At 35.8% G+C, this 125,623-nt stretch overlaps 3 protein-coding genes across 3 annotated transcripts in view; all 3 read right to left on the minus strand.

Moving 5' to 3' along the window:
• The window catches only part of LOC148830462 (ras-related protein Rab-38-like), a 10,361-nt gene extending 8,332 nt beyond the window's left edge, over positions 1-2,029 (minus strand). The window contains exon 1 of the mRNA XM_088921760.1: positions 1,831-2,029. Within this exon, the coding sequence (XP_088777886.1) occupies positions 1,831-2,029 (199 nt within the window). The remainder of the gene's footprint in view (positions 1-1,830) is intronic.
• Positions 2,030-4,481: 2,452 nt separating this feature from the next.
• On the minus strand, positions 4,482-16,433 carry ctsc (cathepsin C). The gene is made up of 7 exons (XM_088921131.1): positions 16,108-16,433; positions 15,601-15,746; positions 14,329-14,492; positions 13,813-13,968; positions 13,265-13,383; positions 7,510-7,641; positions 4,482-5,715 (listed from the first exon to the last, which is right to left on the minus strand). The coding sequence occupies exons 1-7, from the start codon at positions 16,265-16,267 to the stop codon at positions 5,213-5,215; spliced, it is 1,380 nt and encodes a 459-aa protein (XP_088777257.1). The 5' UTR covers positions 16,268-16,433; the 3' UTR covers positions 4,482-5,212.
• A 12,979-nt stretch (positions 16,434-29,412) lies between these two features.
• On the minus strand, positions 29,413-117,748 carry grm5b (glutamate receptor, metabotropic 5b). Its single transcript, XM_088922227.1, has 8 exons — positions 117,070-117,748; positions 94,450-94,699; positions 49,683-49,918; positions 47,177-47,423; positions 46,643-46,811; positions 46,188-46,314; positions 36,744-37,683; positions 29,413-30,258 (listed from the first exon to the last, which is right to left on the minus strand). The coding sequence occupies exons 1-8, from the start codon at positions 117,746-117,748 to the stop codon at positions 29,439-29,441; spliced, it is 3,468 nt and encodes a 1,155-aa protein (XP_088778353.1). The 3' UTR covers positions 29,413-29,438.
• Positions 117,749-125,623: the final 7,875 nt, after the last annotated feature.

A 125,623-nucleotide genomic window follows, 5' to 3' on the forward strand; every position in this document is an offset into this window, starting at 1 on the left:
TAAATTCCTGTACAGGGTCGTGCCCCCTGGGGATGAGTACCATATTTTGAATTGAATTGAAATTCTATTTAATGGTTCTGATGACATCCAGCACTTGCATATAAGAATCTTTTTAACATGCATCGTGGTAGAATCAATGTACTGTACCTCTTGCATAGTAGCAGTTACAATGACTTTCTGTTACCAACTTGAAATCTCTCTCACATGATACAGAAACACATGACTTACACATATCACAGACCCCTGAGTAAGGCCTCGAGGCGAGAGAATACATCTCTGCAATGTGGAACAGTGAATTTCTCAAGCTTTTAACAGTCACGCGAGTGTGATCACTTGAGAGAATGCTTAGAGTGGGTGATACACTGTTGATTGGTATAATCTTTCCTTAGTCATAACCTTTGAAGAAAAGACTTTAAACAAACTTTGGTTAGAAATATGTGCACTTTTTTTTTTAAATCCAAGCTGATTAACATTCTTTCAACAAGAGGACTTTAAAGTAAAGGTCAGTGTTTCATTTGAGTCTTATTAATGGTAATTATAACACTGGACTAAGTTTTCAGTTCTTTAAAAAGGACATGAAATTTACTATTGAGTTTTAGGTGTACGCATGAATTCCTTAGTGAAACTCAAAAAAACATCTCATATGCATAATATAAGCTCAAGTGTAATGTAAAATATACATCACAAAATAAAAACATAACAGCTACAACCCATCTCCATCCTGGTTAAAAACATATTAGGCTTTTAACTGGGAATTGAATTAATTAACTCAATTAATTGTATGCTTTTCTACCAGGCTTATGTTATAGTAAAGTTACACTGTTAGATTGAATTGATTGCATGTACTATTAGTTAAAAGGCCAAGCCTTTTGTTTCAGTATTACTGGGTTTAAAACCTTGCTCTTTATCCAACATACATGTACAGTTATTAAGCAATATTCTAATTATTATTATTGATCTATTGTTATATATTTTGTAGTGGTATAAACTTTATGATTTGCCTTATAACAGTATTTTAAATTGGAAATAAATTATTCTATTGAATAATAGAAGATTTTTTAAAACAATTTTATTATAATAATTGGAGTGTGAACTATTTATATATTATTTTCACAAATCTATAAATTAAATATACATATTCTCAGTACAGACAACAAGGACTGTTTTTTATAACGGTTAAATGTGTCATAATACAGTATACAACTTAATATCCAAAAGGGCCACTGTTCAGGAGATTTTGTAAGTACCATTTAATAACCAATTGATAATGACCTGGGAGGCGTAAAATTAGTTTAATTGCAAAATCACTTAGTGGAATAAGATAATTAATTTCAGATGGAATGAAAACCACCAAGAAGGAATGTGAGGAATGAACAAAATAATAATCGTCTTGCGTGATATCCATCTCCTTTTTACACGTGTACTGTATAACAAGGTTGCGTAAAATTATTTTTATCCAAACATCATTTACATGGACAAAGGCAACAGCTAACTGTAATTTAATTTGAATTAAGCGCCCGGCAAAACAACCCCCGCCCACCCAAAAAACCCCATGCACTTCAAAAACTGGAAATGTATCCTATTATCAGAGATATGGCTGTATTCTAGATAAAAATACGGCAAGTTCGGTGTATGAACTTTACTAACGAACTACTATTAAAGCTAAAACTGGAAAGTCGTGCGTACAAAATGTATTTTTTCCCTGACTAGTAAAACGTTCAAAATGAATAATTGGATCCACTTTCCTATCAAACCTTGCAAATTATAAAAGATTGTAGGTTTCAGAACACCTTACTGATCAACGCTAAGAAAAACCATGCACAGTCCTACCTGCTATGTCCCATAACTGCAGTCTAATAGTTTCTGTATCCCAGTTCAAAACTTTCAGGGCGAAGTCTACACCGATGGTAGCTCTGTAATTCGGGGAGTAATTTTGGTGTACATAGCGCTTGATAATGCTAGTCTTCCCCACTCCTAAATCCCCGATTACTAAAATCTTGTAAAGATGTTCTTTTTGGTTGTTCTGCATGGCGAGTGCTGATGGCTACTGAGGCAGATCATGCCCCGTATAATCCTTACTCATTGAGAATTACAAATAAGGAGTGGAGTCGTATAAATGGAGAAGTAACGCCCAGAGGACTTTTTGCTAGAGGAGTGACAAGACGCTGCTAAACTTGTGATTGCCAACCTCCCGCTCAGAGGCAGAAAGAGAAAGGCCATCTGTAACTAGCCCTAAGCACTGGTCTCGTTTCTATTCAACAGGAAATTTTCTGATACTCCTAACGCCACATAAACAAATCTGAGGTCATATTTAAACTGAACGTTTTCTAACCTGAGTTATGATCTATCCAAGAAAAGAAAGTTCAAATTTGTCGTTCTAATCTGTTTTATACTTTTAACAATTCAGTTTCTAATATGCATCTGTGTGAATTCGGAATGTGAAATGTATAATGCTTAGCTTAATAAAAAAAAGTACCCTTTCAAGGGCTCCAAAGAAGATGCTTATGGCAATTATTGCAAGTTTTCCTGCCAATTCTCCTCATAGTGAAGGAAAGGTGGAGATGTGTCATTTTATCAATCACGGTGGATCTTATAAAACTGACACTTCAAAACCTAGCTAAGGAAAAATCAAATCCTAAATAAGCCATAGGCTTATAAACCACTCTGATGTAAAGTAGATTGTATAACAGTGGTCTAAAGGATGTGAGCAGAGAAAGATGGTACTTTGTGATCCTCCGTGTCACCTTTAAGAAATGTTAAGATTGAAAGGAGGCCTTTCAGCCCACAGCCCATCTGGCTACCTGTAGCTAATTTATCCAAGGATTTCATTATTTAAGAAGATGGTCGGGTAGTTGGTAGCTGGTTCAAAACTCCCTGAACCCTTAGTGTAATTGCCTCCTAATCTCAGTCCCGGGTCCTGTGGGATTTGTTTAACCCATGTATCAGAAATAAGCATCCTAACCTCTCTAACAGAAGGCACCTCAGTGTTGTCCACCTGCCCTTCTTTGCAAATTCCAACCATCCATTTTGTAACTGCTTCATCCAGTTTAGGTTTGCGAGGTAGTCAGAGCCTAATCTCAGCAAGGGGGTAAACCCTGAATGAGACGGCAGTCTATCACAGGGAAAACGGATACAGACATGCACACATTCACACAAAGTCTAATTTCCCCAGAAGCCAATTAACCTACCAGTATGTCTTTGGACTGCAAGATGAAATCGGAGCTCCCAGAGGAAACCCACACAAACACAGGAAGAACATGGAAATTTCACAGATAGCACCGCAGGGCCAGGAATTGAACCCAGTGCCAGGCAGCAATGCTAACTACTGCACCACTGTGCCACCACACCACACCCTCTGCAAAGTCTCAGTTAATAAATTACATTATGCCGCCAAATCATTCAGGGAGTTATTTAAAAATATACTTCAGAAAAAAGACTACTACTGTACTCCTCTTTATAATTCAATGTTTTACAGGGCACATCAAAATAAGTAAATGCCAGGTAAGTGAAAAATGTATTACTTTTTTTCTTTCTTTAGCTGATGAACAACAATTCAAATGTTAATTGATCACATAAATCAATCTAGAGATTACGAAATCAGACCCACACTAAGTTAAAAATAGGGCAGAATCTCATAGTCAAGTGAAGTCTGCTGTTAGCACAAATTTGGGCAAATTGAAATAGTGAATTTTATTGAAATAATGTACTTTTTTTGAGCAGCTATTCATACACATTAAAACCCACATTCAAAAGTTGGCTTTATCTTAAATCTTGAAAACGCTCAAACTGTAACCTTTTCACAGGTAGCAACACAATCTAGGATTCATATTAAATGTTAGACTGACAAACCTGGGATCAGTTCAATCAGGAAGTCAAGGGAAGAAGAGAGGAGGTAGTTTTCTTATGAACAGTCAAATGCATCATGAGGACCTCAAGTGTGGATTACAGCCTTAAAGGACTCTGCTTTTTCCTAAATCCTTACTGAATATGGATCATTTCCTCCACATCTGTGTCATAAATGTTTCCACATGATCAATGTGGTTAAGAAGAGTGGAAAGAAGAACAACTGCACTACAGCCCTAAATCTAGATGGCCCTCAGAAATGTACAGGAAAAATGATTGAGTGACTAAAATGATACAGTATATGAAAGAAATAAAGTAAATAACATACTCAGATCAAGAAAATCAAGTGTTTTCAAACATTTAAAAAATGAGGAACAAAGCTGAGATGACAACAGTGGCTAAAAGGCACTAGATGTGTAGGAGACCCAGATTTCTGCACATAACCCTTGTCAAGGTCCCTAATTTCATAATGGTGGATCCCTTTGTCCTTGCACACACCTACAGTACTGTATGTGAATGTACATGTGTTAACAGTACTGAGAAATTCATGCTTTTTATCATCAAAACCAAAATGTCAACGTCAATAATGATCAAGTTCTGTAATATTTAAAGAGTTGTCCAAAACACACACACACGCATTTATTTCACAAAGCATGTTTACTTAGTAAAACATAAAACACTTGATTGACAATTACAAATCACAGAAAATTCATTTGATTAAGGAACACTGCAAATTCCTTTAACCACATTGATTTTGTATCATAAACTTCCAATTCACAGCTTAGGTTTAAAAAAAGGACTTTCCCCTGAAATTTAAAAATTCAAGGGAAGCTAGAGCTACTGTTTACAATAATAAAATGAAGACACAATCATGCTATCTTCCCTTTAAAAATGAATCAGATAAAATGCCATTTTGTTTCCAGTGCAATTTGTAAATAAGTAAACAACCAATTGAAGGTGCTTTCCAATCCTGCAAAAACAACTGCTCTATGATAAAAGATACAGTATAATAAAAGAAACCACATGCAAAAACAGATGCTTTTACAAGCAGGTATTCCAGGATTTCACCGTTTAGTAAATCATGAACAATTTATGTGAATGATAAAAAAATAAAACCAAAATAGGTAAAAAAATACTTGCACAAATACTTGCAAAATTCTCCTTTTAGCAATAGGCTACGGTGTCATTGTTATGTCTCCTTGTTTGCAGTTAGATTACTGCCAATATGGCTGGTCAATAATTGCTGATTAAAAGACAAACCTCAAAACTGTAATTTTGTACCTCAATGCAGTCCTGTATACTGTAGATCCTAACAGGAATGTTGACAGCATCAGCCACAAACAAAGGAGCTTCACTTGACCAATGAAATCTATAACTTTGCAATGGGAGTGGCGGCCACAGCTATACTTTCTATAGCACACTCATCCGTTCCTCGGCGGATCCTGAAGTAGCCGTCCTCCCCCCATCCTGTTCCCCAGCTGTTTTTCACAATCCAATACTTCTCGCCTGTTTTGGGGTCACTTCCGTAGCCTACCAGCAGTACAGCGTGGTTTGTGAGCTCAAATGGGTTAAATTCATCCATCAGACCAGTGTGGTGATAAATGCCTCCTTTGTAATTCATGAAATCTGGGTACACTTCAAAGGCGACTCCCATTGGGCCGTTCCTGACCAGTTCAAGTCTCATCTCGGCCTCATTGCATGCCCCATAGAAGCCACCTACATAATGGTATTCGGAGGCGTAGTACCGGAAGCAGCTGTCCTTCAAAGTGCATGGTGAATCTCTGCCAATGTAAGGAAAGCAGCTCTCCTCCACCACTCCAAAGTCTTGAATATACTTTCCAGCAATAAGATAAGGGAATCCTCCGTCACATCCTGCAAAGATGAAATTACAGTAGTTACTGGCAATAAAAACAGCAAGAACAACAGAAAGCCAAATAATCCAAAAAGCCGATTACAGATTTGCAGTCCTCCATCAGTAAATGAAAGATAAAAGGTGAATGTTAAAAAAAATATATTTAAAAGGAAAAAGAACAAAAATGGAGCACTAAAACAGGAAAAAAATGACAATTCAAGATAGCTATGGACAAGTAAGCTTTTCTTTTCAGGTTTCAATATTAAAAACAATGCTTGACTCACTGGTCACATTCCATGTGAAAACGTCATTCTTCCACTCCAGAATGTATTAATAAATGGAACACAAATTTCAACAATATTTACTTCTAAGAACTGCCCATTCATATTAATATAATAGTAGTTAATGATATTATGATATTCCTTTAATTTCAAACATTAACTAATTGTTGGAAAGTCAAGCAAGTCAGCAGAAAGTCCATACATATTGTATATTGGACACGGGTCACAACTAGGTTAGAGTGCGTGTATATATATATATTATAACCTTGTTATTATGCAAGCAAAAATTACTTGCTTTTACTTTATCTGCTTTTAACTGGTTAACAGTAACAAAACTGCTAGAACATTGATCTCTTCTACTGCACTGACACCACAGCCTGGCACAAGATGTTTTAGTGATTAGACAATCCCTGTAGCACTTCTGATCAGGTCAGAGAAGATAAACAGGAGAACAAATTGCTCAGACTGCTGACACCAGTTTGTCGAGTAATCATTCTGATCACAAAAATATAAAACACATAGAATTGGGACTCATCCAGATATTAAGATGCTCATAACATTTTCCTGGCATTTAAACAGTTTTAGATGCAAGTGACGGATCAGGAAAGAAATAACTGAAAACATCCGAGAGGCTTAATATAGTCTAAACGAGACTCAATGCTTACTCAATATACAGTATACTGTGTATAAATATATACTATACATTTAAACCTCCAGTTTTGAAAACATTTCAAATTGGATCAATAAAGAAATTAAACGTAATGATCAAGACAATATTATTAAGCCAAATTAGTTGTTGTTTAACCATCTTAAATAAGAGCTAAATTCTAACCCTCCTTTGCCCCATCCTGTTTCCTCTGCTGAGGTACAGTACGTGGGAAATGGTGTGAGACTGAAAGTCAGATAGACAGCCCTTATTTTTACTGAAGTGCAATACACATGGTACTGTAGACTTTTAAAACAAATATTGCATGCTAAGACCATGTGTGCTCTGAGGCATGTGCACTAAACAGCATTACTCTTATTTAGTTTGAAAAAGGAATGTGGAGAATTCTGTTCATTTATTGGGAAATGTGCTACTTGAATCTATGGACAGCTGTACAAGGTGAACTAAAAACCCGGGAAAAGAAAAGCAAACTACAGAGTGAAGTAGTGTTTAAACTCCACATAAGCTACTACACTGCGAGGTAGAGAATGGAATAAAATACATTTCTAGGTAAGACAGCAGTGACCATTGTTACTTTATAGATCTAATAACTTGCATTTGTAAATTTATGAGTGAGAGTTGGCAGGGAAAATGTTCTCACTCCACGATCTAGAAATGATTTATATTGAAAGATCAGTTCATGATTTTCAATACTGTTTTACAATAGCAAAGGTTTAGAGAATGCACTGCAACCAAAGAATAAAATATACAATTATGAAAAAGGGGGAAACAGAGGGCCATTTAAAACCAAGTATTTTCATTCAATGCATTAAAGGGCTTGCCGAAAACTTTATTCGCAGGAATTTTGCACTATTTCGAAATCCTACCTTGAGAATATTCGCTGCAGGAAACCACTTGCTGTGGGCTGAGGACAGGCTGCTGCGTGTTGTTGGTCAAGATGCGAATGCGGGCTTCCAGCATCCCCATCGAAGAGAAGGAGTAACAACTTCCACACGAAGCTGAACAAAATATACAAGGCACACAAAAAAATCCAACTCACTTGCAGCTCAGATTGGTGGTGAAGACCTTTTCTTTTAGAATGAACCCGTCAGGTTGGTTATCTAGGGTTATTTTAATTTACTTTAGCAAGGATTTGTGACCACAGCCATTTAGGGACATAAAGTCTTTGAGTTTTTAAAACCTCAGGATTAACAGGTCTTGGTTAGTATGCTGTCCCTGTAGCCCATCTTATCCTTAATCTGTTTTTTCTCCATGGGAGACCAGTGATTGTGCATGATGGTGTGCTTTCAATCCACCTCACTCCAGTCCTGAAAACAATCACTTGTGATAACATCAAATGCTCAGCAGGGGGCATAAATAATTTTCCTTTATGTATTCAAGACTTCATCCTAAACTGAAATCCTGGAAGAACAAAGCACAATGATCAGCAATTAACCTATGCAGGCAGAAACAGTCAGACTATACTGTATATAGTATAATGTTGTACAGTCAACTATACAGTAGTTATTTCAAATCTGCATTCGTTCCAAGAAAACACATGACAGAAGTTAGGGCATTTAGAAACTCTGGCTGGAGTTGGAAATGCAGCTGAATAGAATTGATTATATTCTAAATGACAAAAATATGTAACAGAAAATGTATTTTAAGTAGAAAAATAATAACAGTAGACAATAAGACAGGTGAACATCATCCTTATTATTGCAGGCAAATAAAACGGGTCTCTTTAAACACATGCTGAGCAATGCCATGTAGTTTGTGTTCAAATAAAAATGTACATTGTTTTTTTCTTCATATCAAGTTAGCACTGCTCAGTTAGACTGATTTACAACACGACAGACTGTATTTACACTCTGACAAGACAAGTATATTACCTGCTGTGAGAACTGTAAGCCTACTGTATCTTGAGCAACTGGGTTACACATGCAGAAAACATCTTGTTAAAAGAAAGCACATAATTACTTAACTATAGCTGCCAAGTGGACAGTACACATGCCAATACTTTTTTCTTTAATCCCACATTGATTTTGAAAATACAATGCAAACTGTTACAGATTGGCTCACAGAATATGGATAATGAGTATTCCAGATGACAATTCAAAATATTTAAGAGTTTTTTTCAGCTTCCAAGTTGTATGAAGTCAATAGATCTGTTCCCTATTGGGAATGAGAAGTATCACTTTTCTAAAGGTACTACAAAAAAATTTAAATCTGTTTAATCACTAATAGTGTTTAAATATTTCTCATGCTACCCTAAGCAGTGAAGCCACATCATCGGGAGATTTAGAAGTTTTAACCTTCGTTTTTAATTTTGTCCATAGTGTAGTCCTTTTCATGTTTTTTCTGCAGTACTAATTCCTCAAGTTCTCTATTACCAACTAAGATCCTCAAGAGACAGACTGCTCCTTCCAATTCTGACAGGTCAAAAGGATAAAGCCCTTGCACAGCCCTAACTGTCCGTACTAAACATATATGAAAGATCAGGACTTTGAAATCTTCATAGGGTTCACATTACAGGAGTAAAGACACACTTCCTGTGAATGGACTCAAAATTGTTTTTCTGAATGGTTTGGACAAAAGCTAAACGAAAGACACAAACATGACAGAAAATCTGGAAAAGCTCAATTCAGGTGAAATAACGTCTTCAGGTCATCCAACCACGTGCCAAATTATTATCTCACTGCTAAACATTTGAGAATAACATAATAAAATTCCATGACCAAATGATTACTAGTTTATCATTGTACAGGCCATACAATTGTGAAAAAACAACTCTGACTTGGTGGAAAAATGCAATGTAATTATATAATGTAGCCTTTTCCTACTTTTAAATGCATCAACCTCTCTCTCTTATCAAACTGCATCAGTAAAAAACTAACATCTCTACTACTGCATCAGGTGGTTAAAAGCTGGAATGATCTTGTATTGCTGAATAGGCACTTGATTTCACTGGAACCAGAGATCCCAAAAATGTACAGGTCTACTACCCACACGATTGGTTGTTATTTACGAAAATAGTGGGTTCTTTTCAGGAAGAAGGGAAGAGATATGCAATTATCAGAGATCCTTCCCTGCCAACAGTACAGCTGGCTGCTGAAACTGACAACTCGAACTGCCAGTAGACAGAGTTCCATCTACTCTGTGCAAAGGGAACCACATTGCCCTCTGTTGACATGTTAGGTTACTGGAAGAAACAGCAAGAGCTGAATGAAGATTGGAGTAAATATTTTTTAACCGATCACTTTCTAAAGCATGGAAAAATTGAGTATTCTTCAATAAGTTTGCAAGAATAACTCTTTGCTGAGTTTGCTAAATAGGTTTAATATCTTGCATTATCCTACGTTTTAGAAACCCTCAAGGTTCATTCACAGATGTTCTCCCAGAAGCTGACGAATCAAATGTTTGATGATGACTTTCATATAAAAAAACAGGAGGTACTGTATTGCAAAAATCTGTATACAAAATGAAAGTGAAAATATAGCACATTCTAAGCTCTAGACCAGTAAGCTGGCACTTGCAATATATCATGCAGATGCTTTCAAGCAAGTGTCAATAAGCAATTGGAAGAATTTATGCCTCATGCATCAATAACCAGGCCTAATGATGGCTTTCTAGGAAGCTCATGCAAAAAAGAAAACTTAACCATGGACATGCACTTGCATTGCAAGACTTTACTCATATTAGCTTAATGTTATGTAAGTTAAAAGCTGTAACAAGACTGGGCCATAGCACGTAAGCAAATAAAACACTGGACTTAAGTCTTACAATGGAAAAACATCTAAGATCAAGATCAATTGCTCTTGTCTTAGAGTTTAAATACTGTTTAACTCACACTGTAAATTACTCCCTTTTAAAAGCATATACAGTACATACAATATACTGTACATATTGGCTTACTTTTGACGTAAAATAGCTTCAGATTTATCTTTATATACGTGTAAATGGCATAAATCGAACAGGATGAAGTGTGCATTTAGAAAGAGGTGTTATGATATACATTTCTGATAATCACACTCTATATGAAATGCAGTACTATTTTTAATACTACTGCATTTAATGAGGTATAGAATTCCCAATTTTGAGATTATATACAAATCCAAAGTTTTTTTATGAAAAAACAAAACAAAAATCAGAACCAAAGTTAGTTGTTCATTATAGTGTAGGTCTAAAAAATACAAATCCTTATAAATTTTTATAAACATCAAATAACAGAACAGTGTCTTCACTAGAATTCCGTATATTTGATGATATTAGAGACAGTATCTCATTTCCAACACAATTTCTAATAGAGTGTAAAATTGCTTGTAATATTATATTTGTTACAATCATGTTATGTTTTCTTTTCTTGTCAACTGTTTGTTGGTCAGTTTTTACAGAAAATAAGATGTACACCTCGTTTTTCTATGTTATTCACCTTATAAGCTGTAGTTTCATAATGTGGTCATCATGATTAAACTTTAGGAGACAACACTGCATGTATCAAACAAAATTCCATTACTTCCACTACATCACTTTTCACCTGTATTTTTCATAAACAAGGCTGTAGAAAGGAAGACAGAATGCTGTAATTGTGTTTAGTTTTCTCATTTCGCTTCATCTTTCCAACTTGCTGTTGTATCCAAACTGCATAGCAGACATTCAAACTTGACCCACTGGTCAGGTAAAGCAAGCCACAGAAAAATGAATTTAAGTACTCTCACGTAGGTGTAAAGGGAGGCTTCATTGTAAATTGACAAATAAGGAAAGAACTGACTGAAAATAGGCAGCACAGTGCTGAAACATCATAAGCAGCTCTTACAGTCATTAAAGGTGCCTGAATTACACAGCTAGACTATGGCATAAGAGTTATCAAGCAAGACTAGGTGGCAAACAACAGCAGTTATATTAAAAAAGTATGTAAGCAATAAGAAACAGATCTCAACAACAGAGGCCATCAGCGTTTTGATATCCCTATGATAATGTACAATATTTTTTTCAGTAATATTGTTTTAAGATTGCATCATTGCAAACTTGTTTTAATACCTTTTCTAAAATACGAAAGATGTCTTATTCAGCTTAATTCAGATTAAAATCATTGGCTTCTGTTTTTCCCTGAAGAGCTAGATATGTCTAAACATAAAACAAATGTTTTTACTGTCTTCCAGATTCTACACAGAAGTGAGATTACCAAACACTTATCTTCAAGCTTGTTCGGATTAGCTGTGCAACGATAGTGAATGATTTAAAAAAATGAATGTCTTTGTAACAGCTGATGTGATTCAGTCATTTAAATTTCCACACAGAATAAAATCAACTTGTATCTTTGCTGAACAGGGACAGATTTGTTTTCTATAAGCATTTATCTTTAAATTCCAACTGTTTCTTATGGCCTAGGAAAGATGATTCATTTTCTTCTCTGTAATTTATGGTTTATGTAAAAAAATATATTTTGTCCTATTTAAACATGTCAATACTTAGAGAACATATCCCAGAGAGGAACATTTAAATCCAAATTAATCACAAATGCCATGTTCAGAAGAATTTGTCTCAATAATGATAAGAACAATAACGTAATATATACTATACATGTGAAACACCTGTATCTATCAATAGGCTATAGGATACTTTAAGAATGTAAAAAAAGAACAAACATGCTTCAGTTTATTGCTTGCCCATTTTCACAATACAATAAATGTATTATTGACATGGCTGCTTAGGGTGAAGCTGGTATTAATTTTCCAACTGGAGGATGTGTTAGTGATGAGTAACAGTTCATAACTTAAGGTACTACCACCCCCCCCCCCCCAAAAAAAAAGATTTGTGGTTGTCACTGATAATGTCTTAGCCTTTTCACAGAAGACATTTTATTGCACTCTACTGTGGTGTGGTGAACAGGAACTAGGTGGATATACAGTACATAGGGAAATATTATGAGATCTTGAAATGCCAAATGATCAACCAAGCAACAACTCCATCTAGACTAAAAGAATAATGCACAGACCCATCTGGACAACGTTCCGTAACTAAGATAATCACCCAACCATGGATCTTCAATTTCTCAAACAGAAATTGTCAAATGTCAAAATCTTAGCAGCTGCGAATGCATGCAGCAATTCCAATTGTTCAGGGCTCCTTGCCATTGAATCAAGACTCCATTCTGTCAAGTACCATGGGACATTTGGTCTGCAATGGCTTCACCACTATAAATGTAATCATGCAGAAGTGTACTACATGTAAACAATGTATTGCGGGACTTTGTACAATTTTTGTACAAAGACTGACTGACTATTCCCACCCTATACTCTCCAAGGAATCCATCAGTTGGTGACATGAACCAGGCTAAAACCTGCAACTCCTGGATCATTAAGCTCAGACTATGGCTTTACATGAGCAATACAGGAAGTCCAAGTAAATGGTTTTTAAAGGATCTATATATCATTTATTGTAAAGGTTATAGAACTTCTAGGTCACTAAATCACTAATTTCTGAATGAATTAAAACTACAAGATTGGTTATATTTTTTAGTATAAGATAAAGATATTTCTTCCAAGGCTCACATTATTTTATCAAATAAAATACCATACATATTATGACTTAACTGTAATTGTGCTGCAGTCATGATGATCACAGGAATGACATCCTTACCTTGATTGCGGACAGGGCTGACATAATTGACCCCATTAACGTTTCTCCAATCCCATGATTCAGGCAATCCGGCTGCAAGCTTGGCTACTTCTTCTTTAACTGGAGCTGGTTTTAGGCGTCTACAGAAAAGGAAAAATAGTTGGAGTATTTCTGAGATAAAGATGAATATGTGAGTTTTCCTTTGATAATGTCTAACACCCCCAGACTAAATAGTCTATAGAAAAGAGTAGGTTCTGCATGTGGTGCATAAAAGAAAGTAATCTCATTGAAGGAAACCAAATTGAAAAATGTGAACATACTCTAAGTGAACCACAGATTTCTCGATTACCAAGTTAAAATATAAAAAAAGAAAAGTCTGATTATTAATCTTAAAACCAAGATGGTCCTAATGACTTGAGAAAAACACTGTAAAAAAAGACATCTTGTGGCCCATAGCACTTTTAAAGCCATAACAAAAGTAAAGAAATATTTTTACATTGCATGTTCAAATGTAAGATCATTGCACAAATTTACTGATATATTGAATTAATTTAGTTAATAGATTGTACCTTGGTACACGAGAGCCATGACCCCCAGATCTTCTGAGCAGCTCTTGAATAGTAAAAGTTTCGTGCTCACTATAGATGGTTGCAGTCCATGATGTCTGAATGGCATTGACGGTTCTCACATAGTCTGGATTTTGTTTGTAGGGCTGTTGTAATAGTCTTTTTTTTTTAAAGAGAAACAAAATGAGAGGATTTGTTTAACAAAAAGCTAAATGGGACTTTTTTCGTGTACTCTTAGGATTTTTACTTTTTATTTGTTCTTATGAATTTAGGTTTTTGTAAACCGTCATATCATATTAAATATAACATAAATGTGTTTAAGCATGGAACTAATACACAGAATATTAAAATGAGGACTTTAAAATCTGAACTAGTGTAATAATAAAAAATACAAAATACCAAATTACTTTTGTTTGTAGATAATATCAGGGATGCTTCCGTTTTCTCAAGATGCAATTTGCTAAAAACTATATATATATACACACAGTATAACATGTACAAGAAATGTACGATACTTACAGCATTTGCTTGGGAGAAAGTGTATTGCTAATGGAGGATTTTGGTGGAATGGACTTCACCTTTTTTCCTACAAAACAGGCCCAGTTGTGTCCCAGGACATCATGTACCCATCCTGGGAGAGTCTGATCACAATAGCTTTTTACTTCTGCTCCCTCCTTCTTGTACTGTGTTCGGTAGAGAACAATTAATCACAACAGAATGCTAATCCTACAGTACAAAGCCAAATCTTTTGTTGCGTTTAACCCCCCCCCCCCAGAAACCAACTAGTCAGCCTTAGCATAATTTATTTTGACAGGTACTGTATTACTTATGTAGTTAAAGTAAAACTTAATTTATCCTAACTTTAGCTGGGAAACCGCATTTCAGCTTGTCACACTAAAGATGACACACCAACACTTGTGTAAGTCACAAGTTGCAGTACACATCGTCTTTACAACCAGGAGTCACATGTAATTTCAAAAAGTACACTGCTGGCAAGGGCTTAGAAGGCTGTATTGTAAAACAATTTGTTTACACTGCCTGAATATACTAAATAGCCTATTATAAAAGTTTTTGCAGCATTTAGATTCAATATTGGTGATTATAGGAGATTGAAGTGCTTAGCAATGCCAGAGTAATAGCCCAGCAGTTCTTTATAGTGTCCGTTATGTACTACACTGCACTTCTGCTTTTCTTGTCTTTTGATTGCACAGGCCTGCAAGACAGACTGTTCCCAGCATCCAACGCGGAATAAACGTTATTATTAAATTATCCACATCAAGCAAGATACACTTCCTTGTTCCAGCTAGAAGAGGAAGCAAAGATCAACTTAAACCTTCTACCATTTCTGGTTGTACTGTAGGTCTCCAATGTAAAATGAAACGTTGCAGGATGCATGTTATTCTGACAGGAAGTTACTGGTCTGGGCCTCATGCAGATGAAGGATCTAATCTTTGCATAATACCTAAGCTGCGTTTCCTTGCACATTACCATGCAATTAGAAGAAATAAAGGAGGATGTGAGCTTGAAAGCATAGGAGCTCTTACAGATGCAGTGTCTGAAAAGAATAGACAAAATGGGCTCAAGCTGACCAAAATGCTTCAATAGTATTTAACCTTAATAAGGGCGGGGGGTGGGGGGAGAGCAACTGTCACTACACATGGGAACCAGAATTGCTTAAACGGTGTGGATACATTTTTAAGGATTCTCTAAATTTTATCCTAGTTCCATCCAGCTATAAACAGCTTAAGACCATGTGTGGACGGCAAAAACGAAGAATCATATGAAACCAACCTTGAAAAAGGCAAACCATTTATAGTCCGACAGAACCACCTCAAACCCCTGGTTGTAAATCAAAGTGAAGAAACCTGTGTTTCCTAAATCATCTGACGCAACATCCAGCTTCTCGAGGTGGACAGTAACGCTTTTTACAGCAGGCCCTAAAGCAAAGATACAGAATTATATACAGTATAAGCACTTGTGATGAGAATCAACCCTATTCCTCTCTCAAAATTCAAACCACTTTACCTCGATCGCTGCTACTTACAATATTATTCATTATAAGTGGTAAATCTTTATTTGTCTTCCAAAAACATACACAAAACAATCACTTACTGTACTAATACAAAATAATTTTGTTTTATAACAGTGGAATGACATGAGCAGTTGTTTATAAACAATTATTAGCTACAAATAAAGTCATTTGAAAAGACTCCACATACAGTATACTGTACATACGGTAGACACTGGCTTGGAAGCCCTTTTCGTTGTCAAGCTTATTTAAGAACTTTTACCACTTACCCATGTTGGTACAGTTTATTGCTTTATCTTGACCACCTGTCGAAACCTGAAAGATCCAGGTTCCTACTAAATCTTCATACGAGCAGTTGGCCGGGGTATCGCAAAGCGAACTTCTCACCCCGAACGCAAAAATACAAAACAATGCAAGTTTTAACTTCATTTCTTTAAAAAAATGTATTTATGCCAAGTCGTCTAGGTCAGGCAAATTAACCCACCGTTCCACAATTAAAAGCAGTATTCTGTACCATCTACCTACTACTACAAAAAGTAGCGTTCGCCCTTCCAAAAAAGTCAAATCGAAACTGAACTTTAAAAACTGCTCAAGCAGCAGGGAACTTTCCGTCCTGTCATATGACTCGCATGTTTCACGTGATTGTATATATTCACCAGGTTGAGAAGTGGATGTTTGTCGTTTATGTGAAGTATTTATTGGGGACATAATGTACAGTAATATAAACGACATTCGGGGTGAAATAATAATGGTGATGAATGTGATGACTGGAACTTATTGTTTGCAAAAAAATAATCAATTACAAGGTAATACAATCTCTTAAGCACAGACTGGTCAAAAACAGAAAAGCGAGACATGCGGTGTGCAACTGTTACTGCTATTGCTCAAGCATACATTATACGTTATTTGATGCTTTAAGATGTTGAGTTGAAAGATTTTATATGCACTGTAAATGTACTGTATAATAGTTAATGTTGGTTAAATCACTTAATATTTGTGTTCCACTGTATATTAAGAAGTTGTAGTCTTATATTAGGAATTGTGTTTTCAATTCTAGCCCATTGACGAAAAATATTACAATCCATATTGTTACTGACGTATTGGTGGCCACTTAAACTGATTATTTAAACATATTTTACTTTACACTTTTCTGTGATTGCACCTTCAGTATACATTTCCAGAAGTATTATTCTTTAATTACAATGTTTTTAGGGAAAACAGGATTTCTTTTTCTTGTTTTACATGCCTAGTCTAAAAAAGATTGTATGAGTGCTTCTAAATTTGTCAAGCCGAGAAGTTGACACACTTCTAGGGTAATGTGGAGTCAGAGGGAGGCAGATCTGTTAACGTGGTGAATCATCGTCATTTCCCTCCCACCTCACACGCAAATTTCCCTTACATAAGTATGATTATAAAACAAACACGCTAGCACACAACCACTCTTCAAAAGCATCCTGGCATACTGACATTAAAAAAGTGACAGTAAATCAAGTGTTTTCATTTTCAGAAGTAATAAATAAACATATTTGCTTTTGTTGTGTGCAATACCCTCACTACATTGTTGAATAAAGCAATGGCAATTCAGCTCTCTTCACTACACGTATTACTTTCTCTTAATCTTTCGGCAGGCTCGGTGTAGTGGCTACAGGTATTACCAGCCTAAAAAATAGCAGCACAACATGCTTGTACAGTACCGCTTTGGAAATGTTTCACCGTGAATCGAAAGACTGTCTTTTTGACTTGGTTTCAATTGTTGTCCTTGATGGAAAAAAAAAATTCACTACTGAAATTGAAAACTCTTTCACAGACTTCACTCGTCTCTGTAGACGGAATGATTTGAACACCTTCAATACAAAGGCTGATTGAAAAAAAAAAGCAGGAAGTAGTTTTCAACTAAATATGCCTAATATTGATCTATTGAGAAAAGACCTGGTTAAAATTGCAGTATAAACCCCTTTAACCTTTGGAACCACCATTCTGTACATATATTGTTTTATATTGTTATTTGTATATTATTTTTCATTTTCCATTAGTCCTTCACTAACAACTGCAGCAAAATATAAAGGTATTCTATAATATCAAAGGTATATCTTTGATTATACTCTATTTAGAATGGAAGGGCTGAGGCTAAGATGTTTGTAAAGCTTATAATGAAAAAATCAATCAATAAAACTTAGAAGTATTGCAGCTGTACAATATGATCTATTTAATGAACAAAGAAAGGGTTTCTGAACAAAACAGTGTAATGAGCATACACATCTTAAAGTCTTTAATGCCCATGGTTTTTTGCTGATTCATTCTAAATGATTTTATGACTGTTACTGCACAACAAAGACATCAGGAGATTTGCATGTAATAAATATTCCTTTGTTTAAGAACTTCCAGTTTTTAAGGTACCAATTAGAACATGTACACATAGTAAAGAAGAGTCCTGCTTTTTCCTCCTTCATCCTTTTTAGGTATGAAGGCTAGAGAAGAAAAATGTCTGTGGTGATGCAAAAGAAAATAACAAAAATTAGCCATCTTTGCAGAGGGTCCTTGAACATCTACTATTGAAAGAAGCTCATAGAAAAAGAGAGACATTGCCTTTCGAGAAAGGACACTGGGAACAATTAAACATAACTGTCTGTCTGTCAAAAAGATGCTGCCCTCACTTGTTTGAGATAAAAGTCACATTAGAAAAGACCTTAAAAATGTGACATTGAACGCTATGTGACATTCAGAGCTATGATGAGGAAATAATGATGATTACCTGATGACAGGTAACAATAATATTGTATATTAGTGCATTCGGGGCAGCTTTTCCCTCATCATGCAATATTTGCCTGTGTTTTTTGCTGGACATTCTTCCTACACAATCAAAATTAGATAATAGGGTCATAAAGGTGTGGACATGGGCTAATTGGTATTTTGTTAAAGTCTGCAATGTTACAGCCCATTGTTACTGTATACTGTATGTGATTTGTTATTTGTGCTAACTTTTAAAGTCAACCCCTACTGGCATAACCACTTTCCTTCATTATGATGAGCAACATACAGTAGATAAATAATCAACCAACTCTAGAAATCACTTGGACTATCAATGAGGTGAAAAAGGTATAATTAGTACAGTTTTCTAATGCACTGTGACTTTTCATCTGTGTGTGTAATGGCATCCAAGTGGCAGCATAAAACTTCCTTGAAATGCAATGTGAGAACTAAGTCTGGACTAATACGTGATAGCGATTTATTTTTAATAAATGCTGATACTAGTTCTCTGTGTTGCAGTAAAGAGTGTCACTCTACTATGCTGATTTGTCCTTCATGTTTCAAAGCAGGATATATTTCACTGTTTGAGTTTCATTGTGGGCAGAGTGCCAGTGACACGGTGTTTTTTAAGGCTATTCTCTTACAGCTGTTTTCTTCTTTAATCACATTCCTCCTGGTTACATGGATACATTTACTTTCCAGGTTTGATCTGTATTATTAGAAAATGCTGCCCTGAAACTTTTTTTAAAGTCCAATATGCTTTTCAGGTTGAGAATAACATTATCATTTTCATTTTCGCTTTAATAAATCATATGATAAATAGATTTAAATTACTATGAGCTTTTCAGAACATTAGAAAGAACAATCTCATTAGACTTTCAATGAGTCAGAGTGTCTGAGAAAGCAAAGAAAAAAAATGTATCATATAGCTTTGTATCTTTTGTAACATTTTGGGGTGGTGTATGGCGAAAACACAGTGGGCAATGCTTGCAATGGGCAAGCCTTTGGGTTTATCACTGTCAGATTTGGGGTTCAAGTCCCCAGTGCAGACACTGTTACTGTTCCTCCAGTCCATCCAGATCTACAGTACAGTATGTGTTGGGACCATCGTTGGTTTCCCATCCATGGGGACAGAAAGGTGCTCTTTAGTCCACTTAATGCCATGGAAACTAGAATGAGCTTAGACCAAAAGAGCTGAAGTAAACTTAGTCATAAAAAGGGGTTTTTGGCAAGAAATAAAATTTCAAGCATTTTCCTCTTATTGTTGATTAAAGTAACTAAGCTTTAATACTATTTGTTTGTTCCATGCTGAAAAGAGAAGAAAGGAAACACTCAAGCCTCAAACACTGTGGCTCACACCCAAAGAAGGCTGCACAACCTTTCCTTTCTTCTCTTTTTAGCATGGAATAACTTTAATACTATTCTATACCTAAATACATCAAATCCTATAATTATATACAGTAGCTGTATGAACGTTTTCAAACATGATGTTGCCTTGCATCGACATTGTTATTTTGTTTATCTCTCTTTCTGAATGAGATTGTGAAGCAAACACAATCTAGTGATGCTGTATATCTGAATAATTCGAGCACAAGCCGCGATATTAGTTAACAAAAGTTGCTAAAATGGCAAGGATATTTTTGCATGGGCTTTGGTACAAGGAAAATGGGAAATTCTCCCTTTGACTTACAACTTTGAAATCTAAATGAAGGCTGCCTCTTAAAATGTGTAATTTTTGGGTTAGGTTTGTATTGGTTTTATCTGATTGTATTGCAAATCAATGAAATGTTAAGATCATTCTTTTAATGATGGCAACTGAGCTAGAACTTAAAACATACAGTTTTACAAAAGGTAAAAAGTTACTTAGAAAGAGTCATAAATGTATTAAGTCTAAGTTTTGGATGTATTTGATCATATAGGAATTATCACAACAGTTTAATAAAATAATGAAAAGGGCAATATACTGTTTGAAATGATAAAACCCAAATATGATGATAGCAAATTAATATTGCATTATACAAAAAAGGAACACTGTGCCACCCAGGTCTGCATTGTTTCATAGGCAGGTTCTTTATAATGAGCCCAGCTCTCTACATGCAAAATGCTGTTTGAAATATGCAATGTGACAAGCAGCTGTTATTGCTTATTATAACAAGCGCTTGTACTTATGGATCAGGTGAACCTTTCAGATTGCAGCATACTCAGTCATTTATTCTCCACTGTAAATACAAAGGCTGCAGCTGATACTCTGCTCTTCATCAGATGCACTTATTCAATGCAATAAAATTAGACAAAGCTGGTCTGCTCTCTGGACACTTTAAATCTTCCTCTAATCAGCACTTCAACACTCAGAAATAATTACAGACAAAAATAATTATGGAGAACATGCACACTGTGAATTGTAATTAACAATGTATGGGGAATCTCTTTAATTTGTCTTTTATTTTAAACCTCCATATAGTGCACTTATTTCATTTACTCTCAGGTGAGCATGTCACATCAGAATTGAACAAAACAACTTGTCAAACTAAACTAAATAGAGGAGAACAGTTCTCAGACCACTGCATCATGTTCATATTGGTAAGCAGTGTACAAAGGCTACAGCTGATACTGTGTACGGCAAGCTCAAATTAAACTGCTAAATCTCTCATAGAAATAACACAACCTCCTGTAAACTAATGCAAATCAGTCAGAGGTCTGGTTATATTCCACTGCTGAGAGAGCACAGTGCAATAAGCATCAAAGGCTGATTATAGCAACATAGAAATGGAACTATAACATTTACATATGGGTGTTTTACTCCACACTCTCTACTGCCCTATTTCTTTTGTTAATTTCTCTATAGGACCAGACCATTGGAAGCTTTTGCATAATTAGATCTGTGTAGCAGTCTTTGTTAATGTTATATACTGTAACATGATACATCTTTTTAGAGTGAGAATTCTGTTTGGACATTTACAGCACAAAAACACAACAATAATATTTTTTTCCTAAAGATTATTCTATTCACATCTTGCTCAAGGTAGAGAATTAATTTAAGAACTTTGCTTTGCAAGAGGTGATAGACCTTGGTTCACAGGTCATAGAATAACACAGGTGAAATGTGTCATGTCAATATTTGTTTATGCAATGTTTTGGTCAATAAATTACCCTGACTGTGTAGTAGTCAGCACTGCATATAAAACTCCTCATATAAACAAAAAAGGTTAAATGGTGCTAACAATACAGTTCAAAGAACACAAAGTCACCCCCTGTGTTCTATTGATTTTGGAAGATCAATATTTGCTTGTATATAACTAAAAGGTTTTCAACATTTAATTTTGTGTTTTATTTTGCATTACAAAATTAAATTATCACAGTCAAAAACACTGGGCTACAGAATGTTTATTTTTTGTCCTTGAAAATACACTTGCATAATGGAACAATTCTTATATGATGTGATTTCATATACTGTACTACATGCAATTGTGTGTGTATATATAAAAACAGTCACTTAGCCCTATCCTGATATCCTGATATGCTGTTTAATTTTAAATGATTTGTTCCTGACAAGTCATTAACTGAAAGCCTTGTGAGATTTTCTTTCAATGATAAAAAGGATTAAAAATCTAATTAACTACCTAAAAGGTGGAGTGATGTCTGAACAATGGACAATTCTGAAATTTTTTGGAGCATTAATTATGAACTATACAAAAAACGTTTGGGATTTACACTTGCCCACTGTGAGCCTGACATAATTTGTTTCTGCACTATACTGTGTTATTTGTTTAATACTGCTTAACAGATATTATATGAAAGGTACAATATATTATTGGAGCACTTGAAAAAAACTGTTCTATATGAATTAGACCAATAAACAATGTTTGCTTACATGTCTCCTTTTTACAGAATATACTGTATGCTGGAGGAATGATATACACATAACATACTGTAGACTGAAGAAGGCAATGGTGATTTAAACCTTTTAGAAATCCATTTATTCTGTTTGGTCCATAAAGATCCTTTGATCTGTAGATCAAGGTGGTCTGTGTACCATCCAGTTTTGATTTGTTGAGGACTGTAACAGATCAAAGATATATATTGTGTGGCATGTTATAACATGAGTGACAAGAGGAGCTAACATCCAGCCTGTCTTTTTCCCCTGTTCTTCACTGTGAGCTATATTTATGCATATGAAAAGTCAGTTGCTGTGATTAATATGTTGAAGGGTTATGAGCAATGGCATGGGAATGGTGATGCTGCATTTAATAATACAAGCAACTCTCATACTGTATATTGTCTACCACTGCAAAGATATCATTAACAATGTTGTTTTCAGCTAAACCTGTTGTGTTGACCTGTGCAAAATTGTTGATAATAAGTTTAAAACAAACTTGAGTGTTGCTTGTTCTTGTACTGTAGTTTCTTAAAAGTCTTCTAACTGAAACTCTTTAGGTCACTTGAGATACAGTAGAATGTGAACCACAGCACTTGAGGATTTTAGTGTCTGTTCACAGTTTTGTTCTGCTTCTGTTTCTTTAAATAGTCTTTGAAGGTGTCAAATCTCACTGACCATAATTCAGATTATTTATAATAAAAATAGAGCAGTAAGTTGTTTCAGTTGGAAGTTAATTAAACAAAAAATAATGTGGCAACATCTAAGCAAAATGGTAGTTCTGATGGGACACTACTATCTAATATTATCCCCAAAAAACTGGAAGATGAAAGTGTCTGTCCAGCTTTCACCAATCACATTCTCTTATATTTCCATTTTTAGTAAAATAAAGGATCTAATCATCATAAAAAGTTTCATGAAGAGTGATACTGATATTCCACTGTGTACACATCCACATTATGTTACAGTGTAACTAAAGTAAACCAGTAGAGGCTCATTATATATTAAACAATTTGCAAAAAAACATTATTGTTAGAATGAATTGTTAGGACTTTAAAACATTAAAATATTGTTTTTAAGGCATGTAGATAACAAAATGCATAACATTATATTTAGGAAATAAATTACTCATACATTAGCAATAATAGTAGAATACATAGATTTATAATAAAGTCTCAACCTTAATTCCCCTAAATTCCCTTTACTGCTTTAATTGTGTACACTTTTTAAAGAGGTTATACTGTATGTACATCAATAACTGTCAGATCAGTAAGTAACAAAAGCAAAGTGCTTTGTTTGCATCAGCAAGCGTATTAAAATGTTTAGAATGCAATTGTTCTAGTGCTCCCTTATTAAAGAATGAAAATGGAATTAACCCCCTTCAGCAAGGAGGGATTCCCATCCAGACAACCTCTCCAAGATTGTAACAAGCAGAGCTCTCTTCAATTTGAATACCAATTCTTTCAGATTGGAGTTTGTGGTTACAAAATGGCAGTTTGCTGCTCTATAGTGAGGTTAGCGCCAAAATCGTGCAAAGCATTGTTACCAAAATCAGGTGCATGGAGCATTTCCCCTCTCCTGAGCTGCCACAGTGAAGTTTGCTTATCCTGATTTTAGGCAAATTGTTTTGTCTCAAATTGTTTTAGATCAGCTGTTGTGAAGGAAAGCAATATTAAAGTCAACTGCCAGCTGGAAATACGAAGGATTTTAATGTAGGTGGAAGTGTAGCCAAGAGAAGAGGGGAAGATTAATCGCTGAAAAAAGAAGTGGCATTTTAAAACCAGAACCATTAAAAATAAGAAAATAAGGTTTTTTTAAAAAAGGTAAATTGCTGTCACACCATGCATAATTACCTAAGGGCTTCTTTCCAGTATTTTTGAATCCGATATAGAAGAAAATTTAATTAATGTACCTTTAAAGGGGAGTTCAGTTTAGTTGCTCTTCAGCAATAACAAATAGGTCAAGAGTGTTTTCTATGTGGACAATGCTGTCCAGTTCATGACCTGATTGCTTGATTTCACACTGAAAGACCTTTGTTTATTTGGCTTTTTTAAAAGAATGCAAGCAATGAGCACCCATAGGTCACTGCTGAAACATTCTAGGTGTCTCCACGGTCAATATAGCTGAAACGGGCTATATTTATCTAATGTATGTAAATGTTTATTTGATATAATTCATTCTGTATACAGTATAGCCGATTCGTATTCAGTTTATACTGTATTGCATTTGTGAGCTGTTAACTCCTTGTTTCTAATTTAGAATTCCAAATTATTAATATCTAAAATCATTAATATCTAAAGTAATTAATATCTAATATCTAAAACCAGTTATATAATGTATGGAAAGAAGCCAATAAATTAGGAAAAACATACATTTTTATTACAGGTTTTTAATGTTCAAAAAGTACTCTGCAGTACATTAACACAATGGTTCTTTAACATGGTTAGAAAACTCAAAAACAGTGAAATATGTTTCTAAAGAGCTGAAATCTTTTCAATTTCTTACATTTACAAAGCTGAATGAAACTATTAAAAATGTCAACAAATAGTAAGAAAAATCATTTCCAGTTTCACGTCAATAGTATCATATTACATTCTATATTTCTGAAGTCAGAAAAGCAGCAGAAAACTGAATAAGAACACATTTCACAAAAACATTTAAAACAGTTATCAAAGGTAAGTAACAAAAATATAAGCACTTAGATAGCCCATACAGATTTATTATAATTGGCACTGATTCATATGGGATTTATTAATATACATGAAAAGGTTTTCCTTCAAAAACCCCCCACAAATGTCCTGTTTGGAATCAGGTCAGAGCCTTCCCTTGTTACAATTAACTGTGGTATACAGTATAGCATTTACCATAAGATGTTTTCACTTGTACTATTTCCATGGTACTTTGTAGTAAAACATAGTGAAGTCTTACAATGCCACAGTAATACTATGGACAAAATGCAGCACAGTACAATTGTGGAATTCCTCTGGTAACTTTACCACTGCAAACTGTCTTAAGAGTATATTAGATTCCCCTTACCACTTTTAAATTACATTCAGGACCCTATTTCTGATGATGACCTAGATGCTTGTGAGCCAACAATAAACAGATATATATTAATATGCACACTATTTTTAATATTATATAGCATCCTAGTCATGTAGTATACAGTATAAACCATGTCCTTCTGAACACTAATGTTCAAAAGCGGTCTCTAGTGATTGTGTAAGGGTGAAGGCTCACTGTATGAGAGATTTAGCTCCACCATTGTTAGAAAACAATTAAATCTGTGGATTTGCAATTTTTTGTGGGTACTAATAAAAGTACAGTACAGATCTTTGTCAACTGGCCTACTTCTCAAACATTCTGAGAAACAGTAACAGAAAATACACTAAAGTGTCAGACTAATGAGTTAACATTCCCCTTCACACAAACATTCTGTTTTGAAATTGAGATCTTAAGCAACTATGCAGATGTAGGTCTTGGGCAATATGCATGACAATTCAGCCTTACACAAAATGTGTTGAATGAATTCATGTTCCTAAAAGGCTGCCTAAAAAGAAAATTTAAAACCCTAATTAGTTAGTCATAAAAAACATCAAAAACTTTAAAATATGGTTGTACACTGTAATTCCAGCCTTCCAGCAAAATTGAAAAAATCTACATTTCTCTACCCCTCTAAAAATGAATCTGGCAAATGGCTTGGTTAAATTAACAAAGCAAAGGTGATTGTATTTTCAGATACCTGTACAAAAAATACAAGCAAAACACTATATCAAATAATTTTTAAATAAACATTTCTGATATGCCTGATAGTTTAACACTTGCTAGTCAATTCACTCCAACTAGTAAATGAATAAATGTCTGTGAAACTCTCACTTCAGTCATATCTAAATATAATGGTACAATAAAAAGGGAATTTGGACCAATAAGATTACCTTTAAGTTTAATCCACTGTAGCTATCGGATAACAAGTGGTCATGCACCTTACATTGGGTCATGAACAAAAATAGGGCCCAAAACTTATCACTCTTTACTTTTTAACTAATCAAACTAAACATTTTTCTTCTCATTACTTTTTATATATACTGTACTGTACTGTACCTTTTTTTTCTAATGCTAGGAAAGGTGCCAAGCAATTTGCACATTAATTAAACAAAACAATGATCATTTGTACCTTATATCTGTTTCAATGCTATTGAAGTATCAAATATTACAGTATAAAAAAATACAGTATGTGTAAAATGCCAGAAAAAGTGGAATTTGATAAAAGAAATGTTCGTAGTAGTTAAGAAGCTATGCCCATAATGTACAAATTATTTTCCATTTTCCTACCCTTGACCGTTGAATACAATAATATAATGCAAGTTGGCAATACTTACTGTATTTGAGACAATTCTGAAATTGAAAGCCAATTCCTTCTATCCCAGATCCCTTCCTCATTTATGATGATTTAACTACTACACTTGATACTACTGGATGTTTGGCATCTGCCATTTTCACAGTTGTAAAATATGTTCTCTGTGACAAGTTTAATGTAAGCACAATGTCCTTTTAGAGTTCTAGATAGTAAAATCAGCATATGAACGAAGGATCTGTTTGGAGAGTGCTGTGTAAAGAGGCCATTACAGGAATCTCAGACAAACCTATTCTATCAATAGGAAGTAGGTGTTCATCTCACTGATTGTTACCCATTTGAAGGAGTCATGAATCATACCTGCTGTATAATAGTACTGTTAATATTTTCAAAGAATTAAAAAAACAGCAGGGTGTGTACAAAACATATCGATTACTTTTTCTAGTAGTGATATAAAGCAACATTGTAAATGTCAATAGAACTACACAGTCAGTGTGCAGATCCTTGTAATGCATCATGACTATACAATCTTTTATTTCTGGCTTCAGGAACATGCCTCTAACATACCGTAGCTGAATTCAAATTATGTTTATACCATCAGAAACAGCTTTTGTTTTCTTATACAGTACAGTATATCTGGAAAAAGGTGGATATTTTTTAATTGGTCAGATTTTCTTACTCCCTTTATTAAAGCATTTAATGAAAATTTAAACAGCACAATTCCACTGTGCTAAATAGATGTGCTATATATTACTTTCTGAATGGTTCATATTGCTTTGATATGTTCAAAATCTTTATTCACATATAAAAAAGCATATCTTAAACAGAACATATTCAACTATTGACCTTATGAAAATACCGAAGCCTAGCTTTTGGCACAAATTGTTGTCTTTGATATGTGAATTTTGCAGAGTGTAATGACCATGGCTGGACAAACAAATTGCAATTTTTATTGTTTCACATTCATATAAATGCTTCTACACACACATAATATATTATTTATTCTTGCTTCATAAAGACAGTATCATTTTCTGTAAAATCTTTTTTTTTAATTAGCAAAGTAAAGTGGGTCTACTTTAATCCAAGTGGCAAATTAAAGATTTTACTTTTAGCATGCCCTTTGTATTTACAATAATATGAAATGATAAATAGAAAAAATCTTATATTCTGTTTACTGGCATTTTGGTGAACAAAACACATTTTGTATTAAACTACTCACATTCTTTGACCCTTTTCATAAATTGACATTTCTTCTTTGCAATATTCTGTTTTTTTACATTTTGAACAGTTAGCACTTTTAACTAGACCAGCTTTTAATTCAGTTTAATTATTGAAGTAGATTTTGTGTATTAATATGTTTACTTGTTTTTGCTTAAGCTTTGCTTTATAGTAAAATTCCTCAAGATGCTGTGCCATTCAAGGTGCAATATAAAATATTCTTTAAATTAAATTTTAGGAACAGCTCTCTCAAACTGTATGCTTCCCATATTCAGAGAAGGTACAGTACAAAGGGAAATGTTGCTATTGTATTAAAAGGTGTCCTCCAAGTTCAGAGAGGTTCCTTCTTAAAATAAATAAAATCATGGTAAAAAAACAACTTATTACAAATTACATGTCTTATTGGTTGTCTTTTGCAAAAAAAACATTGATTTTTTATTTATTCCTTGTTTGTTTATAAATAAATTATAACCTGATTGTAATGTTGATTTGTAACTCTATACACCAAGTATAGGCTGTGTCTCTCAGTTTTCATATTATGTTGATATAGCTCTACATGAACATAATCTGCCTGATGAATATTTTCCAAACACTCACATAAGAAGAGTACAGACAGTTTTGGTCCCAAATGGTTTGAGAATTATTTAGAAAATATACATTCAAACTTTCAATAAGATACGAAGGCTCACTTATGGAAAAAAAAAGAAAAAAAAAGAAAAAAACTTCATTTGACAAAGGTGATTGATTATGTACATGAAGTTTTTTTTTATGGTTGTAAAGCAAAGCACTTTGTATTAGCATGTTTAATAACCTGCCAACAAGTCCCATGAAACTTTGTTTTATTTACATTATTTTCCAAGCTGGCTAAATCTGGTTCCAAAAGGAACATTCCAGAGATGAGATATTTTTCAATCAGGCTATAAATATTCTGTTGCAATTTCAACAGTTTCCAGGACACACAGGACAGCACCCACAACTGCTGACATTTAACACAGCCTGCAACTTTTTCTATGCACACCAGGCAGTAGCAAAACTATATACATATTGACCAGGTTTGAAAGGCGAGCGAGTCCAGAAATATACCACTGGTGCCCAAATCTGAACAGCTCTAATTAGTTGAAAGCCCAAGTTTGTGTAAGGCCACTACCAAATGAACACCACCTAAACCTAAATACTTTGAAGTCATACACTGAGCATGTTTCAAATTATATAAAGTAATAGTTGTAAGTAGCTTCATCAGGTGTATTTAATACATTTCCCCCCTTTCTTTATTTTAACTCGGCTGTTGAATCCATGTAAACATAGGAAACACAGTAGGCTTGTTTTTGTATTGATGGTGCCATACAGTATGTCGGAGATTCAAGGAATCTGGTACAGTGTGTTGTTTTCTGTCACCTTCCTACATTTCACAAGGAGGAAGAACTCTGGCTGTAGTCCCTCAGCACCAGTTTGTCATACTTGGGGGAGGAGGGGATGCAAAGGGCCGATTCAGACACAGGGGAGGTTGGCGACGCACTCCCTGAGTCGATGGAGTCCCGGAATGGAGAGGGAGGGGTGAGTGCCACCAGCTCCTCGAGGTCTGTTTTCATTGCCGAGGACTCTGAGGTGCCATCCTTGATGCTGGTGGAGGACGTCTTGCTGGCTGCCTGCGAGCGGCCATTCACCTCGATGGCAGGAAGGGGCTGCACCTCCGCAAAGGTGGTCATGGTGGTCGGGAGCTGAATCTCCCGCGGAATCAAGTAGGGAGGGCAGATAGTCGATGAGCTGGCAGCAGTGCCAGGAGGAGAGGTGGACAGCATCATGTTGTTGAGCTCGCTGATGTTGGCTGTGAAGCGGTTGACCACACTGCTGATCTGGTCCATCAGCGAGCCCTGGGAGGAGCTGCTCCGCTGGGGCTGCTCGGACAAATAGGAGGGAACCTCTTCCTCTTTCCGGCCCAACGATGAAGCCCTCTGGCTCACGGTGCTGATGGGCGAAGGGGTCTGAGGCCGGTACTGGACTGGGTAGTGCTCCTCAGCCTCGGAGACTTCGTAGAGCATTTTGGCACCAGTCTCTTGCATGATGTCACTACTGTAGCGGCTCTCCGAGGCCTTAGAAAAGGGCTTAATGACCGCAGTCTGGTTGGCATTCTCCCTCTTCTTGATGTGGATAGAAAGACGTTTCCAGAGATGTTGTCCTTTTGTGCTTTTTTCATTCTGGGCCCAGGTCACTGATTTGCCATTCGAGCTGCATTTAAATAATAGAAAGATAAAGACTAATAAATCATGCAATAAAAAAACTTAACTGAAGAGGCATGAGATTTGTTACACAATGATAGATTAACAACTTGTATTAGGCAGGAACACATAATTATTATTAATATTTTCTTATCAAATTTTTCTAGCATGGATGAAATACAATAACAGAAGGTTACTGACAAGCCAAGATGGTGTATGCTGACAGTATATAGTACACAGTTGCTCAGCCCTCTACAGGTTTTACTGTGTGATTAATTTGGCAAGCATGATTGGGGTTAAATCCTAATGAATGTACAGTAGTAGAGAGACTAAATATCTGTAAAGTATTTGATATGACTTGCCTAACTGAGGAAATGGCTGCCCAACCGCCCCCCCCCACCCCCCACGCACTATAACAAGGATTGAGCTGGGGAGTCTCCTGCAAGGGTCTAGTTGGCAAGGTGGGGGTGGTGCGAGAATGATACGCTATGGAAAGACCTGGGTAAGAGACTTATAGATGGAGTCTTGCAAATGTGTGAGATTAGGATCTAATCTTCCTCCCAAACTTCCGTTATAAACTCTGTTACTAGAAACAGATGAAAAAAATATGAGTTTTACGACAAGAAAACTTTTGAGGCATTCAGTGTTGAATTCAAGGCATTCTCGAAGTAGAGGGGCAGAATATTTTGGAGAGAAAATGCAGAAGAAAATAATGCATATTAAATAGAAGTGTTTAACTACTTCTCAGAAAATATATTTAAGTTGAAATTACTCTAACTGATTAAGTATGTCAGAAGCGGTTTAAAATAAGACAACAACAAAGCATGTTTAAGCTGCTTAAAATTCAAAACTGGGCCTTTTTATCTGCAAAGCTGATCATCAGGTTGACTAAGGCTTGTTAATCAGGCATTCACATTTGAAATCAAAATTCCAAATAGAAAACAAAATTAGCCATAGCCTTGTATTTGTTCTAGGAATTGATTCACATATTTGCAGGCTGATTAGTTAAAGGTCTATTGAGACTTTTCAAACTAAGAGTCAATAATTGTATTTATTAAGTTACAGTATAAGCAGACGTGTGTTGTCAGTTCCAAGGTAGTCTGGGCAGGAATTTGTTCTGTATCGTTAAAAGTAAATATTTCTGTGTAAAAATCAGTGATGGGTAGTAAGATAAATTATATTATCTTGAATTCTGTGTTGACATAAACTTTGAACTTTGCATCACGAGAAGCTGAATATTATGTCAATACCAGCTGTATGTCTATACTTAGAGTTAGATAGCTTGGGAAATATTGAGCTGAAGTAGCTTACAACTCTAAGGGTGAACTTTTGTTCTTTAATTAGAGGTACATACACTGTGTGAAAACAAATGATGAGCTCTTTTACTATTATGTAACTATCCTAGAAATTGAGAAATTGAGAAGAATGAAATATTACAAGAAACAGTGGTAGGTGTCATGGATGTCGGAAGGGACAAACCGTGGAGAGGCAGGACAAACCGAAAGAGAGACACTGGAAGGAGAGCAAAGCACAGGAAACTAGGGACAGGACAGAGAAGGAGTGCCCTCTGGCTGCAGAGGGCGTGACAGTACCTGTAGGTTCCTCGATTTTTATGCTGAAAGGCTTTTTAATTTGAGTAAAATTCCTACATTCTCAGTAGATGCCCCCAAGCAACTGAGACCAAATTCAACTTGCCACAAAAGTAAAAGCTAAGAGTTATAATATTTACCAAAACTGATTCATTAGAACAGTGTCTTTGCAAATTAACGTCCAAATAGTTTACCAAGTCACAGAAACTTTTCTCAGGGGTCTATGACACATTCAATAATCAAATCTTGCTCTCAGACATTGGAAGGCTCATCTGCAAAAGTTTACTTCATGATTTCTCTGGAATCAGATTCAAAACCCATCAAACAATTGTGGTACCTCATTTATCATTAGGTTTGAGCTATACAAAGACATCTCCAAACTGAGCTTGAGTGAGAGCTAAACAGAGAATGGAAGGATTTCTGCTAAGTTTAGAAATGCAATTAGGTCATTGCAATGCAGTTTTGAGACTTAACTTCTTTGTTTGATCTTGTCTACACTAGAGGGGTACACAAAGATATGGTTACTTTTAATCTAAAATGAAATTTGAATGAAATTCCTTGTGAATGGATCTCTGTTATAGTTTTATGGCTTGCAATTGAAAAATAAAATGTTACAATACATGTCATACATCTGGTTTCTTCTGCTGGGAGTATAGAAATTATTTTTGTCTGTCATAAAACTGCGACTCAGGATATTGTATGCAGAATCACTTTATTTGTTCCTGCTATGAAAAATGCAAAACTCAGAAAAGGACATTTTATACAAAGGGATTTGGCATAGAGGATGAAATATTCCATTTTGAAGGTGTACTGTGCATTGGTAAGAAACGAACTGATGAGATGAGAAGAATTTGTGAGGGCTTGCTAAAATGTAATACTGGTGCTTGTCTGCCCGAGCGGACAGAAAAGGCAGACCTACCTCTCACCTCCATGTTTAATTATTGAGTGAAAATTTGCACAATTATAACTGGATCACAGATTACTTCCAAAAGATACAGTAGATTTCAGCAATATCCTGTTAGAATCAATGAGAAATATTCAAAGTAAAAGAACCATTTGAACTTGAGGCAGACAGAGAAAATGTACGGATTCAGTTAGCCTTAGCATTAGCAACGTCTCAGTAAACAGTTATCAGATCATAGCTGGTACAGTAGATTTGGTTATGATGTGCATAATTCCAATCTGTCCCTGCCTTAAAATGTGCAAGTTGTCAGATGTGAAGAGTATTACGAATGTTCCTTGACTGGCATCTGTTAAATGTGTAAAAATACTTTTTGTATTACTTTTGTATTTGTATTGACTTTTTGTATAGAACTTTAATTTAAGTTCATTGACCTAAATTAAATGAGTTACTATAGAAAAGGCTTTTACACCTTTCTCTCAAGAAGCAATTAAGCTTTGGGGAAATATTCATGATTTAGCTGTTACTGTATCTAGTAAAGTATAACAAAAAATGAACACCATTCTCTGATATTTATTCATGTTCATGAAACACTTAAGTAGTGAGTTTATTTTACAATCTCACCAAAAATCCCTTTTTTCTCACTGTCATCTCTGGGCTTTTTCAAAGGTAACATATCTGATTCTGTGACAGGCTTAGTTTTGTTTAGCTCAGTGCATGTAATTGAAAATGACCGGTATCTTTTGAAAGGTCTAATAAAAAAAGCCAACACTTCAGGGTACAACTCCAGCTCAGGCTCACAGCTTGGAAGATATTAAGCGTGACAGCTGCTCAAAGGTTCTCAAAGTCAGTTTAAAACTTTATCCCCTCCATATACAGACAAGACAGCAGTGCACATTAGAATACTTTAGATTTTTTAAAAAAGAATGTCATAAGTTCCTTATTTTCAAATTCAGTCATTCTGAAATATTGAAAATTAGTTTAGGAATGATATGCTGACTGATAGTAGATTTAGAGATATTTTTGATGAGTTTACCATAACATCTGATTAAATATCTCCAGCCACATTAGACGTTTAGGCTGCTGACTTAAGTATTCCTTAGGGTGTTTTTTTTTCAGAAAAAGTAGATGGAGTAGTTGTTCTGCATTGTGTCACACTACATTAACTCATCTATGCAGTATTTGTTTTTTCCTTTAGGGAATTAAGCTCCCCAGGAAGTTAATTCATTCCCCTTGCTAGCTTTTCATCTGTGGTGAACCTGGGTCACGTCCGTCAGAAATAAAACAGCTTGTTTGGTTTAAATTACCCCTCTGCTGAACATAAGTCATAATAATCACTTGTATACTGTGTATTTGGCAATATGTTAAGTATCGTAACTGCTGATGGAAACTGTAATGGTCCATAAACTATACAGTAATTGCTTACTAATACAGTTGGCATTATACGGATGATCATTACAACTGCAAACATGTTACAAGAAATCAATTCAGTGTATTCAGAAATCAAACCAATGCAGTTGGTATGAGTTTTATTCTACATAAGAATTTTTAACACATTTAAATTCCAAGAGAAAATACTCTTATCTTCCAGTTTATGTCGATTTTTTAGCCTTGTATAGATTTATTTCTTTGTCCACAAGATAGTTGTCTACTAAAAATGTTTCTGCTTGCCATCTTCATAAAGTGATAAAGCTCTAAAAAGCAATAGCACTAAAAAAGTCACTTTCTGATTCACTGTTGCTTTACTATAAGGCTTGAGTCCACAAGAAATTCCCCCCAAATATTCCATTTAAACAACTACACAGTGCACTGTATACACATCTTAAATTACCTGCCTTCTCTATTTCTTGGAGGTAAAAAAATGTATTTAACAACTAATTAAACATGTTACTTTATAATATAATGTAGTGCCCATGGTACCTAGGAGTAAGTATATTTAGCAAATCTGTTTTTGCATTTTTATTTGGAAGTATGAACATAAAAAATATAAGTCATAAAATATACAAGGATAACACTTTAAAAAATTCCAATCACACAGCAGTTTCTCTTTAAAGATTTCAAGAGTATTTTTAAAGAAGGTCAATGTTGCTTATCTTCACTGTTAAGGCTAATAATGGCTTGGCAGGAATGAACTAGTACACTTAATATGCCCCCATATTTCCATATTCATTCAGATTAAATACTCATCTAAGGTCGGTTTACCGCACAGCTCACATATGTTTAATCTTGCAATTATAATTTAAAAAAGTAACAGACTTTGCCAATGTATTTTATTTCACGGTCATTTTTGACGTGAATAGAATATGTGTTAGAATGTGATACAGAAGCATACTGCACATTATGAAAGTATTTGCCTACAAGCTGCATATTTCTGCTGCAGCACATAAAGTCAAGTAAATATGATAGCCAGTGGCAAAGATACTGTATGATCACTGATCATGTGTCTCTCAGATGGGTTTTTGGAAGAATATTTTAGCTAGGGAGAAAGTCAAGTAAACTTTGCTTGCCACACCAATATTTGTGCTGTCTACAACTGACAATTGCGAAATTATTCATGTTTCCTTCTGTACTACATTCTTTTCAGAGTCTCGCTCGGGTATGGTACTGTGAGAGTGCAGTAGGTTCAGACAATTTCCATGAGAGACGCGTCTGAACCACATTCTCTAGAGTGTTTGCCTGAATTTGGTTGGTGTAAGACAATTGGTCGGGTAACAATTTAAAAAGCAGGAAGTGGGGGCTTTATGGCTTGATCTATCTGACATCTGGGGGCAGGGGGAAGATCCTTTGTTGTGCTAACTCACCCAGAGTAGAACCGATAAGAAAGCATCTGACCCTTAGTTGAGTTTGTAATTTTTATGACCTTTTCACGAAGTTTGGAAGAAATTTGTTATACTTTCGCAGATACTTTGTTTGGAGCTGGTAGGAAGCTTAGCTGTCTGGCTACTGTTGAAAAGAGGCCTGGAAAATCTGGTTAAAAAAAAGAACTTTTAACTGTGCATTGTAAATAAAACACTTTCTCTTTACATTTTTGCTGCTTTATGTGTTTGTAGACCTACCGACCTACCGATCGATGTTCCCTGTTTAAACACCCTGTGCCAGTCTTTACAAAAGACCATTTGACTAGACACATTTCATTTGTACAATAAACAGAAAAGGTTCGCCATTAATATTGACCTGCAATCATGAAACAGTTATGTTCAAGCACCAACTTCAGACAACTTTAGGTTGCCTCAGATAAGTGTTATACTACATACTAAATATGTGCAATTTAAATACATTTAAATAAATGTGCAAATGATCTCAGATCTTTGTTACCGAGTGGCTTTTCACAAATTAAACACTACTGCCAAGTTTTAACATCTTTTCTGATGGCTGGAATCATAATGGTCTGAAAGGATAACTTTAAAAGTATACAATATATTTTATTGCTTATATTCAAGACTTTCAATCCTAATGTTCTGCATTTTTATACATGGCTAACTATTATAAAGTCTACATTTTAAAACCATGTTGTTTATGTCAACAATGAGTTATTTTTGTTTCTGCGAAGATCAGTTGGATTACCTTCCCATTAAACAGTGAAAAGAATTAAAAATAATTAAACAAACAAATAAATATGGAACATGGAGAAGTTAATATTAAAAAAATGGGAAAAAAAAGAGTATAACACACCATGTTTCAGCTTTGGTGCTTTCTTCGAGTATATGGAATAATGTGTATTTTACTCTTTCTTTCTACCTTTCAGCATGGAATTAACCTTTGCTGATGATGATGCAGCTCCCCACAGAAACAAATACTATGAACCTGCAAAAATGCATTATCTTACCTTTGGTTTAAACTAAGGTCTCTTAAGAAGAGTGAATGGAAAGATAAATGAATAGTAAATCACAGATCAAGCAAAAGCTCAAACATTCCTTCAACATATATGAAGCCTGGATTGCACTGATAATTTCTTTTCAGAGTCTAACAGAGAATGATAGAACGTACAAGAGGGACCGTTCTTACCTTAAGGTCTCCCCAGAGGAGCCCCTCCTCTTCCACAGGTTGACCAGGCTGCTGGAACGGCTGGCTGCAGAGGAGGACTTGCCATCGCCCACATGCATACGCACCACGGTGGAGGTGGTGAAAGCACTGCGCACGTTCCTCTCCGGTTTGGCCAGGATGATGTACACCTTCGGTACGAACATGCAGCCCAGCGCCACGGTGGCACTCAGGCTGACGGAGAAGCACATGGTGATGATTTTGTAATTGCTGCCAAAATAAATGGGCACAAAGGCCAGCCAGATGATGCAGGTGGTGTACATGGTGAAAGCGATGTACTTTGCCTCGTTGAAATTGGCGGGCACGTTCCGAGTTTTGAAGGCGTAGAAGGTGCAGCTCAGGATCAGCAGCCCATTGTAGCCCAGGGGAGCTACCACCCCAAGATTGGTGGTATTGCAGATCAAGTTGACCTCTCTGATACTGGGGTAGTCGTGGATGACTTTTGGAGGCTCCATGATAAAAAGAGCAACAATAATGCTCAGCTGAATGCAGATTAAGATGAATGCGATAACTAGCTGAGCACAAGCACTCATGAACCTTGGCTTCTTGGTGCAGATTTTCTTCTTGCTACCGGCTAGAATTCTGGCAATGCGGTTGGTTTTAGTTACCAGTGCAGAGTAACTCATAGCAGGTGAAAGTCCAATTCCAACTCTTTGAAGGTAGCAGTATATGACGTGGGGTTTGGCAATGAGGCAGAAAGTACATAGGTATCCCAAACAGATTCCTGCTAAAATAATGTAACACAGTTCTCTGCTGGAGGACTTCACCACTGGTGTGTCACGGTACATGATGAAGATAAAGGTCACAAAAAAAGTAGCTAGGAGACCCAGGCAGGAAAAAACAACAGCAGCGATTGGCTCAGGATCGCCCCATCTGAGATACTCTACTGGAATGGGATCACACCCTGCAGGCCAGGAGAAAATAAGCACGTCTTTGATTAGTTTTTCAGCTCTTTGTAAATTAGTTTTTAATGCAGCCTTCCAGGCTTTAGATAAGAGCAATTAATTTAAAGGACATCTCTAATTATACTGTCAGTGAAAGTGCATGATAATAAACTACTAGGAACTAGTTAAAATGATAAAATGAAGACTTATCATTAAAAAATAAAAATCAATACAAATGTTTCACTAAACTGCTGATCATTTCAAAACCAACATTCTTTAAAAGTCTTCTTTCTTCATAGTGCTACTGACCACACAGATATATTATGTGAGCTTCCCTCCAACATAAATCTAGACTGACTTGAGAAAAGAGTTATTATTTTTTATGTTTAAAGAAAGATATAAACGATCACAAATCTGTATCTGTATTCTGTATCACAATCTGCAGTACATTATTCCTACAGAAAATATTCCACAGGAAAAAAAACACCCCTTGTGTCAGTCCCTCATTTTGTGCGGCTTTTGCACTCTGAAGTGTTATTGACAGTAGGTCATTAATATTATCATATCATCAAATGTGACCACAACAAAATCTGGAAATTATGACAGTTTTACATTGAAAACACAGTTTTTTCCCATTTCAAAACCACTCATTATCTCATTAGAATGCTGCAGTCTAAAAAAAAACCCTGAAATATTACAATTTCCTTAACAGTGTAGCCGTAAATGAAGCAGCAATGTCACAATTGTGAGAATCTCCTGTCTGATTGTCACATGTAAATTATCTTCCAACAATGTTTCTTGTCTGTAATCCTGTACAATGACATGTTTGTAATGAAAGCACTAAATCAAAGGTCCTGTGGTGTTTTTCATTTGCTTGCTGCTAACATTTATCCTACATTTAATTACAAACTCATTTACATGCACCTTGTAGTTGAAGAACTAATAACAGGTTAATGCTCTACTGCTTTTAATTCTTCCTTCTGTGTATGTTAATTGAAATAGTCTTGTATTTACTATTAGATAAAACCATGAACACAGAAAAAGCAGTTTGCAGAAATCAGAATTGCAATCACCTTGTTTACATGTTCTTAAAAGGCATAGAATTAGTCCTTATGAGGAGAAATGTTTTATACTATAAACTCAGTGGAATGTCATAGAGAAATTGGACTTCCATTAAAGCATGCTAAGTGCACCCATAACATTGTAAAGGTATTTTTTTTTGTAAACTAAAATCTGCTTTAACTACTAAAAAAGTCTCACAAAGGTCTGAAACACACAATACCAATTAGTGAAAATGCAATATTATTCAGCCATGGATTATACTGCAAAATAATTCAAGAAAAACAGTACATTCATAAATTAACTATACAGTTGCAATTGTTTTTAAAGATTAAATAAATTGGGTGGGAAAGCACATGTTTTTCAGTGTACTAAATTTTAAATGAAAAATTATAGCTCTAAAACGAAAGTTAAGTTGGTCAGATCAAAGGTTGTAACCGAACATTATAGAATCTAATACTTTTGCAAGAGTCTTTATCAATGCCTTTGATTATTTCACACTCATGTTTTTTGATATGTCAAATTTCGATGCCCGGAGGGCTTGAGATATTGATTACGGATCAGTTGGCTCCCCAGCTAGGGTTAGGGTTAACACTCACACTGTACTTTGACAAGTTTTACGGTCAGATCTGGATTATGGAGCCGAAGTCAGCATTAGGACAGGTGATTTTTTGCTCCTATCTGAAATTTGTATCGATCAGGAACTCTTTGGTACTTGGATGGCGCGGTGCACCGCTCCGTAATTGTATGCCAAAACTGAGTCGGATGCATCAAAGATTCAACCAAACATTGTAGTATCTAATAAATTTGCAAGAGCTTTTATCAATGCCTTTGATTGTTTCACACTCATGCCTTTTGGTTGGGGGAACATGTCAAAATCAGATGCCTGGAGGGTATCAGATATTGATTGCGGAACTGCTCAGTTGGCACCCCAGCTAGGGTTGGGGTTAGCATTCACACACTTATTAGGCAATTTTTATGCTCAGCACTGGATTTTGGGGCTAAAGTCAGCTTTAAGACAGGTGATTTTTTGCTCCTATCTGAAAATGTTTTTGTCGGAAACTTTTCAGTGTCTGGATGGCACCTTTTACTGCGCGGTAACTTAATTTCAAAACTGAGAAGGTTGTATCAAAAGTTGTAACCAAACATTATAGAATGCAAGACCTTTTCATCAATGCCTTTGATTATTTCACAGTCATGCCTTTTGGTTGGGGGAATATGTCAAAATCCAATGCCTGGAGAGCATTGGATATACAGTATTTATTACGGAACTGCTCAGTTGACATCCCAGCTAGGGTTAGGGTTAACACTCGCACTCTACTTAGACAATTTTTAAGCTCAGCATTGAATTTTGGGGCTGAAGTCAGCTTTAGGATGAGTGATTTTTTGCTCCTATCTGAAAATGTTTTGGTCGGAAACTTTTCGGTCACTGGACGGCACGGTGCACCACTCCGTAATTGTATCCCAAAAATGAGTTGGTTGGATCAAAAGTTGCAACCAGACATTATAGAATCTAATACTTTTGCAAGAGCTTTTATTAATGCCTTAGATTATTTCACACTCATGCCTTTTGGCTGGGGGAATATGTCAAAATAGATTGCACATCTAGAAGACAATGCTGTCTTCTTAAAGCATCTTCTAAACTACATTTCAACAGAAAATAATATGCAGTCTTGCTAAACATTTATGTCACATTGCTGCAAATCCCTAAACATTAAAATGTAATCAGTTGCTCAATGTATAACAATCATATGATAGATGAAAGTAACACTGCAGTCTATTGCTTTGCCAACTGAATTGGGCTGTTATAAAATGATGATGAAAGACATAATGAGTTGACACAGATTGTATGAGATGTTTAAGAAGCAATATTGTCCTCGGTTGTTTTCTGTTTATTTTGCTAGTTGTGGCTTGCCAGGCCATCTTGTTCCGAAAATTAAAAAAAAAATGAATATTTGTATTACTTTGAACACAAAACAAAACAACAAAATGCGACAGACATAAAAGGGGGAGTTCAGACAAAATGCAGAGAAAAGAAGTGAGTTTTGAATAAAAAAAACATTCAATCAGTCTGTTTGCACTAACAAAATGTACAGTAATCTCACAATATTAAATGAGCAAATTAAGGAAGATGAGAATTCTGTTCATCAAATCCTGCTGTTCATCAAATTATATGACATTGTTAACATTTTCCAGATTTGATCTGGTTGTTACGCATTTGCTTTATAATTATGTGTAGTCAATGAACCGAATGACCCTTGGTACAAACATTTACAATAGTATTGATCTGAGAAATTGTTTAACCAGAACTGGTGCAGGGGAAGAAGGCCAAAGCCTCTCTTTTGGTGATCAGTAATGAGATGAGGAGCCCAGCCTCCCTGTTTAAGGGCTAACCCTCAGATGAAGTCAATTTAGATTTACCAGTGAAACCTCTAAATGTGACCTTCCCAGGTGGGAGGAAACTCATGCATACATGTGACGTTCCACAGCACTGAACCCAGGATGCCGAAGCACTTGCTAACTTGTAACCACTGCATACAATACCTTTCCACACTGACCCCTGGGAAATACAAAAGCAAACTGTGAGAGTGGAGATGAAGAAAAGAAATCCATTTTATCCACTCATCTCTATACAATAATCAGTATTCTCCAAATTGATTAACCGATACATTTTTTAAAAGCAGTGCAATTTAAAGGACTTTGCCATCAAATCCTCATGCAAAATCCCATAGAGGTGAATATTTAAAATCCTGTTTCTTTAAATCCCGTTTAAAACCCTTCCTTGAAAAAGATAGATTTTGTATGGACTGCCAGTTCTGAAAAAAACCCTATTCAAATGACGAAAAATTAAAATCCATTGTCAGTTGTCACGGTTATTAATTTCACTGTCTACAATGAGAATTGATTGCTTTATCAGAATGTGAGTGTACTATAAGTGTTAAATGTCCTGCCCATGATATTCGCACACTGTTTAAGATCCTCATTTTCTTCTTGAAATTTCTCAAATGGGATAAAAAGAAGTTTATTCTTATTGGAACACCAACCCAGATAATGATGTCTCCGTAAGTGACATTAGCATTTCCCCTCTCATTAGACCATCTAGTGAACAGTTACTAATGTTTCTAAAAGTGCTGGAACTTGTATTATTTTTTATTGGATCTTATGCAAGGTTACACTAGAACATCAAATGTCTCTTTTTCACAAGCATCAGTGCACACACAGCATTAGAACTGCAATAGTATGAACAACACTGTATTCTTTTTCTGTATTTTGAACAGAAATAATATGTGCAAACTGCATTCGCACCCCGTTGCTTTCAATCAAGCTAATGCCATGCCCCTGGTGAAAGTTACATCCCTTCATGCTATATATGCAAATGAAAAGTAGTAACACATTCTCAAAACAGCACTTTAGAAGAACCTTATGTAAAACTGACATAAAATAAAACAAATATATGGTAAACATTTAGCAGTAGAAAATCTTTTGAATGAGATTCCAGGGTTCCTTATAGCTTGGCACAGCAGTGTGGATGGGTACATAAGGGCTCTTTTTGTTTTCTGGTTACAAAATAAATGTCTTTCATCTCACTGTCCGTCTGCCATGATATTACTGTACTTGACACACTTAACCCAGGTTTTTCTAGGGTACATTACAATACATGTTTAATAAAGGTACCCCGAGCAACACAGTATTTCAATTTTTTGGTAAAAAGGTGAAAGTTCTCAAGCTGCTGGTATATAGAATGGCCTAAAGGATGAAAAGTCTTTATACAGCACATCCGCTGTCCCACTGGACCTCCATGTATCCTACAGTACAAGAAATCAAGCTGAAAAGGTCTGAAGAATCCCATATACACCTCTTTCAGGAGGATAACCTTTAAACCATGAAAAGAGTCCAGCTCTTATCTAGCCTGTTTTGTGCACTTCTGACTGATATGAACATTGTGCGGCATGGGCAATGACAATGTAGTGTGCCTCACATCATTTTTCCAATTGTAATGTTAGCGTCTTTAATACAAGACATTTCATATTAGGAGATTTCTTTTACTAAGAAATCTGAAAACAAACTAACACACTTGTGGTGGCAATCTCAGAGGATTGAAATGAGGTTAGGAATTACAGTGTTTGCTTTGCCACAGACATGCTGTTTCCATCTTAATTGGATCAAATAGTATTCACTCCTGGGCTTTAAATTTAGATAATCAATTCATGTTTCATTAAATAAAACTCCCTGCTTGCAATTAGCACGCAAATGACAATCCACCTATTGGGGAATATCCACACTGCACTTACTATACATCTCTTTTATGAAGATTACTGCTTCATGCAAGGTAAGGAGATATATATATATAGAAAAAAAACAATAAAGAAATGAAGAAAAAATCTCACAATACAGAAAGGATCAAGAAAAGTGAAATAACAAAGTGCAAGCACAGGAGAGAAGGTCCAGAAAATTACAATGTAGGCTAAAATAAATCATGAAATTTATGAATTATTTTTTTTTTCAGTATTATCACAGCAAAGGAACAGCAAAGGATGAAATGCCAGCATATGATGAAAAGGAAAATCAATGTGTTAACATTTCACACAGATATTTACAGTACCAAGATAAAAAAGTAAGATATTTCAATTTAAGAACAAAACAAACTTCCATATTAAATAATATTAGCATACTGTAGAAGAGGCAGAAGTGTTCCAGTTAAGAAAATCTCCAGGACAGATGGTATTATATCAATTATACTAAAGGGAAGCAGTGATGTTATTCACTGGCCATTATCCAAACACTTCCTGCAGTCAATCAGGATGTGAGTAATATCCATTGACAAGATTGCTAATGTAGCACTCATCTATTTATAGGGTTGTCAAACCAACTAATTACAGTATATACTAATAAATCTGACTATTTTGTATCTATTTAAAGTCATGGAAATAATAATCAGAACTAAACTAAAGGTAAGATAACTCTAAGGGATAGTCATCTTAAATGTGGGAAATGTACATCTTGCTCAATTAATTTGTCAAAGTAATTTTAACAAGCAACAAAATTAATGAATACAAACAATATGACATGATATATTCAGATTTTCAGAGGGCTTTTGAAAAAGCACAACACAAAACATGAAAATTCTGAAACTGCAAATAGTAGGCATACAAGGAAACTACGAATCAGAAACTTTTAATGACTGTAAACAGAGTAGAGAAAAGGAGTAAATGCTCACATTGTGGTGGTTAACTAAGTACCACATAGAACTATATGAGGACCACTGCTCTTTCTAATTTACATCAGTGACCTAAATTCTCATGTAGTTAGTAAACTAGTCATGTTTGTAGATGATTCCAAAATTGGAGAATTATCAAATACTGCAGAAACAACTGAAGAAATTCCAAACATTTAGCATTGAAGAGTGGGCAAACTTCTGGCAGATGATATTCAATGTAAACAAGAGCAGGATGTTATATGGAAGAATAAAAAACATAAACTTTGAATGTAAAATGCAAAACTGAGCTTGAAGAAGATGGCTATGAAAAAGACAAATATCAATGTTGACATAATTTTCTTCTTTGACACAATGGGGATGCAATAAAAAGGTAAATAAGACGCAAAGCTCAAAATGTAGAATTTAAACAAAGGGATGTTGTGTTAAAATTGTACAATGTATAAGTAAGACCTCATGTAGTACCATATTGTCACAATGTTACGAAAAACAAATTGCTTCAGCAGTTTCAGTATGGATTTCCCTTACTTACCTTCCTGAACCTAAAGGAATGTCCTTTACTGACAAGCTAAAAGAACTGAATGTATTTAGTCTTGAACAGCAAAAACTAGAAAGCAACCTGATTCAAGTACTGTATGTACAGCATATTTGACCAGGCATTGACAAAGTAAAACTGCTGGAGTTCTTCAGAGTCAACAGTGTGACATGAACTAGAGGATGCAAATGGAAACTCAGGGAAGTACATTTAAAAGTGAGAACAGGATGCTCTTTTTTTACACAAAGGATTGCAGGAGTCCGAAAGAAGCTATCTAGCCTTGTTAGAGAAGCCAACATAATACCCTGACATCTTTCAAGAGATGTCTGAATTAGATTCACAACCAAACTATTAGTGTACAGCACATGAAAAAGTAATGTTATCTTCTTTTGTGCAGCTTTCTTTTCCAAGCCATCAGCACTTAAGGGTCAATTTAATTTAAGGGTCACCCAACTCACAAAAAGTCATATCCATATGTCTAAAAATAGTTGGTTGTTGCTAGTTGTTTGATATACCTAAAAATTAACAAAGCAATCCACAAACAAATCTCTGAGTACCACTCACTTTCAAATCTGTGTAAATCTAATCTTAATCAGTCTTCATTTGAACCTTCAGCCAACCACCAGCTTTGCTCCTTTACAGATTGAGAGTTCTCTGATCCCACCATTTTATTTCTCTGAACAAAGCTCCGGGCTACTTAAATGCATCAGTTTATGTTCAAGTTCTCCAGAATGTCGGTCTTGTTTGGTAAAAGCTTAGTGGGGGTCTCTCTGGAATGGCAGATGAGCAAACAAATGTTAATTGAGCTTCTTTCCACATAGCAGCTGTGATTTTAACCTGTGAACTACAGATTATTTGATCCTTACTAGTCATATGCCACTTAACTAGGAGTTTGAACAGAAACCTACTACTGTATATTTATGTTTCAGTACAATAAAGGAATCAAGGTGATCACATTACCTGAAATATTTTCGATGTTCTGTTTTAAAAGAATCATCAGCTTTAGGTATATGCCGCTAGGAAACAATATCGGCTTTTAAAAGCTTACTTTTAATAATAATTCCTGGCACGTATAGAATGTTTTTCATTACAAAGTGTTCCACACACACGAGGGGATTCACTTCCTCTACCAACGAGGTGCGACACCTGGCCGGGTGATACTCAGCAGCCATATGCCCAGCTGCACAATGGATAAGGCAGAGAAGTGAGAAATTGCTTTATCAATGCAAATAAGGGAGAAACTTACAACAAATAGGCAAGGTTTACCCAGGACACTAAGGCTAACACCACTAGTCTTTTGAAATGTGCCATGGGATCCTTAATGACACAGTATTTAGATCCCCGGTTTAAACATTTCATCTGAAGGACAGTCACCATACTTTGACACAGGCTTAGAAATTGTGGTCCAGAAGAAAGACTGCCACCCATTGTTCCACCAGCACCACTTAGTGCAACAACTTGGATTTCTCTGGAGGTCTCCCATCCCAGTACTGACCAGGCCCATCCTTGCATGGCATTTGAGATCAGGTTATAAGTTGGTAGCAATGCTGTTACCAACACCAAAAGTACACAGTCTCAGTTATACAGAAAAATGAATTCCAATTAAACGCACACGTTTTACCTATATCTGAGAAGACTTCAATCACAAGTTTCCTACATTCTTGCTAAGTGGTCGTATTGTGTATAATAAAGCCCTTGACTGCTCAATGCATTACCTGTGAGATCGTAAGTGGGCCAGGAGCCTAGCTCGCATGCCCTACAGGTGTATTCATCAAAGACAAATTCATTGTCTTTACAGGGTGTACAGGTCCAGCAGCAGCTCACTTCACCCTTGCGGATCACCTAGGGGGGAAATCAAAGGCAGCTTGAGACAGTAGTGTAGCACCATGCCTTTGCCTCATTATCAGCTCACTGACTTTGCTGTGTACAGTACGTAAGAAAGAGGCCAAAGCAGAAGAGCTACAGAACATACCAGTTTCTGCACCACTGGGGCAGTACTGTAGAAATAAGTATTACAAGAGTCTAATAACAATAAAAGCTAGTGTTTTAACATCATTTATATTAAACAACCTTTAAATAAAGTGTAGCATGCAAAAAACTGAAAGGAAAGGTATTGTGGCAATTACTCAACTTTTACAAGTCACACATTAATAAATATGCATCACCTTACCTTTATTTGACCCTTATCACAAGGCTCGCTGCAGACAGACTTCATAATTGTATTTTTATTTGCCCAGATTTCAGCATCATCTATTTTCAGTCCACTATTGTCCCAGCTCCCTACATTGATGTAGTCATAGTAGTCTTTTCCCATTTTCTTAAAATTCATTATCTCATACCTATGATACGAAAGCGTGACATTAGTTTTCCTTGAAGATAATGCGGACACAAAAGATGCTATGCAAAAGATGTAGGATATTAAATTATCTTTTAACGTGCTGGTATGCTGATACACCATCTGAATTCTTAAGACAAGAATCTGACTGATTACTCTTTACAGTATATAAAAATCATAAAGATTATTCATATAGAAATGATAAATGTCCTTTATTTTATTAGCACATTGATTTAGATATTTAAATATTGGCAATATATTTCCTTATAATTCATTTTGAAAATCCTTTTTGTATATTTAAAAAACAATATGCTAATGAAACCAAAACAAGACAAGCACTGTTTGCTAGCTCAGCAAAGTGACATTCACCTTCCTGGTGAATCTCCATTCTCATCAAACAAGATGCCTTCCCCAGAGACCCCTGTGAAATTGGTTTTCATCAGGAAGTCCAACAGTTTTCTGCCATCTATGGGTTTCATGGCATCACAGAGACCAGCATAACCAGGACACAGGGCCTGCTGCATATTGTGCAGACCATAAGCCATAGAGTAGATAGCATTGATGACAAAACCCATTTTGGTGTCTTGGACATAGTGTTGTCTTAAAGACTCTTTCTCTGTGGAGAGAAGAACAAAAACACAGCATTAGAAAGATTCCAAATGTCAGAAGACATGATGTAAAATAGATGTCTTTAGCAACATTTATGAATTAACTTGCTTGTTTTACTTTCAATAGCATGAAAAAAAACTGATGAGAACACCACCAGACATTTGTTTAATTATGAATAAATTCATGTTTAAAACAATGGAGGGATAAATAAATTAGAAAGGATCCATGCTCCTCTATGGTGAATAAATATTAGCTGAAATATTAAAAAGATTAACCATGAAAAGATTTTTTCCAAACATAAATGAAGATGAAAAATAGATATAACAGTAATACATTTAACACAATTATAAAACAGCTTCTTCTATCAAACAGTCATAAAGTATAACAGACAAGGAAGGAAATCTAATCTTACACAGGCTTTTGTACCAGTAGTACAGTGCATTCAATTTTCTCAATGACAGTCCAGGGAATTACTGTGTAAGAATACTACACTATGTATTACTGATGAAAAAGAAAAACACAACACCTGCAAAGTTACTGATAATTTGTTCAGTATAAATTAGCCTGGAGGAACCTTTCACAATTCTGAAGGATCAAAATAGGTGCTGCATAATTTTCTATGATGAACTGTGGATTTTTTAAAACAATCTCTCTCCATATATAAATATTACACATTTTTAATTTACATCTATGTTCTTCTTTAGGAGTAGTTCAGAAGTTGTTGAAGTATCTTTTTTTTAAAAAAAAATGGGGGCTCTCCTGGCTATAATAGCAAATTGCAGCATTTCATCCCTGAAGATTCAGAGATGGTATTGCAGTCGCTAATTTTACATTATTCACAGAAAAATACACAAATAACACTTGCAAGCAAACTTTCATGATTGTATTTTCTTCAACAATCCATACTTTGAGGTACTGTATTTATTGAACTTAGAATTATAGTTTGACTGACAGAAATTATTTTCTTATTGCACAAAGGTTTGTGGGGGTCTGGAAAAAGCCAGCTTAGATTTTCTGTTCTTGAAAGAAATAGATGAATAAGATTCTTCGATTAATTAGCTACTAATGACCACAAAAAGCTTGATGGGCCAAAATATGTTCTTAAATGTCTGATGGTAGATAATCTAAAAATTAATTTTTCTTGTGACTTAAAAATACAGTACCTGTATATAGGATAGTTGGTAGAAAAAGAATAATGTGTAGAATAAAATGTATGTCCCTGCTACAAGTTTATGTAAACCATTTCTCTAACACAACATATGTGAAAATAATGTGAACAGACACTTAAAAAGTAGATATTTTCGTTTATTAAATTTTTTTAATCTTTCAAAGACACTTGTTTTAATCTGCTGTACTGTAAGTGGAAATGTATCAGTAAAGTGTTTCCAAAGCACGGTTTCTGCAAAGGGTAAAACGAGTTCTTGTTCTTGGGCATGTGCCTGAATAATGTAACCACTAGCAAACATCATGACACGAAAAACATTTATTGTGCAATTATTTAGGCAAAAAAGTAGTTCCATTTGAATCTACTGTACTGTATGTGAGCTACCATATGTGATTGCTCCAGATGATCACAGTATAAATGTATTTGCATTATAGGCTCTATTACAACAACCTGTTACCCAGATCCATTAAAAAATTCAATATTCATATTTTTAACTTAAAAGTTTCAATTACTATAATGCAGTTTGTGTAGTGTTTTTAAATTAAATAAAACAAAAACATGTTCAATCCATTATTCAATTTCGGAAATTACATTTCTTTTCAAAGAGTGTCATCTGTGCAATAGCCTTTGAATCAGTGTTCATAGGAAACTTTGTAAATGAATGGTTTAAGAGACACTGCATTCAGAAATAAAAGGTTTTATGTTACAATGAATGGTGGAAAAATTTCGGAATAAATTAATTTGCACAATGAGCCACCTCTATAAATGGGACCTGGGGATGCTTGTAGCTCGATAACACAGTAACCTAAATGAGATGCGTCTCATTTCAGACAATGATAAAATACAGAAGCCTCAGAAGGCTTACCTTCCATAATTAACATGAAAATAGAAAAGCAGGAGGGTTTATTGAACAGGTTTCTTGTTGGTGTTTTTAATGAAATTTTAAAATGCAAAAGCATAACAGCCCACAGGACTGAATGACCAGATGTCCTGCCTCACTAACATTTCAAACACATTCTGTCTTTAGAGATGCTGGATGCTTCCCTGAGGTTGATACGCTGTACAGAAAGTGATGTAAGACACCAGAGTCTGCCAGCTTACTGGTACAGGTGCGGTTGTATTTGGTATTCTCCTGTGGGTGACCCTTGAGGCGACACTGAAACCGATGCTGCCAGAATTCGGGAAACCAGGGGTTCCGAAGGTTCATGTCTGGCTTCAGCTTCAGGTAGTAGTCATCGAACCACTTGACATCCGCAGACTGCAGCTTGATGGTTATGCCCCCAGCAGCCTCCCTGCTGTATCCATCGGTGACGTCATAGCGGTCAGCCCAGCCATCGCTGCAGGGGAAACAAGGAGGAAATCATACTCTGGAACAGTCCATTTCATAAGAAAAACACTGGACATGGCCATGTCAAGAGGCTTAATAACATTATAAGGCAATACTGAAATAGATAAGTTTGGAAATCAGAGTAAGTGTAACTCAGGCTACATTAAAGAAGCATTTTCTCTCTTTCCAAAATCACTATTTTTTTTATTTTTTATGGTGATTGAGTTACAATAATAAAGGCTGTGTCCTACCTTAAAGCAGTGATGGAAAACAGTATGAGAGAGCATTTAATTTAAAATTCGGATGTGTATATTTTGATTTATATAACACAAATAATTGCTTTTAGAATTTCATAATCTTTGATTATTACGGCAGAATCATCTCGTAATTCAAGAACAAAACAACAACCACAGGAAAATAATTTATGCTACTTCAGAAATTTCATTTGCTAAACATTCTCACAGCAGACTGTAAGTCTCCATTAAAATTATAATCGTTTTCTGTCTTAATTATAAATGACTTCATAAGGTTGGAAAAAACTAATCTATATAATGTTAAATGTCTTATAAATATAAATAGCATGTTTTAACTTATTTAACCTAGCAATGACATTGCAAGAGAAGATTTTAAACAGCCCTTTAAAAGGTTACAGCTACAGTATGTTTGCTCAAAAAAGGGATGACATGTCAAATGTTTTGTACCAGTCACATCAATGGAAGACAAGGATAAAATCTCTTTGAAACAGTTACAGTATCAAACATATCCTTTTTAGTTCTTTGTTGTACTATAAACTGCTCGACCTGCAGATCATTTTGTCACTAAACTAAGTTTTCTTCTGGGTGTTATTTCATTACTCTTTTTAAGTCTCAGTCATTTTAAATTTATGAAGTATTGAGATAAAAAAAAAAACAAGGAAAGTAAAAAAGGTAGTTCAGAAAACCCCCTAAAGATCCTCAAGTGCAGTTATAAAATCACTTTTAAAGGACGGAAACAAAAAATGCGGCAAAGCTGATGAGCACTCTGAGTCATGATGATGCATGCTACTTCAAAATGTCTTCTGTGTGTTGCCTTCTTTCATACCCCAGGGAAACAGGAAATCTTTGGTGGCATCTAGAAAGTTCCGGTGCTTCCATAAGAATTTTTGTTATATAATTTCTAAGTATAACTAAATTTCATGCTCTTCAAATATATGAGCACTTCACTTAAGAAAGGTATATTTATGAATGTACATGTAGATATAAAGCTGTCTATACATATAAGATATAAGATGTAATAATTTCATTGATAAGTTGAGAAAAGATTCATATTTTATAGGCAATCCATTAGATTTCTGAAAATTCTGTGTATTTTAAATCTTTGTGGCCACTAATAATGTAGTACTCTTTCCAGGTATAATATTTCCTGGTGTCATGTTGCTCTGGTGTAACACCTATAATTATTAAGAGAAAAGGAAAGATTTCAAGAAGGCAGATTAAAAAACACCAAACGAATTGTTTTTGCTGTTCTCTGCATTTAAAATTAAAACTGGAAATGAACTGACAAATGATGAAGCTACAAAAATTCACATAGGCTGAAATAAGAATAATACTTAATGATCACAAAGACAGAAAACAAAGTAAGAAAGTAAGCAGCAAGAGAACCGCTGAAATTCTAACTTTCTTCAAAATGTTGGAAATAAATTAATTTTCATTCCAAGGAATCTCATATTTTTATCATAAACCTCATGTGTCCATGACTATGATATCTAAGAAGACTTCGCCAGCCAAGGGCAAAGCATGCAAAACCTGATCTATATTGTTGGGAAATGATAGGACTTTTATTGGAACAATCCACTTTCTTAAAACAGCATTTGATTTGCTAATAAGAGTACAGATCCTAAATAAACTGTGAACACAAAATATATTTCTGTAATCCCAAAAGGGCCTGAATATGGCAGCAGAAGAACTTTAACAGAGAAAGCAGATGAAACACAACATTAAATATTACCCCTTTAAAAACTGTTCTATTTCATTTTGAGGTGTAAATTATATGAATAAATTTCACTATTATTGTTTTATTATTGCATTTTAAATTAAACAAACACTCCTGCCTAAAGGTAAGCAAGACCTCTAGAGATCAATGCAAGATGCATGATTACTGTACCTTCTGTAGTAAAACAGATGCTGTTTTCTCAATATGCTTGATTCCAGAGTCCTCCTAAATGTAATATTGTTGGCACACTATTACTCATGTACAGGATGTGGCTTTGTGCTGAGCACCATCTCTAAAAAATTCAAAGTTTCATATCTATGAACAGAAACTCCTAATACATTTTGATCATAAAGCTACCATACAGCATATACACAAAAAATGGCACTGTAAATATACCTGAATGGCATTATATCAGGAATATTCGTTATATTAGTCAGGAATGGTGTAGTTGTAAAGGGTATAGTTGGATAAAAGGAAGCAATGGAATGTGATTTCCAACATTTACAGTAGGCTGATAGCTGTCTTCACACAAAAGCAGGCTTATCCTTTCAAGTTTCTTCATAATTCCCCTGTGCATTAAATAGGATAGCAAGTGAACATTGTATCACCACCTCACTTTGATTCTTATAGGAAAGCCTCTACTCTCCTTTGGGACTTTCAAGGCCTATGTCTGTTTGATAACCTAATCTTTATCTGTTCCCTTGTCATAACACTGTGGATACCAACTGAAGACGTAACTGAAGTGATTTAATCTGCTGCATAAATACAGTGTATTATATAACCATAATACAGGTTGTGTTTCCAACTTTTACTTCATTCATTAATTTAAATGAAAATTAAAACCTTTAATGTTTGATACTGAAGTTTGTTCTGTTACATTTTATTTCCAAAACAGTGAATTTGTGCTTTTAAAGAAACTTTGTCTTGAGAGAGATTATTATGATTATTTTATTATTACATTTCAAAAGTCCACTTCAGAATTTACTTATGCATAAACGTAAACTCAATGACTTGTAGTGATCGCTTTTGAAGTAAGTTGTGCAGTTTTATATAAGTACATATACTCTAGATTGCACACACTATTCATATACGCATACAGCATGATTCATACCCCAATAGAAATATGAAGGAAAAATATTGCATAACAGAAAGACATACAGATGTGTCCTGCTGAAAAAAAAAATCATACTGTGATCTTAATGGCATTACACAGAGCAAAGTCATGTTTGTCATAAATAATTAATGTTAGGTCTGGAAAACATGATATAAACACGAAACTACAGTAAGTACCCCTGTAGCATGCTTTAAGGTTCAGGCAGTTTTGAGGGGGGAATTTCAATCATTCCTTCAGGCAGAATTGCTCGAGGTCCTTCAGAACATTTGGTTTCTGTTTGTGAACTGCCTTCTTCAGCTCAAACCACAGTTGTTCCTTTGGATTGATGTCTAAAGATGTACTGTAGCTTTGCAAAATCACATTGCCCCTTTTTTTGTGGTTTACTCTCAAAAAAGTGGCTTTTTCTTCTTTGCAACCTGTTCATGAATGACACATTGATGCAGGCGACTTAGAATGGTAGTTTTTGACACTTTGTATCTCGAAGTTGCCAGTTTGTGTTGGAAATCTCCAACTGTTGCCTGAGAATCAACTGTTGCCTCCAGAACCATTTGTTTTGCAGTCCATGTTGGCAAGACTTGCATCCTTTTGCTGGCAGGTCTACCACTTTAAAAGTAGTTTCTTAATCATGGACACTACAGTGGAAAGTGATAAATTCAGCCTTTTGTGCATTCTTTTATACTTATCTTTCACTTTGTGGAGGAAAATGACCAGTTGCATGCAGTCTTCACAGAGCTGTCTGACCTTAACCGTGATGACACATGCTACTTCAAAATGTCATCTGTGTCTTTCCCCCCAAGGAAACAGAAAACATTTGGTGGCCAACATATAGTTCTAGATGAACTATAGTTCTTTGATTCATTTCCAAACAGCAGTATTTTATTGCAGATTTATTTTTGTTTGATTTTATTCAAAGGAATACTTATATGTTTGAATAAATGCACCTCTACCTGTATGCTGAAATTTGATTCATTATTAATCAATGCTATTGTGATTTCAGTACAGTACATTTTAGAATAGTTTTACGCAAATTAAATTAATAAATAAATTAACTAAAATTCTATTAAAACAAATTATCCAGTCTGTATCAAAGTATTTCATTGAGGTGTAAATACATACTGTATGGAAGGCATGGTACTCTGAAACATTACAATTCAGTACAATTTTAAAGCTATGAATTCTCTCATAACAGAAGATCAGTCTACTGACATACTGGAATTCTGTGCACACCAGATATACTGTATACTGTACATACTGATACAGAAAATGTTTGGCAATGCATTGACCCATTTATGATATTAATCTTGTTTTTTGAATGAAACAAGATGAAGACTATCAAGAGTAGCTTCATGTGTCCCCCAGTGTAAAAAATTCTAGAATCTGATCATGACAACTGCAGTAGTATATCCTCAGTATGGAATTCTTGTCTTAAAATATGGAATTTGAGTGATCCTTGAGTAAATAATGTATACTGCTTTTAAAAAATTAAATTATAGTCCTTGGAATGGCAGGTTAATAAGAAACATTTTAAGACATGGTTGAGGATAGTTTGATGACATGGTTAGAAAATGGGTGGATGGATGGTTCGGGATAGTAAGTTGAGTTTCTATGCATTATGTGTCACAAACCGCACGCAAAAAAAGTTAACTCATAAGGGATAAAATATGTTAATCTTTTAATCCATGTAGAGACTAATGAAGATATGAGTGCAATAGAACTGGAGAAGAAACTTGTCAAAACTATTTTGTTGCATTATGTGCCTGCGTGCGGTTTGTGACACATAATGCATAGAAGTCGCACCCACTAATTAACTTCACACACTTTGACTATATAACCTTCCACTCTGCAACTTGTCCTCACTCACTATTGAAGTTTCCTCAGCCTGAGCTGTGAATCTAGTTAGCGATTTATCATTTGTTCTTGTGACCCCCTGGATTTCTGACCTACCTGCTTCTGATCCCTGACCTCGCTTTAGCCTAACGATTTGATTAATGTTCGCCTAGGAAAACTGTTTTCTCTCTCATTCTCCACACAGGGTCTTTTCCTACTTTTTCCCTCGGAGCATGTTACATTATGATTTTGATACTTCATTGATAGTGTTTGAATTTAGAGCACAGTTTGTAAAGCTAGCAATTTGCATAACTTAGCAGTTTTCTTTCTCATGCCTATAGAATATTGCCACCCTCCAAAGACCTATAATAGACATATGCACTATAGTCCACTCCTGCTCTGACAGAGATTGTTTAGTCACATCTTCATACAATGCATACAGCAGAAAGAACATCTTACCTTGATCTGATAATAGCAATGACTGAAATTGTGAAACCAGTTGACGATACAAATAAAATATTAAATCACTGCAGTATAGCTTGAGTTAAAATGGCTTGTAATTTATAATACATTTATAATACCTAGCAATCCATCCTTTAAATGTATACTTCTAAAGCCTGTAACTAAAAGAGACTATATGAATTTTAAAAGGGTAAAATCAACAGTGATTGTCTTCCCACAGAATACTGAAATATCCAAAGTCTTTGAGATATCTGGCCAATTAATTAAATGTTCATAGGCCATATGGCCACTTGGTAATAGTGCAAAATTAAATATTTCACTTTGTTGGAGAGGGAAAAAATGAACCCCACCATTGCTTTTTATTTCTTTGCTGAAGTGTTCTAGAAAAAAATATCTCAAAGCAAGACTGACAGTATTTCTTCAAACAAATAAAGAATTAAATAGATGTGGAACTCTTCATTCCATAGCATTTTGTGGATTCCTGTCTATACGGTAGTATTCTAAATTTCTTTCTGCCAGTGTTTTGAGAAACAGAGATTCAATGTCTTTTATTAAATAAATTAAAAGTGTCACCTCTTCAAAGCTGTTTTGTTGACACTGACTTCCTTGGAGATATTACATAACCTGAAACTGAAATTTTTTTTCAAAATTGAGCTAAAAATATGTTTAAAAAACACCTTTCCCGGGAAGGAAGTGTTGTCAATCCACTGAGTGTAATATTCGCTTGGTTGAAAAAATGATTTATTGGATTTATAAGCCTGGTATTTGGCAATGGGACAAAAAAAGTTAACTCATAAGGGATAAAATATGTTAATCTTTTAATCCATGTAGAGACTAATGAAGATATGAGTGCAATAGAACTGGAGAAGAAACTTGTCAAAACTATTTTGATCTACCTTGTTAAGACATGATGCTGATAAGCCATAGAACAACTGATTCTGCTACCAATGTCTGCTTCTCTTTGGAAGGATGGTCCTGACATGTTTGCCCTAATGCATTTCTGCAGGTGGTGCTAGTGTATACTTTTAGAAGAGTTTGGGAACAAATGATAACAAAAGAGCATAATTTATCCTAATATTAGTTTAATAGTTTGATTTATGTTATTAGTTTTCCTAATCGTAAAGCCAATAATTGTATTAATAATGAACTTGAACTACACAGCAGCAGTAATAGGTCTCAAGTAATCATAGATATAGATTTTTGTTACTTGCTTATTCAGCCCAGACTTTTTTTCCTAATGCCTTACCATGTCTTCCTCATTTTTGATTTTATACAACTCTCTGCAGGGGTGCAAGGACTTAAATAATAAACAGACCTTTTATAATTCATCTACACACACGACTGGGCACTGGCATTAATCTGGGTCACTGCCCACATTATTACTTGGAGGCCTGCAGCTTCCCAAACACATGCAGTCCAGTTAGTGCCAGAAATATCACACTGATAGCACTTTCTCTGCATCTCTTGCTGTAGAGGTAAAACCATACGTGGGTTGTCTAACATGTAGTGGATCACAGATGGCGTTTGAGCATGCTTGAGCAGGTTCACCAGCACAGAGAGGCCTTGTTCTGTTTTCAATAGTTTAACAGGTTATAACCTTAGAAACGACAGATGTCTGCATCAAAGCTGATGAGTGATGACAGGTTTTTCGTTCTATAGTGACAACAAGGCATCACAAAGCATATTTAGATCACATTCCTCAGGACTCTAACATTAAGACTTATAGTAATGAAACAAATACCAAATTCAAATAATGTCAAGAACATGGATACAGTACAGTATTCATGTTTACTACTGAGCTCATATATTTTGTATATGCTGCATATTGTACTGGTTTATGTAATCATAGATTCTGTAAAAACATTCATTTCTTTTTGTTTCTAATTTTTATTTTTTTTAAATACATTCTTTTATGCACCAGCATTAAATAATGTCCCATAACAGCACACAATATTTTAAAATCCTGACTGACATATCAGATGACTATAACTCAACTTAACTTATAGGATATAATCAGTCCCATGGTTTGTGGAAAAAAAAATCAAACTCAGTCATTAGAGGCAAAGATTCCAGATCCAGGACACTGCACATTATTGTTCCTGAACATCAGACTTTACATAGCTCTATCACATAACTGGAAAATTAAAAAAATATATACAGTCAGATTGTCTATTAAAGTGATCCAAAAGCAACTACAAACTGAAACTTAAGGATTTCTATATTTGTAATAAAATGTATTTTTTTATCAGAAATTGCTCAATATCTTGTATATGTACAGTATATATAAATAACTTTTTTTTTCTTAGAATGAAACATGGTTGCAATTTTGCAGCAGTACAACAGATAAAGGTACTGATTCTAAACCACAAATTTTGGAAGCACAGCACTATATTGTTCCCCTACTGGTGCATCAAAAGGTTTTTTAAGGAGGTACCTGCTAGTGCTCTTTGGCAATGCCCAGCAGGGCTTAACATCTGATAGATGTAGGATTAAAATTGGTTTTATTTGAAATAGATCTTTAAAACATGGGATCTGAATACGCAATAGTAATCTCAAGGGAACAAGAAATATATGAATTACAAAAAAGAGAGATCCTTTACCTTACTAGACAGAAGACTGAATCTGTATAAAAATACAACCAATAATTATTACATATTTCAAACTACTGTAATTCCTGAAATTAAAATTTCATGATATTATTTCTTATTTATCGGATATTATCGGCTGAGTTTCCATCAGCAGTGATAATATGTCATATAATATAGGTCAACAAATTTGGTGCTAGATTTCTAGACAGGCGTGAAGGAGATTATTCTGAAAAGAAATAAGAATATATTTGAATAAATGGTAATATTTTAATGTCAAAGACTGGAACTCAAAGGTTTATCAGGGTACAGCTACTGTATATACAGTACCTTTCTCATGATAATTAGAGTTCTGTTAGAAATGTGTGCTCTGCACAGTGTTTTAGGCAGCCATTTGCAGAAACCTTGAGGATAAAGTGACATACTGCTTGGCAAAGCATGGTTTCCTTGTTGAATTTGGCCAATATCTTTGTCTTGGCATCAGTTTAGATCCAGATGATGCTTTCAGTTTCTGTTTACTTCTACAGAAAATAACTGCCTTCTGCCACTGAAGATCAGCATTGATTTAAGTTTGACCTTTTTTTTTTGCTCAACATGCAGTATGACAGACATCAGTGTGATGGACTGAGAGAAAGCTGTTCATAATTTTATGGCACACACACACAACATCATCATTTTTAAAATCATTGCTTTCCAAAATACACAAAAATAAGAATTTTACATGTTTATTGACCAAAAATTCAGTATTCAACTAAGATCTTACTTTGCCTTTCATTGATGATTACAGTGAAAGACTTTCCTTATTTACAGTATATTAGAAAGCTTTTTGACATATGGAATGCAAATATAAATATAAGACCAAAGAATTGGATAGTTTTATTCCTTGGCATTAAACAATATATTTGGTCATTGGTGCTGCTCATCACTGATTTTATAGGACAGAGGCCTACACAGCACATTAGCATATAATGATCATTCTCATAGTGAGTTAAAAATCTTTGATTCCTGTCATGAACAATAGTGTGGAATAAGCATTTAGAAGGCCATTGGCTGCCATTCTTTTTAAATCAAATGTGTCTATTGCACTATTAAACTAGAAAAAAGCTACAGTAATCTATGAGCTACACTTTCAAAACAACTTCAGTGCCAGTTATTGATTAACAATTCACATACTGCAATCAAACAACAATGGTGCTAATGGAGTTTGATTTGTAGGAGTTCCCAGATTCAAAATTAATAAATACACCAAGATCATACATCATTGTAAATAAAAAAATGTCTTGAAGGATACAAAACTGAACATTTTTCTTTTATCAAGTACTTTCGCTCTCTGATCCATCACTGCACAGTGGTCCTTTCTTTGTTTAAGTGCATACTGGGTTTAATAAAACGAGATTGATTCTCTATATAACTGATAATGCACCTGATTAAGGGGACATGGCATCATCCACATTTAAAGGGTTTCAAACTGTTAGTTCTCAGTACATCGTGCTTTGGAGGGAGGCCATAAGTTTCTGAGGCTATTTGCTGAACAGAGACAAAACTGCAGGCCCTCTCCATCAGCCCTGTCTTTATTAATTCTAATCCCGTATTCTTCATGGGCTCTCCTTGGTTCTACTCATGCTCCTCAGATCTGTTCTAATCTTTCAATATTTGAGTCCTCTTGACCTCTGTAGTGGTGCTAATGAGTATCAACAGTAAGAGTCTTCTATGAGATATGCACCTCTCGCCACAGAAACTAATTTCCTACTAGTTAAGATCTGGAATCAGATAAAAATGACAGACGGCCACTCATAGGTTAAGAAACAATGTTTCACGCTTGATCCAGTGTTCCAGTTCGTTGTTTATGCTTTTGAGGGTGGGGATCTAGCCCCATATCATGAAATGATATGTTAAACTGTTTCAAATGGTAAACATTTGAACCTTTTTTCAGTTTTCAAATAAACTACATAAGTGTTTTGAATGTGAAACATTGTCTTACCAGAATCAGATACGGACATATAACATGCAGACAGTAGACGTGGGAGTGTATACAGTATGTGATAAGTGTCTTAAATTATGTGACACAAGTAATGGTAGAACAGTTACTGCTTCAGGATGGACATCCATATGGTATTACGAATAACTGATTTTGACCACTTTATTTCATCCACATTATTACATCCGTGTCATATGTGGCTAGACATGTACAGTATTACACACTGGGAAGTTTTATAATGCCAGCACTGAGTTCCCTCTTAAATGAGGTTAGTACAGAATTAACCATGTCATTGAAATCAAAACAATTTGTTAAGAAAGAAACAAAAGCATTTAAATGTATAAATTGGTGCTAATCCTAATTATTTTTAAGATGACTGTGTTGTATGTATCTACTGTAGTAAATTCATTTTTCCTCAGGACAAATGAGTCTTTCAAGGGACTGAATTCATAAGAGGGAACTAAATGGAGTCAAATGTCCTGATCTGATCTCTAAATAAAAACTACTGTTTATAACCTTGTTTGAGGTTTTTTTATGTTTTAAAACAGTGCTGATGAGCAGAAAATGTTTTAATATCTGAATTTCAGAGTTTTCTGTGTATATTTTTGTCACATGACATCCCTTCAAATCCACCATTAGAATTATAATAAAAATAATCCTTACACGTATACAGGTCTTTTCTGGACATTAAATCTCTTTATAGGTAACAGGGACTCCTCTTACTACCAATGAGGGGACCATGTTGAGGATGTCACTATCTTCATACCAGTGTGTAGTGCCCACCTGGATAATGCGACGGTAGACAAAATGTGCCTGTACACTCACCGCACATCAGCTATCAGTGGGAAGGAGAACAGAGTGATGAAGCCAATTCATAGATGGGATTAATAGGCGATAATTGGTAAAGGCCAGGGGGGGAATTTGGCCAGGGCACTGGGGTTAACACCCCTACAAGAGTTTGTTTATTAGTTCAGAACACTAAAAATCTGCTTATGAAATTTTGAAACAAAGTGACCTGCTTTTCACTTAACATCTTAGCCACTGAGGGGTTTTCTTCATTCCCTCAAACACAATTTACAACTCATGCTGTTCACTAATCCCACAACCAATTTAACTCACATTTCAGTTCTGTAGATTCCCAACTGATACTGTATGTGTGAGTATGATTGATCATTTATTTTCACCAGCTGTTGAATGATACATACCAACTACAGTATTTTTTCAACTGAAGATGCACGTAGTTTATAATAATTACAACTACAATATTTAAAACAATAATGGTTTATAATGATAAAATGAATCCTATATTCCAGAGGTTAGTAAATAACTTATGCTAAATTATGATCTATTGACTGCTATTTGCCTTTTAAAAGAGTATGTCACTACATAAAAACAGGAAACACAGACCACTGTTCTTTCTTGTACTTGCTAAAGTGTGACTTCAGTATAGAAAGCAATTCAGACATTTTTTAGCATTAAAAAGGTGAATATATGATATTTTTGCTGTAGTTTTGCTTTACTCCACACTAGTCTTGCCTTGACTCTTTCATGAAAAGCATTAATTAAACAGCTTTTATGACAAACCAGACATATCATTAGCTGTTACTACAGTGTCTTGAAAATCATCAAACTTTAAGATTTGGTTATAATCTTTTCATCATCACCAATTGGAACTGCCTTTTCAAGTATTAGAAAATAGGGTAATTATGTACAGTGCCTTGCGAAAGTATTCGGCCCCCTTGAACTTTTCAACCTTTTGCCACATTTCAGGCTTCAAACATAAAGATATAAATTTTTTATTTTATGTGAAGAATCACCAACAAGTGGGACACAATTGTGAAGTGGAACGAAATCTATTGGATTTTTGAAACTTTTTTAACTAATAAAAAAATGAAAAGTGGGGCGTGCAAAATTATTCGGCCCCTTTACTTTCAGTGCAGCAAACTCACTCCAGAAGTTCAGCGAGGATCTCTGAATGATCCAATGTTGTCCTAAATGACTGATGGTGATAAATAGAATCCACCTGTGTGTAATCAAGTCTCTGTATAAATGCACCTGCTCTGTGATAGTCTCAAGGTTCTGTTGAAAGCGCAGAGAGCATCATGAAGACCAAGGAACACACCAGGCAGGTCCGTAATACTGTTGTGGAGAAGTTTAAAGCTGGATTTGGATACAAAAAGATTTCCCAAGCTTCAAACATCCCAAGGAGCACTGTGCAAGCGATCATCTTGAAATGGAAGGAGTATCAGACCACTGCAAATCTACCAAGACCTGGCCGTCCCTCTAAACTTTCAGCTCAGACAAGGAGAAGACTGATCAGAGATGCAGCCAAGAGGCCCATGATCACTCTGGATGAACTGCAGAGAACTACAGCTGAGGTGGGAGAGTCTGTCCATAGGACAACAATCAGTCTTACACTGCACAAATCTGGCCTTTATGGAAGAGTGGCAAGAAGAAAGCCATTTCTCAAAGATATCCATAAAAAGTCTCGTCTAAAGTTTGCCACAAGCCACCTGGGAGACACCCCAAACATGTGGAAGAAGGTGCTCTGGTCAGATGAAACCAAAATCGAACTTTTTGGCCACAATGCAAAACGATATGTTTGGCGTAAAAGCAACACAGCTCATCACCCTCAACACACCATCCCCACTGTCAAACATGGTGGTGGCAGCATCATGGTTTGGGCCTGCTTTTCTTCAGCAGGGACAGGGAAGATGGTTAAAATTGAGGGGAAGATGGATGCAGCCAAATACAGGACCATTCTGGATGAAAACCTGTTGGAGTCTGCAAAAGACCTGAAACTGGGACGGAGATTTATCTTCCAACAAGACAATGATCCCAAACATACAGCAAAATCTACAAAGGAATGGTTCACAAATAAACGTATCCAGGTGTTTGAATGGCCAAGTCAAAGTCCAGACCTGAATCCAATCGAGAATCTGTGGAAACAGCTGAAAACTGCTGTTCACAAACGCTCTCCATCCAACCTCACTGAGCTCGAGCTGTTTTGCAAGGAAGAATGGGCAAGAATTTCAGTCTCTCGATGTGCAAAACTGATAGAGACATACCCCAAGCGACTTGCAGCTGTAATCGCAGCAAAAGGTGGCTCTACAAAGTATTAACGCAAGGGGGCCGAATAATTTTGCACGCCCCACTTTTCATTTTTTTATTAGTTAAAAAAGTTTCAAAAATCCAATAGATTTCGTTCCACTTCACAATTGTGTCCCACTTGTTGGTGATTCTTCACATAAAATAAAAAATTTATATCTTTATGTTTGAAGCCTGAAATGTGGCAAAAGGTTGAAAAGTTCAAGGGGGCCGAATACTTTCGCAAGGCACTGTACAAGGGAATGGAGGCATTGGATACTGTCAAATCTTATTATAACAGCAACACTCAGCAGGGCTGGAAAAACAACAAGTAAATAATGATGTTTCAGATTCCTTCTTCCAATATTTTACACTGTGCTCCTGTTACTGTTTGAAGCAGGTCACAATTAGTTATCTATCACATATTTTGCAAAATGGTTGACATTATGAGATTAACATGCCAATATTCTTTGACTGTGCCAAGAGCAAACAGTTTATTAACAATCTCTTGCAATGAACAATAATGAAAAATGTCTTTAAGCAGTTTACCAAAAGGTCTGAATGTTCATCTCACATGCGGTACTCTCAGCAAGTTCTCAAAGTAAAGAGAACCAATAAAGAGTTTAAAACAACTGGAGTGATTCATTTCTTATTTATTTTCCAGCAATCAATAGGTATAGAATATGAGCTACTCGTGTTACTAGAAGATACAAAAGTATGTTAAGATGTTATGGTGTAACATATTTAGACATATTTTATCTTTACCTAGTCCTCACCAAGTCTACTAATAGTAGATTTAACCAACATTTGAGATAAAGCATACAAAAATTCTACTTTGTCAATAAAATCAGCCAGCATTCAGTGTCTTTTTGTGAAAAGTAGTTCTACCATCTCTATTAAGAGTTGATATAGAAACAGCACCTGAATGAAAAGCAAGATAAGTCAAAATTGTCCATAATGCAAAACATCATGTTTGACAAAAGCCATACTGCCTTTGACCACAGGAACTTCATACCAACCATCAGGCAGATAAGGTTATGATGGTTTGGCCTGTTTTGCTGCCTCGGGACCTAGGTGCCTTGCTATAATTGAGTCTACCATAAATTCTACGTATACCAGATTGTTCTTAAGGAACACGTGAGACCATCTGTTTTAGAGCTAAAGCTGAACTGAAAGTGAATCATGCAACAAGACAAATATCCAAAACACACAAGAAAATCTACAAAAGAATGGTGGAAAAAAGAAGAAATTCAGGATTTTGGAATGACCAGGTCAAACTCCAGACATAAACCCCATAGAAATGCAAGACCTAAAGAGAACTGTGACAACAAAAATACCTTCAAACATCACAGAATTGAAGCAGTTCTTTAATAAGAGTGGGCCAGAATTCCTCCCAGGAGATATGAGAGACTGATGAAATCTTACAAAAGTTTGATTCAAGTTATAGCTGCTAAAAAGGGTGCCAGACATTACTGAATCAAGGGGTTAACTTACTTTTTCAAATAGATATTGAATGCTGGGTTAGTTATTTCTAAATGAATAATGATAAGGTAGACTTTTTGTGTGTTATTGTCAAATGTGATTAGCTTCATCTACTATTAGTACTTGATGAGGACTATGAGAGTCAAATTTGTCTAAACCATAAAATCATAAGGGGTGTAGTTATTTTTTTAATGCCACGTACTGTATGTAATAATTATATTTCCTTACACTTATATTTCAACACCCACTCAAAGCAATTTACTGGTAATGGGGAATCTCCTCCACCATCAATGTGTAGCACCCACCTGGATGATGCGATGACAGCCAAAGTTCACCAGTGGGAAGCAGAACTGAGTAATGAAGCCAATTCACAGATGAGAATTATTAGGAGGCCATAAATAGTAAAGGCCAGGGGTAAATCACAGAAAGTTGGGACCTCAGTTTTACCTCTCATCCGAAGAAAAGTGCCTTTTTTACAGCACAGTGTCCCTATCTCTATTCTGTTTCATTAGAACCCACAGAGACTGCAGGGTGAGCTCATTTGATCACTTAAATTGATTATTTAATCAAATAAAATTGCAGTAGATAGCTCCTTCAGATGTGAATTTCATACACTGAATTTTCATACACAGAACACATTATAGGTAACCTTACTTACCTATAATGTGTTCTGAAATAGGAAAACTGTTAATGTTGTACTCATCCACGAAAGGGAAATACTTTTAATGCATATACAGTGCCTTCTAAAATGCATATCCCCAATTCGAATTATAATTCTATTTCCAATTCCAGTTTCAATGTTCATTTTTGTGGAATTACAAGTAATGTATAATTCATTCAAATTAAGTAGTTATTTTTAAAAACTTGACTTCTCAAATTGTCCACTTTAATGAGAAAATTAAGATATAAAGATAAATGCCAGCAATAACTTCATAGAATAATAAAAAATTGAAATATATTGATTGGACAAGTATTCATCCTTTGCAGTGGCAAACCATAATTAGTGTGGGTGCAATTACTTTGACAAAATTATTTTCACAAGTCACGCAATAAGTTGAATGGCTCTGTCCGTGTCCAGTAATAGTGTTTCACATAATTACAGAAAATAAAACCTATCACTGTAAGACCCTTCAGTCAGGTAGGGAATTTCAAGAAAAGATAAAAACCATAAAGACCAAAGAGCATTCAAATAAACTCAGGGATAAAGTTGTAGAAAGGCACTGATCAGGAGAGGGGCATAAAAATGTCAAAGATCATTAATATCTTGGTGAAGTTGATTATTAAGAGGTGGAAGGCACCCAGACACTGCCTAGATCAGGCTATCCCTCTAAACTGAAATTAGTCCTTAGTAAATATCACTTAGTACCAGCTATGTAGAATGTATTAATTTTATCTTCAAGTATTGCAGGTTATAAGGGGTTTACATATAAATATATTGCAATCTATGCTGGAGTGTTTCATATCTCTAAACTAAACTGTAATATTAGGATTTTTTATCACATTCAGATGAGTGCTGTTATAACCTTTCTAGGATTCTACTGCTAAAGGGGACATTTTCTGAAAATTATATCTTTGAGAAATGTCTATATTTTAGTCTTCTTCCTCAAAGGCTTAAGAAACATTATTGGCAGTGACAGATCGCAATAGGGTGCTTAGAAAAGTCCTATCTATTTTGTGTCATAAAATCCATTTTTAGAAAGACCTTTTCTAAATGAACTTTGTTTTTGACTCCTACATCAAGGCATGCAAAGAGTACATTCAAATGATATCGAAAAACCTACTACCTTGTGTATTTCTCAAGATGTTTTTTACTTCTGTTAATCATAAAATATTATTAGCATACAGTAATCATTTATGTTCTATACTAATTCATGAAATTCAGCGTATCTTAAACCAAAATAGTCAGTGATCAGTACTTTAGAATCCCAATAAGGAAAACACACTTAAAAATGCACAAAAGAAAAAACACCTCAAACAATTCAGTTCTACAACTCAAGATATAAGAAGATGCAATTCAGCATTAAACAATTTTAGCCCTGAAACACAGAAGGGCATGTCTGTTATTTTAAACAAGTATTTAAAGAGCAAAATACATGAATATGTGGAGGTACAAACTAGAACACAGACGATTAATTTGACATGGAACACTCTGCGCAGGCGTTTGACGACAGATTGACCCTTCATAAATTGAAGCACAAAACTGTTTTGTCTCTCTCACAAGACAGACTTCATGGCAATAATAACTTTTATGTTTGGAAAGATCAAAAACACAGCTAAAATCTTTCCACTTTGTAGACCACTGTTGCTTTGCACGTCTCTCTGTGAGCATTTTTACTGACTTAAACAGTTTGTCTGTGATTGTTCTGTTTTTTCTCCTGGATCTTTCAGCAAAGTATCCAGGATTTCTGTAGCCTTTCTTTGGTATTTAACTGTCAAGAGATTAGTGAAATCGAAAATGCCGCTGCTCTGTCTCAGTCTGAAACATCCTACAGGGAGATTTAACTTTATACAAGCATCTCACTAAGGTAATGGTAAAACTATTAGATACAATGCAATCACAGCTTTTTTTGTTCAATAGGTTTTGATTACATTTTGTAGAGGCCAATTGCATATGAATATTTTCAGACTTTAATGCATTAATACTCCACAGTAGCATGTCGGTAAAGTTCATTTTGTATTCTGCAGAGTAAAAGAGCACGTTTATCAATATTAAATGTTCAAGAAGGTAGGCAAATAGTTCTGAGTTACCATAGAAATAATTCAATTGTACCACCACTGTGAATAACGATGCTTTTTTGAGTACTCTTAAAAACCTGAGTTTTGTCATAATGCTACGTTCTATCACATACTTCATTATTCTTCAAATCTGAAGCATGACCTGTGTTAAAACACTTGCCCACCTCATAGAAAACTGTTATATAACACACAGAGTAGGCGTTTAATGCTACTGTTGGAACAAAAATGGTTGATTATTCAGTATGAGAAGAAATGTAGTTCACATATGGTCAGTGCCTGTCTTTTAGTGACAGGGTACAAGACGTTTCTATGATAAGGATTGGAAAAACATGTTACAGTACATTAACATTACTGAAAAACTTTACATGAGTTAACTATCTCTCTTTTGTGAGTGATTCCAGTCTTTTGATAATGAATCTCCACTATGCCCATAAAACACTTGGTAGTTTTATGTAAGTTTTTCATATCAAATTGCTGAGATTATTGTTAATTCTAAAAATTGTTATTTTGATACAGTACAATGATCTTCAATCGTTTTGGCATCTTCCTTCACAACATTTAGTTAATCCCATGTGAGGACTGGAATCAAATTCTACAATATGTCCTAATATTACAATAAGTAAACCGAGAAGAAGTATTAAATTAGTCGAAGAACAGAGAATATAACAATTCCTTTGTCAGACTGATATATGATTTTCCTTTCTACTAGAGTAATTTTGTATTTTTCTACATGGAAAACTCCACCAAACAACATAAGACCGGTCATTGCAAATTCTCTTCTGTCTCACTGCACTGCAGAAGTGCATACATCTTTCCCTTTCAAGAATGGAACTGCCAATTATAGGTTATTAACAAGTTGTCAGACTGTATCAAAATAAAAAATTTTAAAGAATTATCCCCTACAGTGAATGAGCTCATTGAATACACTGTACAAAAATCACAGGCATCAACACCAAATTAGTTAAACCATTAAGATTCTGAATGCAAAGTTTGTAAGTGTACTATAGTCAAATCACTTACTATATGTTATATACAGTATAGAGATTATTTTTATTCACCAATGCCTAAAATACATTTGTACATCATTATTGGTATATTATTCTAAAAGGAACTATAAGAGGAACAATACTCTCCAATACTTTTTGCAAAGTTCTGAAGTGAATTAGATATATCCTAAAAGGAATAATAAAAATTGATAGTAAAAATGCTTTTATTTATAACAAAGCAGAACACAGAGACTGTACATTATACTGCGTAGAATTTGATGTATAAATACTTTTAAATACTATAACTTTTGGTGTGTTGTCACAATAAAAAATAATAAATAATATTGCTTTTCTGATTGATTTTGTAAACACTTTTTCAGAGAAACATATTAAATAAGAATGTTGAAAAGAAAAAAAAAATCAATCCTAGGTTCCACAGTGTCAGATACAGTACATCCATTTTTCTTTGATTCTCATTTTTTATTATTAAATGCTCAATCAATTGAATAATTTTAAAGATCTGGATATCAGGTCTTATCTGCATTTTAAATATATTATTGACAGAAACAATGAAATTAACTATAATATACAGTAAACTGTACATAAACATATACAGTACCGTTTTCTTTTCTTCTAGGTTTGTACCAATTACAAGCCAATTTTTATGTTGACAAAACAATAAATTAGTAAGCTGTTTCATTGTTTAAATAAAACTGTAACTTTTCAAGCAGGATAAGTGTTCATGCACTTCTATACTGTGAAACAAAGATTGTGGGTGATTGTTCCTAGTAACTAATCCCATTTTGTGACTGGTTTTCAATTTTAACTGAAAATATATGCAATATAACTTCATATTTTATACATTATTTTAGGCTACCAAAGGAAAGATTAAAATCTGTTTCATTTTTTTATGGTTCATGGATTTTTTCAAAAGTTAAATTGTTATTCCTTATTTTCTTTTTTTAAAAACAAGTTAGTTATCTGCATTGAAAAAGTTCTGTCAGTAAACCAATGAAGTTTTGTAAATATTTACTGTATACAGTATATTAAAACTAATGGAATGGTTTATAGACTTTCACCAAATATATACTGTACAGTAGCTGAACCAGCAATTGCTACTGTAACTAACTGAACTCAGACATAGCCTCAGAAGAAGGATCGGGTCATCTGGGACACAGGGGAACATCTGCCTTCCTCCTTTATAAGCCTTCCTAGACAACTTTCTTTACAGTCTGTCAAGAGCAGTTGACAGACATTTATTTCCTGGTGGCAGGCATTTTTCTGTTAAATTGCCACGTTTGATGTCCTCTAATTATAGCTTTCTTTGAGCAGCTGGTCAAAGAATAAATGCTTTCAACGCTGCTCTTTCAAAAACCTTTTCTGTGATTCTTTATAAGATAGTCCTTTGTTTCTACTTACTGTACCTCGCAACCTAAGAATGTATCAGTATGATGGCAGGGCTTGAGAAATTTACCTGATACCACACAAAACCTTCCTTTGTCCATCCTTAGGGGTGAGAAGGGGGTGGTAGGTGGGGCACTATTATAGATGGGCACAAGAAAAGTGACTTAGCGGTATTATCAACTATTACTGTCTTAACTACCACTAATAATGATCAGTAATACTGTATGTTTTCAACTATGTGACCATATTGAGATAGCAGCTGTTTGCCTTACAGGTGTTAGTATTCTGAAATATTCTCCTGCGTGCCAGGTGCCAGGTTCAGATCCTAAGAAGCTACTTTCCCTAAAGGCAACAAGACTGACTGCAATGTTCTGCAGGCTGAGAATGTCAAAGCGAAATAACCTATCCTGACAGAATTCTGGGACTTAGGCCTTCAGGAAAAACAACAACAACAACAACAACTTAACAGAGATAAACTGCAGAGGTTCTGGCTAAATATTGAAGTATTTGTTTATTTTTAATTCTGAAGGTGCTCTCTTTCTTTTTTAAAATCTTTGATAATGGGTCTATCACAGTGTGAATGACTGTCCTGCAGGAAAAAAAAGTTCTGTTTACATTCCTGTTTTGAATGCCATTTTGAATTTTTGGATGCAGATGCTGAAGGCTTGTTGGTGTAACTATGCTACTGTGTGTCAAATTTCAGTATTTCAGTGATGATACCAAATACATGCAAACCACTTTTCATAGTAGTCTTCTCATACATGTTTCAAAATTGAATTAAGTTTAAAATTTAATCTGTCACATTTGATTCAATCTGCACAAAGTAGTGTTAAAATGAGTAACAAAAATATATTCCAAATAAGCAGAAGTACTGTGGAAAAGAAAAAAAAACTACATTCAAAAAGTCTTTAGAATCCGCTATATTTCTTCCTACAGTACGTGTTTCAGTGATGTGAGAGAGGAAGGGGACATGACCTTGACAATATGGCCAAGACAAAACTCATTTAGAAGATGTCGTAACTGCCAACAAGACACACACAGAGAGTAATACTTCTAAGCTGATTACACAGCAGGACTGACTGACAGGGTCAAGAACTGTGAATGTATGTACTCTACATGTCAATTCTTTCCATCAAATAAAAAAAAAACACACACATTCAGGATTTAGGCATGCAGAACTGCAAATATACCGTTTTCCTGACACTTAAAACCAATAAATTGTGTCAATCTTAATCTCATTCACCTGTTGCATTATCCTAATGCACTATGTGAATAACATTTTGCTTCACAGAAAATTGTACGCTCCTGTTCAGATAACAGCTCTGCACATAATCAAGATAATACAGTAGCTGCTGTCACTTTCACAGCAATAAATTTGTATTGGAAAACCAGATGCTGGTATCCGTTTACTTTACCAGTTACTTTTTACCTCACCTGTGGGTGACCTCTCAGCAACCATGCTGAAAATTTAGATTTCATTGCAGTACTGCAATAAAGTGCTGCAACATTCTCACAAAAGACAACACAAAGTGTAGCTAATATAGCCCCTTTAAAGAATTTAAGTAAAACTAAATCTAAGGCTTTTATTTTCATATTTACTGGTACATAATAACACTAAAAAGGTCAGTGTTGTATAACTGAAATATTATAAACGAGATTTATCTCTACTTAATTTTCCGTTTATACAAAAAGATCACTATACTTCCCATAATGAAGTTTTACTTAATTTTCATCAAATAAAGGCAGCATATCAACTTGTATTCACCTAAGGGAAAGGGTTGATGTAAAGGTGAAAATTGGCAAAAAAGCTAAAATTAAAGTGTACAGATGGAAGTCAAACTGAAATCATTACAGGGCTCTGTCAGTCTTAAACTGACTTTTGTACTTTTGTCTTGACATTTACTTGTGAGGGTGAAACACCAACAAAGTTTTATCGATTAAATTAACAGATAACCTGCAAAAAATAAGAAAGTGTTTGAAAATCAATGTCACATTGATCTGTGAAGGACACTGAACTATTTCAATAGGAACAAATGTGAACATTAATGCATCACTGAAAAAATCAAAGACACTTTACAGTCTGAGATTTAAGTAGATGGCCTAATTGCTGCAGAACATGCAACAGCTCGAGCTCAAATGACAAAATCAGCTTCACAGATCACATACTGTAGGATCAGTACATGAAAAGAGGACAAAAATCACAGCTCTTTACTGATCTTGCATTTTTTCTTAACATGGGTACATATGCCATTTTAATAGCTAAGGTAATTACATAAACCACTTCATTTTGGATATCCAGGAAAGCACCTAAAATGTAAATGTTTTTAAATAAATGGAGAAGTTTGGGTAAAATTTAAACTCTAATGTCGCACTACCGCTTCCCCAAGCATAAAAGCTGCCTGAGTAAACTCCATGCCAGCACGCTCAGCCCTTCTTCCACCCCAGCAAAACTGTTGCAGTAGATCTCTGGCTTAAACCTACTAAGGCGGGGATGGGGGGTGGTGTGATGGCGCTGATCCTTGTACAAGGCTGTCATGTCCTCAACCAGGCAAAGCCAAAGTACTGATACAGTAACTGTCACGAACACGGACTGAAATCCGTGTCAGATCTTGTAGAAGACCCTATGCGATGCGGTAAGAGCTGGAGAAAACAGGAGGCATGGTAAAAGGGAACACACAGGGGTTTAATAGTGCACAAAATAATAGTGACAATCCGTGAGACAGTGAACGGGGAAGACAAAACGGCATCCAAATCCAAACAGGTCCAAGGGCAGGTCAAAGCACAGTCCAAGAGTCCATCAACAAGGAATCCATCCTGGGACGCGACAAAGTTAAAATCCCCGGGAGGGGGGAGCACACAGACAAACAAAACATGGAGGTCCAAGGGTGACGGGGCGAGATCCTCCAGACCCCGGGCTCAGGAAACGGGAGGTGTCAGGAGAGGCCTATGCCCTCAGGAGATGGACGTAGGGTTTCCTGGTGCTGGGCGGGCCTCGCGACATCTTACCCTAATGATGAGCCCTGAGGACTGGAGGAGCTGGTCTTTAATTAATAACGCTAAAAGGGTACACCTGGGGAGCTTAATCACAAGGACAATAATGGGAGCAGTGGAGCGCCCTCTAGGAAGGGATGTCGGGCGTGACAATAACTCTATCCTTTATTCATCACCATTAGAATTAGACCCAAGGACTGATCAATGGATTGCACCCATTCTCATTAGATAATGTTCAGAATGAAATAAAAGAATCAAAAGCAAAGATGCATTTCTAAAAGTATCCTGGTACATTTTAAGGAATTTTAAGTAGGGTTTTAAGCATTTTGTTCATGACAAAGGTTAAAATATGAGAGGTTACAAACAAGAGGAATTTAGTTTCTATCTTGTGCCAAACAATGTATTTTGAGCTTCATATTTTACAATATAAGGTGAAATATAATGTGCAAATATATATTTCTCTATATGTACCTCATTAAAATATCAGATTGTGTACTGTTTGTTCCACACAAGTACTCTGTGTATTGATTTTAAGTGTCATTTATCTGAGGGATAAGAGAAATGAAAAGAGTAGATTGGATAGACAAGCATTTATAAACATCACAATCCTTTCAAGCACAAAGAAACCACAGAGTTTTCATTCACTTCTGATTGCATTGACTGAATACATGAATAAAGTCAACACTTCTCATTTTAAAGACACATTTCAAAAACTTTATCCTTTGTGTAGAAGCCGGGGGTTGTCATCCATCTAGCTGCCAGTATTCAGCCAGACGCAGATGTATCCATTCGGAGCAAGTATTTCTATGTCATGTTTGTTTCATGAGGAGCTGCACAGTAATTTGCTTTAAATTGCAGTCATTTTGCAATTCTAGGCCCATGCCTCTTAGGGAAGGGGAAACTCTGAAATGCCATGGACTCCAGATTATTAAAACCAATTTAGAGAGGCTGCAAGATGAAATTAGATTTGATTTTTTTTTATTTTCTTTGTTTGTGTAATAGGAAAACAGAAATACTGTACCACCGGACTGATCGAAGGATATGGGTCTTAAAACCATCTGACAAGTGGCATCTTGGAAAGGATTTATTATGTGTTTTCATAAAAATTGTATTGATTTTTTTCTTTAAAGCCAAATTAGCAGTTCACGCTTTTTTTTCCCTCACTGGTTCAAAGATGATTGTCATAATCTGTTGATAGGCAGGAAAATAAAAGGAACACTTGGTTTAGATCCTTAGATGATGCAAGCACACTTTCCCTGAATTTTTAAAATATATAGATTTGTTGAAGCAGTGCATTATATTGCATGCGTCCACAAGACAGTTTGGATTCTGGTCCAGCCAAAGAATCATTGGGATGAAAAAACTACAGGCAACCAAATGGACAAGAAGGGGCTTTCTTATGGCCCTTTACTCTAACTGCCCTTTTATACTTTTAGTATAGCACTGTCATAGTCCACTTATACCTAAGCATGCCAAGAATAACAAATAAAAAATTTGCATGATGCAGGAATTAAAACAATTGTTTTGCCTTACTGGCATTAAAGCCCCATGTGAGAAAAAAGACTGGAAATTAGATGAAATACCGGCTGCAATTTGCTGATAGGCCAATAACAGTTCATAATTACTGGTGCTATTCAAATCACTGTCTCCATCTGCCTCCGTCTCTCTGAGGTCTTGGTAAGTCTGTTCTATTTCAGGTAATGTCTTGCACCCACACACAAGGGCAGATATTGCACAACGACAGTAAGGTCAGTTGCAGCAGCAGCTGTAGATTTAATTTTCAAGTATGGCTCTCATTTTCTCCACGACACACTTCATTACCTTGCAATTCTTCTTTTTTCGGAGAAAAAAAGGAGCCACAAGTTCTGCTTCAGTTGCTTTTGACGTCTTGGTGTTACTTATACCAGACAAAGTGGAAAACAATGGATGTCACTACTTGACTGTCAAATTACAGCTCAGGGAATAATTAGCAGTGCAACAGGAGACAGAATCAGATGGATGCTTTATTCTGCTGTAATGATACATGTTCAAGGTTAAAAACCGATGGGATGGAACATATAGATAGTGCACATTCTTTAGAATCCTGTCACCATAGCCTGCACTGCTAAGAATATACAATACTTTCAATGCAGTGTGCATTTCAGTGAAGTAATTATCCTTGTTTTATGTTGACAGTCACTTACTGGGAAGACAATGAAGGTTAAAATACATTTTTTATTCAAATGTAAATGTAAAATTAACCAATCTTTCTGAGCGCATTCTATGAAGAACGTGACATAGAGAAAGAAACATTGGTCAGTTTTGCATGCTTAGGCTTAAAATTTCAAATGGAAATTGTAGGAAGGAGGGCAAGGAATCTTGATTTGTGGATTTGTTCAGAAAATCAGCTTATTTGTGAAAACAGAAGTGAACTAACAGCCTACTACTAGAAATAAAAGCCTAGTAGATAGATAGATACTTTATTGATCCCGTGAGGGAAATTGCAGTGCAACAGCAGCTTAACACACACAACACAGCCACAGTGTAACGAATTATATAATAATAGTACAATACATACAATACAATACAAGAGTTACTCACAGTCCGGACACACAAGAACAAACTAGAACAGAACAGTACACAGAAAATCGTATCACACATATGAATATAAATATAGATGTAACTATAGATATAAATATAAATGTATTGCACAGGTCCCTGGCATATATTGCACAAAAAGTGGTTGTAAACGGGGAAAAAGAAAAAGAAAAAGAAAGAGAACAGATGTAGCAGTAGATGTGTAGATGCGTTTAGTCCAGAAATAGGTCACTGTCGATGTTGCCTCTGCCAAGACTCAAGGTGGATGCGTTGTACAGTCTTATGGCAGACGGCAAGAATGACCTCCTGTAGCGCTCCCTGTCGCACCGTGGATGAATCAGTCTATTGCTGAACGTGCTCTTCATTCCTGCAAGCCTGTCATAGAGGGGATGGGAGAAGTTGTCCATGATGGCCTCTAGTTTGGACATCATTCTCCTCTCAGCCACTACCTCCAAGGAGTCCAGGTCAGACCCAATGACAGAGCTTGCTCTCCTGATGAGCTTGTTCAGCCTTTTGGAATCTACTGCTCTAATCCCAGAGCCCCAGCACACCACTGCGTAGAAAATGGCACTCGCTACCACCGACTGATAGAACATGTGTAGCATCTTACTACACACATTGAAGGACCTGAGCCTCCTCAAGAAGTAGTTATTTTATTACTACTACTATTACTAGTAGTAGTAATAAAAGAAAATCATGCCAAAAATTCTTTCTCAACATATTACAGTCTTATGTAATATACATAAGTCGACAGACTTCTTGCCATATGAAAGGAAAAGCAACAGTATAAGAAGTCATATAGAATTCTACATATGGAAAGAGAGTTCTCAGAAATATCTAATATGTTGTCACTGAACATAATATTTAAAGATGATGCATCTGAAGATCAGTTTTTTAATTCTGAAAATATGGGGGATCTTTGTTGAAACACGATGACTCATGCATTTGCACATAAATCAAAAATGCTGATATTGTTGGGTTGGAAAAATAAAACAGAGCAATAAAACCTGGCCAGTAGGCCCACCAGAAGGTGCATAATTCTTGTAATGCCATCAGTTTGATAGAAGAATCTGTAGCTAATATTTGTTTTAACTATCTTGCACACTCCACACCCACAATACAGTACATCTTCTCTTCAAACATTCTGAAGATTGTCTCTGATGCTTGTTGATTCTTGTCATATGAAAAAGCACGAATTCATTGCAATTTTTAGGAACATGCACAATACAAGGGTTAAATATCACTCAATATCTTGTTTTAAATATTTGAGTAATTTTTTAATATTACTTCATTCTTGGACATCTCAATCAATTGCCTTTGATATCCATTCCGATAATGTGTTTACTGTAGGTACACATTAGCTCAGAACAACTCTGCTGTATAGTGTTTCAAACCTTTTGTAAAAGTGCAGACTTCTTTATGCCATTAAAAGTGCTTGTAATAACCAGGAATTGGAAAGATTTTGGCCACATAAGACCTGTATCTTATTATAGTAAGAAACTGACTAGGACAAAATATTGCTGTAAAAAAGGTAAAGCTGAAAGACAATATACTGCATGTGCAATGAAGCAGATTCTGTAAACTGTTTTGAGATCTGGGATTTTAAAATACAGCATCCTGTTCTTGCAGTCAGATTAATAACAATTATGGCTTTTTAACTGTCACAATAAATTACAGTGAAACAGTATAAACTTCTATCAAGGATGTAAGTAATCACATGCACACTAGAAAGAATGGTGAAAACTCTAACAGCTACAGTACAACACTGTGACCTGGGGCAATCAGCAAGCATGCTGAAGTGAGGGAGATAACATATATTAATCCTGGTAGCAGCTGTAGCTTCATTCAGATTTAATGAACCGTAAATGAATAACTACAAATTGACATCAAGCAGCATTGAAACCGCCAGCCAGCAGGTTTTTACTGGCACATCTAGGGTTTTTGTGTGATGTCATCAAATACAAAATAAATAAGCACATGCAGAACAGTCCCCAGAACATAAGAAATATTGCAAACAAGAGGAGGCTATTCAGTCTATCTGGCACGTTTGCTAGTTACCAGCTTATTGATCTAAGGGTCTCATCTAGCCATTTCTTGAAGGAGGCTAAAGTATCTGCTTCAACCCCATTGCTGTCACGATCGCAAACCCCTCCTCTTAAGGGCGCTCCAGCCCTTCCTCATTTGCATCACTCCCGCCACCTGTTCCTTGTTTCTCTCCGGTTCTTTTCGCCTTTATAAGCCAGGCGCGCACCTTACTCGTGGCTCTGCATCTGATCCCCGCATCGTGCGAGCCCGGGACCTGGTCGCGCCTGGCTCCGTCATGTTTTTAACTTCCTGCTCCTGTCCTTGTTCCCCCCGCCGGTCCCGACCCGGCACCTGATTTTAATCTCCTGTTTGGACGGATTTCCCAGCCTTGGACGTTTTGCTTTCGTTTTTGGATTCCCCCTTTTGGATTTATTCTGGACTGTTCGCCTCGGCCACACCTTCCCGGATCACCAGCACCATATGGACACGCCCCCCTGTTCATCCCTGTTCCTGCATAATTTTTCCCTAGTGTATTCCTTCCTCACTATTCTGGATTGTGTCGTCCGCATAGGGTCCGGATAGAACTGTTCGTTACAATGGCTGGTAGTTCGTTCCACACGCCAACATTAAACTACAATCTACTGTAGATTAATGTGTTCAAATATTATTTTTATTATCTAAAATACAATTTCTTTTTAATGTTCATACCCCCTCAAGAAACAACATACAGTAACTGAATGTTAGGCCATTCTTTGCATTTGTAAAGAAACACAAATTCTATCTTTATCCAATATGATTGTTGAAGGAAAAATTGGATCAGCAATCCGCACATACTGTAGCAGGCTCAAGAGATTAATTGAACAAAAGAACCATTACATAGCAGGAAATGGAGACAGGTTTGGCTAATTTAAGGCTGCAAACAAATTGAAAAAAAATGGAGACCTGGGCTGATACTTGAGGTCCAATACGTTTATGATTCTCACAGACTTAAAATGGATCAAATACTGTATATCAAATGAATAAACATAATGATTCTCACCCATTATGCAGACGGGCCTTAGTATCTGTACAGGAGTAACAACTACATAAAATATATTGTTTTCAAGAAATAACAAAGTTTAGAGTAATATAAACTATGAGCCTTTGTCAGAAAATAAATATACTGTATCAGCAGTTTACACACAACACAAATCCCATAATTCCACAAGTGCGCATAAGTATGAAATGTTTGCAGATTCTAGAGTTGCCATATAATTATGTAACCTTTCTCCCCCTCTGTGCTAAAAATACTTATCATTTGGATTTTGAAAGACAAATGTGAAGATTTATAGTATTATAAAATTGCAGCTAAAAATTACAATTAATAATTACAATATTAGTGTAGCATTATACAGTATATACAGCAATATACAGTATAATTCATTTTAAACTGTGAACGAGCAAATGTTTGAACTTGGTATGCCATGCACAGGTGACACTGTAGTCTCTAATTCCATTTTTCCAAATTTAAGAGGGAACCTCAGACCGTTTAGGGGATTCTGCCTGTTTATTGTACGTTGCATTTTAGCTTCCTGATGATTATGCATTCTATTCTCTCTGTGGGTCCTTATTGTGGTTACATGTTGTGTTGTTTTGGTTTTAATTTCTCATTTTAATGTATTCAAAATCTATCATGTAAGCACATTTAGTCAATGTCTCATTTATTTATGTCACTTGTAAGAGAAATTTAAATCTTAAATGTGCCTCTCTGACAATAACTTACAGATGAATATGCAGAAACAAAGAAGCTATAGTTTTAAAATGCAATTAGAGAGTTTATAATATGCAGACTCATTATATTAACACTTGTGGCTGTTTTGTGTGAAAGCTTTGTTGTGCTGTCTAGGTTGAATAATTCATTAATTTTAGGCAATAACAGCTACAAAATACCATAGAAACTGAAAGTGTTGTACTTACATTGTTTTTGTCAAAAAAGGAAGGACGTAACTATCCCAATCAGAGAGGAAATGTCATATCTAATCTACAACCATTCCCAAGCGTAAACATCGGTCACTCTAATATTTGTAGTGCTTTGTCCATAAACGATCTAGTGGTTTTCCTATTAAAAAGTGGGGTTAAAATAGAAAAATTCAAGAGAGCCATATTGCAGAAGCACAGTATGGAGTTGAGCTGTACAGACTATTAAATAAAGCCTGAGGTAAAAAACCTTGTCTCTTTCTTCAAACCAATCTCAGACTCATTGATACTGTCATACCATTGGTGAAAGAAAGTGAGCATTTTATCAAAATGTTTTGAACACCTTTGGCATGGTACAAATGTATTGTACTTGTTCTTTTCTATTAAAGCTTGAGAGTCCCTATGTGTCTTAGGTGTTGGGATCAGAAATGGTTTGTGCTCTTGTTGAAGAAGAAAACGCAAATTTTGTGGCTAGATGCCTCGTCTTTAGGATTTAAGCAATGGTGGCTGATTGAAATCACATTAGAATCACTTTTTTTTTACGTTTGGCTATATCTGACTCCCTTGATTTTCTGCCTACAAAAAAGGCTCTGCTAGCCCATGAAGTGGAGTACATTATGATGGTGTTTGCTCAGTTGTGGGTGTATACAGTCACAGTCCCTAAAGGGTAAAGTCCATATAATAAAATTAAAAAGTGAAGCCTGCCAGCAGCTTCCAGTGAAGTTGACATGGATAAGCAATGGCAGAGCAGGGGCTGTCTCAGACGTGGAGATTGATGGTCTATCTTTCCTTTTTTCCCTTTGCTGCAGGGAGCCTGCTCTGGAGACACAGTTCAATCAATTAAGTGACAGCTATGCCATATGAAGGGAAGAATGGTTTATTAGGGACATAAGGAAAAAAATGAAAGAGAAGTTCTGAGAAGAATAGCATTAATATTCTAAAGTTGATTAATGGATTAACATAATTTTTACACTGGGCATGCTTCGTGATACATTTACACTATTCTTATATACAGTACATATTTTAAGATTGTTTAGAACATACTGTATGATTGTTTTGAGTACATTAACTTGAATTATATACCAAGACTCTCGGTATCACATATCAAATTTATAGTATGATTATTACTAAAAGTCACCATTTGTCTCCTGCTAAACCTGAGATACTCTAGCAAAAGGTAGAGCTCTAAACATTTTTTTAGATTTTACTAGCACAACATAGGAGGTTCCTTTCTTAAGGACCTGGTAGAAAACCATGAAATCAGAAATTAACATCACTGCCCTTGATTGACATTTTATTGTATCCTGCTTAGAATCTATTTGTATGGGCAAATTAACCATGACAGGTATCTCCTATGATACATTTTGCACATTATACTCCTTAACTGTTTGTTTTGTTTTAATCGAACTGTTGGTTTGTTTTAATATGATCCACATTTTCAATTTTTTGTGATTGTGGTAGGTGCTGAAGTGCTAAAAGTGTAAATCCAATATAGAAACAAAATAAAATGTAAAACCCTATCATTTAAAGTAATGCTACTTTTACTTTGAAAAATGAATGCTGATCTCTGTGCCAACATATGAACCATAATCTTTGTATTACATCCAAACTGCTTTGCGATAATTTAATTTAGAACTGCTATTCAGAAAATTTGGGGTGAAAAGTTTCATTTTGTTTCTATGGGTTCCTATTTGAGAAGTACTTGACTAATTGATGTGCCAAAACAATGAAAGTATTTTCATATCACTGTCATACACTGGAATCTGTCTGAAACAGCCCAGGGCAGTTTCACACTATATAACATTTGGCATCTTGACAAATCTGCTAGATTCCCTACGAGCAGAAACCTATCCCTTTAGATCAGATTTTCTAGACCATGACACAATTTCTCTAAAAATACAGTTTAACATTAATCAAACAAAAAAAATATTCTCCAGAATAATTAAGCTGCTTATATTAGATAAAGTCTGCAGTATTCAGGAAAAAAATGAATATCTATTGACTAATCAGCAATGTCATTATTACAGCTACTTTAATTTCAGACAAGGAACAGACATATTCTGTTTCATTAAGTGACTGGGCTTGATTTTGACCATACTTGCACAAACTTATATTCAGAAGATAAATGGATTGCTCGGCACCAGAATGACCAAAGGGCAGAGTCACTATATGTAAACATTCTGGTTACATTGTAATGGCTTTCATTATGCTGCACATTGAATAAATGCTTCTTGGAGAACAATTCAAAGAGACTGCTCTGCACAGATTTATGATTATTTGTCCTAGGACACTGGTCGATTAATGCTCATTTAGCTGAAAAAAACTCAACAAAGAGCGACAATATGAATTACAGTCTTGAGTGATAGCCTCGTTCTCTCTGGTAGTATATTAAAAGGTGATTATAGTGAAAAGGATATGTGGTAGGGCAGAGTCCTCTGCAATATTATCCTATTGCTAGGAGTGTAATGCAAGTTAGTAACAGCACAGTATGATGAAACTAGAAACAAATCAATGATAAGACAAGGATAGGCAAGAGCCTTCATTATATCTACAATATACACATACTGTACATACTGTCTTTATTTTTAGTATCAATATCGTGCTTCTTGCTATCTCACTAGCATATTTCATTTTTGTATTCCACCCTCCTCCCTATCTTCACTCGCACGGCTCTTCATTCCTCATTTAAGTGGGGGGTTTCCAAAGCCATTCCCTTCCGACAGCCGAGTTACCCCAAAAGCTCGCTATTGAAATGGAGCCTCTCCTCCGCCTTGATTAGGGTTTGACCAAACTACTGAATCTGTATTTGTTCCAATACAAGTTATGATGTGCAATAATTTAACATTACCCATATTTGCAAATGTTGCAGACTTAACGCATTTCTCTTTTGTAGTTGCTCATAGTTGCTTCCTTGAAAGAATTTAATTGACAACAGACTGATCTGACAAAATCCTCTATAATACATTGAGCAATGGTATTTGTTCTGTCATTAAAATTCAAGGACAAGGGCCATCATACAGTATGCTCATGTGCTCTGGTGTGCCATATTCACCATTCTGAGGAGACAAAAACTTCTTTTGTTGATAAGATTTGATTATAATAGTAAAAGGTTTAATGGTTTATTAATGGAATGTCAAATTGAACATGTCCTACTTGGAAGGAGTAGTATATATTTTTAGAATTAGAGATCTAGAAAATTGAAATCAAATGTTTAGGCACATGATGGCTTTTATTTACATATCTCTACATTTTTCTGCAATGCCACAAGCATTTCATATTCAATGCACGCTTATACACTGGCTTACTTTAGTGAATTTTAAACTGTGCAAAATGAATAGAACCCATTGACATATATGTTGCCATAGCAACACATAGCATGATCGCTCGTATGCAGTAGTTGGAAGGTTGTTGTTGAAATTATGCGCCACGTTCTAAAAGTATACTTTCTGCAGCTTTCTACTTCTGTGCTTCGATGAGGCTTAGTAGCATGCTTACAATTATGGAGCTTATGACAGATCAAGGTCCATGTTTGAATTTTAAATCTGTAGCAGGAAAATCTGGGTCACAATTAGAACAAAACAACCTGACCACTGAAAATGCTGACAGGAATTAAAGGCTTCATGAGCAGAATCTACTTCTAGACAGCCTAATACTGGCTGAATAGTTACAGTATTGCAATGTTTTTTTAGAAACAAATACATTTAGTATTATATATATATATTACCTATATCCTTGGTCACCAGTGTTGGAACCTAATATCTACAAGCATTAGGAATAAACAATCTCAAACCACACCACCACTTGTATCTCTCTTAAAAATGCTTGACCCCTCCATCCATTCTCTAGTCGCTTTATACAAGGTGATATACACACAGGACGAGATGTCAGTCCTTTGTAGGGCACACACAGACACACACACTCACATCATGGCCAATTTTACATATTTTACAAGTATGCCTTTGGACTGTGGGAGGAAACTAGAGCACCCAGAGGAAACCCACACAAACAGGGAGAGAACATACAGTACAAGCTTCACTCAGGAAATGCTTGATATACCATTGTTATTTCTGTCCACTGTATTCCAATGCTATTTTATTACTGTTGCCTATACCTTTAGAATCTACATTTTTTACTGTTTTTAGACATTACCTTTTAATAAAAAGGTAGTATCAGGGCTCATCAGCATGGTATAGCCATACTTTGACCAGTAAAGTGGGGTTTATATGGATCGTACTGTACATGAAACATAATCCAGGATTACAGAATTTGTGTACACAGCTATGAATTATGGCTTGTGTGAATTTTTAATTATCTCTGACCCTTTTTCAACATTGAAAATCACAATATTCTTAATAGACTTCTAATTCTTCTTTGTGTTGTATGACGGATGTTTCATCTGTATTAGGGCCCAAAAGTGTGGTACAGGCAGAGAGACAAACAGAGAAAGGAATACAGTAGATGCTGTAGAATATCTGAACCAGAGGATGTAACCGTCATTGAAAATGTAGTTTCAGTGCTACAGCTTTATTATTTATTCATTTCAAATGAACTTAAAAGAGGGGTGCCTAATATTTTTCAATAAAGGTTGTATAAAGACAAATAGCAACGTGTTTCAATATAAAAAGTCCGGTTTATATTGAATGTAATTCATATTAGAAAGTGGATAGTATTTTAGTATAGATAGTAAAAGTGGACAAATAAATGTCATAAAAGCACATGGCACATTTGAAAACTAAATCTAGGAGAAAAAATATGAAAACTGTGTACTAAGGGAAGCTGTAAGCCTGAGTTCTCCCTGTAGAGTCACCCATAATTCCAAAGCTTTTTATCTCAAAATGATTAAAGGGATAAAGAACATTCTCCCTAAGTGATGCAATAATCCTCCCTCATCTGGCCTACATTTTAACTATTTCTGAACTTGCGTTATGCTTCTGCTTTTTATAAGAGGTCATATATTATTATTTCATAGAACATATTCTAATTGGAATATTCATATATATAGTAGACATTCATATTTTAATCCTACACTACATGTTATATTATGTTTTAAAGAGTCAACTTCTGTACATTGCGCACTCCATCACAGCATATCCAAGTTTTAAATCAGGGGCTGTACAGCGATTTCCACAATATCAGAAAATATAAAAAACCAGAAGAAAAGAGAAACAAAAAATAGACGTGAATGGGTGGATTTTAAAGCACTTAGTAACCTTTAAAGAACTCCGCACAGCTGTGTCTGGAGTGCTTTGATCTCATATGTTGTTTTATGGCTACAGTATGTCAATACCCCTACACATATTTCATATGTTGTCAAAAACTAGGTAAACGCGGATTTTCTAAAGATGTAAGGAACTGGTCACCAGTGTTTTTGAAATGTTCTTAGAACTCAGTAGGAGCCTGTAGTGGTGCATGCAGCTCATAGTATTGCAGTAAGTAATATCTAAGCAATAAGACAGTAATATAAAGTCAATAAAACCTGTGATAAACAATTGAACTTACTGTGTGGATACATTAAAAGACAAGGTGCCGTTTTAGTGATATTTATTTAATTAAAATGAAAAGTAATAAGAAAGTCTATTAATTAATATAACCTATCTTGCCCTTGGAAGTCTTAAGTTTGAGCAATTCAGGTTTTTAATTAAAAAATTAAGTTAAAAAAAATGTGTATGCATTATTTTCTTAATAGGAAGGATCTGAATACTTTTCCAAAGCACTGTCCAGTAAATCTTCAGATGAACAGAAGAAATATAGGTATAAAACATGGTTTAATCTGTTTTTTTTAATCAAATCATTCTAAAATGTACAGTGTGCTTTAATGTCTATTTCTCACTGTCTTACCCAGGGTAGTATTTTAGTTGTAAGTTTATGCAGTGTATTTGAGGCTGTTCTAAAAGTACATTGAAATAAGCCAAAACAGAACTTGATTAAATTTTTTGAAGTGTGTGGTTCATGCAGTTATTAACATACAATACAGCATAAAGTTCAGTGATGTAACTGACACATTGTGCTCATACATATGATGCACATGATTAGTGCATCACATTTACTTTCAAAGGACCGCCTTTCAAAATGAATAATGTGATACTTTGTGTGACTTTATATGGTTTCAGAACATACTGCACCACATATGTTGGCAAAAAAAAATAATTAAAAAGTAGAGAAAAACAGTAATACAGGCTGAGATAAAACTAGAGAAGTAAACTTTAACTGCTCTAAGTGTCAGGATTCAGATATATTTTCGTTCCATGACTTTTGGGGGGATATGAGCAGAGATTCATGCAGACTGACATGTTATGCTCTCTTGGTAGTCTAACTGACACTCATATCCAAGGAAACGGAACCATTTCCACAGAGCTATGGGGCCCTGCAGTTTAAATAAGTTTCCTATTGTGAAAGTAATTTTAAAGAGCTGTAGGTGAATACTTGTCATTTTCTCAGTCAGTCAAACCAACAAGGATGGCTTATCTATGAAAGTCAGAAAGAAATGTGCAAACAGTTATTGTAAACAATAAGCAGATTTGCAACAAATGCCAGAAGGAAGAACTACACCCATAATTCTGTGCAGACAAACAAAACATTAAATTAGTAGAGACAATACACTCCATGATACAGAAAATGCATTCTGGTGCAACACTTCCTCAGTAATGCAATAACAAAAAATCTGCATAAATCCTTATGCTGTTTCACAACTGCATTTTTACTTTCAACTAAGAGTTCTATTTTCATTTAATGAACTCTGCCTTGTATTACCTAAATCTAAAAACAAAATATTAAATATTTCATAATAATTTGAGATAATTTGCATTAAAATAATTAAGTACGAAATTTAAGTTTAATCATTTTGAATGCTTTTAAGACTTTTTGCATTCTTGGTTTCCGCATAAAAGCAACCTCCTATAAACTATCATCATAAACATTCAGTAAGATCAAAACATGCATACATTACATACAATATAGCAATATAGTAATATTACTACAATATAGTAATATAGTACAAGCAAACTATTTCAATCAATAAAACTCATACAATAGCACTGACATTTTATTTAGCATCTAAATGCATCTAAATAACAAAGGTTTATTTATTTGTTATTGTGTTTATTACAAAGTCCATTAATAAAGGTTCAGGCCTAGTCTTTAATATATTATCATATTATTTTGCAAATGCACTGCCCATTTCCATGGAAACCAGCTCCAGATTTGCAATATTTCCTGGAGTAGAGCTACAGCCCTATTTGCTTATTGTGTGATTTAAATAACCATTTAAATTCATGATGTCAGTGTTCCGAAACATTCTTAATCCCCTCCTCCACTCAGCCTTCTTAAAGTTACACCATATCCCCTTTCTCCTTCAATAACCCTTCTTTTTGAACAAAATGACACATGAATTGAAGGTCTATTAGGCCAAAGGGCAAGACTCCTACTTTTCAACACTTTTCCGTGGCAGTTATGAGATCATGTCAAGGATCTTTGAAAACTGTCTTTGAAACTTTTTCAAGTTTTTTGAAGAAATTCTGAAGACTGTCAAAATAAATTAAAAATGCCATTCTACACAGATCATAGTTCAACTTTTAATTTGGTTTATTCAGTTTATTCATACAGTATATACATAACAGAAGCCTGTCAGAGCAGCTCTAAAATAACACTGTCTAAAATCAGGTCCTATATATGAACATATATATTCCATGTATATACAGTATATTTAATAAAACTTATTCCTAGTAACAATTCCTAGTGACAGACCTAATGTTACTATTTAACAGATGTTGGGGACGAGCTCAAATTATAATCTTGCACGTCCACTTTCCTATGTATAAATGCTCCAAACTCTGCAGGCATCTATTTTAGCATCCAGTCCCTCCACCCCTCCAGTCCCTCAGTGCTGACCTTCAACTGGCACTGTCATTTCCTTAGCCAGGCAACAAAGTATTCGGTATTTGATTCCTTTATATTCCATGGCCTGTTTTGTCATTATTAGAATTTGACCAGCCTGTTCAAATATACACTGCTGTCCTGAAGCTTTGCATCTACAAAGAACTTGCCTAATAAACCAAAAACAATGCATGCTTACAAAACTCAAAGCTCCCATTTGGTGCTTTGGCAAAGACTTAAGCAAACAAATTACTCTCAGATACTGTACCAATGTTAGAAGATACAAAGTTGGGACACAAGTGTATCTCAGATACAAAGCTCGAAGAGTAAAGCATATATTTCTTAACAAAACTGTAATGAGTCTAGGAAACAACCATCAGTAACAATTAGGCGAGGAAGGAAGGACAAAAAAAGCTCTTTCTGCTGTGGTATGGTACTCCACAAGTCTTTTAATGTAGTTGCTACTCATCAGAACTCTGTATTTGCTCTTTATGCCCTACAGGGATTTTGGGAACATAATCAATAACATCAGGTTTCCAGCTTGCTGTTTCAATTAAGGAAAAACAAAATTTTCTCTGCTTTCACTGCCGTTGAAAAGCATTTCTTTCTTGCCAGCTTTCACAGCCTCTTTTCTACTCCATCCCAGCTGCAAAAGGCAGCATGTTGCCAGTAGAAAAGAAAAGGTTTTAAGTATTTCATCCACGTTATCTGCTGCCTTCAGCTATGACCTCCAGAGATTCTGTAGCTTTGCTAACATCTATAAATTCAGTCATAGCTGATCAATGTAGTATGCAAGCTGCTTTATCATTTTAATAGATATGGGAAGAGCCAGACATTACCCTAAGTTTACAAATCAGTGGTGGTTTTTGGTTGTTATCAAGATTAAAAAAGAAAGGGGTGTCAGTCACAATAGGCCCTTGATGGTAATATTGATGGCTTGATAAAGTACTGAGATCCTTTTACCATAAATGTTGCAGTGATTTAATTCCAAAGAAGCACACATTTGTTTTCCTGTTAATTAAGTTTAGATTTGTATCTATACAAGACTTTGATATGGACACAAAGAAGCATTGATGTACAACAAAACATAAAAAATATACTTAAAATAGGTTTAAATGATGTCTGGAAATGTCAGCTATTAAATATATATAAAACTTCTTGATCTGATGAGATAGCATGGATGCATGTATTTATTATTCAACACAGCTAAAGTACCATGTAAGTACAGTTCATAGAGTACAATATATACAATACATATAAAACCAGCACAACACTAACCTTGTCAGTTTGATTTCACAATTAAAGCCAGGTAAATGGTTTACCGTGTTGTACAATAAGTCTTGATTTAGTTGAACATGCCCGTTGAAAAACAATGGACTAGGTTTTTCCTGTTCGTGCCTAAATACCCCTGGACATTTCTTTCATAAAAAACAATATATGCTGTTATTTGGAAGCAAATTGTTTCATATAAAGAGCTGGGGATTACAGGAGGCTCTAATAGAAGGAGGGGAATCTGTTACGCCATGGGCCAGGAGCAGCTTGCAGCATTCCCACGAGGAATCATGGTGATCCTGTGGCTCAAGGACATGGTTGGGTCGCCTTTCTGTCTGTCCCTTTTCCACACTAATCAAACACCCAATCACTAAATTTACTCACTCCCTATTTATTCCATGTGCTCCTTCAGTGATCTTTCCCTGGCAGTATTGCTCTGACCACACTCCTCTTCAGATGTGCTAAGGCACCCCTTTTTGGATAGCGGATCCCAGATCTGGTCTAAGCTACAAGCTAGCAGCCAACTACCGCCTCAGCCCACTGCAATCACAACAGCTTTTATGGTCTGCTAGAAGACTGCTGCCAGTCCCCCCACCAGCCTGTTGCAATCACTTCAGCTTCATCAGCCTGCAACGGCTTCTATAGCCTCACCGCTCCACTACAAGCTGGAAGCAAGTAACTGTACCCGCCTGCTGCGATTTTACAGCTTCACTAGCTCTGCCATGACTTCTGTGGCCTCACCAGTCCTCTACAAGACAGCAGCCAGCCACTGCACCATCCCGCTGCCATGACCACAGCCACCTCACTCTGCTACAAACATGCATCCAGTCAGAACATCAGCATGCTGTAGTTGTTTACGGCGTTACCAGCCTGCTGTGGTTTCTGCCGGCTCACCAGCTCTGCTGCGACTGCTACAGTTTCACTGGCCCGTTATATAGAGCATCTCTGCTGCCACTTCACAACCACCCAAGTCTGATACAAGTCGGCATCGAGCCACTGCATCAGCCTGCGTAGCCTGCTCTACCAGTCTGCAGCGGGTTCTGAATCCCCTCCGCTGCTACAATCTGGCATCACATCACCTGAATCCTTTTCTCTCCTGGAAACCCGGTCCCGATCCTCAGTGGGCACACTCCTCGGCCCAGTACACGGAGCACCTTCTGGAGTCTGTGCTGATGAGTGCACTTGCCTTGGTCCCTGCTCCTGAGAGCCTGGGTTCTGATAGACTGATATACTGCCCTGACCATGAGTGCCTTGTCCTGTCCAGCTCTAGATGCAGGCTCTCCAGTCCTCACACTAGTCTGCCGCCGCTTGCACTGTCTCTCCATCGTTGCTGCAACTTCTACAGCCACTTCAGTCCACTGCAAGCTGGCAGTTCCTCATCATCCCACAGCGACAGCTACAGCCTCTAACAATCAGCAGTCAACCTTTGCTGTGACTTCAACAGATACCCCTGTCTGCTACAAGCCAGTCCCCAGTTTGGCCCTGCTCAGTCCAGTCCGGGATGTTTGGTCCGGTCTCTGAAGTATAGACCCCCCTGAGTCGACTGCCTCTACGATGCATGTTTTGCTTGCCCGGCTCCAGATGCTGATCCCTTCAACAACGTCAATCTACTGCTAGTGAGCAGCCCATTTCTGATGTGACTGTTGCCATCACTACCAGTTCTTTGCCAGTCTCAGCTACGGCTTCAACTACCACTCATCACTGCACTCTTGCCATTCTCTGGATAGTTTAGACTCCTCCACCTTCAGGCTTCATCAGAAACCACCAAAACACATGGATTCTGAACTGATCACCACCACAGTTGTGTCTTGAGCATAGCCGAGTCATAACAGAATCATGATAACTTGTGTCAGTCACAAACAGGCAAACATTTAAACATTTATTGCCCCGATTAATCACTTGCAGGTGCTAAGCTATAAATTGTCCACCTCAATAAGGGGTGTTAGTGACAGAGCAAAAAAATGATTAAGACATTTCTAGATTATGTGACAAAACTGAGTAATAAAAAGATAAATATCTTTTTATTGCTGATATTAAAATGCTCCCACTCTCTTTTCATTTGTAAACTGCAAAGCAAGTTATATAATTTATACTGACAATCATATATCTCAACATTCCAAAAAAACTACTTAAGCAAAACATGGACTGCATATCACTCAAATTTTTCAATCCTGTGTCTTCAGTTCAATTTAAATTCTAAAACTATTTTCAGTCTTATTTGGGAAATGAATCCTGGGATTTTTACAGAGACTCAAACAGACTGAGCTATTACCCATACAGTAAATGGCCACAAGTATTCTCATTTTATTCTCAATATTTCAAAGGATATTGCAAAGAGCTGTTTTCAATTCAGACCGTTAACATTAAAGGAAGAGCAAATTTAAAATTGCTCAGTTTCTTGTGTAAGAAACATTTCAATCGATTAAAAATTGACTTAGTTATTGGTCTCAAACAAGAATGTTTAGAACTCCAGTGTAGGAAAACAGTTTAATTACACTTCCAAAATAGAATATTTTAATCCCACAATTGTTTTCAGAACATATTGCCAAGCAGCATGGATTTAAAGAATGTGAAAGAGATTGCTGCTCATTTTGCCAGGGATACAATGAGGAATAAACAGCTTACTAGTTTGTTGTTTCCAATTTATAAAGTTTTTAATTTTCATGTTTTGTAATCACCAGGTTTGCAGCTTGGATGTCAGAATACTACAAGATCACACGCCACATTTAATAACTTGCTTGAGACACAGAATAGGAAAGTTCTTTAATTTTGTGAATGGCTACCCTGTGCCTCCTTCTAGACCTATCTGAAATAATATTTACTGGATAGCAGACCCAGGATGCTATGAGCAAACCGTAAAAAAAGATAGATTTGTTCTTCTGCCTTATTTCTGTCCTTGTTAAGATGAAAGATGGTAGTGTTGTGGAATAGCACATTTTCCATTCGCTTTTCAGTAGCTCTTTATTAGCAGCTGTCTGTACTCCTTGCAAAATAAGGGTAAAAAATAGCCCTGTCCAGGACAGCCCTATAATTTATTCTGATACTTCAACTTCCCTTTTAAAGCCTTATGGGCAGCAGCTGCTCTCCAATTTAGTATTAGCAGCACGAAGATTAAAATATAATAGTAACAAGATCAATGGCATACAGTGTCAGAGCTTTGTATTTTTATGGCTCCAGTTTGGCAAGCCATGATTACAATGTACTTGAGCTAATGAAGTCAAGGAAAATGTGTGAAGGACAGAATAACAACACAGAAAAGAACTCTATAACCATATTACCATTCAACTCTAAAGTACTAATCATTTCATCATATTCTTCTTTCTACAAATTGTTACTAATATATGGTATTTTCCCTCTGCAAAAAAAGAGGTTTCTAAATCAGTGGCATATTATTATTTTTCCCAGAGGTGCCTAGCAAGTCCCAGAGGTCATGATTCTGTGGCACGCTATGGATAACCTAGTTGATTGAAGTCAACAGCCTTTGCACATAGTCCATTTATATGTCACCAACTGGGAAATCCAGGTCAGAGGAGGCTAGTAACATGGCCAGAACTCAAACTGGCAAAGTGTCTGAAAATTACATTTCTTAATAAACGAAATACATTTACCAGAATGAAAAAAAAGATGAAAATAAGTACATTTTTTATACTTAAAGATTAAGAAATGGAAAAAAAGTGTATACTCAGTTCCAGCAATGAAGTAGTTTGGCATCATGAAAATTAAAAAGCAATAAGGCTTTTTGTTTTAAATAATGTACTACATACCTATACATCCATCTATTGTCTAACCGCGTCTCCAATTCAGGGTCACGGGGGAGCCAGAGCCTATCCCAAAAAGCAATGGGTACAAGGCAGGGTATATCCTAGATGGGATGCCAGTCCATTTCAAGGCAGAAGCACAGATGCACACACTCACACCAGTTTTCCCAGAAGCCCATTAACCTACCAGTACGTTCTTGATCTCTGGGAGGAAACTGGAGCACCCAGAGGAAACCCACACATACAAGGGTAGAACATGCAAATTTCATGCAGATAGCACCCCAGATCTGGAATTGAACCCAGGGCCCCAGTACTTCTAGGAAGCAATGCTAGCCACTGTGCCACTATGCTGCCCCTACGACCCATTGTTAGCTAAACAAGAAGTAAAGGAAATAAAAGAAACAGGACAACATCAGATGGGTGTGCTTTATATACAGTACTATTCCCTAAAATGCATTCTAAATCAGGAAACAGAAAATTTTACTTCACCCTAGCTGATTTTTGGACATTAGAAACAGGCTAATGTTGGACATTATCTGCAGGCTCTTTTCCATCTTATGTATGGTCATGTTCTGTAAGAAAAATGCTACTAATTTAAAAGATGAGCAACATAACCAGGAAACCTTTAAAATGAGTAACAGCCTGCATATTTAAAACATGATTTTAAAAAATGATCTAATCTGGGAATTTACTAATACTAATATTAATCATAAAGATGATGATGATGACGACCATGATGATGATGAATGACAGCTATTGCAATTATTACATCTAAATAATAAAGTACATAAACAAACATCTTAATATTACATTGGGTGGTATTACCATTATTGTTATACTGTATATTGTTATCAACCTTGCATTGTGTAGTACGTACAGTATAGGTTGAAGAAAATCTACAAAAAAGGTACCTGTGCTGTACCCCTGGGATCTGCAGAGGCTTAATGTACTGAAGTGGCTGGTCAACCATTCAGTCATTATGATGAAAAAATGTATGTCTTCTCTCGCTTGGGACGATGGACAATGATGATGATGATGGTGATGACAGAAGAGAGAGGACATGGATGAGCTACCTCCTTGCAGAATTTCATGGGTGAAGACACTAAAGTGGAATAAGAGTATTTTTTAAGATCAAGATATGTTATCTGCTCAACATAACTAACAAATGGCAAATGTCTGATTAATTCCATTCTTCCACTGCACTACTGTAGTTGCCCTCTGTGGGCACGGTGGCCACTGGTATTACCCTGGAGAAAGTCTTCTTACAGAATCTTGAATTTAAAGCTTCTTCACATACTACAGTACTTCTTCACATACTGTATTGTACCATCATCTGTCACTGTTCTGGTGTCAAAACCACACCCCGTAACAAATCAAGTCTTGGATCAATCTTTGTCAAAGCATCTCAGTAAACCTGTTACTTCAACTCCTCATAGAAATGCTGTTGCAAGAGATGCAATTTAATCTGTCCTGCAGCCACAGGATTCCTACATTATGCATCGTATGAGGCAAGGTGTTAACTATGTAATATACTGTCAATGTTGTGTATGGTTCTTGGACAAGCAGGACGTACTGTATTTAAATAAAAACATTGGTATCTCCTTTTTGTTACTAACATAACTGCAATTATGAAAAAAAATGTGTAAAAAAGTAGCTTGTAGTTGAAGCTTATTGGTTTGTTTTCATTTCTATGTCCCTGTACGGAGAGAAACTTCGACACAAGTCTCATGAGGCCGCTTTAGGTTGTTGTAAGTAAGCACAAAGAGGGAAAAATGGAAAAAAAAACAAAGACTAACATTATTCTGATATCAGGATGCATGCATTTAATTTACTCTTAGCTTTCTAGAGGGAGCCCACTTTGAGGCAACCTAAGCCTGAAATGTAGCCTGAATACTAAGTATGAGCAAATATAAGTAGTATGTTGACAGAAGGAGATGGGAACCTTAGTGTTTCTTTCAGAGCCCACAGGAGTCAGAAAAGCTGTTGTTTCCTTCTATAATTGTGTGACCAGGAGTTTGTGTTTTTTATACATTACTGCTATGACTGGCTCATTAACACTTATTCTAAGAAACTTTTATTTTCTGTTTACTCTTCTGTCTGAAATAGAAGGTCACACATCAAGTCTAAAAACCACCTAGGATTTTCGTTTCAATTCCACATTCTTTGCTTTAATGATTGATTTTTTTTATAGAGAATTACATCATTGTTGGACAAGGTGGCTTTCAAACTGCAGCTCAGAAGAAAAGGCCCAAAGCAAGAAGCAAGAAATTGTATTTTTTGCAGCCAGAGTTCTGTAACCCTCCCACAAAAACAAGGAGTGGAGTGCATTCTATACCGAAATCACTTATCGTCTGGGTGTGTGAAACACATTTACATTACCTTTGTGATTTAAAAAAAAGCAAAGCATTTGCTCCAAGAACTGAAAAGCAATGGGAAAATAAGCAGTTCGTGTACTGACCTTCCAACAAGCAGGAACTCCCCCACTAGGTTCTGTCTCCTCATGGCCATGAGAATTCCCCTGACTGTCATCCCCTCACAGAAACAGGCCACGACTCGAGCCTTGGGCAGGTGGCTTCTCAGCTTCAGCAGCAGCTTGTCAAAGTTGTGCTCCCCAGCATTGCTATAGATCTTGTAGGAGTGAGCAATGCAGATCCCTTCTTTGGCAGCCATGTCCTTAAAAGCCCCCATTCCACTCTCCCCATAGTTGCCTGCAAAGGCACATACAGTGAATTAGAAATACTGCACTGTTTTTATCCTGTCTAGTAAGAAAATTGTATAATAAGAGCTTATATTGTGATATTTTCTTAAAACATCATTAACTAATTTGAACTTTAAAAATAGACTCTAACAGACAAGATGTGAATGGGAATGCTTGCAAAAGAAAAATAGAATACATTTTATGTACACTTGATTTGAGACACTGCAAATGTGATACACCTGAAGTTCTTTACGGAACAAGAAACATTTCTGATCGTCGGAGACTGAATGAGGAATTGTATCAGAAAAAGAAAAGCAATTGGTAACCACAGCAGGTGATCAATCCTCATTTAAATTAGTTTTCATAGATTGCAAAATGTAATTTCTTTAGAAAAGTAATATTTCACGAAAAAGACTACATCACTCTGTAGTTCTTTTAGACTATGCACTGTAATTTCTGCACTCCTCACAATATTTATTGGAGCCTTCCAGATAAACTTGTAAAACTAAATTAACTTTCAGCTATAACTTACTAACATATTTACTTGAATAGACTTTGGTTTTGAGAATGTTTTAATTTATATTCTCCACATTATGCCATTTTAGTTACTGAAAAAATAACAAGAGTATTGGAGCCAACAGCATGTATTGTGTCTTAATGCCCTAGTACTGTATAGTATATATGCAATTAACAATCTTATTCATGATTTTTTATTCAGTTACATCTATTTCTAACTGATGTTGAACATAAGTACAGTAGGAACAGTGGGTAAGACTTGCTAGAATTCTGTATTAAAAGACTGTTACTCATCTAATCTCCTAGATTATCACTCTGTTACATGATGCTTCTTTTTTACAATACCCTGAACAACAATAAAATAGTATACTGGTTTATTTCATGCAGCATATCACAGCCATCTATGACATTATTCACAAAACTTTCTGGTGGTACAAAAGGGTCCTTTATGTCATACACTTCAGTGGCGTTCAATTTGAAATAGGATTAGGACAGGATTAATAAAAAGTCCCCCTGGCTAAACAGATGTATAAGGTTTCATGAAAACTAGATTTTTTATCTTTGGTGCATTCACATATATGTAGAGATTTAGATTTAGATGTTTACTAATACCTTTACCATTAGAGATGATTTGATGTAATGTACAGTATGTGTTGTGTAATTTTTAATTTTTGCTGTTATTCCTTTGGATTTCAGAACCAAAATGCCATTTATGTAAGTGTAAAATTTCCAGCTACACATTTTGTCACCTCCGGTAAGGAGATGAAGGTGATTTTTTTATATGCCTGCCAATTTGCTAATATTTTTCCTATTAAAACAAGGTAGTTTAAAAATATAATTTTACCATCTTTAACTTGCACATCATAGAAACATATTATTCCAAGAGACTGAACGAATATTTATTTTTAACACCCATCCCCCCACAGCCACACGCTCCCTAACCCTTCACAGCTGCGACTGCCCAATACCTCCTCCATCCCCCCACAAACATGGCCGCCTACAGCCACAACCCCCGACGGCTACTCACCCACCCATCCCCCACAGCTGCCACTCTCCAACACCTCCGCCATTAACACCTGCAGCACTAAAAGCACTATGAGCACCAACCCCCAGGCCAGGCTGACCATCACAACTGACCAGGTGAAGAAGGAGCTGAAGAGGCTGCACGAGGGTAAGGCCGCAGGACCAGATAACATCTGTCCCAGAGTTCTGAGGGCCTGTGCTGATCAGCTGAGCGGAGTGCTCCAGCAACTGTTCAACCTGAGCCTGCGCTTGGAAAGAGTCCCGGTGCTCTGGAAGACATCATGCCTGGTCCCGGTACCAAAGAAAGGGCGCCCCTCTGTCCTCAACGACTACAGACCAGTTGCACTGACTTCTCACATCATGAAGACACTGGAAAGGCTGGTCTTATCCCACCTGAGACCCCTGGTCAGCTCATCACTGGACACCCTACAGTTTGCCTACCAGCCCAGTGTTGGTGTGGAGGATGCGATCATCTACATGCTGCAAAGGGCCTACTCACACCTGGACAGGGCTGGCAACACTGTAAGGATCATGTTTTTCGACTTCTCCAGTGCCTTCAATACCATCCAGCCCTTACTTCTAAGGAGGAAGCTGGAAGAGATGCAGGTCGATGCCTCCACGACCTCGTGGATCACTGACTACCTGACAGGCAGACCACAGTCTGTGAGACTTCAGAACTGTGTGTCTGAACAGGTAGTGAGTAACACAGGGGCACCTCAAGGGACAGTTCTTTCTCCATTCCTCTTCACCCTCTATACTTCGGACTTTAAGTACAACTCAGAGTCATGCCACCTGCAGAAGTTCTCAGATGACTCTGCAATTGTGGGATGTATCAAGGGTGAGCAGGAGGAGGAGTACAGAGGACTGGTCAGCAGCTTTGTGGAGTGGTGTGGGGTAAACCACTTGGAACTGAATGTTACAAAGACAAAGGAACTGGTGGTAGATTTCAGGAGGAAAAAGGTCAAACCTACTCCTGTCTACATCCATGGGAGTGGCGTGGAGATGGTGGACTCGTACAAGTACCTGGGAGTGCACATCGACGATAGACTGGAATGGTCTAAGAACACCGAGGCCATCTATAAGAAGGGACAGAGCCGACTCTACTTCTTGAGGAGGCTCAGGTCCTTCAATGTGTGTAGTAAGATGCTACACATGTTCTATCAGTCGGTGGTAGCGAGTGCCATTTTCTACGCAGTGGTGTGCTGGGGCTCGGGGATTAGAGCAGTAGATTCCAAAAGGCTGAACAAGCTCATCAGGAGAGCAAGCTCTGTCATTGGGTCTGACCTGGACTCCTTGGAGGTAGTGGCTGAGAGGAGAATGATGTCCAAACTAGAGGCCATCATGGACAACTTCTCCCATCCCCTCTATGACAGGCTTGCAGGAATGAAGAGCACGTACAGCAATAGACTGATTCATCCACGGTGCAACAGGGAGCGCTACAGGAGGTCATTCTTGCCGTCTGCCATAAGACTGTACAACGCATCCACCTTGCGTCTTGGCAGAGGCAACATCGACAGTGACCTGTATCTGGATTAAACGCATCTACACATCTACTGCTACATCTGTTCTCTTCTTTTTCTTTTTCTTTTTCCCGTTTACAACCACTTTCTGTGCAATATATGCCAGGGACCTGTGCAATACATTTATATTTATATCTACAGTTACATCTATATTTATATCCATATGTGTGATATGAGTGTGATATGATTTTCTGTGTACTGTTCTGTTCTAGTTTGTTCTTGTGCGTCTGGACTGTGAGTAACTCTTGTATTGTATTGTATGTATTGTACTATTATTATATAATTCGTTACATTGTGGCTGTGTTGTGTGTGTTAAGCTGCTGTTGCACTGCAATTTCCCTCACGGGATCAATAAAGTATCTATCTATCTTTCTGCTTTAAAAAATAGTTACTCATCTTTATGTAATTAATTTGGAGTGTTTTGCTAAGCAAATTCAGTTAATCACTGATAAATATATACATGAGATACTGTAGCGTCAATGACACAGTAAGACATAAACGTCTTTAATATATCAAGTTAAAACTGTGAGAAGAGAAAAAAAGTAAAGATTAAAGCAAGACTCCAATCAATATTCATCAAGAAATACCTTCCTGTGGTTATCATTAACCTCTAAAAATAAAGAGTAAGATAACAACCCATCTTTCAGAGGCTTGTTTTCTCTATAAAAATGTGACCATTATTGGTTTTTTTTGCTATTCTTTGATGTGATGTTCCCTGGTTACAAGCTTGAAAGGACTGCCAAAATATGCAGCAGGTTAGCTCTAATTACAGTGTTCTCCGGTTATTAAATTAAAACAATGTTTGCTTAAACTGACAAGGTGGTTCACATTATTGGTTATTAACAGGGAACAGTATTACAGAGTACATTTTTGAGGTGGTAAACAAATGGTTTCCATCAGACTAGAAATGTGCAAATTCAGTTTTTAATGTAAAATATTTAATCATAATTAACATATGCATATGTTTACATCACAAATACACCTACTATTGGCCATATAAATTCCCCCCGTTTTCAGGGAATTAATTAATTGCAGCTGAAGATGAAAGCAAACACTTTGGGTAAGTCCAACAACCTTGCTTAGAAAATGGCAAGAATTTTTCAAGCAATATTGGTTCAGCTTTCCCCAACTTAAGCCACAAGTTATATAAAGTAGCAGTAATTTTAGACCAGAAATATGTGCCTTCTGTTATTTTATTCCGAACCATCAATATGGTGAAAAAACAATTTCTCTGATTTTCACAGAGCTGGTGCCTAAGACTACAGATGGTGTGAAGCATTCAGTGAAATATTAGATCTTCAAATGCACTAATAAAACCTGAAGAGGAGAACCACACGGCTCAGCACTGCTCTTGATGTGGCAGAATGGCCCCTCATTATTACAAAGTGCACTTAATTCTCTTCAAATCTACCAGACACCCACACGTTGCTGTCACAAATACAAAAGGTGAAGTTCTCCCATACATACCATCCCTGTAACCCTACAAAGGTGCTTTCTCACAGCATAGAACATCAGCATCCCCATTACTCAATATTACTGTCACATTTTAAATAATATCATTATGTGTGGGGTACAATTAATTTAAAAATCAATATTGTATTAATAGCTATTTTTGGAGGCTTTGACTACAGTGGTATTAAGGTATTCATTTTGATTAACAGTGCTTCTTCTCCCTGTTTAACAAAAAATCTGTACCTAGGAAGTCTGTTGGAAACAGTCAGCATGATCTTGTCTTAGAAACATTAAGTGTCTTGCACTCAGAGAGAAACAGAACTTGAGCCTTTGACTGGATGTTTCCATATTCCATTCTACACAACGGCCTTCTATTAATGTTGTAAGAATAGTTCACATATTGTTACAGGCTGCGGTAGGTGACAATGGAATCTACAATGAATGAATAGAATCTAGCTAGTATCAATGTTTCCTCTTCCTAGAGCTTCAAACCAGGGGATGTTTATTTAGTTGTACTGGGTGTAAGACACATCATCTGCAGATTTTAGAAAACTTGAATTTCCTGAGTGAATAATCCCTTGGTTAAAGACAGCCTCTTCTGCTTTGTGGGTGCATTTTTGAAAAGGGAGCTACAGTACGGTTCCCATTTATTTTGTGGCATCCGGATTTGTAGAGAGAGAATTCTAACCACAGGCTGTATAGTATTCAGTTTAGAAGGCAGCTTTACCTTTGTAGGTGTAACCTGTGCGTTGTTTGTTTATGTTGTGTTTAGTGAGGTGTGTATTGCCATTGTTATTGTTAATAAATATTCCTGCCTGAATTATTACTCTTTTCACCAAAGCTGTGCCAGAGAACAAAGCACTCTTATGCCTCTAACTATAACAAGATAGATAGATAATACTTTATTAATCCCGTAGGGAAATTGATGACAACAGCTTGGGTATATTCTTGATGATATTCTTACGATGGGGGTTATGATTATTGATGATTATTTTATTCATTGGCAAAGCTGTGCTGTCAATTCATATTGTTCACCATTTTTGTAAATTCCCATTTGTAACAATATTTAGAGTATTTCTTGAAGTGATAATCTCAACTTCATTTTATGGTGATATTTATAAATGAAAAGATTCTCAGGAAATTTTAACACTGAATATCTTGATCACTCCTACAAATGATTAATCATTGATATGACATTAAGGAAATTGCTCTTTTTTAGCTGTAAATATTTTTCTACTTCTCTTTAAGCTCCAAAACAGAAATAAAAAGGTCTCAAAATATTTTTTTCCCTCATCCCCTCATCTCCTCTTTCAATCAGCAGTTCTATTGCAAACTCCCCCCAAAAACTGCAAAAGAGACCCCAAGAACTTGATTCAGGACATAAAAAAACAGTAAAAATTAAAATGTAACTCACAAAAACCCTTCGAGTTTTCAGTATCATCAATATGAAGAAAAGAAACAAAATCACTTTCACCAGGAAGTGTGTCTAAATAGCCAATTCAGATTAATACCATCTTTCAACTATAGAAACACCAGCCAAGCAAATCCATACAGTTCTGATGCAAAATGAAAGCATGAATTAATTGAATTCGGTTGGGTGACACGGTGGCACAGTGGCATTTCTGGGTCCTTGGGTTCAGTTCCAGATTTGGGGTGCTATCTGCGTGGAGTTGCGTGGAGTCTGTGCGTGCTCTCCGTGTTCGCATGGATTTCGTCTGGGTGATCCGGTTTTGTCCGACAAAGACATACTGGTAGGTTAACTGGCTTCTGGGAAAATTGACCCTTATATGGATGTGTACATGTCTGTATCTGTACAATGGACTGGTGGCCTATCCAGGGTTTACCTGTCTTGTGCTCTCTGCCTGCCAGGATGGACTCCAGCTCCCCTGCAACCCTGAACTGGATAAAGCTGTTAGAAGATGGATGGATTAATTTAATTCAATAGTCTAGTGATGGGGCTATAAGGAGAATTGACAAAATACTCAAAATGCTAGTCAAGTCCTGACAGTCCCAGGAGAAAATGGCATCCTGGCATATAGAGCTTGCACAAAGGACTATACGGGGGTTAAATATGTTTTCTCTGCAGAATATTAAATTGGATTCATTAATGATTAGGACTTCTGGAAGCACAAATTATATTAATATCCCTGAAGATTTCAAGATTGCAAAATCTGGACTTCTTCCAAACAGTAATAGCTTTTAGGAGTTAGGAGTTTATGGGAAACCTTCAGGAGGTGAACATAAATTGCTTGACCAATTTTTTCAGCCGACCTAAAGTTGATGAAGAAGTTCCACTGTTACAAGTGTTACAATGAGCAATGTGTAGAAGACAAAAAAGAATAAAGCAACAGGGTAATTAAGCAATATTTGCAAATCTAAATGTAACTATCTATGGAAATATCAATCCCCTTATCTATCCATTGTGATAATGAAAAGGGCCATACCAGCCATTTTAACATAAAAGAAGTTCAAGTAGGTAGCTGTGTCAGCATGCGTAGGCTACAAAGGAACAGGAAAAGGTTTATTCCATGCTGTCCAGTCAAAATGATGTGTCTTTTGCCTTTTCCTTTCAGAATGGAATAAGCCTTTACCTGTTCCATTTTACCTGGGAATGAATATATATATTGTTCTACTTTTAAGGGCATTCTGCTCCAATACATTGGAATACTTCTTTTAAACAAACACTTCTAGTACATTTAAAAACCCAATTACCCCAAAGTATGGTACAAACTTCCAAAACATGCAAGACATACCCAGAGCTCACAGTGGAATAATGAGGTGTATCTAATTATTACATAGTGCATATTCTCATATCATTTGAAATAACTTATTGATATAACCTATCCATTTAAGAAGTCAGTCCATACCATGTGTGAAGTGCACAGTCCCGGTAGGGATCACATTCCACAGATTCCTCTGGGGAATGAACTGCTGCTCAGTCACCTAACCAGTTTCAGGAAGCCAAACAGGAAATGGAAGCTTCTGGAGTTAGTCTGAGGGAGTGGCTGCTGGAGAGGCACTAGAGGCAAAACCTCTGTGTGAACCACTCTCCAGAGGAGAAGGACTGACCAAGAAACTTGTGAGTCTTAAAGGTTGTGTGAAGAGCCTTGGAGCAAGAGACTCTAGTGTTGAAAGTAGAGAAGAGTCTGAGAGACTGTTTGTTTGATGGCAAGTAAGCAGTGTAGTTACTGTACCTAGCCATCATAGTAGGAACCTGCAAGAAGTTTAGGCAGGAGCTCAAAGAAGAGCTCACTGTAGGTTTTTTGTTTTATGCTCATTGGGTTTGGTGTTTTGTTCCCTGAACTCCAAATAAACTTCAGTTGGGTGTTTTAAAACCTTATACAGTAGCTGCATTTTGTGGTGTGTTTGTTGGTCCAGACCCACCTATATTCTAAGATCCTGGTATGGCATGCCCATGGCTACATCACAAATGAGAATTGTTTTCAAGGAGATGAATTCTTGTGTAGAGCAACAAAATAACTTATTTTTTTTTGCACTTTGGAGAAACTAACAAAGAAAAACATTTAAGATAATACACTAGATCTCTTAGCACAATGAGGTATGCTTTTAGTACCAAAAAAACCTTGGTTTGTAATACAATGAAAGCTTACTACATGGAACAGAATTCACCCAAGCACAAGGGCTTTTCTCTTTTCATTTATTTTACCTGTTTGTTTGGACCATTTTCCTTTAGAATGCATTTGTTAAGCTATTGAGAACAGTTCTAAAATACCAGTAAAGACATATCATGGCTCTCCAGTTTCTAGAAGAAAAAAAGCACAAAATATTTCTGGTATTTGTTTTTGCAAAAATTAAATGAACTTTGTTGTAGTGGCAAAGATATGCCCTATAATAAAACAAATACCTCTGAAAGCGTATAAATTCCAGCTTCAATGTACATTAGTATTCAAGAATAGTTTGACTTCTATTTTCAGTGCTACTTGCACAAGGGTGAAATGTTGCACAGCTGAAGAAGGCTGTGTCTACAAAGCTAAACCAGGCAGGACTGGCACAACTCAAAAATGGAAAGAGTTCTCATTTGTCATTTTGTGCAAGTACATTTGAGATTTTATTTTCTGTCTAACATAAATGTGACAAAACAAAACATCTATTAAACAGTTATACTGTTCTTTCACATTACCTTACAATCCATTTAGATACTTTTTACTTAATTTTCAAATTATGTAATGAAAGAGAAATTATTTGTAAATTATTCTCTTTCCTAAGGTATACTTAAAGTAGGTTTTATTTTTATTAATTCAGTAACTTGCAGATACAGTATGATTTGCTCTTTAAAGAAAAGTCTTTACTACAAATTGAAGACCACAATGATCTAATGAAAAAAATCTGGCATTCCTAAAGTGTTTGGACAGTTCATATTGGCTTCAGACTTTACAAGCTTTAACACAAACTCTGAAAACCTGTATCTGGCTGTGATGATTTTTAATGCAGATTATTAGTGACAGATAAGAGCATTTTCTTTCCAAAGAATGCTCCTGTACTGACACAAGTGTTCTTGTTAATTACAGCAAATACATAAGTAGGCATTCAGTTTCATCATTTATGCAGGGCAATTCAACTGGTGGTGTTACGATATAAAAAGAGAACTGAAACTGCCTGTGATACAACACAACCACATTTAGCAGAAGTACCTTTCCTTTGTATAGACAGCTATGAAATGAGGCTAACAAAGTCTCTGAAATCTGGTGTTTAAATAGTTTTCCTATATATTGAGACATGGAAATCCCACGCCTTCTACACATCTGTGAAAAAGATGGATTTATGTACGTTAATGAAATGTTTTATGTTAGGATTGTTCCTTACTGATCTATACAATTATCTGCACAATATTCTAATTTAAATCTTATATATATATGCAGTATATGTTTGTCAATTAAAAACGCATTAAAAAATAATCTAAATTTCTGCAATTAATACAGAGTTCCAGAAAATCTGATGGACCTCAAGAAACATTTTAGGCCCAAACTGCTCATGGTCTGGAAAGCCACAAAACTAAAATTGACAAAGTGAAATACTGTAAAATTACATATTACTATACTACAATAATATGTCACAAGTAACCTGGATTAAGAAGGTGCAGGCATTGTTCTGTATCATGCTCGTTACATTAATGAGTTCATGCTCACTAAAACAGTATGTATGGCCTCTGTTAAATTCAGACTAATACCCCTGGAAATCACAATGGATTAATGTTTAAAAATAGGTGAAAAGTCAACATTCAGTGAACAGAATGGCCACAAAATTCTAGTGTTAAAATTAAACCCCCAACATTGTGTATGAGGCCATGCTTACCAGCTATGTGCAAATTCCTCTAATTAGGCTCACAGTGTGATCTGCACATGACAGATGGTATCTTCAGCCCTCTCTTGCCTAAGAGGACACTTCTCTGGAATTGCATTAAAGGAAATCTTGTGCCAATCTGCTCTCTATCACTTTGACAGAACTGATCATCAAAATTAAAATGTCAGAAACCAACACAAATGCATTTTCAAGAAAGCCCAGTACTTAGAAACTTCAATGGGGTGAGCAGTATTAATTGCAGCAGAGTCATTTTGGTGGAAATATTTGAAAACAACAATGGTGTGATTACATGGGTGGCCATTTAACAGTTTCAATCAAAAGTCATATGAAATACTTCACAATGCTATATTAAACTATATTACTAACCATGGCAACAGCATCATACTGCAAATGGCAAACCATCAATGACAGTATAAGGGTAACGATAAAATGATGTTAATGGTAATGGATAACAGCATGACCATAAAGCAATCCCTTCTACAATTTTGTTCTCCTATTGACAGAAAACTAATCATTGAGTGAAATCCCCGTTCTTACAAGATAAAAGGGAATGAGAAAATTGGCATCTTATTATCAACATTATTTGTAAATAAAACAAAAGCCAATTTAAACTTAATAAAGTAACATAGCTAACTAAGAATACTTTAAGTAAAGGTAGTTTTGGAGAACTGGCTTGGAAACTCCAGTTCTATCATACTAGGTATGATAAAAAATAAATTGTGCTTTCAGATATGTTCAAATTAAAGACAACTGCAGATACTGTAGATAAGTGAAAAGCACAATCATATCTAATGCATGTGAAAACACAGTTTCAAAATCTAAAAATGTGCATGTTTTCTATATATAAGATACTTTACTGTGTATATTGTAAAGGGTTTTCTACTTAGCATAAAGATTAGGAACCTGATCTATAATATAACTGAATTTAATTTATGATTTCAATTATGATCCTCTACAGTATCGCATCTGAACATACAAAAAGCCAGATTGATAAGAAGGACCCTTGAAACTGGCTCAATTTAGTCCATTCAAAATGGATCTGATTACACTGTCAGTGTGCTTTCTTTCAAATTGATACACAACTAAATACTGGAAATGTCCATCTTTTTTCTGAACTGTATAGCTGATGCAGTATATACTGATGTGCCACTTAAGCATTTGTTCAGCTGGGAGCACTTAAGGTTGTATCTCTGTAAGCGACCACCAAAAAGAATCCTTTGCCTAGAATTGAGAGGTACTGTAATTGATATCCATACATTTCTTCACATAACCATGGTAACAAATCCAAGAAACACAGTATAGGCATAGAATTTGAAGAGGCAATGCCAGATATGCCATGCAAAATGAAGTTAGGTAATAGAAGAGTCATTGCAATGATGGGAAAAACGGCACATGAATGTTTTACTTTTGAACTTGAGAAACTTAGTAAGTTCAGCCTGTCATTGTTCTGTATCATTGTAGGCTCTTCCCCAATAGGAGCAAACCCACCAGGTGTGAAATCCCTTGACAATCCCCTTGGGAAAGCGGAAAGTTAGAGGAACCAATTAAACCTTACCTGCATGTTGTTAGAAGGTCAAGTATAAAGCAAACCCACTCTTACACAAGGGAAACACAGAAAGTTCACATATCCAGGCACCCCAAGCCATAATCAGACCTAGGACCCAGGAGCTATGAGGTACAGTAGAAGTGTTCACTACCATCATAGGGTTTTGGCACCTGTGACACACTCTTTTTTTTTTGGAACAGGATTTGATAACACATCCATATGGTATTTCTTTTAAGAGGAATAATGATCCTTGTAACATGAAATAAGAGAGATTGCAATTTAGATTCAGTCTGAAAAATGAAGCTAAATATGCAGAGTCTGAATCTCTGTCATTAAAGAGAGTGATGATGTTGGTAATCTCATATCCAGAGATGAGCAGAAAGTGACCTACTTTTTCAGACTGCACAGAATTTATGCTGAATACTACCTTAGAGATCCAAAAGAGCACAATGCTTTGCTGGTTAATGTTTTTTTAAACGAATGAACGTATCTATTTTGATATCAAAACCTGTACAGAATTATATAATGAAAAGATCCTTTTTTGAAAAAATTAAGGGCTTAAAGCTGTACAACCTATAGAAGCAAATGTAAACTAAACACTGAAAACCTCAGCTTGGGTTTTATAATAATGTGGTGAAATATTTTTTTTTCTGAGATTGGAAAAGATTGATAGATTGAGAAACAGGAATCATTTGAATGAATGGCAAGATTGCAATGCACAAGACAGTTTTCTGGACACTAAAAGAAAGAAGTAGACTCTTGTGGTTCTAGGTCACAATGATCCCCACACAACTGTTTGGTAGAGGGCAAATAAATTGAACACTTAAAAAACAAGAACTGAAAGGTTAAAGAAACAATTGCCTGTGACATTTGAAATGACACAATTGCCACCAAAGTCAGGCACATATAAGTAACAACAATTTATTGGAAATGGAAGACCTTAACTTTAACTAGGACCTATAACTTGGCCTATTAGGCCATTTTATATTACACTCCAGCGTAAACGTTTGTAAATTGGGAAACTTTGTACAAGTCCCCATTATATATATGCCACTTCAGACATTAGTATGTTATTTCCAGACCGACAATGAATTTAAATCATTGTGATTGATTACCACTAATGGCAGAATAATATTTCTCCACTCTCTCATTACCAGATTTGTAAAATATTTATCCTCCAACCAAAAAGATATTGCTTCTCTTCCTGTGATGACACTAACTGTTCACAGCTTTCTTCCACAACCTCACCATTCACCATTTGCACCAACTCTCTTTTATTTGTTTGTTTTGAAGAAAACTTTGAAGTGAACAATGGTGCAAAAACAACAAACTGTATCATATGAACACACACTGTAACATATGACACTGACACTTCGACCCCATATTCTCAGGGTCTTTCCCTGGAGTAGTCTTCTTGGGCATTAACATCATGGGCAGCATTTTGCTTCCACTGATTCTCACTCTGGTGTAATGTTGACAGACATCTCCCTGACAATTTTTCATCTGACCAGGGAACTGGCAGATATCTTCTTGCCAATTTATCACTTGACTGGTGATCCCTGCAGCTTTACTTGGTCCCACAAACTGAGGCAGAATACTCAGAACACCACTGCAATTTCCAGAGCTAGGAAATTTAATTCACAGCTGCAGTCTTAATCTGTATATTGCCAACACCTGTTTGCACCTCACTGAGCTGATTTTGAAGAGTCCTTTTGGAAAAACCGTCACACTGCTGGCCCTCCCCGCCTTGAGAATATCTCGGGAAGATGCCTTCTTTTGTGTACAACCTTGCCAGAATAATCTCTAGATGAGCAACACTCTTATTGCAGCTGCAGGGATTGAAGCAGAACTGGAAAAAGAATGATATATAAACTGCCTTGTATCTTGTTTACTCTTCATGGTTTTTTTCTTTGTATGAATGTGCAAACAGTTCAGTGAGCTCACATTCAACTGACCTCAGTTCTGAATTCAAGCACTCAAAAAACCGTACTGAACAGTGCATCTTTCGCCAAACTATAGCCTATGCTTTTTATATTACATTTGTGCAGCAACTGGAAATTCATTGAACATAAAAGTGTTCCATTCTCTCTTAAGAGCAAATAGAAAATGTTAACACCTATCCCTTTATACTTCTTCATAATTTCTCCAACAGGTTGAAAAATAATGCTACACAATCCTCTACAATTATTGAGCCCAAGTGTCGTTTTTTCAGAAGAGACAAAAGATTTTGCCTTGATGAATGTGGGAAGGTTCTATTAGAAAAAAATAAATCACGCCTGTCACCCTGCAGCTTCTCACTAATAGCATCACCTTTATCAATTACCTAGCTATTTATGTTTGCAGCGTTAGATTGTGATTTTCTTTCTTAACTTTGTCAATGTCAGCTGTAAACTAATCACATTAATCTGAAACTATACAATAAATCTAAAACCACACCATATATTAAACCTAGGCAAAGTCTTGCCACAGCCATGTTCCAGATCCCTGTTCCAGCTAATTCTTTATGTGCTCATTTGTCTGATTGTCATCTATACCTAATGGCACAACTGAAACACATTTAAGCTATTAAGAAACAGTTCAACGTACTTTAGTGGCTTGTCCTGCAAATGCCTTCAAATAAGGCAATAAATAAATCTTTTTAAGGAGCACGCATGTTAAAAAAGGACCACAATTCAAACATCTTTCAAATTTAAATCAAATGGTTAAATTCTAGCATTTTTTGGTTTATAATCCCTATATACACTATAAGCCATGATAATGTGTATGCAAAGCTTAGAAGAGTCATAAAATTAAGAGTATATTTTGAACAATCTTTTAGAAAGGACAGTTTTCTAAAACAAAGCCTTATTCTGAAGTACTAGCATACATTAATAAAGAATATTAGGGATACAAATAATTTGGATGTGTTTTATTGTACAGATTAACGGCAAATTAATTTCACCTAAAATTCCTTTAACCCTGTAGAGCTGCTCCACTCACACTTTACCATGGCAACTGAGCTTAAACCCCAGAGAATGCACCATATACTGTACTGCCATTAATCTCCCCGAAAGAGAATGTTTAGAGTTTGGCTTGCCAGACACATTTTATTTGTTTGCTTTGTGTTTTTACAAGTATTCTTAACTGTCCAGTAAGCATTGCAATAGTGAGAACATAATTATTATGTTTAAGGAAATCACTAAATACTGCTCTTTGGTCATAAAGCTTTGTGATAACGGAATGTAATGATTTACACCTGGACTCTTTCAAAATCAGATGACAGCCTGAACTTCAAGGTGAAAGAAATCTGAAATCAAGTATTAAGTATGGAATTTGGATTTTTTTTTAGATCTAATCAGTCATATATTGGGTGTGTTTTTAACTGTATATAGCTGAATGAAAATATAGATTTAAAATACAACATTATGGGTATGAAGAACAGGCTTGTAGTAGTCATTCAACTTCTGACTATAAACTATAGGAATAGACAATAGTGTTAGTCTTTTAATGTCTTTTATGGTATAAGGTCATTGAATAACAAGCTGGAATTCATAGGAAGCTGCACAGGTACAGTATAGAAACTCATATAACTGACTTCATACTGGTATACATAAATTCAACAGTTAAAAAGGAACTGATTCCTAATAAAAAAAAATTTCTTCCGAATGTGAATAATAATGTTTTAGGTGAGGTGTACTGTACATATAAATTCACGTATCAAATGAGAAGGAATAAACTAAGATCAATAATATATTTTAACTGTGGCTTTTTCAGCATCATTATTCAAAACGTCAAACAAGCTACAGTGCCCCATTTCAAACCATCTGTATGCTGGTGGCAGTTCTGTGCCATAAGTAAATATTATATCGCTCATTATGTCAAACAAAGAACACTCCCCTAAAAGGCAGTAGGAAGGAAACAAAATGTTAATTGACATACTTTGATATTGTTGAATGTCATTCACTTGCTTGAATCCACCAGTCAATCCAATTAATAAAGATGTGACCATGTGGAGCCTTTTCAATTTGAAAGGACAAATAAAAATACTCTTTTCTGCATTCATAAAACATTCAATTGTCTTTTCACAAGTGTTACAAGCGCTACAAGATAATCATTTCACTAGGGACAACAACATCCAAGGATCCAATGCTTTGTGAATGTGTGAATACTTGGTGAGTAAGGTTTAGCTGAATCTGCTTAGTTAATGAGTAGCCTCCTGGCAATAATATGGGAAGGCTTGAACCCCATTCAGAGAGGAATGAGGCAAGGGGTAGTTGAAAGGTGGAGATGGAAAGGGGGAGAATTGCTTCAGATGAATGCAAAGGATGGTGTTTGTATTCAATATAGAGTGTATAGCTACCTTCCGTAATTATGGTGCTTAAGAACTGCTGTGTGAGCTTGACTTGACATTGTTGTTCTTCCCAAACAGATTCGTTTTTCTTCTCTGGTGAACAACCATCATATGAGATACTGTAGTTTCTGTTCACCACTATATTACCCTTTGAACCAGGGCTAGGTCCAGCTGAGGTTAACAATACAGCCCTTGAATCAGCACATGTGTGGCTATTGTTTATAATGATCTTTAAAGAAAAGGGAAAACCACGAAGACACGAAAACTTAAAGGGGGTAATAATTTGTTTTCTTTTTTCAATATTGCTCATCTGGATTATATCAATAGATTTTAAAAAATTGCAGGAAATATATTATTGGCGTGATCTCCAAAACTAAAAAGAGAGGTTTAACCAATTTCTAAATATTCTTTCCCTTAAATGAGAAAGTCTTGATCATTCTTGTTCTCTTCTTGTTTTTGCAAAAGCTTGCTTTGTAGCTCCATCACTCCGGTGGCTTACTTTTTGTACTGAAATATGGTGTTTAAAGTCTGATTGCTTGAAGCTGCTATTTCCATTATGTGGAGCAGTCTGGGTGCTCAGACAATCACAGTAAGAAGAACTGGCTGCATCACCAATTGATCTGATTACTAGATGTCATGCTGCAGGGTCAGGAACATTTTGGTGGCATAATCAAAATACTGATAAGAAATTAGTCAAAGGTACTTAAGGATTTTTTGTCATTGAAATACTTCTCTTTATTTGCTTTATAATGTCACTGAAGTCATTAAGTCATTGCTACAAAACAATAAATGTAATTATTGTTATATAATATTTCATCCTGAAGAACAAAACCTTGCAGATAACTTTAGTATGAGCTTTTATTATTAGTCTCCTAGCCTATTTAGACCTCAGGCTTTATAGACCAACCAGCTCCACCTAGTCTTTGATATTCAAAAACAACATTTGGAAGACGGTTTTGCCAGCTCTTTTACAATTTCCACTATAGAATGTAATGCAATTTTGTATTTACAACTAACAGTATACCCAACGGGAAGCAAGGGAATGTGGTGGGTAGTGCTGCCTCATAAGTGCCTTACAACTCTTGGGATCTGGCTTTGATTTTGTAATGAGATGCATTGTGAGTGGAGTTCGTGTAGCCTCTCCATGTTCCTATGGATGTGCTGTACTCTGAATGTTCTTTCCTCCCACCTTCTAAAAGACAGGTTGATGGGTGGAAAATCTACCTATTGAAAATAGGTTAATTGGTGCCACTAAATTGTCCCATTGTACTGCAATGAACTGGCATCTTGTCCAGAGTGTAGTCCTGCCTTGAATTCCGTTAATCTGAGATGCTCCAGGTTGTTGCCACATTACCAGGGAAAAAAAAAGCTTTCTGATAATGGATAAATGGAAAGAATTGCAGATCGCAGATGCGATTCTGATCGCAGGAGCCAAGAGCCAAGAATCTTTAACTTGAAATATTGTTTTTTGGGGTTTTTTGGGGGGGGGTTTGGACGTTGCTCCACTGGCATGTTTTAACTACCAGTCAGTTTTATACTGATATTTCTTTATCTACTGCAGATAGATAACAGGAAACAGAAACTCACAGAGTCAAGCAGTTGTTGTACTGTCAGCTTTCCAACTGTTTTGTACCTAGTCAGGGGAAAGTCATTGTTTCTCATTAGGCTCACTTGAATTTAACTTGATTTTTTAAATCCAAACTTGAATTTAACTCAGGGTGGCAATCCTGAACAAAAACAGGTAATCCTAAGCACATACTGTATATAGTCTGAGTCAGCAGTAGGGCCAATTTTTTTCATCATTCACAGTGTAATACGGAAATACACAATGGGACATGGAGGGAGTAAAGTACCCCAGCAGTGTAATTTTCAGATCTGGTTCTCTTGTCAGCGTGTTCTGTTTTCATGGTTGTGAGATACAAGAAAGACTCTGTTTTTCATCAATAACAATATCAATGATGCATGTTCAAAGTCAATATTTAAAGGTCAGAGGCTTCTGGTGTCCACAGGTATCTTCCAAAACATCACATATTACAGGAGTACATACTGTATATCACTTTTCAGAGAATATTGATTACCTGTATCAAAAAAGAGGTTTCCAACTAACCATTTTAACTGAGCAACCCAAATGTACTGTATATCAATAATGAACAGTTTACATATCATATAGTATATGAATGTACAGTATGACCTCATTAATGTAATGTCTGAAAAACCATGGTTAGTCACAATTGGCAAATCATGGACTTCCTAAAACACTTCATGCATTTTAAACACTGTGTTATTATTTGCCTACTATTTATTTCAGGTATCTGATCTCTCTAAAAACAATAATAATAAAGTTGCTTTTGGCAGTAGATTTTCACAACTGCAGCTTCTATTAAGGGAATATTTAGCATTATATCTGATGCATGATAAAAAAATACACATAATAACAAAAAAAAGAAAAAGAAAACTTTTACTAGAGGTGAATAATTAATAATTTAGTGAGCTGAAGGAAAAGTTAAGCAAATGATGCATTTGTAATATGTCCAACTGAGCATTCCTTTGTATAAAAAAACAGAATATCCCAGGTCTTAACTCAGCAAAAGCAGAAGGCAGCTACTTGCAGTGTGTAAGAAAACATTTGTGGCCATGCACTTCTCAAATCTAATATCACAATCAGCAACTTATCTTTTCCTGAAAGAACAGAAGGAACAATTCTCCAGTCGGCTGTCCTTATCAACATACTGTATAAAGACAGCTAGCAGAAGGAGATGTATAAAGGATGAAAGCTTGATTATAAAGCAGTGAGGCGCCACAAACAGCAAGAAACAAACATGCAGGACACATTCAGAATAAAGACATTCACAGTGAAGGTTAAAAAAGTAGGAAGGGAGCAGTCTATATCAAATACAATTGCATTTAGCTGTCTCTTACTATGAAGAAGTTATAGAGTAATTAATGTTTCTCCTCTGTCAAACGTGGCTTTAAGCAATCATAACTTATTCAAACATTAATTAAAGTCAGGCATTAAAGACAGTCAAAAGGTTGCATTATCTATACTGACCTATCATTTCTTTGCAGTGTTTTAACATGTTTGAAGGGTTTTCATTTGAAATATTCAAATAATTTACAATGTAAATGTTTGGCTAAGAAATGAAGAATACTTTTTAGTGAAAAGTTATTTGATTTTTTTTTATGACTACACTGTACATTCTCTGAACCTCCTTCAATGAGTTCCTCCCCAGTGCCACATTGATATTCATGAGGACTGAATAATTGCTTAAATGATTATTTTAATTAGTTCTAGATTAGTCTGATGCATAGCTATATACAATTTGAAGGACAGGATATACATTATCTCTCTTAACAGGCCATCTCATAATTTTAAAAGAACACTTCGAATTAGAATTATTATTCTATTGCGTAGTGTAGCATCCGTGCCATTTTTACAGCTATCATTTGTTTCTGTAATGCATTAAGCTGGTAAAGCAACAATGTGTTTTGCTTTCTATCCATTCACAATAATAAAAAATGTGATTAATAATGCAACACGTTATTAGATGAAGAACATTAACCACATCATTCATATGATGATTTACATTTTGTTCAAAACTAATAAAATATTAAATTTGGACAGATTCTACCTTTCGTTTCTCCAAATTGAATTCAGTTTACTATTGTTATTGCTCCCTAGAATGTCATCCAAATGTTAAGTGATTTTTAAAATGCCTTATATTTTATAAGATAGAACAACCTTTAAAAATTCCGAAGGGAAAAATACAAGGTTTTTGCTGATAAAAGGTTAAATGATAAATTTTACAGACATAAATATTAATATAAATATTTTTGATTTATAGACAAAATCTTTGCAAATTATATCTTCGAACAAGATTTTCTTACAAATTAATGTCAGACAGAGTCCTTAAGCAGTACTTCAATAAGGAAGATGTGAGAAAATAAGGAATTCATATTTTCTGATATAAAATAATAACACCATTTGGTGCACATGGTTCAATATCCTTGTTAAGCACACAAAGAGTTAAAATATAGTCCTTTGTAAACAATTTGTCCTCTTACTGACAAACCTAATTATGCACCTGTGTAGATATTTATACCGTTGCTATCTTAAATGTTGGCATGCTATGTTTGAAATTAGTAATTGGAATTTGTGCTCTTCATTTGACTTTGTGACTAAATATCCTTTCCACAAATGAAAAACTGTTTTCCCACACTGTCCAGATCAGGCATAAAACCACAAACCATTTTATTTGCACATCTGGTTTTGTTTTAGAACATATTGACCAGATCCATCAGCATAAATATTTGTAGAGATGTGAAACTAGAAGACCAGTGAGGCAAAAAGTAAATCTTAATCCTGTAAAATCATATAACCATGCAATAACATAATTTATGCTTTGTTTTTAAAACAGTTATGTATCTAATACACCCTAGGGTTTGAAAGAACTTAATATTTTATAAAATAATGACTTGACTAAGCCAGCCCTAAAGGCTTCACTATGGGCCATTGGCAATAACTTTTTGGAGGGTGTTCTGACTGAATGAATATTAACACTGCAATGTATTTAGGTTTTGTACAAGCTGGTTGGGTTGTTATTAACAAGAACACCAAAATGGTGACTCCAGATTGGCTAACCAAATGAAGATACTTGTTCTGAAAGCAAACAAAGCTTACAGTTCAGACAATACTGCATCAAGCCTGGGCAAAGACACTCACAGACGGTGATGGAGAGTGGCAGTGGCAGTGCACAACTATCCAAGAATTCTCTCACATTTCTCCACAAAAGGCACTTCTGCACCATGACTGAGGTTATAATGCTATTAATAAGAACTGCATTTCCCAAGCAATTGGGGTTGACTCTCCTGTAAGGCACTGAGGAGTTTGCTTGGTTACAAATGGAAAATGGCTAAACCATGGAGACTTAGGAGGTGCGTCATAGTGGTATGGGTATGTCCCATCTTGAGCTCGCTACTTGCTGGGATAGGCTTTGGCTTCTCATGGGTCCCAAAGTGGTTAAAAAATGCAATGATGGATGGAATATCAGTATGGTATTAGCAAATGAAAACAGAGATATTTAGATAAATATTGGGGTCATGATATTATAATTATTCTCTTATAGAAATTATTATCTTCTCTTATGGAATGGATTTTCAAAACACTGAACTTATTTTTATTCATAAGAATGATATGCAAACAACAACAAACAAAAATGATGCAGGAACTAAGGCCATTCCAAATGTGTGTTTTTTTCCTAAAGACATGTTGACAAAACACATAGAAAATGCTTAATTTCCTTTTATTTAATGCAAATCTTATCTACTTCTCTTTAGTTAAGTGAGAAACATAATTCCAGAAAAAAAAGATGCCAGACCAGTTAAAGAGACTTGGTTTCTAGGGAATAATTAAAACTGAATTCCTTTGATAGTGTATTATACAACTGCCTTTCTTTGCAATGAGCCTTTTCCAATAGCGTTCCTGGATCCTGACTAGAGACTCTTTGTATAAAACTGGGCACTATCCTCTAGCAAGGCCACAGTTCATTTAGAAGGCCAAGCCGAGCTTTATCTCTCTATACAGTCTGTCCTGAATATAGATTTTCTGGAGCCAACCATAGACAGAAGACTGATGTTTTTTTTAAAAAAATGCTCCCAATGTCTTTCTCACGAAGGGATTAGCATGCTCAGCCATTTAATTCGTTTTGCTCCACCCAGGATGACTAAGATTATTAGCAAGGGAGTCACTGAAGGAAAAGAGGAAACAGATTTAATCTCATTGAAGAGCGAGAAGGAACCACACATTTCAACACAATTTAGCTTCTTAAAGTAGCCCTGTGTACTACAATACAAAATTCAGTGCAGAGTGTAAACTGGGAAAATTTAAGTCCTATACCAAATACTGAGAATGATTGGTACCATTACTCATTTGTTGCATTTGTTTTTCTTTCTCTTATGTATTTTAAATAGCCAGCTCTTAAAATGCTGTAATTTCTATTCCACCTAAGCCCTATCATGAACACAGTTTCATACAATAACCTGTAACTCAGTACCTAGCTGTGGGTGTCAGATATACTGTACAATATGTCTAGTCATTCATACTGTACTTCTGAAAATGTTGATTTTTGTTACTGTCAACTTATAAATTTGCTAATGTCTAAGATCATATAGTAATTAAGAAAGTATGTTCTCTTACAACTCTATGAATAATATAAGCGTAATTGGAAATTCACATTTCAAATATAAGCACACCATAACTTAATTTCTAAGTGACTTTAACATAAGAGACCATAAAATATCTTAAATATTTTTATTTTCAATCATAGGCTGTTTTTCTTTCATTCCTCCAAAATGATATACAGCATATGGAAAACATCAAAAATAAAAGTGAATGTCTGCTTCACCGATACTAGAAAGGCAGAGAATAAAATGAAAAACATCTCTGGAATCCATTTTAATAGTTCCCCCAAGATTAAGAGAACAATGGAATGATTTATCATCAGAGCATGAAACATTCTCCAAAGATGAAGTTCTATTATGGTCATGGCAAACTATCTTGATTAGACAGACCAGGATTTGATAACAGGTTCTGCATGTTTGCACAGAGGCAGCAGCTGAAACTGAACAACAACATTTGAAAGTCTGGATAATCAGTAGAGAAATATCAAGCTTACCTTCAGTGTGAATGGCTGAAACATAGGTCCAATTATACCTCTTTACAATGTCCACCATTGCCCGGGCTTGCTGAGCATCTGAGGGAACCACTCTCATGAAATACTTGAACAGTGTTTTGTCACTTAGGTCCATGCTTGTTGCAGAATAGGCAATTTGAGGTATATTGAAAAGTTGGAGCAAATTCTGTACCTGAATGGCAACAGAACTTGAGCCAGGGCCTATTACCCCAACAATGGGCTTTTTGCCACGCATTGGCGTGCTGTTACTCTCAGAGCAGCGCATCATTCCCTCTTCTTCCTCGGTGGAGACAAGCGAATCCCTTATGAATTCAATACTCTGCTCCAGGGCCACTGCTGAATGCCAACAGGAATCCCGGATTTCACATCCCAGTGTTATATTTGGCAAGATTCTGTTATCAGAATTGATCCTGTCAAGGGTATGGAGCATGGCCTCAACCCTCTGGATGCCATATTGTTCCCTGATCTCTCCACATTTTCTCTCATGGACCTTGTCAGCAGGGGGTTGATGGTGGACAGAGAACAGAGCCCCAATGATGATGTCTCCTGGAACATGAGCAACCACCCTCCTTTCATTTGACTGCGCTTTGACCAGGAATGCAAAGTTTATGAGGCCAATCTCTTCTGACAACAAAATCACTAGCAAAAGCAAGAAGCTCATTTTAAGAAAAAGAAAAATATCCCTAAGCTTGGGGAAACTTCATAACTGGAGGAGATACACCAGGACAGGAAAAAGATATTTAAAGAACCTTGTGTTCCACTCTGGACATTGTAAAGCATTCATTTGTCTGGCATTTCAACACAGTGCCTAATGAAGAAATGTTGTCTCCAAGGCAACGTCTTATCAAAAAAGAACATGTGACAGTAGGCGTCATAACCTTTGAAAGAGATAAAAAAAGAGTTAGAAACAGCAATTTTCATTATAGGTTCTACCATACAGTATATGTATTTAAAATTAATGTAGGTTATTTTTGTGAGCACATCAAAAATGGAAATATCTTGTCCCATCCTATCTTGTTGTCTTTTATTAAATTGATACTGAACATACTGTATTTTGAATTATATTTAAGTCTCCTGAGGAAATTATGCAACAGTATTGTATTTTACTTAATTAATTATTATTTTGTATTCTGAAACAACAACCACTTACTATAAATTACTCAGTAGGAATGACCAGGAATGCAAGTTTAGACAGACCAAGATTTGGTCTCCACCTTCAAGAATATTATAAAATTATATAAGTCTTTAGGCTTTGAATGTCTATCCAAAAACTGAGATTGCACTATGAACACATATACCGTATGTCTGATTTTATTCACAATACAAAACAATTGTGAATCATTTAAGTGTGTTAAGGCAATTATTTTGACAACTGAAACCAACAGATCGCCTACTTTACAATCAATGTCTAAAAATGTTAATACTGTATGTATACAAACATATCCATTTCTTGTAGCATGATCCATTTACAGAAATTTACCGATATGAACATTTTGGGTTATCTGATGTTACTTTTGAGTTACTTCTGAAAGCATCCATTTGAAAAGGCATGATAAAAAAAACAATAAAAGTTAATAAAATCTAATGATATGTACTGTACATCTCAGATGTCAATAAACTACAGGGTCTGCATGTTTTAACATTATTTCTTTCCTTAAAGGACCGACAAAAATGAAATGGTATGAGTGGTGTTTTGTGCATAGAAAATGCTGCTTATGCTCCATAACTGTCAAGACATCATCTTTAAGAATGAGAGCTCTTTAACGATGGCCAGATGGGCAGACTGCCGGGTGAATGAGTAGCTGATTGTTCGGCGCAGATTATATACCAAATAAAATAAGTTACATTTAAGAGTGAAAAATGCATCAAGCAGAAATGGCTGTCAAGATCATACCCTTTGATCACAAATTTTCTGAGGTTTGTCCCTTTCTTTCTGCACATCAGGAATACATTCCATACCACAAGAAGAACATCACACAATAAATCACAAAAATAATTCCACAACACACTTCCCATCAGAATCAAAACAGATTACTCATCATTATATTACTCTATCCTACTAAGCTTTCTGCTGACATCTCATAGAAATGGTCATTATGTTGTACAGAGACAATATTTATGATTTATAATACCATGCAATAACTCTAAACAATACCAAAAGTTCAAGAGTTTCTTGTTTGATGCAGGGGACCCCTTGAGTAGGAGTGCCCATTGGTATGTTTTAAATGACCAATTTAGCACTAAAAACTAAATACAGGCTTAACAAATCACCATGAAGATTTTTTATGTATTCTAGACATTTGTAATTTTATTTTAAAATGTCTAAAGTAAAAGTACACTTAATGAAGAACAGTTAGATATATATCAACTACACACAGAGAGGCACAAAGCAATGTTTTGAGCAGTAATGTCCTATGAAAACAGTATAATAATAATAATAATGAATTATTTCAATAGAAATGAATCACCACAATGTGTTTTCGTGACCACTGATTACTTATAAAAAGTACAGTATATGTCTATAATGTACATTTCTTTGGAAACAATTTAAGACAACTTCATAAGCTTATTCATCTTAATTGTAAAGCATATTTTTGTTTTACATTGACCAAATTGCTCTTGTAGCCACAAAAAAAGAATTTAATCTTGCTGATTTGTATCTGTTCAATGCAACAAATTAGCAAATGTTCTTGTTCGGTCTGTGGCCAATCAGCCGTATGAAAGTTGTAAAGGTTATTATAATGACCCATAGTCTGCATTACACAAGTTTAGCCTGAGTCCTTGGGAGCTGTTCTTGGTGCTGAAATCTGTATAGTAGGAGGAAAAGCTCATCTTCGATAACGCCAGTCTTGCTATGTGAATAACAATGTATTTATTCCCTGTGACCATTATGTAATGAAACGTAATACATCTGGTAAATTTCCCTGTTTACCGCCGTATAAATACATGAAAACCAGTGAATGATAAGGATTTTAACTGTGACACAATAACCCTTACGATAAGGACTGAACACAAAAACGTCGATTTAAAAAGTAACTATAATGTTAGCGGCAGGCTTTAATATACACTGCAACACGTAAAGATATCAAATTCTTTAATGCTAATGATTTGGTACACCTAAATAATAAGAACAAGCCAATGTCCTAAATGAAATCCAGGTGAAATATCCTCGATTAACAAGTCCGTCAACACATATCCGCGCTTATAGCAACACGTTTTCATTGTTATGCGAGAACAGCATTTTACGAAGGTTACTATTAAATCATAAAAATACAAGTTAATCATCTAAATAACAATGTTTTATTGTTTTCTCTTTATAATGGAGGCGTAGAAATACAAAAACGGTCTCGCAAAGGGGCATGGATTGCTAACCTCTGAAGATTTACAGTAAAACAATTTAATTCAGCCCATTGTCTATCAATATACAAAACCGAGCAAAAATTACATCCTTACCTTCCTTGATTCTCTCATGAATGGAAACAAGCGATTGTGCAGCTAGTGTCTTTCTTTTTGATAACGACTCACTAATTTCACTGCGAGTCTGGAATCACTATCCTGGCAATGAAAGTAAAAACACCTCGTCTGGTCTTCATGTCACGCAGCATGCCGATTCTGAATGGTCACAGTTTCCCCTCCTAAATTCTATCGTAACTTGCGTCAGGTTATTGAGTAGCTTTGTCGGCATTTAAAGACGCATACGTTCCTTTTAAAATTGATTTTTTCCCCCTTAATTTGTTAAAAATTCTCTTTGGACTCCTTTGATTTGGAGTCAGAAAACCCGACTGCAAGGACAGTGTATTCTGTCAAATCAATGAAGCGCCCTGTGGCTCTCCTTGTAAACGTCTTCAGTTGGACTTTTAATAATAACCTATCGCAACCATTTTTGGTTTTATTCTTTCACCCTGTCTATATTATGAAAGCATGTGCTCCAACAGAAGTGGAAACGTCGGTTTCTATGCGATTTTTTTTTTACAGGGTAGTACTGCATACTATCGTTGATCCAGTAACCTCGGGACTGTTGACAACCGGTAATGAAACTGATCAATCAAAAATATCTGCTGCTTTTTGTTACTGTTTACAGTACTGTATATTGTCTCGATGACGGGAAATTATACTTAAGATGTACTTCAGCTGTAAAGATATCTTTTTAAATATTTACATGTAACTGAGTTTTTGGAAAAATACTGTAATTCACGAGTACCACCTCGCGGCCATGTGAATGGATTGCTTTCTACCACCTCCGCGCAACTGGCAATGTTAAGGAATTTCTGAACGCACCCGTAGAAACACTACGCTTTAACCCCACACATCATAATCAAACTTTTACAGGTCACATGTCACCGATTACTCTGGGTCTGTGCAGGTCAATGTGTAAATGGCTGCTGATGTTTCTTGTAATTTTTTACATTTTTGATACTAGCAGATACATCTATAGTGACATTCTGTACATGTCTGTACACTCACTACTCTTTCTGTACACTCTGTCTTTTGCAGCACCAAAGCTGTTATAATAATTCTTAACAATTTAGCAGATGAGCGGTATGCTACACTCCTCTTCAATTTCACTAACACTCTCCTTCTGTCATTACTGCACTCCACCCTACCATCGTATGACCCCAAACTAAACTGAATTCCACGGCGGCAATTCAGTTATACACAGCATAGTCCCATATCATTTATGAAGGATGTGGTACCTGCGGGTATTCATAGCACAAACCGTTTTTGTTCCATTTTAACCGATTGTGCTGCTATACGCTGAACGCTTTGGCTGGAAAAAGAAGGCGAAGGACCGTCTGTCTGGATTGTGCGGCAAAATGCTATGGAATGCGTACCGAATACGGTGAAGAATAAAAATAAAAAGCATTTTGTTAAAATTAAGAATTGAAATAAAACACATTAGACAATTAAGATAAAAAAGCTGTACTGTAAGTCCTCCAAATTACAGTGATGGAGCTGACATACACATTCCGGGTATTTTGTTCAGCAGTTGTACTGTATGCCGCATAACTCTTATTAGAATGAAATTAGTCTGTCCGGCATAGGAAAAAAAACCAAGGTCCCACACAAAATAGACGATGCAGTCATGGCTCTATTACGAATCAATGGGAACATTTTCCCTACATAATTCGCAGAATTTTGCAGAACTGTGTTCGTGTAATGTTGCTATCCGCAAATATACACATACACAACGTGTAATCACAACGTGCTCGTAAAACATGCTTTTCTGCCTTTAGCTTGTAAATTTTATTGAGCGCTGTCCGTACAGCATATTGCATTGTAGACCAAGTAAAGGTAAAACGGCGCGACTTGTCTGAAATCTCATTAATTTGTCTTGTAACAGTTCACAGGAAATCAGCACTCAGTAAAACGTGCCTGACTTGTGTGTAGACTGAGAAATGTTTCTCAATATACCACATTTGTTTTAGGAAATAAACTTTACATATATTGTTTGTTAAAAAAAACGGCTTAAAGGTCGAAGTAAATAAATCACTAATGTCACAATCGTAGTTTTGTTTATCAGCTGCATTTACGTAAAACATTCGCCCAATTTGATTTAATGAAACAAAATTTTAGGTTTCATATTAAAAGCAGTTAAAAAAGCTGAAATGTAATTTAACTGGTGGTAATGTTTAGAAATCAAAAATATTCTCCGAACAGACTGCATTGCCAAGTTACGTGACATCGAATATCCTAAACGGGATCCCCGCACTTTCTCGAAGAACATTTATCACTGAAGAAAACAAAAGAAAATCATACTATATTAAGAATAAAACAAGGAAAAACTTAAAAGTTACGTTTTACATACCTGAACAGCTCTGCGCTCATGTATCCTAGATATGTGCGAATCTAGCATATTCTGCAAAGACCTCAGAACGAAAATGTGAACATCACGATTAATCCACTTTTTACCATGGCAACCGAAACATCTCTTCCTCTCTCTATTCCTCTTATCAGGTCTCTGTTTCAACATGGAAATCACTACTGATAAATGAACAATCATTTTACTTAGTGTGTGAACCAATAAAATGCAATTTTGGCGATTAACATAAATATAAGCATTCATTTAACTCATGTGTTTCCAGTAAGCCAAGCACAAATAGACATCAATGACGACAAAATCAGGATTAATCATGTCAGATCCCAGGGCAAACTGGATACAGAATGAAAGACCAGTAAAAGAACATAAGTAACCAATCTGAAGAAATGTCTTTGTACATCAGTTTATTACTGCTGAATAAAAGTCAGTTGCTTTGAAATAATCACAGCTACAGTACATCTCATTGCACTCCACTATGAGTGCACAAATCTTGTCTTGCAAGGCCAGAGTGGTTTTGGTTTCCCTTCCACCTAAGTCCTTAATTAGCTTATTTATTTCATAATTTGTTTAATGGGACAAGTTGGACAATTGTTATTAAGTAGCTGGAGATTTACAAAGACCTACTGTATAAAATCTGCTTCACAATGATTTCTGCGAACTGGAGTTGGGCACCCTAGTTCTTTATGGTTTTATTAGTTAAAAAAATGGACCAATAAGGCTAGATAATCTTGCCCAAGTCTTATTTTCCATCATAGAGAAACTACTTACTGTACAAGGTCATAGAGTGAAAATGTTTTTTCATCAGTAGAAGGCATACTCAAAAACAGTTTTCAAAGATGAATTACTGAATCATTTGGGGGTGTTGGGTAAAGAGCATTTTATGTACCACCTAGGTCTATGGTGATGTCTGGACAGCAGAGCCCATTGTGTCAAATGTTGAGTCACTTAGTAACTACAAAAGACCACGACAATGAGCTGTCTTAACTGGTCAATAGCATAGCAATGACATTGTAGACTGGACTCAAAAGACACAAAACTTTAATAATCCAAAACTGTATGTGTGCAAAAGCAATAAATATTCACTGGGGCATTTTCAAGTGCTACAGAATGAAAATTGCTCCCTTTTCTTATGAAAAGTAACTAGTTGTAAGGTTTTAATCTTGTAATAGATGAATGGGTATGGGAAATGTTATTTTTCGTTTTCTTTTTCACTTAAATACAAAGTTGTAAAAAGAGGTAAATTTTGAGAAAACTCTTCAATGGCCAATTCAATGGACAGTTTCATCTTCAAGTCAAAATGATTCAGTCGGGTTAGTGAAATAATGTTAATTCTTGCACTTGGGATTTTTCACAAGTTACATGATGACTAATTACCAAGCCATGTCAATGTTTCTTTGCATGTAATGATCCCACCTAATTGATCAAAACTTTGAACACTCATTTATAACCCTCAGGTTATGCTGAAATAATAGAACCTTAGCTGGATTCACATTGGACACAATTAAAAGCACTCATTGATGTTGGAAGGTTTTTAAGAAATAGAATGCAATGAAACACTTAGAACATTGTTCACAAAAGATCAGCAATATCACTGGTGATATGATTGACTTTGCCTAATGCATTATATTGTCAATTATTTCAGAAAAGCCAATATTTGACAGAACTGAAAAGGTCCCAAAGTGCTGGACTACTAAGTCACTATGGCAACCACTCACAGCTCATGGGACTGTGCCAGGAACAACATAATGGCTTTAATTGTCTTTGCGAATGCAGTTTTTAAAAAAATGATAGCAGTACATACAATTAGCAGAAGAGTTTTCTGATGTTTACTGCCCTGTTAGGTCACATAAAATGACATTATTTTATTTCACATTTTAATAGTTGCCATTCTAACTCCCACAGTGTAAGAGGAGCAGCAGCCCGACTATCAATTTATTTCAAACATAATGACTTGCGGGCAGTAGTACTGTATATTGCAATGTTTGAGTAAAGGTTAATGGCAGTGTATAGTCTTTGCATTTATCCTTAGTAGTAGGTTTTGTAATGTGTGGAAATACTGTGTGTATCTGAAAATTCCTTACCAAGTCAATTCTATTATTATTATATCCAACCATTTTCGGAAAGCTCTTGTCAAGAACCACAGCAACCTAGAACCTGAAGCTGTCACGCCCCACACTCTCCCTCGCAAACGCCGTTCCATTCCTGTCACACCCCACACTCTCCCTCGCAAACGGCATCGCATTCCCAAACCCACTGTTTCACAATCTCATTCCTGATTGAACCCATCACTTTCCCACATGCACCAGATTCCACAAATTCTCACTCCCAAACCAATTATCCAACCACATCCCTTTCCTTTCAGTATTTAAGGTTCCCTCTCACACCAACCCTTGCTCACTATTGAGAAGCCTCTTGTAGTATTCTCCTGTGCGCGTTTCATAGCCTTTTGACTGATCTCCCGTTACTAACTCTTTGCTCCCACCTTTTGACCTCGCCTTTTGGATTGTCTTTTGGATATCTCTCGTTACTGGACCCTTTGCCTCTCTTTTCGACCAAGCCTCTGGATCTCGTCTTTTGGATCGTCCCTTTGCTACTCTGCGTTCTGTGGGATTCACGGTTACGCAGAAGGATCCTCCTATTCTACCAATAGGTTCCCTGACAGAAGCATCGGGCACTAGGCAGGACTGAATCTTGGACAAGGCTGCAGTCCATCCCAGC

Source organism: Atractosteus spatula, chromosome 7 (genome assembly GCF_055471065.1).
Source record: "Atractosteus spatula isolate fAtrSpa1 chromosome 7, fAtrSpa1.hap1, whole genome shotgun sequence".
Taxonomy (NCBI): domain Eukaryota; kingdom Metazoa; phylum Chordata; class Actinopteri; order Semionotiformes; family Lepisosteidae; genus Atractosteus; species Atractosteus spatula.

Excerpts from the sequence above, each read along its gene's own strand:
- grm5b (XM_088922227.1), bottom strand. The coding sequence starts at position 117,748 with ATGAGCTTCTTGCTTTTGCTAGTGATTTTGTTGTCAGAAGAGATTGGC. Across the intron at positions 94,700-117,069 it reads TTCAGCCATTCACACTGAAG|GCAACTATGGGGAGAGTGGA; the intron begins GTAAGCTTGATA and ends GTGCCTTTGCAG. Across the intron at positions 37,684-46,187 it reads GCCCACTTACGATCTCACAG|GGTGTGATCCCATTCCAGTA; the intron begins GTAATGCATTGA and ends CCTGGCCTGCAG.
- ctsc (XM_088921131.1), bottom strand. The coding sequence starts at position 16,267 with ATGAAGTTAAAACTTGCATTGTTTTGTATTTTTGCGTTCGGGGTGAGA. Across the intron at positions 13,384-13,812 it reads CATGGCTCTCGTGTACCAAG|ACGCCTAAAACCAGCTCCAG; the intron begins GTACAATCTATT and ends CCTTTTCTGTAG. Across the intron at positions 5,716-7,509 it reads CTGCAGCGAATATTCTCAAG|GATGTGACGGAGGATTCCCT; the intron begins GTAGGATTTCGA and ends TCATCTTTGCAG.